The sequence below is a fragment of the Arvicola amphibius genome, chromosome X (genome assembly GCF_903992535.2).
Source record: "Arvicola amphibius chromosome X, mArvAmp1.2, whole genome shotgun sequence".
NCBI classification, from domain to species: domain Eukaryota; kingdom Metazoa; phylum Chordata; class Mammalia; order Rodentia; family Cricetidae; genus Arvicola; species Arvicola amphibius.
In genome coordinates this window covers 93678592-93805843 of record NC_052065.1, presented here as the reverse complement: position 1 = coordinate 93805843, position 127252 = coordinate 93678592, and the positions used below count along the sequence as shown (strand labels likewise).

The following is a 127252-nucleotide window of genomic DNA, read 5'->3' as shown; positions in this document are numbered from 1 at the left end:
AGTTAGTTTGGTCAGCCTGCCAGCTTTCCCTCACCCTCACCACCAGGTTGTGCTCACCAGCACTGCCCTAGCTAGCTCATCCAAAGCAGCCAGGAAACAATGGGTGGGGCCCATTCTCCTGCTCTCTTGTCATAGGGGCTGGCTTACATAGGCCCACATCACCAAGGTCAGCTCTACTGCTTTGCTTAGTGAGGTGAAGAGCCCACTCTCCCAAGTGCTGCAGCTAGTGAGGGTCAGGACCAGCTCTCCCCCTCTCAGGGCCCCCCAAGACCAGCTCTTTGTCTGTCACAGGTGGTGAGGATTGAGGGGTATGGGCATCTTTCCCTCCCCCATGTCACACATGGCAGACAAGATGGGGTGGTAGGATCAGCTTTCCTGCTCTCATGACCTCAGGGACAGCTTTGCCACTTTCCTCAAGCAGCAAGGGTCTGAGGGCTGTGGGGGTGATGGTGGATTTCTCTATATAGCCATGGCAGATGAATGGCAGGCATAACTCTCCTGCCTGTCAGGTTCTTAGGGCTAGCTTACATGTGTGCCTTCCTTCCCTACCAACAGGGTCATTTCTACTGTGCTGCCTAGTCAAGAGGTAAGAGCTGCTCTCCCAAGTGCTGCAGCTAGTGAAGGGCAGGACCAACTCTGTGCAGCCCTGTCCTTATGACTTTCTGTGGTCACAGGAGCCACTGACATCCATATTGGACTCCAGCTGCAGCAGGGCCATGGTCTCAGACATGGCCCCTGGCTGCAGCCCAGGCCTAGACATCACCATGGCCCTTGGTGGCAAGCAGACCTCCCACATCAGCCCATTCCTCACCACCTTCCCCTCAGATCTGCATCTCTCCACAATACATGAACTATCTGTTGCCCCCCCCCACCATACCCTGCCATATATTTGTTCACCATAAAGACTCCGATGGACACTGCAAGGTTTTTTACCTTCCCAGGGCAGCTGCCCCAGGAGGGCCTGTAGGTGTCCTTCACCTGCCTGTTCTAATGGCAGATTTATCACTTTCGTTATGTAAACATTACTAAGAAACTAATTTCTGGTCCATATACTTTAAATGGTGAGCTGTGTTGCTCGATCTTTGAATTTAACAACTCACAGAGAGTACAGTGAAAACCAAAGCAGAAATTATAGGGCAGAGAGGAGTATACCTATGTGTGTCTTCATGGGTTTGCAGTAAGTAACTGTAGATGCTACCAAAATGGATTATTTTCTTGAGCAGGAAAACTTAGGGAAACGCATTGGTTGAAAGTATTTTATTAAAGTCACAATCTAAGAGCTATCCTGTTAGATGCTATTTGTTATGTTCAATATTAAACAGTTTTTAAATATTATTTCATCTGTGTGAGTTAAGAAAATATTCTCTCATATATATTTTATGTTACTATAATATGTATGATTTATATATTTAATAAATTAATGTGATTGAAGATAACTTTTCGTGGGGGAAAATCTGTGTGTATTTGTTTGTAGAAATTATACCAATATAATGAATTAGGGATTAAATCAATCAATAAATGATTATGTCAAGTTTAATATGACATTAAAAACAAATAGTTAAGTATTTATTAATCTGAAGATATTTTTATTCACTTAATATACAGGAAAATAAACACATAAATCAGAACAATTTATATTATATGATTCTATTAAAATAGGTGTGGGAGGTAGTGTCAATGAGGGAAAACTGGCAGGCTGACCAACCCAGCTACCACTTAGGCCAGAACAGGGCTTGAGTTGGACAACCCAGCATCCACCTGTTCTATGAACTGCAGGAGCCACGTTAAGGGCCTAGGCCTACAGACCCAAAGCTACAGGCTCTCCATGACACAGCACAACAACAGCTTATCTAGGAGGAGTTCCAAACGAAGGCCAGAACGACAGTGTAGCAGAAGCCAGAGGCCTCAAACCAGACCATGCTTCTTTGCAATGAACACTTGCAATAAAGATGTATGGACTAAAGGGTATATGGTGTGATTCACTGGCCACACTACAACTTCCATGGTGAGATTTTGTTTTGTTTGTTTGTTTGCTTGGTTGTTTTTTGCTTGTTCTTTATATTTTCTTTATTTGGTGGGAGGTTGCTGTGGGGGCCAGCCATGATGTAAGCTAAGTATGGACAGGTCCCAAAGGAAGTCTTTATTTCCAACCCTTATCTCCTGCCAGAGTAGAACTCTGTGAATTTAATAAGAGGCCGAGTCTCAGTAGTTTACCCCGAGGCAACACTGGTTTGCAGGACTATTGCCCAAGAACAGAGCATTCAAAGGAATGCCTAACATTCCTACTGCTGTAGATAGGATCACCTGCCAGGAACACACTCAACAGGACACCCCTAGACAAATGTCATCCAATCAGGGGTCCTGAACCGCAGAGACCCCCCTCACCCCCACCTTTACTACTATAAAAACCCAATTCTAATTGAGCTCGGGGCTCTCGGGTTAGTCCTATCCATTGCACATGGAGAGACCAAGTTTGCCAAGTTGATTAAAATAAAGGCTCTTTACTTTTATGTACAGGACTTGGTGGTTTCCTTGTTGGCTTGTGCAGATTTGGGCATAACAGTTGCAAGGGCAGAGGGCAGAAATGGTGGGACAGGGAGATGAGTGGGATTGGGATGTATAATGTGAAATCCACAAAGAATCAATGAAAGTGTTTTTTTAAATCAATGTGGGAATATATTATGTGGGCATGTGAGTAAAGATTTCAGTAAGGGGATGTCTGGTTTTTTTTCTGTATCTGTGATAAAATACAAGTAAAAAAGCAGATTAATGTTGAAACTGTTTACTTGATACCCATTATGGGACATCACAGTGACTTGAGGAAGCTGTTTCATCTCAAACTGTAACAAAAACAGAAAGAAACAAATGTATACTTGCCAGTGCTTGCTTGCTTGCAACATGTCAACAGTTGAGGATACCTTGGTCCAGGAAATGGTCTTGCCTACAACAGTTAAGAGGGATCTTCTCACACTATTTAAAATAATTATGATATTTCCCTCATGGATATACCTGGAGCTTGATCAATCTCCCTGGTGATTCTAGATTTGGCGGTCAAGTTCACAATTAATACTAAGTCTCAAAGAAGGTATGACAAATATTATTTTATATATATATATTTAAATTTTATGTAATAAATCCGTGAACACAAAATACTAATATTTAAGACATGGAATGTAGAATCAACTTCAACTATATTGATTTTTTTTAATAACAACTGATTCTCAAAGAATGTTAAAAACACATGTGCAAAGAGATCCCAATATAAAATAAATTTGTCAAAGTGTTAATAGCTGAGGAATATAATGAAATATGTTGGGATGTACTTTCTATAGTATTTTCAAAACCACTGTGCCAGTTTCAAATTTTTCATAGCAACATTTGTAGAAGGACTGATTATATAATTATGACAGATGTCTTTCTTTGTATTATATTGTTTTGGTGTCTATAACAAGTTTTCATAGCCTTACCTGGTGTGAAACATTAAGGAATTTAATGACTTATTATCTATTTATAATATTTAATTTTTGAGGTGGGTCTTACTAAATAATCCTGGATGGCCTGTAATTGTTATAAAGCCCAAGCGGCTTCAGACTTGGTATAATCTTCTTGCCTCTGCTTCTTAGTCCTGGGATTTGTAGATGTGTGTAACCAGGCTCAACAGAATTAAAGAACTGAAGTCCAGAGAGCCAGATCATACTGATCCTTTTTAACAAGATTCTGTAGAGAAGTGTGTGGTGCTCTTATCCTGTAAAGCGGTGGATTCAAATGATATTACTTAGAAACATTAATAAGTGTTCTTTTAGAAAAATAGCCCAACAAAACAAAAAAATAAACATTTAAAAATAAAACAACCAAGAAATTTACAGCATTTTTTTAAACATGCGGGATCGTTATATTTCATACTTTATAGAATCAAACTGAGACAATGAGAATTTATGAGCATTAAAACTTAGCAAAATATAATCAACTGTGACAATTCTAGGAAATTAAGACCAGTATTTTTTTAAAAAAAAATCTGTCATTCATCATTAACTCCAATAATTAAGTTATAATAAAGCCAAATTCAGGATTGGCTATGCAGTCTTTGTTTGAAGGGAAATGTTAGTAATTAGAGTAACTAGTGAGTAATACATTTACACACTTTAACTTGCATCTATGGTTCTAGTTTTACCAAGGACTATTTTCTGATCCTCCGGACCTTCCTTAGATCAGATTTTGGAAATCCTGGAGGTACTAACCATCTAACATCCTCTCTTGGTAACAAGTTACCAAGAAAAGTCTCATATTTGGTCAATAATTGAGATCATTCTGTAGCACATTCTATATCCATCATCAAATAGGGTCCCTAGAAGAACTGAGCCAGCAAGCTTCAAGTCATGTTTGTCTCTGATGTAGTATTTATAAAGTTTTTTCTCATTCAAAGGTATTATATAAAATAACTTTTGATACATTCTGTAGTTTTCTGTGTTTTATGTAAATATTCAGAGGCTTACCTAAGTGTGTGCTACAGGAAGACTTGTCATTGTTGTCCAAATAAATGTTTTTCATTTTTCTTTGTACCATTTCTTCAACAGTACTAGGTCTCCTAACTCATTCAAGAGGCTTTATCTAGTTTACATCTTTTAAAATCTGGGTTGATGATAAACTTTCTCTTCTGATTCATTCATTTTTTAAAGAAAAATACATCTATTTATTTATTTAGTGAAACAGAGGGTGTGTGTTTGTCTGATGGCATGGAAAGAGAGGTCAGAAGTCAGCCTTTAGGAGTCCTTTCTCTCTTTCCACCACATGGGTTCTGGGGATCAGATCTGGGTCATCAGGCCTGGCTGCAAACACCTACAATCCTCTCCAGGGAGGTCCTGTTCATTCCAGATTTGTTCTGGGAGATGTTGTTTTAACATTGCCTATACCTATAAATATTGTAAAGAGAGGTCCTACTTGTTCCTCCTGGCCTCCCAGTTAGCTTAGCCCAGAAATAACCACACAGAAAATTGTATTAATTAAAACACTTTCTTGCCTATTCGCTCTAACTTTGTATTGGCTAACTCTTCCTTCTCAGTTTAACCCATTTCTATTAATCTTGTGTTGCCTCGTGGCAGTGGCTTACAGGAAATATTCAGCATGTCTATATCTGGTGGCTCCATGGTGTCTCTCTCCTCTGCTTTCTTCCTCCCAGCATTCAGTTCTGTTTCCCCTCTTCCGCCTACCTATGCTCTGCCCTATCAAAAGGCCTAGGCAGTTTCTTTATTTATTAAACAATGAAGCAACACATAAACAGAAGGACCTCCTACACCACCTAATGGTCTGCTCTACCTAGTCCCTAGCCTACATTATGGTCAGGTGTGTTGCCCATGGAAAGATTTTTGGTGGACCTGAGACAGAGCTGGATCTGGAGTGCCATGGGAGCATGAAGTCTCTCAGGTAGGAGAGGCTGTGAGAAAAGAACTCTGAATTCTGTTACAAAGCATTCATCAATTCTGTTTCTTGTTTCTTATCACATAGAGGAAGCAACAAAATATCATTGAAAAATGGCCCTCAGGGAAGCAAACTGTAGAGTACACCCCAGTTACAGTGAGAAGGTTACTAAAACATGGTAAAGGCAACATATGCAGTGGTTAAGCTAGAGAGGGTTGGCCACATCTGTGCAGGATTTTTGAAGAGGATGTGGAAAATTGGCATATAACATTGACATGATAGCTGGAGGAGTGATGCTATGGAAAGGTTCATAAGAGGAGCTGAGAGAGCTAAGGAAAAAATTTTACCATGCTTCTTTTGTGTACATTCTGTATGTTTATAGGAATCTCTTGCTCCTCATGATGAGTTTGCTTATGCCTTGAAACTTTAGGTTGGTAATCACAACCTCCTTCTTGTAAACTTACAATTCTTGTTCCACCTTTCTCGTTGGATCTTTTGATGTTCTAGTTTTTGACCAGAAATTCAATGTTGACATAGTATCTAAGTTCTTCTGTCAGCAGGGCATTTCAACAACTTTCATGGGATGATATTCATACAGTTTATAAAGTTAATAAACATGCTTAAATCAAGTAGTAGACGTATTATCTCATTTAAAGGCATGAATACTTACGTATTATGTACACAGAATCTATTTGAATTTGAATTAAAATTTTTCTATTTAGTTTTAGTTGCTAGCAGTTTTTGATTGTTTTAGCGTTTGTGAACGTTTTCTTTATACTTGATAATTCTATACATGTATACAATGAAATATGATCACATCCCATGCCTTTGTCTCCATCTCAATCCTTTTATACTTGCACCAACATGACCCACTTCCCAAATTCATGTTTCCTTTTGTTTTCTATTTTATAATCTACTAAGTAAATTAGTATTGCAGATCTGTATATGATGTGGTGCCACTCTGCTGGATGAAACATAAATCTAGCAGTGGCCACATCCTCAAAAGAGAATAGTTTTCTGTCCTTCCAGAAGCTATCGTCTACCCCATCCATGGAAGAATTTTTGCTAACTTGCTCTTGCTTAGGTCTTGTGCAGGTAACCAGAGCTGCTGTGAGTTCTTGAGTGTGATAACCGTGTCACAACCCGAGACAAGACTTCAAAGCATTCCCTCCGTCCTCTGTTTATTCATGTTTTTCTGTCTTCTGCAATGTTCCTGAGCCTTAGTGGCAGAGGTTGGGAAGTATTGATAAAGATTTCTTATTTGGAGCCTAACTTCACATGTTTCTCATCACTTAGACCAATCAGGAATCTTTGTCCTAACTAATAACACTGAAAAGAGAAACTTCTCTGCCAAGGGAATGCATAGCTCAGGAGTATGAGTACAAAAATAAATATTAGAATGCAATTTGACAGCATGACTACTTAGCAAAATAACAAAGGAGGTTCTAACCTAGGGACTATGACCTGCTGTTCCCATCAAGCTATAGTCTTTGATCAAGACTGACAATACCAGTCATGGAACTCGTTTCTGTGGCGCAGGCTTCTAGTCAATTAGAAAGTACTTAGTGATCTTATAACAGTTGGACCACTAGTATGCCACTGGGTACTTCTTTCCTGGAAGAATATGTACCTGCATGCTCTCAGTGCTAGTAAGGCCATCAATATCTTTTCTCCCCCATCAGCCTGCATAGCACCCTCCCACCCACTATGAAAGCTAGCAATCAAGGAGGAATTTCACAAGTCTGTTTAAGATGTATTTGTTTATGTCCTATAGCCACATTTTGGTATCTTCAGCAACAGGAACTCTGCCATATGGTTATGGTAGAAGACCAAAGGCAATTGACATAATCTGGTTGTTTTGAAGACTTCAGCTACTGCTTAACAAATAATGTAGGGATTGATTGTCTTGTAATGTGATATCCATTTTAAAAACAGTGCATGTCTGGAAGCTGATGTGAGGAGGTCTTCTGTTTGAGTTGAGTTTCATTGGTTAATACAGAAACTGCCTGGCCCATTTGATTGCAGCCCTTAGGTGGGTGGAGTAGACAGAACAGGAAGAAGGAAGTGAGGTAGATGGCTCAGTCAGATGCCACGCCTCTCCTAAGTGAGGTAAATCGCCATGCCTCTACTCTCTGGGCCAGACCGCCATGCTACTCCTCAGGGAGGACAGATGCCATGAAGCCAGCCACCAGGTCAGACATGCTGGATCTTTCCCGATAAGACACCACTTTGGGTGTAATACAGATTATTCGATATGGGTTAGTCAAGATGTGAGTAAGAGGCTGAAACCAATGGGCCAGGCAGTGTTTAAAAGAATACAATTGTGTGTTGTTATTTCGGGTTTTAAGCTAGCTGTGCTTGAGCCAGGCGGCCGGGAGCAGGGTGGTGTGATGCTGCCTGCAGCTCCTCACTACAGGAAGCAGCATTATCACATATCCAAGATAATTCCATTCTAATAACAAAGACTAAATTTCTGGGATGCTGGCAATCTCTGTCAGAGAGTCTTTAATCTACCTGATGCCAGTTTTGTTTTTGCTTCTTTTGTTTGTATATCTTAATCTCCCATGTTCGGCAACCAGGTTTATGAGGACCAGTCATTTGGGCCTTGCAGCTGCTCACAAGCATCTGTAACAATGGTTTGAGGGGATCTAATACCCTCTTCTGGCTTCTGCAGGTACTGCATGCATGTGGTGTACAGAAATGCATGCAGTCAAAACACTCCCACACATAAAATGAAATTTGAAAAGAGTGTGATATGAAATACATATTAATACTGAGCTAACAGGAAATCTCTATTTCCAATCTAAGGTTGAGAGATAGTAAAATTGAGATGGTTGTTGGAGGTTTGTCTTAGTTAAGGTTTCTATCACTTTGATAAAACCCCACAACAAAAAGCATCTTGGAGAGGAAGAAAGGATTTATGTCATCTTACAGCTTATAGTCCATCTTCCAGGGAAGTGAGGGCAGAAACTCAAAACAGGAACCTGGAGGTGGAAACTGATGCAGAGACCATGGAGGATCGCTGCTTTCCTGGCTAGCTCAGCTTGCCTTCTAATATCACATAAAACATCATACCAAGAGTGGCACCACCCTCAGTGAGCTGGAATCTCTCACATCAATTATTATTAAAAATTCTCTACAGTGTTGCCCAATGGGGATATATTTTTTAATTTGGTGTTCCCTTTTCCAAAATGACTCTAACTGTTTTAAATTAACATAAAATCAGCCAGCACAGATGCATTTGATGAGGAAAACTTTTCACTGTTCTTTGTACTACCATCATTGTAGGGTAGAATAGATTCATCAAAAGAGGAAAATATAGTTCTTGTTTCCTCATTTATTCCCCGAGCACCCTGGCCTTTAACACATATACATTGTTGATGATGTGCAAGTCCATATATTCATGGCAATATTAACTAAATACTTATTTGAGAAAAATGACTTTCATCAGCTAGGTGGGGTTACACCCTTTTTATGAAATTCGATGCAGCAAGTTTGCAATTTTCCAATTACTGAATGCACTTCCACATAAAAATTAAATGCAAATAAGTAACATTTACATTAAAAATAGGCAATTAAAGCCATTTCATATAATCATAATACTTCTTTTTTCTTTTTGGATTCCATTTATGTGAGTTTCTTTCATTCCCTAGCTGTCAGTATGTGTATGTCTTAGAGGTGACATTGGTTCCCTGTAGACAGTTTATTTTAATACCTTTTCTGTTTTAACATATTAGCTTTTACCATTTTTGTTGAATGATTTCATCCACTTACTATTATGTAATTATAGCTAGTTAAGGCCTTTAGTACTGACATTTTGTTTATTGTTTATCTATTGGTTGTTTTTTTTTGGGGGGGGGGTAGTTACTTCCCCTCCCATAATCTTCTCTCACAGTGAAAGGATTTTTCTGGTAGTATTCTTTAATCATTGATTAGGAGTTGGATGTTATGATTATGTTTTATAGGCGTGGACTACACTTTTGTTTCCCAACTGCCCAGACCACAAAAATCACACAAACTATATTAATTAGATCACTGTTTGACTGATGGTTCAGGCATATTTCTAGCTAGTTCTTACATCTTAAATTAACCCATTTTTATTAATTTTTATATTGCCATGAGGCTATGGCCTACAGGTAAGGTTTTGGCAAGGAGGCTTGGCTCTGGAGGGGTTCCCAGGAGTCCATGGGGATGACCCCAGTTAGGACCCTGGGCAGTGGAGGAGAAGGGCAGGAACTGACCTCATTCCATCGTCACACTGGTGAATATCTTGAATATCACTATAGAAACCTTTGTCTGGCGACAGATGGAGATTAGAGACAGAGACCCACATTGGAGCACTGGAATGAGCTCCCAAGGTTCCAGTTGAAGCAGTCCAGAAGGAGGGAGAACATGAGCAAGGAAGTCAGGACTTGGAGGGGTTGGTCTACCCACTGAGACAGTGTGCCTGATCTAATGGGAGCTCACTAAAGCCAGGTGGAATGGGGACTGAACGAGCATGGGATCAAACTGGACACTGAATGTGGCTGACAATTGGGGCAGACTGAGAAGCCAATGATAATGGCACTGGGATTTGTCTCTACTGCATGTACTGGCTTTTTGGGATCCTAATCTGTTTGGATGCATAGCTTCCTAAGCCTGAATGGTGGGGGAAGGGCCTTGGACTTCCCACAGGGCAGGGTACCCTGATATCTCTTAGGGACGGTACTGGAGTGGGGAGGTGGAGTGTGGGGAGCGGGAGGGAAAATGGGAGGAAGGGAGGAGTGGGAATTTTGAATGGTATTATTTATAAAGCAATAAAAATAAATTAAAAAGAAAGACTTTGATAAAGCATCTTTCCCACTATACCATACTTCTTCCACCAATAAAAAAAAGGTTCCAGCATTTTTATTCTTTGGAAGCTACATGGCATCAGCCTGACTGTCTTCTTTCCTTCTGCATTAGGTTTAGTCCTTTCCCCATACCTGCCCGCCTAGCTCTATTCTGCCCTGTCATGGGCCAAAGCAGCTTCTTAATGATAATTAGCATTAGGCTCATAAAGAGTAACTTTTGATTATAGAAAAAAGTTGTTTGAAACTACTAATAATATTGGTCATAAAAATAACAGGGCAAAAAAAGGGAGAAATACTAAAAATCTTTACAATCCATTCTTCCCCAGAGCTCATAAGGATAAAAAAGTGAGGGAAAAACAAAACAAACAAGCAAAAAAGCAACTTGCAATTCATGTCATTCCCCCACATTTCTGAATTTAAAATATTTTTATAATTTATTTATTTTATGTCTTAGCTAGTGTTTCTATTGTTGTGATAAAATACGATTAAAACAATTTGGAAAAGGAAAGGATTTATTTCAATCTGCAGCTCGCAAGTCCCAGTCCATCACCTGAGAGAAATCAGGGGTGTGGAAGCACCACCACGTGGAAGAGGAGTTAGGAGACTGAGGACAGAAACCCTGAGAACACTAACCCTTAAAGTGGAAGCTCAGCTTCCTGGTGGGCACCAGCTCCAGGCTCTGTAGTTAAGCAGAACTATGCAAAGTGGATTCAGAAACTGAGTGTTCTCGGCAAAGCCGCTTACCCCTTCTAATTGAGCTGTCACAATTAGTGAGATGGACATCTTACAGGGATTTCAGAGAGGATAGCCAGATGAGGAGTCAGGAAGCATTTCCCTCCTTTTCTGGACTGCTCTTCTCCATTCTCCACACTCCCCCTTAACGTGTGTGCATTTCTTCCCAGATCCTCCGGGGATGGGAGGTGGGGAGACAATTGGGGGTGGATTTAGCTAGGGGTGACGATTTGCTCACGTGACTGGCTTGGTGGCCCACGTGGGCACCAGCCCCCGCGCCAGCTAGTCCTGCTGTGGCTACCTGTACTCAGCACCCGCATTCGCATAACACATTCCTTGAGCTATCCTGGTTACTGTGAGCCCTGAGAAGGCTCACAGGTCTGTCCAGGGGTTCCTCAGGTCAGTACAGAACAGTCTGGCTCTGCCGCCAAGCCTGACAGGGGTGTGGGGGGTTGGCAGCTAGAACCAGCAGCAGCGGAAACAGGAGGGGAAGGGATAGGGGACACTGGTGAGGAGGGGGACGTGCCGGCGGGGCGGGAACGGGGAGCAAGGAGGACCCCGCAGCCGGCTTTTTCCTCACCCCAGCCTGAGCCGTTTTATAGCGGGAGGGGTGGATGAGGGGGGCCCGCAGTGCGACGGAGAGGCGAAGATGTGTCTGAAATGATTCCACTCACACTCCAGGCTAGGAAGACAAACTGACCCGGACCAAAGGGAGGGATGGGGTGGGGCAGCTGCCCTCCAGAGGCCGAGGGGGGAGCGCAGAGTAAAACGGAGTTAGTAGAGCATTCCCAATTTGGTGCCCAAGGCCTGAGAAGAAGATAATGGCGGCTGGGGTATGAGGGGGGGGGGGTGTGACGGAGGAAAAGGTTTGGGTAATGAGTATGGGCTGCAGGACAGGTTCCCCGTCTCTGTGCACCTACTGACCACACAGCCCCTGCCCCTGTGCTGTGTCTGCAGGTCTGCCCCTCTGTTGTGCCCAGCGCATCGTGACATCTGAAAAGGAGGATCGACCTGCCCAGGATCCCTGCAGGTCAGTGGATAATGGAAACATGGGCACGATTTGGGACCCCACTGCCAGTCCCCTCCCCAAGCTATCCCATGAACACACACAGAGCTTGGGCTGAAAGAACACCGAAAAGGTGGCAGGACCTGTCATGGCATGGCTGTCTCAAGGGTGGAGGAGGGGTGCAGACAGAAACCATTGGAGGGCTAGGACATGGGGACCCCACGAAAGGGCCAGATGCAAAAACAGATGTTAATGCGCCTGTATTCTGCCGGTATCTCCGTCTCTCATGTCTCTCCTTCTTCCTGTTTCCCCACCTTTACCCTCAGGACAGGAAAAGGAGGGAAGTCTTGACATGGAAGACCTCCGCAGTGAAAACGAAGGGAAGCTGGAAAGGAGGGAAAGCCAGAAGATGAAGTAGAGTCTGAGGATGAAGAAAAGTCAGATGGGGAAGAGAAGCCCGACGAGAAAGCAAGCCAGCACGCGAGGGCAAGCTAGAGGAGGCAAAGCCAGATGAGCAGGGACAACCACAAGATGAGGGGAAGTCAGAAAAGCAGGGGAAGTCTGAAGGGGAGGGCAAGCGCCAAGGGGAGGGCAAGCATGATTCCCAGGCAACGCCAGCCAGCGAGGCGCGGGCCGCAGAAAAGCGCCCTGCTGAAGATTACGTGCCCCGGAAAGCCAAGCGAAAAACAGACAGGGGACAGACGATTCTCCCAAGAGGTCCCAGGAGGACTTCCAGGAAAGGCATGTCAGCAGTGAGGAGATGATGAGAGAGTGTGCAGATGTGACGAGGGCGCAGGAAGAAGCTGAGGAAGAGGCAGAAAATGGGAGTTTTCCCTGGATGCCGAGAGATGCTGCACAGGATGCTGTAGTCCCAGGGGCCACGGGGAGTCGGGGAGTGGGTGGGGGGAAGGGGCGGAGGAGGCAGGGGACAGAGGGGCCTACATGACCATCCCATACCCTTTAATGCCTTTGGGCCTTTGAATTCTGATTACTCAGATTAAAAAAGAAACACAGCTGGCTCTGCTTTCCCTGGTACTTACCAGGATCTGTGCTTCAACCTTCAGCCAAAACTCTGCTTTAGGTATCAATTTCCTTACCAGCAGCCTTTTGACCCAACTACAGTGCTTTCTGTGTTTTAGTACAGGATTTTCACCATGTGCATGAAAAATATGTTCATGGTACATTGTAAAACTGAATAAACAAAGCAGTTTTCAGAATCACAGATATAGAATCAGTTTGTTTTTGTAAGAAGGTAAATGTGCTTGCATAATGCATCCGGGTATAAAGACAACTATGGACATGTACACATTAAACAGCTAGCAATGGCTAGTTATGCAAGACAAACACAAATAGGTCTTATGTGTATTAAAAAATTAGCCATACTACCTGAGAGTTGGGGACTTCTTGCTATCCCTCTACTGTTTGTCCATCCTGGGTCTTTTTTTTTCTTTTTTGGTTTTTTGAGACAGGGTTTTTCTGTGGCTTTGGAATCTGTCCTGGAACTAGCTCTTTTAGACCAGGCTGGCCTCAAACTCACAGAGATCCACCTGCCTCTGCCTCCCGAGTGCTGGGATTAAAGCCATGCATCACCACCACCTGGCTTTCCTGGGTTTTTTCTAACATTATCAGTGGGCACTGTTGTCCCTACCCGTGTCTCCCATTCTATGATCCCTCCATATGTGTTTCTTTTTGCTTCCTTACTCCTTTTCCTGACTCAGTTATCTCTGGTTTACTAAAGAATATGGACTACATATGCCACAATATGTTGAAAGCTAAAATGTGACAATAATACATGACAAGCAATAAAATGTTGAATTGTTTGAGTGAGCTTACAAAGACAATGGCATTTAAAATGCCCATTGCTAAATTGGTAAAGTTCATGTTATCTCTGGTCCTCACAGCTAAAAGATCCAGTGTGCCACTTTAAGATCCCTTACTGTAAAGCAGTCTTGTCATCTTGAAATGAGCAAGGAATTTGCCTCCTAACACTTTCCAGTTGGTCAGATGACATGCTGGAGGAATGGGCTGTGTTGTGGCCTGCCCCCACCCTGTTTAAGGCATTTAAAGAGAAATAACTTCTACATCACTCCCGTGCAGTAGCAGGAACATTGATAAAATCTGACACTTAGGAGAAAGGTCAGGTAGTTCTCCTCTATGCCCAGGCACAAGTCCAGGTAGCATAAAGGTAAGGACTAAGAATATCATGATGTCTGCTGGGCACTGTGACCTTTCTTGTAGGCCCAGTAGTGGTGATAGAGGCTTTTAGTTGCTACTTAATACTCTTGAGTCACTGGTAAGCCACTGTTCACCAACTCTTTACTAATATACAAGTGAATAAAGCCTTATTCTCCCTTTGGAGTGCTGTCACCAGTTACTTTGCATATTCCCTTTGCTTGGATCTTCGTATATGCCTTTTAGGGTCTTTTGTGTAAGAAAATGATTACCTGTGTTTCATTGATTTGTGTTTTCATAAACTTAACTATTATCATCACTACATTTATATATTACAGACTACACCAGGAAAAATTATCTATAACAGTTGTTATGCTGTGGTTTAATATGCTACATGCAGATTTTTTTCCTAGTTTGAGTTTACTCTGAAGAAACTCTCATAGATCCTTACCTTAGCACCTCAACAGACCAAGCAACACATTTGTTTTAAATCCTTAGTAGTGATCACAGAGTCCGTGAACCACACCATCAATATCACCTAAGAGGTAGGTAGAGACAAAACTACTGCAGTTAGGATGTAAAATAAATGAAAAATAATAATTAATTAAAAAAATTGGGCCCAGTTGGTGATCTTTCAGGCACTGAGGGCATACATTTGAAGAGAATATTGTGATAAGGACAACAGCCTCTTCCTGTCTCTTCTGTTTTCTGCATCTGACTAGTCATGAGGTGAACGAGTCCCTCTTTCACTTGTTTTATCATAGGGAATAGTGTCATCATAGGCCCAAATCATCAGAGTCAACTGACCATGAACTAAAACCACACAAGCTGTGATCCAAGATAAAGGTTTTCTTTTTTTCCTTGGTATTTTTGTTAAGAAGTTATAAATAAAAAAATTGAAAATTAGTGATGAAAATATTGGAGGAATATATTTGTACACTCATGAAGAATACAGATATCAAAGATATTTATGTGATAATTAACTAGTATATAGCCAATTACTATGCTTAGTGGCTCAAAAAATATTCTTTTTTAGCTTATAGGTCTGTAAGTCAAAAGTCTGACAATTCATGATATCATTTTCTTAAAGTCTCACAAGGCTGAAATCAAGATGTCAGTGAGACTATGCTTGTGGTATGTTGAATGTAATTGGCCCCCATAGGCTCATAGAGAATGACACTATTAGGAGGTGTGGCCTTGCTGAAGACCGTGTAGCCTTGTTGATGGGAGTGTCACTCTGGGGGTTGGCTTTGAGGTCTCTTGTTGGTGGGGTTTTCTGTCCCACCGGGTTCCCGCAGTTATGAAGTCCCAAAGAAATCATACAGAGATCTACATTAGGTTGTAAACTGATTGGCCCATTAGCTCAGGCTTATTAACTCTTATAACTTATATTAGCCCATTATTCTTGTCTATGCTAACCACATGGCTTGGTACCTTTTTTATGGAGGCAGTCCATCTTACTTTTTCTGTGGCAGGCGCACAACTGCTGAGGAATGGGCTTCTTTCTTCCCAGAATATTTCCTGTTCTCTTTGACCCACCCTCTACTTCCGTCTGGTTTCCTACCTATACTTCCTGCATGACTACTGGCCAATCAGCGTTTATTTAAAATCATAATTGACAGAATACATACCAATGTCCCACACCAGTCTTCTTTTCCTCAAATTTCCCTCAGAATGACTTTCAGACCATTTCTTGTACCTGCAAAATGTGGGAGTCTCAGCTGCTTCACCAGCTCCATGTATTCTTGCACACCACCATGCTTCCCACCATGATGATAATAGACTAAACTCTGAACTGTAAAGTGAACACCCCAAGTAAACATCTCCTTTTAAGAGTTTTTCTGGTTGTGATGTCTCTTCACAGCAATAGAAACCCTAACTAAGGCAGTAACCAACCACTCTCTGATTAGATTTAATGCTCTCTCCATGAGATAGAATCTGTGAATAAAACAGCTGGGACAACCAAGAACCTGAGACTGAAACCTATGGGAACCTAGACATGGGCCTAGGGGAAAACCAAATACTCTGTGTTTTGCCAAAGAGCATAGCAATAAAATGACTACCAACAACATTCTGCTATACCCATAGTTCAGTACCTCCAAAAGCCATCTCAGGAAATCTTCCTTTTGCAGTAGATGGAAACCTAACACAAAGACCCACAAATGGACAATGTAGAGAGAGCAAGGACTTTTGGATCACTCAGTCTTAAATACTTATGTCTTCAAAAACCCCATCTTCTTGGGGTTTAGAAACTATGCAAAAGAGAAAGCAGAAAGATTGTAAGAGCCCAAAGGGGATGGGTGACTCTCAGAAAACAGTGTCTTCCAAACACAAAATGACCGAGGCACACATGAACCCTCACAGACTGTGGCAGCATGCATGAGGCCTGTACAGGTTTAAGTCTGACCTTGTCCCCAGCACTGAGTGGGGACATAGACATGGTTTCTAACCTCTGACCAAGAAACTATTTGCAATTGATATGTACTTGCAAAGGAAAACTAATTTCCTCCAGTGGGAGTTCACTAGGTATATTAACCACACTGAAGGCTAGGAGCCATGCTCAGAAGCAGATGATGGATACAAAACAAACTCAATAGTAGTTTGTGAACTTTTTGTCTCATGTTGATTTTTCAGGAGCGCTTTTTGTCTTATTTTTGTTTAAAATATTCTGGTTTCTAATTTTGTTTGGTATTTTGTGTGTATGTGTACATTGTTTATTTTTTCCTATGTTTTTCTTTGTTTTGTTTCCTTTTAATTTCTGTTTATTGTTTGCCTTTGTTTTCTAAAAGACAGAAATAAAGAGTGTGGAGTTGGTGGGTTGGAGGTGCAGAGGATCTGAAAGAAGTTGTGGGAGGAGAAAGCATGATCAGAATATATTGTATGGAAAAATTTTTTCACTAAAAAAGAAAATTATCCTACCTGGTATTGATTGAGTACTTTGATTTCATATTTTTGTTGACACATTGATGTTTGTAATAAAACATTCATTTACCCAATGCCATCCTTATCATAAGAAAACGTGATTTTAGTGCGTTTTGCTACTTAGACAGGATGAAATTTCCTAAATGGTTATTTGTGTTGCCAGATACATTCCCTCAATTCTCTTTCTTACTATATTTTGAAATAATCAAGAAGACACCGCAATTTTATCAGAGCTTTGTATGCGGTTTGCCCTCAGTTAAATAATGCATATCTATCATGAATTATACATCCTACATAAGCAAAGAGACTGTTTTTCTAGCTTGGATGCCATTAATTTAGGTATCTCTGTTCTTCCAGTTTCAAGAAAATGTTCCTTACATCCTGTTTGTTCCTTACAATCAGGAGCTTTGAAGTCCTCATATAGCCTTGGCATCAGCTTGCTGCATAGACCAGACTAACCCCAAACTGTAACACTAATCCTGCCTCTGTCTTGCAACTGTTGGGATTGTCATGTACTATCACAGTGTTGGAAGGAACGACGTTTTCATTCATAGTAGATAATGATAGGATGCTCCTCAATTTCTCCCATACTTATTTTCTAGTCACTTTTTCAAGTCACTCAGATATTTGGTACTGAGTAAGTCAGACAACACTTGATAATCTGTCCATTTATTTTTAGGAAAGTTCTGATAGGCATCACCATAGATACCAGTGGATCAAGGCTCTTCTGTTCAACATTTAATTTCTATTACTTGTTGGAATAGCACTTACTTTGTCTCAGATTTTAAGGCTGCCACTGGCCTCATATTACCTACTATTACTTAATAATTACTTATTAAAATAAGATCAGGTAGTCCAATTTCACTGTAGAGTTCATCACCATCATCTCCAGTCCACAGAGCCCACAGAAATCTTCAATGATTCTAGTGACCTTCTCACCTGTTCAGTTTTTAATAAAATTAGGGGTATAGCTACAAAATACCTCTTTCCTGTGCATCAGGGTTTAATTTTTTCCCTATTGTTGCCCTTACATTACTGAAAAAGCCACAGAAGTTTAAACGTTTACTCAGCAGTGAAAGCACAATCCTAAAGGTATTAAGCTTGGTCCTTATCTGTGCTTGCTATATTGGAGGATGAGGAAACCCTTCAAACCTGCCATAGAACCAATCCTGAGCTACTTATGTCCTTAGCTTTCCACAGCTTCTTCTCTATGCATATTCTTAGTGTCTTTCAATAAGCACAATTGCTCTTTAACGTTTTTGTTAATTTTATCTCACTGCTTAAGTGACATAGTAACTTGATTACCCAAATGCTTTAACCCACATGGACTTACTTCCACCCTCTGCGGTGGTTTATACTAATACTTGTGGACCTCTCCTAAAACTCACCCTCGACACTTTTCTGATCTTCAAGGAGGCTTATTTTTCCTTTAAATAATAAGTAACACATTCCTTGAGTAGTTCATCTTTGAACATGCATGTGAAAGACAGAGGACAACCCTTAGAAATCCCTCTTATGGTGAAGTCGGAGCTAATGGGCATTTAAAGAGTGGTGATTTCGTGGGTATCCATTAGGTGAAGGGGGATGTCCTTTGAAAGAATTCACTAGTTCATGTGGAGAGGGTCTTTAGCAGATTTTAAAAAGTATTCTTATGAAAGTCTAAGTCCAGCTGCATCAAGCTGTCCCTAGCTTCCTGTCTAATATGTATTCACTTGTTCCTCAACACATTCCTACCACTGCCATCACGCAATCCAGAAGGCTGCACTAATGAAGACAACCTGCTTTTGGAAGTAAATAATGAGTTACTTGTTTTTAAAATTACTTTGTCTTGGGTTAGCAGTGTAGTGATAAATCTGTCTAATAAATATGTGGAGTATTTCTGATATCTATTAGTATAGCCAAGAAGAGCATAGCAAGAAACAGGGGCTATAATAACAACCCTCCAAATCTTAGCCAAACTGGCTCTCTTTTAGCAAGCAGTCATTTAGCTGCTCTACTTGCCAGATGAGACCAGCAGGAGTCCCTATGACAAAGGGCCAATGACAAAGTGTACATAAAAGCAACTTTTCCAGAATTTATCTATGCCTTACAATGTTTAAAGCTATAGTCACCTCTGTTGAACCCAGATTTACACAAATTCCATTGTAGACCTAGAACTACACAAACTGGAAGCGTTGTAGGTTTTTATTGGTTGTATAGCCCCTCCTATGAGAGATATCTGATAGCTGTCCTGTCCGGAGAAACTTTCTCATGTAAGGAAGGACTTAAAATAAGAAAAAGTATAAGTCACAAGATGGTATATGCATAATGATTGTGGGTTATGCCTTACCAAATAAGTTAGTGTTCTGTATTCATGCTGTTATCCCCAACATTGATTTTCTAAACTGAAAGAGCGGTATAAATAATTGGATCTTATCATGCTGTTTTGTGGTTTCTAATGCTTCCTTTGGCATTTCTTTACCTTCTAAGCCCCAGGACCAGGACACATTCATATGGAATTGGTAGCAATAGACCTTTAGAGTACATCCCCAAGTTTACCCATACAATCCTACTATTTTTCACGGGGTAGTGTTATCCTGTCCACCCCACTGTAAAAACTGGTTAAAATACAGATGATACCATGCCCACCTATGTAGTGTGGAGCTGCGGGCTGCGTTCCCGCTGCCCGGCTCCCGGCCACAGGCTAGCTTATGCCCCGAAATAACAACACACAAATTGTATTCTTTTAAAACACTGCCTGGCCCATTATTTTCAGCCTCTTACTCACATCTTGACTAACCCATATCTAATAATCTATGTAACACCACGAGCCATGTCTTACCGGGAAATATTCAGCATGTCTGACCTGGTGGCTAGCTTCATCGCATCTGGCATCTCTCTGAGGAGAGGCACGGTGGTCTGACTAACTTAGGAGAGGCGTGGCATCTGACTGAGCCATCTACCTCACTTCCTTCTTCCTGTTCTGTCTACTCCACCCCCTAAGGGCTGGCCAAGGCAGTTTCTTTATTAACAAATCAAATCAACAGATGGATAGAAAGACACACCTACATCACACCTACTGTTGTCTACCAGGTTTAGAAAAATGTCGGAGAACATGCAAGTACACCTACAAGTTTAAGAGTCAAACAAAGGCAAAATTATTTTCATTGGATAAAACCTGAAGCATCATTGAATTTCCCCAGTAGCCTCTGCCAATAAAATATAAACAATCTATAGTTATTTAGGACTTTATACCCTACTCTGCTAAAATTGCCCATTTCTTAACTTTGTGGAGATGAGGTCTGGGACTAGACAAACATACTCAAGAGCCTTCTGGCTCAACTAAGACCCTGGTGAGGCAGACCAAGAACCATGGCTCCTGTCTACCAGGGTCTGTTCACTTTAGAAGTTAGGACGTCTGACAGCCACAGCTGGGGTCTGTAGCAAAAACAACCTGAACAGACACTTAGGGAGAAGAAAGTTAGTGTGACAATTGCTAGTCAGATATAAATCCCTGAACTGTGGAGCAGGTAAAACCTATCACTGTTCAGTGATAGTAGCGATAGAATATGCAGTGAAGGGATGGTCTGAAGGCCTTCTAGCCAAGGCCTTTTTCTGGAACAGTGTAAACTCAGAGTAGCACAAGTACTTAAAAGCACAACTAAGTATATGAAAAATGATAGCACGTTGCAGAGGCTGAAGAAATGCTTGCCAAAGACATAAGCTGTTAAATTAAAAAAACATTCTTGGTGACGGGGCAAACTACATCCCTGTGATTTGTTGGTTACAGAAGCAATGGAGGCGACCTCCTCAGCACTGCATAAGGTGATGGTTCTCAACCTTCCTAATGCTGTGACCCTTATTATGGCTTGTCATGCTGTAGTGAACCCTATCTCTAAAATTATTTTGTTGTTACTTCATAACTGCAATTTTGCTACTGTTATAAATCATAGTGTAATATCTGATACTCAGGATATCTGACATGTTACCTCTGTGAAAGGGTCATTTGATCCCCCATGGTGGGTCACAACTCACAGGTTGAGAACCACTGATACAAGTTGTTGGCACTTTAGTTTTACAGCAGAACTGAGTGATAAGTCTCTGTTCTGAAGAAGTGCGGATGCTTTGTTTGCAGAACATGGGAAAATTAATCTGAAGACTAACTGGAAGTTCCCACCATAGTGGCCAGAATGTGTAGTGTCAAAGGTCACTGGATACCCAAGTTCTTGAGTTGAATTGTTACCAATGGCCCTATTTGTTCATTGGTTTGTTCGTTACATTTGTAGTACATCCTGTGGAAAGTTACAAAATTATTACAGTTGCTGGAAAGCACCACTCTGATTGGACTTTATGCTGCTCCACAGAAGGGGACCAGGATTGATACTATGATAAAGTGCAGAACCATGTGGCTGGGAAGGCAGTCACAGTTTCTGAAGGTCTTACCTATGCTTCTTCAGTATTACAAGCTATAGTGATAAGGTAGGAGCGGGCAGTAGACTCCAACTTTGCCTATGTCTCTGCAGGCTGCCACTGCCCACGGACTTATCAGGAATTCTGGGTAGGTCACCCCTCCTCTTATGTATCACTGCAATCTGGGAACAACAGAGGCAAAGACCCGCAGACAAGACACAGGGGTAGGGGGTTGGGCTCTCAGTGAATCTTGGTATCTGCCCTAATCCAGGACCTGGCCACCCAACTGTTTCCTTTGCATCTTACCCCAGTCCCATGGACTCCAACTTCTTTTCTTTGTTTACTTAAAATTTGCAGAGTTTAAAAGAAATTTTATCATGAATACTATATCTGCATCATTTATACCCCTTGTTTCTTCCTTCCTCCATCTCCTACAGGACCTCTTTCTTCCTCTCATTTCATGCTTTTTAAATTTCAGTTTTACAACACATCAGTCCCACTTTGTGCTGACCATGCATTCCTGGATGTGTTGCCTTCCAGTGAAGTATGATAGATGTAGATGTATCATGGACCACACCCTTAAAGAAACTGACTTCCTTTTTCGAGCAGCTATCAATTGCCACTAGATTCTTGGCTAGGGGTGGGGCTTCATGCTTACATCCCATTCCATGATGGTATTTGGTCTGGCTGATCTTGCAGGCCTGTGGTTGTTGTGTTAAAGATTATTTATTTTTTGTGCATTGGTGTTTTGCTTGTGTGAGGGTGTCGATGTTAGAGTTAGAGACAGTTGTGAGCTGCCATGTGAGTGCTGGGAATTGAACCCTGGTCCTTCGGAAGAGCAGCCAGCCATCTCTCCAGCCCCCAAACTTGCAGTTCTTATGTGTGATGTCACAACCATTTTGAGTTCACATGTGCAGTTGCCCTGTACTATCTAGAAGACACTGTTTCCCTTGTATCTCTCCACCCCTTCTGAGTCTTACTACGCTCCTTCTCTTCCACAATGGTCCTCCGAGCCTTGGGAGGAAGGCATATGCTATAGATGTAGCCAGCTAGGACCGAGCATTCGAAGGCCATTTTAAACCCTTCCTGTTTTAATATTCCCCCACCAAGCCTTTATAGCACTAAATTCTATCTCCATGCTCTGGAAGTGCTCCAACATATTATCTTCTTACTAATTTTTGACCTGTACAGGTAATCCAAATGAACACATGTATCTGAAGATTCAAATCTAACTCCAGAAATGAGAGAGAGCATGCAACACTTGTCTTTCCTTAGTTACCCTACTCAAATGATTGCTTCTAGATCTATACATTTATTTGCAAGTTTCAGAATTTCAATGTTCTTAATAGCTGTGATGTGGGATTTCCCTCTGTATGTTAGATTACCATTGATAAATAAAGGGAACTGCTTTGGCCTATAGCAAGCTATAGGGGAACAGAGCTAGGTGGGGAAAACTAGTTGAATGCTGGAAAAATAAAAGCAGAGTCAGAGAGAAGCCATGTGCCCCACCAGAGACCAGATAGCTGTTGAATCTTACCAGTAAGCCACAGCCACATGGTGATACAGAGATTAATAGAAATGGGTTAAATTAGATGTAAGAGTTAGCCAATAAGAAGCTAGAGCAAATGGGCCAAGCAGTGGATTTAAATAATTCAGTTTCTGTGTGGTTATTTATGGTTCTGGATCAGCCCCCTCCTGCTACATAGCTGAAAGAATATTCTGTTGTGTAAATTTACAACATTTTTGTTAGCAGTTCATCAGTTTGAAGGGGCATCTAGGTTGTTTCCAATTTCTGGCTATTGTGGAATAGAGCAATATGAATATGAATGACAGGGGATACCTATGGTAGGATATGGAGTCCCTTTGGATATATGGCCAAGAGCAGTAAATAGTTTGGATATTGAAGTAGATCCCAGCTTCCTGTGGAACACCACATGGATTTCCTTGACTGCACAAGTTGTACTCCCACCAGCAATGACTAAGTGTTCCCTTTTCTACATCCATGCCAACATTTGTTGTCTATTTGTTTGTTTGTTTAATTGTAGCCATTCTGACTGGGATAAGGTAAAATCTCAAAGCAGTTTTAATTTGAATTTTCCTGCTGCTGGGCTCAGCTTCATCCCTTCCATTGCTGGCCTGGATTCCCAGACAGAAACATGCATTGGTGACTGAACTGAAGAGATCTGGGACAGGCAGCTGTCTTTGTGCTCACAGAAGCTTATTTGTCATTTGGACTTACTGGTGACAGAGTGAAGCTTTTAATGTTCCTGTGGTGAGAATCTGTTTGAAGGGTGGTGTTCTAGTTTCATCTCTGCCACCATAATAAAGCAACCTTATCAAAGCAACACAGAGGAAGAAAGGGTATTTTTTGATTTACAATTCAAAGTTAACGTAAGGCAGCATGTTAAAGCATCACACCCACAGTGAAGAGCTCCTTTGTTAGTTTTCTTTTCTACAGCTCAGGTCCAAGCCCACAAGATAGTGCCACACAAAAAGGGTTGGATAGTCCTACACCATTTTACAAATAAAATAATTCCCATGGGACAACCTGATCTAAACAATTTCTCAAATGAAGCTCTCCTCCAAAGTGGTTCTTGTGAAGAATTGCACATACTTTGGTTTTAAGTGGTCCATGTGAGTGAGCACGGTGCCATCAAAGAGCATGCTGCCCATACCTGCCCATCCACCTCAAGTCCATCTACCTGAGAGAGACCAAGAAGTTGTAGGTATGATAGGTTAGGGAGTGGAGCTCCCCAAAAGGAGAAAGAGAAGGCATCCTACCCACAGATATTTTTACTGGTTACACCTTATAGTATTCTCTCTGAGAACCCTTCCTTCTTAAATACCCATTATCACCAGGTATATGTATTATCAGGACTGAAGAAAGATTGAGAAAGTGGATGTGGAACAGAACGGGAGGCTTTGTAGCTCAGAACCAATGAAAAAACAGGGGAATTTAGTATGAGACTTCACCTAAATAGCAAGACTTTGAGCCAAAATGGTACTGAATTAGTATAATGCTTCCTCCAATCCTTTGGAAAGAAAGACTAGATTCCTATTAATGATCTGTGGAGAGCGGGTCGAGAAGATGAACGCTGTTAAGTTGGGGGCATACCCTCAGCCCCTGGTCTGGAAGTTGCTTTGTTCTGGACTCCAAATCCCAGCATGCAAGGTTCTGGCCCCCCGCAGGGAGGGGTCAGTCCCACAGGGTATTTAAGGGGCCTCCTAGAGGAGGAACATGTGGTTTTTTTTGGGTCTGCATGGGCTCCCTCCTGTCCAGTCTCCCTGTCATGCGCTCGGCCACCCAAGAGTGTCATCCTTAATAAAACGATGGGCATTTTGATTTGGTTTGATTTGACCTAATTGGATTTCTTGCGTCGGCGGAGCTGCTCTTATTCTTAACAAAGGTAGCACCAGGAGTCCCTTCTCACAGATCCACACTGCCTCAGCTTGTAGGGACAACTGATAGGAAAAGAACTCATCAGAGAGACTGCAGCCTTAGCCTCATGATTTCATGGCAAAGCACAACTCTTAATCTAACATAATAGTGACACTCTGTAGATAGAAACTTGGAGGCAGAGAAATAAAAGCACAAAGTGTTTAAGCTGTGGTGTCTGTGAGAAAGATGTAAAGAAGAAAATTAGGCTGGGAGAGAACAAAGAAGACATTCTGAGCAAACAGTTTCTTATAGGGAGTGGAGAAGTCATGGCTTTGAGGCAGTGATAGAGAAAGGACAGAATGCCAGCTTGAGAGATGGTGGCAGTGGGAGATTATGCCTTACAATTAATTGAGAGAGAGAGAGAGAGAGAGAGAGAGAGAGAGAGAGAGAGAGAGAGAGAGAGAGAGAGAGAGAGAGAACCTTTCAGCCCCAGCTCCTGCGGTTGAGGGAGTGAAGAGAGCCTACAAGGTTTTTGCTTCTTGACCTTGGAATTGAAGTGGCAGAGAACACCGAGGGAATAGCTCAGAGAGAGGGCATCAAGAAAGGGTAGCTTAGTATAGAAATGGAGGAAGATGCATGCTGCAGTGTGGGGATGGGCAGGAACATGACTAGACAGGATTCATTTTCTATGGAGACATAAGAGAACAAAAACAAAAACTTGGTAGTTTCTAAATTGAGCTCTGGAATAAAGACACATCCGTGCTTTTACAGTTAGAGAAACAAAGAAGGGAGCCAAATGGCATTTGCCACTTGTGGTAGTCAGTTGTCTGTGATATTTGTTTGGCGTTTATAACAGGATTTTAATATCATGTTGCTTTCGGTCTTTAGCATGGGCTAAAAGGTTAAGAGGGAGACATGATAGATGTCATTAAAAATAACTTCACTAAGTTGGAAACCAAGAAAAAAATCAAATAACAACCTAACTTCCCCCTTTTATCTTTTATTGCCAAAGCCCTTCTTTCCTTCTCAAAGAAGTACGTAATGTTGAGTCTGTGAGAGAAAAGCAATTTTCATTATTGTTAACAAAAATATAAATGAAGATATTTTGTGGGCAATAGGTACGAAAGGCTGTGAATCTTGCATAAGTTGCAATACAGCAACCGGTTTCCTGAGTAAAGTAGATCCCAATAAAGATGGAACTAAATCTTATAGTAGAAATACAAATGTATCACAGAATATTGATACATGAGTAAGCATAAATTGTTCTACAATGCTATGCAACTGTTGACAATAATGGCAAGGAAGTATAATTACATGAAAGAAGTTAGCAAAACATTCAGAGCTTATTACATGGATGATAATGCTTTGTAATCATTATGTCATTATGTAGAAAACCAAAAAAGTGTTGACATACCAGTTACAGTGATTTCATGTGATGCTACTATACTTTATTTTCACATTTTTATTCTATATTACCTGCTGTCCTTATTTTCAAATTTCTAATGTGAAATTAGAATCTTACCTTATTAATACACAGGCATTATATAAAATAACTGGTTTCATTACAATAGGAATATATATTACATTAAGAGAATCTCATATGTGATGTAAAGATAATATATTCAAACCAAATGGTACATTTCAAGGTTTGCTCAACTCACTTGCTCTAGGAGACCTAAACCAAGCCTCCTCCTATCCCTCCCTAGCTGCCCAGGGAGAAGTAGATCTCTTCTTGCCCTGTATGCTCCCTCAATGACTTTTATACTCATGATACTTTCTCATTTTCCTTTCTGTTCTTAGAACCATGCCTTTCCCATAGCTCTGAAAATAGTGAGTGAAATATAGTTACATTTACAGACATGTAATTTCCAAGACTAGATACATGGATCCTCAGTAAATATTTGCTGGGAAAAATGAATTCATTATAAAGCATACAGAAAACCTTCATTTGATGGTGGTTTGTCCTGAGATAAGGCTGGGTGTAGATTGAATTTGAGTCATTTTGGGATCCCCTTCTCGCTTTGACAGAGGGCAGTGACTTCATTCCATAGGCAATAGCTCTAGAAGTTCTAGGCACAAATGTCAATACTGTGCCATACAAAGTGTTAGACTGTAGCTTGTATTGTAGTCAAAGTGGATGAAGGCACTGGGCCAGGTCCTGCTCTAGTTTGAAATGAAACTGTGGAACACGGTCCTGGGCAGGTTTCAAGAAGGAGCTGGAAAGCAGAAGAAGGCAGATTAGTGAGCATGCCAGCAGGGAGACAATGTCTTATCTCTGCCCCTGCCAACATCTTTGCTATTTAGGAAGGTATGAGCAGTTCATATTGAAAAATAACCATTTAAGTAAAAAACCAAAGAGAACAAGGGACAATTGAAACAATAAACCTATTATTCTATTACCACTGGGTCCCTTCTATAAGCAGAATACAGCCCAGTTTTCTTTCGAACTGCTTCTAGTTAGGAAGATTAGATGAGGAGAAGCCAATAAGATTATATTCTGGAATATATGACTGTAGGACTTAAGGATTCAGACTGTGGCAGCTTTGTGACGTAGAACAAATCACTGGCTGGTGATGCTATGAGGCCACAAAAAAGGAATAGGCCCTGAACCACACAACAGTGGACCTCTTGTTTGCATATTTTTAATGTTAATATGAAGAATCCTGAGCTAGGTTTCTCAGGCATACAGGGATGAGTGACTGGGATCTAGGCCCTGTACTCATATGACTCACAGTGAGGCCTTTTGGTTCTTGTCTAGGAATATCATAGCTAATGAGTGACCTCTAGTTCCTCCACACATGAAAACAAGATCGCCCTGAGAAAAGCCAAGAACTGACATCATAGAAACTCTGAAAAAAGATTTTTCTCCATAGACTTAAGCTGTTAGAAAGATATGTTGTCATGTAATTAATCAGAAAATTCTAGAACATGGAAGTTGGGTGGACATACTGAATAGCTAGAAACAACGTTTTCATACTTATTTAATGTGTTTAAAGATTTGAATGGAGCTAGAAGGGCTTTGCCTACAGAATGTAAGGATATGACTCATTAGCTAATGGCTTTCTGAGAGTGCTAGATCCTGGGGCACAGATGTACAACTGTTTGTGGGACTTTAGAGGGAGAGGATCTAGAGGTGTAGGAAACTGTCTCCAGTAAAAATGAGAAAAGCAAAAAAATAATTTTTTCTTTTGTTACTATAATTATATCCCATTTCTCTCTGTGTCTCTGTCTCTCCCTCTGTCTCTGTGTTTATCGCTCTGTCTCTGTCTCTCTGTCTCTCTCTCTCTCTCTCTCTCTCACACACACACACACACACACACATATCCCTGCTGTTTCAGATTACATTAAAGAATTGACTATGTTTCATCTCTTTTCTACTGTTTTGAAGATTTCATTTCATTTTTAATTATTTGTGTGGGCAGATGGGGTATTTGCACAGGCACACAGATCCTGCGGAAGCCAGAAGAGAGCAGCAAACCTCCCACAGCTGGAGTTTAAGGTTGCTGTGAGCCTCCCAGTGTGAGCTGGGCACCAAACTGAGTAATGACAAAGAAACCAAATTCAAGGAAACAATGCAGGGATTCACAAAGAGTAGGCTGGAGAGCTAGTTCAGTGGGTAAGGCACTTGCAATGAGAGCATGTGGGTCTGAGGTCAGATCTCCAGGACACACATGAAAGTTGAGCATGGCAGTGTGTGCCTGGATCCCTAGCACTGACATACAGAGACAGGTGGATCCGGGCCCTGGCTAGCCAGGCGGTCCAGCAAAAATGGAGAGCTGCAGATTCAGTAAGAGACCCTCTCTCCAAAAATAAGGTGAAGAAGTGATCCGAGAAGACATCCCAGTGTCAACCTCTAGTCTCCACACAAGATGCACACACACACACACACACACACACACACACACACACATCTAAAAAGAAAGTACTCCCCTGACACTTGTCGTGGGTTCCCAGAGAGGGACGTGCAAGTATAGATCTTACCCTCTAGGATTGCTTAGCTGTCAATTCAACAAACATAAATAGCTTCTTGTAGGTCTTGGTGACTCATACTTTGAGTCCCAGCACGCAGAGGACAGACAGGTGAGTTTGAGGCTACCCTGGTGTATGTAGAGCATTCCAGGCAAACCAGGGTTATGTAATGAGATTCTGTCTCCAAAACAAAAAGGGTTTTACTACTGCTGCTCCAATCAAATGCCGGGTTGAAAGGATATTCCCATATTGTATGCCTCCTCCAGTATCCCTATCTCTGTCTCCATGAGATGTCAATTATTGCAGTGATCCCAGTTAGATTTCACTGCATTTTTTGAGTCTCCTTTTAAAAAAAAATTCTCTTTGGTTTCTGTTTTTTCTCCTGCCCTCTGCACCTCCTCACATAGACGTTCTCTCTTCTCTTCTCTCCTTCTCTCACTCCCCCTTGCTTATTTTCTATCTCCCTCGACCCTCTGCTCTGTAAATAGCCTGGTACTTAGAGTAGATTCTGAATTTTCTGAGAATGGCTCCAATTTTCTGCAGTCACTCTCACCCTGCAATGGGAGCAGAGAATTCCCTAGTAGGGGCTGAGTCCTGCAAAAGAGACTCTAGACTCTTACCCCACACTCCACTGTGTAAGGACTCATTATTTCTTTGCTACCAAATCTAGTATTTATCTGTCATCATCTCCACCCCACAAGATAACTGCTCTCCAGCTATTGTTTGTCAGTTCCCCAGAGACTAGAATACCCAGTGAGTGGCTGTGTCTGCCATCTCCTGAATCTGCTCAACATTTTACGGAATCAAAACTATGACATGAAGTAACTGAGTTCTGTCCAATGGATGTGGGTAGAAGTGACATGTGCCTCTTCAAAATTGGTCTTCTAAAAGCCACACAGTCAATACCTTCATACTTCCAGCAAAGACCTTATCATAGGAGCTGGGAAATGGCAAGGCCACAAAAGGATGCTACCTCCAACCTCCACCACATCCTTCCTTGAAGAAAGCCACCCACTTGAGTAGTAACACTGAGGTTTTATTGTTTTATGACAAAGAAGCTTTTATTATACTAAGACAATAGGAAATTAGCTTTGTATGCTATATCGTTAACTTATCCTGACAAATAGAGCAGGACAGCTTTTCTATCTTATTGGTAGCAGTTTTTAAACTTAAAAAAAAACTATTATTTTCTTATAAAGAGAATTCAGGGACATAAACAAAGATAGAGACAATTTCCCTAATATACCTTGGGTTCTAGCTTCTAAGAACAGAGCTCCACCACTTTCTTCCAGAAAAAAATATTTTGAAAAAAAAACTGCTTCTTTCAAAAGGTTATAATGGTAGTTCTCATAACACCTTTGAGTAAATCTAGGCTAGCTTGCTGTCTATTCTATGAATACAGGCTTTTAAAACTAACATTTTAAGCTCAATAGTAGATTGTGGTAGGTAAACAAGGTTGTTTAATGGTCGCTCGGGCACTTTTCAGCCTTTTAATATCTTCATCAGAAAATGTTGGATCCATGCCACAGTCATGACTCTTGGGTCCAGGGGGGTTGCACAAAGATGAGAACACCACCAAGTATAATAAACCAGAAGCAAACTTTATTCCAGAAACCAGATCCCAGGAAAACCAGAAGCAAACTTAAAAATAAAAAAAAATAAAAAAAACACCAAGGCGCACAGAAGCTTCTCAACTAGCTGAGACCTCAGCTGGAAATGGTGTTTGTTAGGCTGTGGCAAAAAGTCTGTTTCTGAACCCACTTTTTATAGTAGGGGCACCAAACATTAGCTCTGAACTAAGGAATTTTTATGATCTTGTCCATGGGTCAGTCAATGTAGACCCTGAGGAGGGGAATGAGTTCTAATGTCAATGGGTAACTAGACAGCTATCATGAAATATGTTTCAGAGGAGATTACAGCGAAAGTCACTAATTGCAAGAAAACAGCAGAAAGGGACTGCTAATAATCCCAGAAGGATAATAAATTAGAATTAATTGGTTCTTAGACTGGGAACTTAGAAGATAGCAGAAAGCTTTTCATACTATCTCAAGGTAAAACTCCGATACAGACTACCATACTTTACAACTTACATTATCAGAGCTCATTAGTTAAACCAGGTGTTTGCACTGTGTTTACTGTTTCTCCTGGTACCTACAGGTAGTGTATACTGGAGCCCCGTGCCTCCCCTTTGGATGGTACCAATTTCCCATAGCAGAGACAGTGCCTAACCCAGAGATCACGTATCTCTGTCTCTTAGCGGTTAACTCAGTTTATATCTTTTGTTCATCAAGGATGGCCAGGACACTATTCTCAGTTTGCAGAGAGAAGCTCTGGCCTTGTAAATAGAACAGCCAGTTGTAAAATGAAATGACCTAGGCTAATGGAGACTTCTTAAGCATCTGAGAAAATAGCTCACGGTGAATGACTGATCCTTGATCTGCTGAGAAAGCTGTTGAGAGTCTGTTCTCATTCTCCTAGACTTATAACTGTATATTTCTTTATTTCTACATTCTTATTCCTGGAATCTACATTTTTATTTCCTTATTCTTAGGCTCTTCAATGACTAGAAAGATCCTCACATTTTATATTATCAAGCTCCATCACACCAGAATTCCAGTCACCTGCAGCTTCCCATCAAAATAAAACCCTAAGAATTATTCAGATTCTTTTGCCACAACGTATGCCTATTATATCACTAGTCCACTATTATGGGAAACTATACTAGAGAAAACAATATTGGGCAGTAGAAAGGTGGGAATGGGTCTTGGAGGAGTTAAGAGGGGAAGTTGAGGACATAAGACAAAACAATTGTCTTAATTCTAAACAAAAACTAACATGCTTATAACACATCTTCTACTGGAGGCATTGCAACAACTCTGAAGAAATAAGAGATTAGAGAGAAAAACTCACCTGCAGACAAAGTTAAATTTGGGACGATATGAGAGATGGTTCCTTTATATTAACTTGGAAACTTGTTCCAGTTTCAAAGAAATGAGTTTTTTTTTTAATACTTTCAGATTCCTCATCTCTAATAAGTAAGGTAGTCTGCCTCTCGCTCTGTCTCTGTCTCTCTGTCACTCTCTCTCTCTCTCTCCAATCCTTTTGAAGATAAAACACCAAGAATAGATATGTCCATTCTCTGTTAAGATTCTGAACTTTCCAGAGACTCTCAACAGACTACACTAGGACTTCTCTCCCCACATTGCAATGGTGTCCTCTCGCCAAGGCCACAACCTTATTTTTCTCTAAACTTATACAAGTTTACTGACACTCTGATAGTTACTTTTAATATGCATTCTTTTCTCAACTCATTCTGTCACTTAACAAGTTACTGACATTTTCCCACAGTCAGAACAGTGTACTGGATACAAATTCAAGGCCTTTCATTTGCTGACTGTGTAGGCATGTGTACAACCCTTATTATCTCCATCTCTCAATTTTAATCTGTAAAATGGGAGTGGGTAAGAAATTACCCTCACATTGGTGCTGTGGGAAAGGAGAGTATGTAGATAGGACTAATACATTTCATTGTAGTTACTTTTGTCTGTTTCTCTGGATTTTGGTTGGGAAACACTAGACTTGCCACTCCCAATGTGTAGACTAATGGTAATGAATACTCCATCAATTTTCTACTTGTCAGTTCTGTTGATCTATAAATGATACACAGAAGCATATAGATTTAAATGATATAGAGATTTGATTTAATGTATGTAAATATAGTGAAATGATTATCTCAACAGAACTAATTACTACATCCATCTAATCATATAGTTATCTTTTTGAGACAGTGTTGGGGTCCATCTGCCAGCCCCAACATAAACTCTCTGGACCGGTGTAGAGACATAGGAATAAAGACACAACTCACATGATTTTATCGAGAGGGAGATTCTCAGTGATCCCTCATGACATCTTGAGTTCACATCCTGAAAAATTCCTCTCATTTATTCTCCAAACTGCCTTTATACAAAAACATAAACTGAGGGGAAAATTCATTAGCATTCTGTTTCCTAGGTAACCAGGTCTCTGGTCAAGTCCAAATCTACTATGCCTGCTGTCATGTTTTCCTGTTCTGTATGCTAGCTCTGTCATGTAGGCCTGAATTAGCATTTCTATCCCAGGCGTCCTCCAAATTACAAAGAAAAAGCAAAACAACATCCTGATTCTTTGTTAGGGTAGCGACAGGCTGTCTGGAAGGCTACATGACCACCTCAGGTGCCAACTATGGCTCCAGAGCCTGACTGCTATACCATATAGAAATATGGGCCTAAAAGACAGTAATACACATATAGTCTCTCAAAAAATTTCTGGTATAATATGCATTACTGGTAAGTATGGTCACAATCCCTGTACTATACATTTGGTCTACAGAACACATTTGCATTAGAACTAAGTACTTCTCTCCTTTAAGCAAAAGCTCCCCATTTCTTTCACTCTTGACTTTGGTAGCCCACATCTGTGCTGTTTTGCATAAGCTAAACTCTTTAGATTCACTTGCATTTTGGAGTTTCTTGAGTTTTATTTATTTTTTGTGGTCATAGAATTTTGATACGAAGACGGTTGAAAATTCAATTCTCTAATGATAAGTGACACTGTATAGATGTTCGTGTGTTTGGTGGCCTTTTGTGTGTCTCAGAGAAATGTGTAGCAGAGTCTCTCATCCATTTGAAAACCGAGGTTGCTGGTCTGATCAACTATGATCACAAGGGGAGACAACAGGTTCAGCTGGTGTCACATGTCATCTGATCATCCATCACTCTTTTTTTGCATCTTTACCAATCAGAGTGTCTAATTGCATGAAAACCTGCAGTCCTCTTCACACTCAATCCTCTAAATACAATGGTGTGCATCAGAGAAATGGAAATCAAAACAATTCTGAGATTCCAAATTACACCTGTAAAAATGACCAAGATCAGAAACACTGATGACAACTTATGCTGGAGAGGGTGTGGAGTAATGGGAACACGCCTGCATTTCTGGTGGGAGTGAAAACTGATACAGCCCCTTTGGATATCAGTATGGCAATTTCTCAAAATGTTAGGAACAACCTTCCTCAAGACCCAGAAATACAACTTTAGGGCATATACCCAAATGATGCTCAAGCATACCACAAGGACATGTGTTCAACTATGTTCATAGCAGCATTGTTTGTCATAGCCAGAACCTGGAAACAGCCTAAATGCCCCTTGACTGAAGAATGAATAAGGAAAATGTGATACATTTACACAATGGAGTACTACACAGCAGAGAAGAATAATGACATCTTGAAATGTGCAGGCAAATGGATGGAGATAGAAAACATCATATTGAGTGAGGTAATCCAGACCCAGAAAGACAATTATCATGTGTACTCACTCATAAGTGGTTTTTAAACATAAAGCAAAGAAAACCAGTTTTCAAATCACAATCTCAGAGAACCTAGACAACAATGGGGACCCTAAGAGAGACATACATGGATCTAATCCACATGGGAAGTAGAAAAAGACAAGGTCTCCTGAGTAAATTTGGAGCATGGGGACCATAGGAGAAGGTTGAAGGGGAGGGGAAAGGTAGGGAGGGAAGCAGAGAAAAATGCATAGTTTAATAAAATCAGTAAACAATATAATGACTTGCAAATTCGGGAGATTAACACTGTTAGATATATGATCTACAAATGTTTTCTCCAATCTTCTGTTCTACCAATTTCCTCTTTTGGCATTATTATGTGAAGCACTAGTATACTAAAACAGATGGAGAGCAATCTTTTTACTGTACATACCAATCCCCAATCCCTTTTCCTCCCCAATTTTTGAGACTTTCACACCACGTATTCTGACCTTTTTCACACCCTACCTCTTGTAAAGCCTTTCTAGATTGCCCTTCACTCTTTCTGGGTCCTGAAAAGGGATCATAGCTCTAGGAAATACTCTTAAATTTTCATGTGTTATTAAGTACATTTTCAAAAATAATTGAAATGTTTTATTTAGGTCATGATATGTCGTGATTTAAAATTGGGTTCGAGAGGAGAAAGCAGGACCCTAACCAGTGCCATTAATACTGAGCAGGAGAAGGATACCCATGTGAAAACCAGGGGCTACCTGCTCGAGGACCAATCCAGTGCCACAAGGTGATGTCCGCGCCTGGGCTGCTGCCAAGACCCATGTCTGGGTTCCCGACCCTGCTGCACTGTGTTGATGTCCTTGGGTCCTGTACCACCAAAGGCCGAGAAGATAGGGCTGCACGAGTTGGTCCCGTCCCTCTCTGACTACAACACTAGGGAGAGTTGACCCTCCCGGTTACCAGATGCAGCACTCAGGAAAATGGGCCCTGCAGCTTGCCTGGGCAGCACAGTAGAGATGATCCTGTTGACAGGGGCACTGGCGACAGAGCCTAAAACATGAGCATGAGAGATTTAGCCCTGCCCCACATCTTCCATAGGGTAGCATGCTCGCCAGAGAGATGCCCTCTACCCCTAACCCCTGCCCTCACCTCCTGTGGAAGATGAGAGAGCTGACCCTGAGGTCATAAGGGCAGGAGAATTGTCCATGACCCTCACCGGCTGCAGTACCCCCGGAGAGTGGCCTCTTCACCTCACCTGGGCAGCACAGTAGAGCTGGCCTTGCTGGTATAGGTGTGGGAGAGCCGACCCTGGGAGCATGAAAGCAGGAGAACCAGTCCCGCCCCTTGTTCCTTACTGCATAGGGTGAACTAGTCATGACAAGCCAGAGAGCTCACCCTGGACAGGCGAGGACAGGGGAGAACTGGCAGACTGACCAAACCTGCAACCACTCAGGCCCAGAACCAGGGCTATGAGTTGGCTCACCCTAACACCCACCCCATCTGTGATCTTCTGGAGGAGTCTGGAGGACATGAAGCAGCCGGTCCTGCAAACCCAAAGCTGCAGGATCTCCATGACATGGGGCAACAACAGGACATACAAGAGGAATCATAGTGAGGGCCAGCATCGACAGTGTAGCAGAAACCAGAGACCTCAAACCAGACCAATGACGCCCTGCAAGTAAAGATATATGGGCTAACCTGTGCACTGTGTGACTCACTGTGTCACAGTACGGTTTCCACCATGAGAATTTTCTCCTGTTTTCTCTTTTATCGCAATTCTGTTCTACTTTATTTTATAGGGAGAAAGGGCAGAGAGCAGATCAGAAGGGATGGGGGAATGAATGGGATGGACATGTGAGTTGTGAAAGACATAAAGAATAACTAAAAGGTTTATTAAAAAGCTGCACTCTAACTGTATAAAAACACGGAATTGTGTCAATGGCGGGAAGAAACATTTGCAAGCAAATCCTAAATACTGGGTTATTATCTCTCTTCTGTGAGATTCACTTACTAATGGGGATGATAGGTAGTGATTTCACTGAGCATCTTGTACAACGTATTTTTAATATGTCACAACACAAGCACTCAAGAGTTACCGAGGGACCGTGAGAGTAAGAAATGGAAAAGAGTAGCTTCAGTGGAAGTTCTCTGCTGTAGTTCTACTACTTAAAAATAGTGTGGGCATGTGGGAAGGTGGAATGTTTGTGGGCTAAAGCAATGTGTCAGACGGTGTCCCCAGGCTGTGAGTGAGACACCTCAGAACCATGAGAAAGGAACTGGTCCATTGAGAAAATGATTTCCCTCTACAATGTCATTTGCTCTAGCTTTGAAATTTCTGCAGTCAAGACAAAAGGAATTCCATAATTTAAGGAAGCCGAGAATGTAATTCTACGCAGATGAACTCAAGTATTTCGGATATACAGACCTTTGGAAAGCATTCATTGTTTTCAGTTTCATGGAGGGACAACATGGATAAAAGTGAAGCTTTGCTCCTATGAGTGCACACACCCACGTGTGTGTGAGGAGGTGATTGTGTCTCCTCTAGCATTGTACACTCCCAGGTTCAGTTTTCCCCATCAGAGAGTGTACACAGGCTTCTAGGTTGAAGCTAGACTTCCTGGGAATGGGTGAACATGAAACGGTCACAACTAGTGATTTAAAACATTCATAAAGCTCAGACTGACACCATCCCTTCAAGTTCCTAGTCTTTGTCTCACTCTCCAGAAGAGAAGGTTGTTGAGACTCTCAGAGGAACAAATCCTGATTCTGGCCACTAGGGGGCACCAAGGCTGTTTCCTTTTGAGTTGTTTTCAGATAAGTATCTTAAATGTTCATTGCCACAGAGGTTCTGTGTGGCAAATCTCTACACACATTAAGACAGTTCTGGCCGGGCGGTGGTGGCACACGCCTTTGATCCCAGCACTCGGGAGGCAGAGGCAGGCAGATCTCTGTCAGTTTGAGACCAGCCTTTTCTACAAGAGCTAGTTCCAGGACAGGCTCCAAAGCTACAGAGAAACCCTGTCTCCAAAAACCAAAAAAAAAAAAAAGACAGTTCTGTTTGCTGTTGACCCCAAATCTGCATTCCATTCAAAGGCTCATCGTTTCCTCTCTTTGTGCAGACTGAACTCTGCAAACTGTAGTGTGGTGGCATTTCAGTTGTATTTTAATAAATACAGACTGCCTGAAGATCTGAGAGTAAAACAGACCCACTAGTCAGCCTTATAGACCAGGTTATGGTAACATACACCTTTAATCCCAGTAGCCACAGTGGCACACACTTTTAATCCCAGTGGTGCACACCTTTAATCCCAGCCCTGGAGAGGCATATAAGGCTGGGGGAGACAAGTCTCAGTCACACATTCTCATTCTGAGATTCCTGAAGCAGGATCGCCATTTCAGACTGAGGTTCAGGTAAGAGCCAGTGGCTGGCTCTTTTGCTGTTTTGATCTTCAGGTTGAACCCCAGTTTCTGAACCTGAGTTTTATTAATCGTGCTTCACTGTCGAGATTTCTCTCCAGGAGTCGAGTGTGGGTTCTCCAACATCCCATTCTTTCAGGGGGTTCTCCAATCTCCTCCAGCCACTGGAGTCCCTTGCTCTCTTGTGCGCTCTGCATACAGCTGTCAGGTCCTGAGCCAGCATCTCCATCTGCTTCCATGCACTCCTGCCGTCCCTGCCACAGGCTGGTGATTCCCAGGGGCTCCAGAACTACCTGGTGTTTTATAATACGGACACTCAGAGTACATGTCTCTAGCATATGCTCTGGACTAAAGCTTGAACATTCTCCAATGACATGTTTGGTGAATCTTTGTTGTCAAGGCAACACAATTGGGAGGTGGTAAGTCTTGATAAGCAAGGCTTTGTGGGAGGCCCTATGCCTTTGGTGTTGATCCTCTGAAGGGATCGATATAGTGAACCCAGGCCTGTGTCTTTTAGCCCATGCTCCCTAGCCACGAGAGGGCTGCTTTTTCTCTACCATTCACTCAAACCAAAGGATGCTGCCTCACCACAGATCAAAAGCAACAGAGTCAAACGGTCCAGGACTGGGGTTTCAGTCCTACTAGAAAAACTGTGCTTTTGCTTTATAAGGCAATGCTCTAAGGTATTTGTTCCTGTAATGAAAACCTGAAGGACACGGTCTTCCCTTACACCTATCAGGATTTTCAGAATAATTAAATTCTGTATTTAGGTTCTGTAACTGATTTTTTTTTTTTAAAGAGAGCCTCACTATGCCCTCCATGACCTGAAACCTGCGGTAGAAATCAGGCTGTCCTGGAACTCACGGACATCTGCATTCTTATGTATCGTGGGCATTGCAATAAAATTATGTAGCTTGATGCCTGGCCAAACTGGATTTTTAAGAAATTGTGTTCATTTTGTGGCATGGAGAATCTAAACCCTGTCTTTGTAAATTCTAGCTAAGCAAAGTCTCTGCTAAGGAGTTACACTGCCATCCCTGAGTATTTCTGTTGTTGGCTGTATCCATGCCAGACAAGAATTCTACCAGGGAGAATTCACCAGCTCCAAGATTTTTCTTTAGATCTATGTGGATGGACACTTATTTATCATAGTGCCACCTTGTGGCGTCCTCATGAAGTGCAACCAGAAGACAACTGAAATTCTGGAAGGAGGAGGCCTAGGTTCAAATCTTTAAGAGAGGGAGGGGGCACTGGTGGCCTCTAGGGAAAATTAGATAATTTCTGTATCAAATAGAAAGCTCTGTGTTGCCGGGAATCAAAGATTTTCCATCATTTTTATGTTATGAGACCTTTTCACAGAGATCTGTACAAATAAAAGTGGTCACGTGTCATTTTTACTTGCTGATGTAAAAATCAGAGCTCTCATACTAAAGGGAACAAGACATACTTTATTCTGGAGCCATTATGAGTGACCCACAGCACAGGAACATGGATTGAGGTTACCCAAACTTCCACGTTCCAATGAAGAAGCAGTTTCTTGTTTTTGGTTTTTTTTTATATATGTTTTTGGAGAGCTTTTTTATAGGCCTAAAACATTGTCTGATGACACTTTACTCTTTTATTTCTGGAAGCAGGTTTTCAGCTCACTTGGGTAACTTAAGTGCCTTTTATTTGCGATCACAAGATGTTAGTTCTAAGGTCACAGCTTCTATGAGGATTTTCTTCTCAGAGGTGGCAGGTTAGAGACAGAGTTGGACATGGAATGGCTATTCCTGAAGGTACCACTGGCCCAAGATAAAGTAAACAGCCTGTAAGTCCAATGTCTCCAGAGTGCAGAAATTCCCACTGTCCTTCAGTCTCCGTGGTCAAGGAGGTTCCTTCATGGTCCATGTGTTCATGGTGTGACCTAGCTTCTGAGCAGGGATTTCTTTCTCAGACTAGATGACAAAGTGTGTTAGCTCTCTCCAGGACCTGTTTGCATGAGATTTGTTTGTCTGACACCCATTCTTCAATTTTGTTGAAATTTCAGGTTTGTGTTTTATGTCGACAGTTGATCCATACTGGGATACCTTAAACTGTATCTCATTGACTGTCTGGAATCTTCATCTACCTCAGGCAGATTTTTTTTGGACACGGGCAGAAAACAGCCACATTATTTGCCAAAATTTCCAAGAATGTTCTCTAGGTCACATACTATTTATTACTCTTCTCCTCTGAAATCTCTAGCGCTGGGCCCTCACAGTTCACATCACCCTCAGCACTGCTGTCTTCTATGCCCCTACTAGTAGTGCCCATTAAATCATGTTTAAAGCATTCAACAACTTTTCCAGTCTAAGGTACTGAAGTGCTCCATATTCCTCCAAACAAAAGTATGGTCTGTCCTATCACAGATATATCCCAGACCCTGGAACCATCTTTTGTATTAGTTAGGTTTTCTATTGCTGTGAAGAGACACCATGACCACAGCAACTCTATAAAGAAAAGCATTTAGTTGGGACTGGCTTAAAGTTCAGAGGTTTAGTCCATTGTCATCATGGAGGAAGCATGGTGGGACACAGGCAGACATGGTGCTGGAGAGTTACCTGAGAGTTCTACATTAGGATATACAGACAGCAGGAAGAGAGTGCCACTTTGGGCCTGGCTTGAGCATCTGAAACCTCAGAGCCCACCACAGTGACATACTTCCTCTAACAATGCCACACCTACTTCAACAAGGCCACACCTCCTAATACTGCCACTTCCTATGAGCCTATGAAAGCTTTTTTCTTGCAAACACCACAGCCTCTATGACAAAGAAGCACATTAAAAGAGACATGGAGAGGGCAGAATCACCTACAGACATATTGTTTGGTTATTCATGTTTCCTCAGAATTCAATGTTCTGACTTCTGGGACCACTCAGAAGCAGAATGTGCCATGCTTCTTATTGAGAAGCACAGCATGCCAAGTAGCCTGGCTGTCAGGACATGTCTGCATCTCCTACAACTAAGACACCAGGTATTCAAATCTCTGAGCTTATGGTGGCCAGTCTAATTCAAAGTACCAAAACACTCCTCTCAGATCTATCCTCTATTCCCTAAACCCACAACTTTGTGGGGGTCTTTTTTACCAATCAAGTCTAATGTGTGCTGTTCAGATTTTCTTGGATGTGTGGCTTTCCACTAGAGCACGATCATGGAGGACTTACCAGGACCAGTAGTATTTTTGTTAATATTTTGTTCGTATTATTTCCCCTCCCCAACTTCTCACAGGTCCTCCTCACCACCCTACCCACCCAAACTTTGTGTTCTCTCTCAACAAAAATAAAACAGGTAGACACAAAGTGAAAAACAAAACAGATAAACAAATAATGGAACTTCATGCCTACCTCATCCTTCCCATACTAAGATTTGTCTGGATTGTACATGCATGGGGCTTTGTGCATGCTATTACAGTATATAATACTGTACTGTTACCCACATAGTAACATATGTGGGTTCCCATGTGCTGCTGCTCTGATGTGTCTGGAAGAAATGTTTTCCTTTAATTAATCAAAGACTTCTCTTTAGGTTCTCTTTAGGAACTACAACCCTACATTCTGTGACCCAAATCTTTGACATGTGCTGACATTTGATCAAAGACTTCTCTTTTGGTTCTCTTTAGGAACTACAACCCTACATTCTATGACCCAAATCTTTGACATGTGCTGACATTTGATCAATCAGGGTTATCTATTTCCATGACCCTGACTTTCATGAACCCCTTTGATATATCAGAGATCATGCAAATGTAAATTCTATGCATCATGGCCCATGCTAACATACCAGAACTGCATACCAGCCAATCTGGAATATCCTCCTGTGTGGTGTGAATTATATGCGAGCATTGCACACAAACAAACTTGCTATTACTGGAACTGTAAGGGTGCTTCAGTCAAATGGATTACCACTCAGCTGATTACCTTACATTGTGGGTGGTACTTCTATTCAATGCCTGGTCTGCTACTCTTCCACAGGATGCTCAATAATTATCCTGTCCGTGTTGCTTAAAATAAAATAAATAAAAAAATAAAAGAATTCCAGCAAAATAATGAGGGAATGTACCATAAGCTAAAGCATGTAATGGGCTCTCATAATCTCAACATAAATTCTGTTCTAGATCTCCACTGTTGCACATGGTGCTCTAACAAATGTGGAAGTATTTTTGAGAATATTCCAAGGAAAAGATGCTTCATCAATTTATAAATTAATTTCTCCCTAGCAAAAAAAACTCATATAGCTTTCCCCATTATCCCTTAGTGAGTTTTACTCTCACTTAAAGGGTACTGGTTGTTGTAACACTTGTTATATTTCAACTGTTCTTAATAGCCATACTTACAGTTGTAAAATGATTGCTCAATAGTTGAATTTCATTGCCATTAATTATGTTAAGCTGCTTCTGTTTTCCATATCTATGCTGGTGAGTGTATATCTTCATATAAAACTATTCAGAAACATGTTTTTAAATTCCTTTATTCAAATATTTATAACAAGACTATTCATTAAAAACATGCAGTATAAATAACAGAGCCAGCAACTTGTAGAGATAAGTAAAATGCTATGTATCTATGCAAATTGAATATTAATCTATCAAAGGAAAAGAAATATTTGTATATTATATAAAATATATAATCCTGAAATACATTTAGAAAATAAAATGTCAAAATCAAAAGACTAAGTGTTTTATGATACTGCTTATACTGAAATAGTATTCATAAAACCAAAGGAAAAATATTAACTTCATTCATCTAAAGGAAGAAAAATTTGATACTCAACACTAGCCACCACACCATTTAACATTAGTAATGATTGTAGGGATGAGGTGATTTGAAAAAGAATGGCCTCAATAGACTCCAGTATTTGAATGCTTAGTCCCCAGGGACTGGGGCTATTTGAAAGGATTAGAAGAATTAGGATATATGGCTTTGGTAGAGGAAATGTGTCACTAGGAGTGGTCTTGGAGGTTTGAAAAGTCCATGACAGGCCCAATCTCTCTGTCCCTCTCCCTGCAGATCAGGATGCAGCTCTCAGCTAGTTCTCAGCACCATAACTGTCCACCCCTGCCACCATGTTCTCTGCCATGATGACAATGGACGAAGCTCTGAAACTGCAAGGAAGCCCTATTTGAGTGCTTTTCCTTAGGAAGAGTTGCCTTGGCCATTGTGTTTCTCATAGCAATAAAGCAGTGGCTAAGATAGAAGGTGGTACCAAGACTGCGTTATCACTGTGAAAGGGCCAAACTGATGCTGTGTGTCTGAGGACTATGGAAGACTTTGGGACTTTGGAATAGAAAAGCAGTTGAACACTTGAAGTGGGACTTATGGGACTATGCTGATAGGGCAATGTGGGCCCCAGCTCAAGAAGATTCAAAGGAAAGAGTATTACTAAGGTCTAGAGACCATAATTGTGAGGACTTTAGCAAAGATTGTAACTGTTTTCTGACCTTGTCCAAAATTTCTGGAGGAACATTAGGAAGTATAGTTGGCTATGTTCAGTGCTCAAGGAGATAAAAAAAGTTTAAGTAAATGCCTGATGCTAAATGGAATAAAGGGAGTGGTAACCTCAGAGCGAGACCCCATCCAGCTAGGCACACAAGTTGTAGAAAGCAATTACAAGAAAGCTTTTAAGCAGTGAAGGAAACCATAATCAACAGCAATCTGATGCAATAGTAACTGAACAATGTGCAAAGCTCCCAGTCCCATCAAGCAGCAGAAATTGTTAGCTTTAGCCAAGTGGTTCAAAGATAGGGGCTGTGGGGTCTTCCTCTATACTTACAGAAAGCAACTGAGGCCAGGCATGCATGCCTCGTAGTCCCTGCATGGAGGCTGGGGACGCCATTTATGAAACTGTGCAGGTGAAGCCAAAGCTGTGGGATATCTGCCAAGGAGAGTGACAGACTAGGTATAGCATCATCATCGTAAGAGAGACAAGCATGTTACAGTCAACAAAACTGAAAGAAGTTGGAGTTTGGAAGAGAGATTCAATATCAGTCATGGAGATGCAGAATTTTAAGCCTGTTCTGCTAGTTTTTGAATTTACTTTATTCTGGTATTTTCTCACTATGCTCCCTATTCTACCTTTAGGAATGGTGATGTATATCCTGTTCCTTTTTTTTGTTGTTGTTTTTTCCTTTTGATGCCTGACCTGGAACAAGCTCTTATAGACTGGCCTCAAACTCACAGAGATCTGCCTGCCTCTGCCTCCTGAGTGCTGGGATTAAAGACATGTACCACCACTGGCTGGCTTATCATGTGCTTTTGTATGTAGAATGTAAGAGATCTGCTTTTGTATTTTGATTTTACAGGGAATTATAGTTAAGAGATTGTCATGAGTCTCTGAAGGTAATTTGGGCTTTGAACCTTTAAACAGTATTGAGACTTATGGGGACTTTTGAAATTGGACTGAATGGATATTTGCATTGAGATATGGTTATAAGCCTATGGGAGCCAGAGATTGGAAGGTGATGGTTTGAGTAAGAATGGTTCCAATAGGCTCATGTATTTGAATGCTTAATCATCAGTGTTAGGTATTCATGTCAACTTGGGTAGTGGGAGAAACTTTCCCTGCTGTTCCAAGAAATGACCCTGGAGACGTCTGGCCACCATATCCACCCCCAGACTACTCTAGTGGCAGAACTCACCCCTCAAGGCATGTGAGTGGCTATCCCTCATAAGCCCCCTTTGAGGAGCTCCAACAGCCAGGCAAAGGTCCCCCATCCTAAGGAATGTCATCACCCATTCAAGATTGGACAGTGACCAGGCTGTGGCCTATAGAAAAAAATCCCACCAATGCCTGAATTTTGCCCAAGAACAGGTCACATAATCTTTCCAGTCTCTGGTTCACCTTGGAAAGCCTCTGTCCCACAATGAATATATATATATATATATATATATATACACACACACACACCACACACACACACACACACACACACACACACACACACTCTGTGTTCTGCCTCAATTCAATGCGGCTTCTAACCTGAGCAGAGTTGAGGCAGCCATACTCCTAGGTTTTCCCTCCCAATAAATCTCTTTGTGTGAGCTTTGCTGTGTGGTATGACTTTGAGGTATTCGTTTACTCCTGACTTCCAAAATAATTTCATATCTGAGCTGTAATTCATTCAGTGAGTACTATTCTTTAAGAAAAATTAGATGTGTCCCCTTTGGAAGAAGCATGTTACTGGGAGTGGGTGTTTGAGGTTGCAAAAAGCCACGGAGAGTTCCAGTCTCCCTGCCTCTCTACCTGCAGATCAGGATGTTGTATGCAGCTACTTTTCTTGCACCATGCCTGCTATGCTTGCTGCCATGTTCTCCGTCATGATGGTAATGCACTGTGAGACTGTGAGGAAGGCTCCAATTAAATGCTTCCCTTTTTAGTTGCCTTGCGCATGGTTTTGCTTTAGAGCAACAGATCATTGACCAAAACATCATATACATGCATATCAAACACCATATTACGGGTGTTGGGAAAGGTATTTGTCAGTTCACTTGCCAGAAAAGCATGAAGGCACTCAAAAAGCAAAGCCCACTGGGCATGGCTGTCCATCTGTAATTCAGGGCTGGGGAGATAGAGATAGGGAACTTCTGTTGCTAACGGGTTTAAAGTGAGGGATGTGTTTTGGTGAAATGATGAGGAGAACAATCGAGGAAGACTCTGGGCCTGAAACCCTAGTGCACGCACACACACACACACACAAATTCAAACATGATACACAGCATACACACATACATACACACAAAATACATCTTATTGTATGACAAATATTTAAAATTTTGTAAAATGAAAGTAAGGTTTTATTATAGAACTAATAAACAATATTATAGTAAGAAAACAATGAAAATAACATAATTTTGAAAATTAAGCAAACTTTAGCAATTCTTTGAAAGTACATACAATACCCAGGAAAGAACAGAAATTTTAATTAGTCTTCAAGCAATTAAAATATTAAATTAATATTTGAAAAACTTTTCAAATGCAATAATGAGAATCTCCAGGTCCATAGTAATGACCTTATAAACTTCAATAAAATTTAAGAATGAGGTAAATCTCATCTGCATAACATTTTCAAGGATATAAATATGACCAGCTTCTTATTTTATTTTATTTTATGACACTAATTTTGTGACAACCTAAGTAAAATGTCAGAAGAAAAAATATATCAGTATTCTTCTTGTACACAGTTGTAAAAATTCATAGTAAAACATTAGTAAATTGAATCTATCAACACACAAAGTGCTTGTTATCCAGTAACTCAACTTCTCAAAGTGAGATCAGTTGGTTTTCACTATGTTAACACACTTAAGAAGAAAAATAAAATGACTGTGTCACCATCCAGAAAAAAGGAACTGGTGAAAATAAGAACTACTATTATATACAACAAGAACTAGAGACATTAATATATAAGAATGAAATATATGTGTATTTCTAACAAAAGTATTTTTGCCGTATAGAATGGTGTTGTGCATGTATGCATATATGTGTACCCTGTGCATGCAGTGCCCACAAAAGTCAGAAGAGTGCATCTGTTCTTGATGGAGACCTAAAAGTGCAGTGGATTCGGGGGAAACTCAAGGTGTCAAAAGTTGTGAGGCTTTTGTGTATCCTTCCGACTGCGGCCTTGGGCGGAGCAGAACAGCCAGTGCTTTAACCACTGAACCATCTGTCCAGCAAAGGCCTGATTTTTAAATGAAAATCTTCTGTTCTTTTGTTCATTCTATTTGACTGTTTGTCTCCCAGCTTGAGACCCGGCTTTGTAGAATTCTCTGGTCATTCAGTGTTTAAGTCACACTGATATAGTCCATATAAAATTTTTATTTCAAAAAGATGTAGGCAATTGCATAGACACCTAAATTTGACGTGCCGCTGGGGCCTCGTGAGCCACAGCGCGCGGAAGGAGTTGGAGAGAAGTCAGCTGACCGCAGCTAGCCAATTGGAGTCCTCCATTGGGCGCACTAACCCTGAAAAGGACCTGTTGGGGTCCGCAAGAGGGCTTTTGAAGTTCTCGCGCTGTCGTCTCAGTTTGCCGCGCCTGAGGTGCTGAAAAAGGTGGAAAATTCGCCCCACTCCCCTACCCAGGTAAGCGACTACAGACGTTTCTTTATGTAAACTGAACCTATTTGGGGATTAATCATCGATTTCATCGGATTTCTTAACAGTTTGGTCCCGTTCGCACGAGGCAGCCCTGTTCTCCCGAGGCACCATTTCTTCGCCCTGTTAGCCCAAGGCATAGGTCCCGGCTCATTTTCTCGAGGCAGCATTCCGGCCCTCTTCGCTTGAGGTATGAGTTCCTGATGTGTGAGTCACATCAATTATGTGATCAATTGCTTTATATTCTCTATTAAAATGCTTAACCTCCTTTTACCTATTAGTTAAAGTCATATTTCTTAGCTGGGTGTGGTGCCATATTGGAGGCTGAAATAAGCAGACTCCAAGTTCTGCCTCAGACTGGATACATGGTGAGGTCTTCTCTGGTGGGGGAAAACAAAACAAACAACAAATAAAAAAACAAATAACAGTACCAAATACATCATTATTTGCATCAGCCTGGGTATCCGGTGTATCCTTGTCTTAAAAAAGTACAGCCAACACAAAAGAGGAAAATATTATACCTTTCTTCTGTTTGCATCATCCCTGAGTACATGGTAAAGGCCTTGTCCTAAAAAGTAAAACAAAACCAGCAAACAACAAACCACCCCTCAAAGAAAAGAACACACCATTTTTTTTCTTTGCATATTGGTCTTACTAGTTTTCATATACCAGGCTTTTAAAATGGTAGATGCTGATTTCCCTTCCAGTTTATTTAATATGTATTTTAAAATACTTTTGCATCTGAACTAGAAATACCTGTTGGTGATAAGTGTGATTTCATTTCCAAGGCATTTAGAACCTTTTTCAGTTCCCTGCTGTGTCTGGTTGGAAACTTTATGATTTATATGTCTCTGCATACTGAATGTGAGAGTTATAAGTGTTTGCTTCCATGTCCTGACTTTTATCTATAAAACATTTAAAATAATTTTACAAGTCTAAAATGTATTTTCTCCAGATATCTCTGCTGAGAGGCATTCTTATAAAGCTAGTTTTTCCCATAAGGAAAGCAAACTCCATACAGAGGGTTTTTGATACCCATCACCATTTCTGAAATAGATTGGTGCTGCCAGGAGCAGAAATGTCTCACTGTCATTAAAAGTCTTGGGCTATTAAACATATTAAATGTCATATTGTGTAGGTCTTTGAAGTGTTTAAAACCTTCTATCTATTTCAGTGTAGCTGTTTATGACCTTGAAAACATACCTAACATAACTATGTTTAACTATTATAGATAACTATTAATTTTATTTCTTAATTATACATGACATTTTTAAATGAGCTGCATAAACAAAATACTCCAAATAAGAGTAGAACTATACATACAGTGTAACAAGATTAAATATGTATCAATTGGGTATATACCCAAAGGATGCTCAATCAAACCGTAAGGACATGTGCTCAAGTATGCTCTTGACAGCTTTATTCGTAATGGTCAGAACCAAGAAACAGACTAAATGCCCCTCAGCCGAAGAATGGATCAGAAAAGTGTGGTATAGCTGAGCATGGTGGCACATTACTTTAATCCTAGCAATGGAGAGGCAGAAAGAACAGATCTCTGTGAGTTCAAAGCCACCCTGGTCTACAAAGTGAGTTCCAGGACAGGCTCCAAAGCTGCACAGAGAAACTCGGTCTTGAAAAACAAAATGAAAGAGGGGGGAGGGAGGGAGGAGGGAGGGAGGGAGGGAGGGAGGGAGGGAGGAGGGAGGGAGGAGAGAGAGAGAGAGAGAGAGAGAGAGAGAGAGAGAGAGAGAGAGAGAGAGAGAGAGAGAGAGAGAGAGAATATTGTGGTGCATTTGCACAATATAGTAATACCCAGTGGTAAAAATAATGACATCTTGAAATTTGCAGGAAAATGGGTGGATATTCACTCATAAGTGACTTTTAGATATAAAACAAAGAAAACCCAGTCTACAGGCTGTAACTCCAGAGAACCTAAGTAACAAAGAGGACCCTAAGAGAGATAGATATACATGGATCTACATATGAATGAGAAAAATATAAGATCTCCTGAATAAATTGGGAGTGTGGGAGTCAAGGAGACGGTAGAACTAGGAAGGGAAGAAGGAAGAGGAGCAGATTAAAAAAAACCTTATAGCTCAATAAAAGCAATAAAAAAAAAAGAAAAGAGAAAGAATGTATCAAAAAAATCAAATCCTTATTAATGTAGAATATTTCAGATTAACAGTTGTTTTTTGGATTTAAGTAAATTCAGTAATCTACCCTTTATCTATCATTTCTATATCCCCCTATTTCTTTTTCTTTTTTATTCTTTTATTTATTTATTATTTTTTTGGTTTTTCTAGACAGGGTTTCTCCATAGCTTTTGGAGCCTATCCTCGACTAGCTCTTGTAGACCAGGCTGGCCTCAAACTCACAGAGATCTGCCTGCACTGCCTCCGAATGCTGGGATTAAAGGCATGTACCTCACCTCCTGGCCAGAAGATATTTAATTCTTGAAATTAATTTGTCATTTTTGCTATTGTTCCAGAATGTACTTTAAAGAGGCTTTACTGTGCATATACAGTGCCTATAAAGTGTTTTTATCTTATTATAGAAGTTCAGGATGTCACATCTTACATTAGGAACATTGATCGATTTTCAATTGATGTTTGTTAAGAGACAGGTATACAGGTCACTCTCTACATTTAGATGGTTAGTTTTGCTAAACTAGCAAAAATTAACTAAAGTGTTGTAAACATAGTTTTCCTTTTCTCCAATGGATGTTTTGGGCACTTTTTCTTCAGTAATCAGGTGATTCTAGATATATGATCATATTTCAGGATATCTTTTTCATTCCACTGACTTTACACATCTCGTTTTGTTGCTGTTTTTGTTTCTATTGCTCTGTGACATAATTTGAAAGCAGCTAATATTTACTTGCTTGTTCCTGTATGTAAAAGGTCTTTCTGTCTTCTATTGTCTTCTTCGATTTCTTTCCTTCACTGTTACTAAATTAGCTGTTTCAGGCTTTCACTTCCTCGTTAAGTCTGTTCCTTGGTATTTAATGTTTGAAGCATTTGTGCATGGAATTGTTTTCTTGATTTATTTGTCAATGTCATGGTATTGGAATATGGAAAAGCAGTGTTTGCACTTATTTGTAATACTGAATGGTTTTTTTGCTGCTTTTTACCAAATCCTAATGTTTTCTAGTTAGAACATTTGGAGTCTTCTAATTATAGGATTATAGCAAAGGTTCTTAGGAAATAATTAGACATCCCCCTTTACTGTTTGTGTAATCATTTGCCATTTTTCTTGCTTACTACAGTGAACTAAAACTTCATTCAGCACATTGAATAAGATTGGAGAGGGTGGATCATACTTTGTCGTTGCTGACTTGAGGAAAAATGCTTTCCAGTTTTCCAAATTTAATATGATTTTGACTGTAGGTTTATTGTGTAGAGGACATTTTGTAGTGTGGTATGTTCTTTTAGTGATAGATTGATTCTTCAGTGCTTTTGATAAAGGCCTGTTTTGCACTTGTAAGATTGTCACATGACCTATGACTACAAACCTATTAAGAGGTGAAACATCCTTGCATACCTAATATAATCCAAATTGATCATGGTGTTAAAATATATTATTAAATTCAGTTTATAAAGACTTTATTAGCAAAAAGTAATACATTAATAATGTTCACCACTAAAACATTTTTTTTTAAATTTTAGTCTGAACTAGGCTAGATATCAAGGTATATTGTCCACTTAGGAGAAGATTAGCATTTTCTGTATGTTTTAATTAGGTTGTCTCAGGAGCATTTTTCAGGTCTGATAAAACATTTTCTTCAATCATTTGTTTCTAGGATTTTCATTTTTGGGAGATACTTTAATCTTATTGATCTTTATAGATCTCTGAAGTTATTTATATCTTTTGTATCTAGGAAATTATCCATTTCTTTTAGATATTTTTTGAATATGAGTTTTCAAATATTCATTAAACATTTTCTGAATTTCATTGGTGTTTCTTTGTACTGTTTCCCTTTTTATCTCTATTTTTACTAATTTATATATTCATTCTCTCATTTAGTTCAACTAAGGATTGTGTCAGTTTTACCTTTTGAGAGAAACCATCTATTTTTCATTATTATTTGTATTGTTATTCGTCTTAGTTACTGTTTCATTGCTATGAACAGGTATGACCAAAGTAATTTTAAAAGATATTAAATTTTTGGGTTGCTTATAATTTCAAAGGGTGAGTCCATGGCCATCATGATGGGGAGTGTGGCAGGTATGGTGCTAAAGTATGTTACAGCTCCCATCTGATCTAAAAGTTGCAGACAGAGAGCGATTGGGCCTGGCATGAGTTTGTGACACACCTCCTAATAGTCCCCCTAACTGGGAACCTGCATTCAAACATAGGAGTTTATGGGGCCATTTCCTTTTTTGAGTCAGGGTTTATCTGTAGCCCTGGCTGTACTGGATCTTGCTCTGGTGTAAACCTGATAATCACAGATATACCTGTATCAGCTTGGGATAAAAGGTGTACTGTTTACAGAGGCAGAAGCTACAAAAACCAGTGGGTTTCAGATGGCAACTAGTGGCTGTTTAGTCTATAGAGTGAGTTCAGAGAGTATCTGTGCTTCCGAAGTTCCAAGTCCCAAGAGGAGTCAAGGTCGATAAAAAGTCCAGAAGGTCCCAGAAGAAGGGGTGGAGCTACCAAAGGGCAGGGATCCAAGAAGCCTTCCTGGGTTTCTACACCAAAATGTTAGATTTAAGGATAATAAAGGAACAAAAACCATGAAAGAGACCTAAGTTTGCTCTCAACAGTTGAGACTGTTTATTAGCACAGCAGCAAGGGCCAGTGATTTCCCATGGAAATGGAAGTTGTGTGATGGGGAAGGAGCTGGTTAGGGCTCTTATAGGACTGGTCAGGGGAGTTGAGTATCAGTAAGTTGATAGAGCTGCAAAGGGTACATAAGAATTCCTTCTTTTGAAACTTCTCGTTCAGACAAAGCAGACTGTAGGCAGTTTTTCTGTCCCACAGACAATCTCAAATACACTGAGGCTTATATTAATTATAAATGCTCACATGATAGCTCAGGCTTAGTACTAACTACATGTTACAAGTTAAATTGACCCATTTCTATTAATCTACTTTCTGAAGTGTACTTTTTGCCTCTGTTCCATTTTTTGTATTCAACTCATTCTGCATCTTGCTGGCAATTCCTCTAACTCTGCCCCTCCAACTCAGCATCCTCTTAGTCTGGTTTTTCAACTAACCTCCTCCTACCAAGCTATAGGCCACTGAGCTATTTATTAGACAATTATAATAATACATATTCATAGTATACAAAATAGGTTCTATATAATTTCCCCCTTTTCTATATATAACAAAAAGAGTTATCAAGAATTACAGTTACATAATTCAGTCTATCTGGAAAAATTAGAGAAAATATTATTTATCTTTGTGAGGCTAAAGTTTTATACCTAATTTACATTTTATTATAGCTTAGGACAACTCTAACTATCTAGTCTTCAACTCCATCAAAGAACCCAGAAGGATGAAAATGTTACTTAATGACAGGGACACGAGTTTGCCTGGACAGTTACCCTAGGTTCTTCTGTGATGTTGGGGCATCCAACTATGGCCTACAGACCTGGTGTATCTGACAGACATTTCTGAGAAGCAGGGAATTTTGAAGGACTTCTTGCCTTTTCTTGGCAAAGATTGGAAGTCACTCACTTTTTTTGCATTTACTAGTCCAGTTTGGACAGTAGCTTTGAGCAATTGAGGCAAAGGGATTTTCTTTGCCCACATGACTACCTTTTGCCATAAAGAAAATAAATTCCATATGGAGTTTCTTCAGTGCCCATCACCTTCTCTGAAGTAGGTTGGTTCTGTCAGCTGGAGACATGTCTAAATAATCTGCATAAACACCACCGAGAGCATACACACACAATATAACAAAATTAACTTTAAATTTGTATCAATATACAAAAATCCATACAAATATAAATTCTTATATTTATACTTAGAACTAGGAGTTGCTTTTTTAACTTAAAAGTAGATTCAATAATCTATCTTTTTATCTTACCATTTCTATATCCCCTTTTTCTTTTCAGAACGAGATCTTTGAATAGAATTTTTGTTTACCTTTTTAATGATGATTACCAATAATAACTTGTGATCAAGCCCTCTTAAGTGATAACAAACATCTAAAAGCAAAGTTTTAGAATGTGGTTACAGTTCTCTGGACTGTTTCCTGTTGTTTGTGGGTACTGGTATCTTTGGGGGAACCTTGAGAAAATTGGGACAATAATGAAGTACCATCTGGAGAAGTCTATGAGGCTGGATCATCTCAGCCAGCAGCCTTGAAGCTGTTTTGGATGAAGAATTTTAAGGAGACTCTAACAGAGGTATTATGAAATTCTGGATCACCAGAGCCATCAGTCAGTTTTCATTGGTGTTTGGTCCCCTTGCTCTGAAAATACATAAACTTTTAAAGATAATATATATTTGCATTAATTCTTGTATACAGTGTGCATTGTACATAAGTCAGCCAAATATGAGTTTTTATTATGTGTTTAAGTAGGTAAAACATGCATTACATATCTTTTAGTTCTTTCAGGTTCATTTCTTTATGTTTGTAGTTAGGATTCTCTTTCAGACCTGATTTTCTTTAACCCAGAATTAATCCACAGCCTCTTATTTCCTGTGTAAATAAAACCATAACCTCTCCTGCAAAGCAATACACATTTTCACTTAAAATTTTTAAGTCAAGGCATTTTCAAAATATATAGATTTACTTAATAAAGCAGTCCTTAAAATACAGTCTGTCCTAGAATCCAAAAAATTCAAAGATGACAGAATAACATACAGGATCCAGACTCTCTATGTTTCCTAATCTTTACTTTCCTTTTGCTTTTATATTACTTTACTCCCTCTTTTAGGACTTAATTATTTTAAAACTATTTTATATACCATTTCTCTTCTCTCTTCCAAGTCTATGCATATTTTCAAACACACTGTGACACACTTAGAGGTTTATCCCATCTGATCCTGATTTACTGCACATCTCTATCCTTTTCTGACCACATGAGCCAAACTTCAAACTGCTAAGTGGTGTGGCTAGGACCAAAGCATATGCCTTGGCAGCTGATTCTACCTAGTTTTGGTTCCCTGAGAGCCTAGGTTCATGTCAGAGGTACAGGTAGGAGCAGCATTTACTGCCCTAACTCTGGGAAGTGTTGAGTCCATGCTGCCAACAAGTAGCACTGCTTGAGGCTCATAACCCCATTTAAGTGTTCAATAGCAGGAACCTCCCAAAAGACCCATCCATGCTGGTAACACAAACCAGGAAAATGCATCTTAAAGTAAGCATGCCTCTGGTTGCCTCTAGCAAACAAGAAAACAGTGGTACCATGAATTCCAGTTTGACTCCACTTTAGTGTGTCTATAATCCTTTTTTTAAACTTTTCTTGCTTTATGTGGATGTATATGGCCCTGAATGTTGGGTGCCATTTGTAGGTGAATTTTTCCTGTCCTGCAGTTACTCTGAAACACACTGAGTCTTATATTATAAATGGTCAGCTGGTAGCTCAGGCTTATTACTTACTAGCTGTTATAACTTAAATTTACCCATTTCTGTTAATCCACATTCTGCTGTGTAGCTTTCATGTCTGTCCCATTGTGTGTGTCTGATTCATTCTGCCTCTGTCTGGTCACTCCTTTGACTCTGTACTTCTTCATCCCAGCATCCTTTTAGCCTAGTTTTCCCATCTAACCTCCTCCTGCCCAGCTATAGGATAGTGAGTTCTTTTTAGCCAATGAGAGTATACATATTCATAGTGTATAAAAAGATTGTTCCACAACAGCAGCACATCTTGGGAACTGTGTCAACAAACAGTTCTCCTTGAGACATGAATTTGGCTGACTGATAACACTAATACAATGACATTAAGACAGTCTCAACAGGAATTTTGGTTTTCAGCTGCCAGGGAATTCTATCAGAAACTATTACCATATCAAAGCTCTTGTAAATGTAAGTCATGGATGGGGCAGGTTTTAACCTAGGTAAACATAATAACTAGGTACCTTAACTCCCATGGTTCTGTCCTTTTTAAAGAAAGATACAGGTGTAAAGGGGTTCTGGAATCTTGCTCCATTGTTAAGGAAAACTGATGATGTAGACAGCACCACTAGGATGAGTGGGAGATATGGAGATCCATCTAATAATCATTTTAACATCAATCATAGAGAAACAGAATTTGCCTGCTAGGTTTCAGTCTTGCTTTCCTCCAGTATTTATTCACTATGGCACATTTCCCTCTCTCTTTTGGAATAGTAATGTATTTTTTGTGTCATTAAATGTTAGAAGTATGTAATTTGATTTTTTTATTTTGATTTTACAGGGGTTACAGTTAAGAGATTACCCTGAGTCTCAAAAGAAACTTTAAGCTCTGGAATTGTAAACAGTCTCAAGACTGAAAGACTGTGGAGATATTTGAAGTTGGACTGAGTGCATTTTGCATTAAGATATGACTACAGACTTATGCAGACCAGGGAGTAGGATGGAGTAGTTTGAATGACAATGGCCCCCATAGGCTCAAGTATTTGAATGTTTGATTCCTAGTTGGTGAACTATTTAGGAAGGATTAGGAATTGTGGCCTTGTTCAAGAAAGCCTGTTACTGGGGAATGGGTTTTGACATTTCAGAAGCCAGTTCCAGGCCCAGTCTAACTTTCTCTCTTCCTCCTGCATGCAGATCAGAAAGAAAGCTCTCAGCTACTGCCCCATCGCCATACCTGCCTGCCTGTCACCTTACTCCTTACCTTGATTTTCATGGACTAGGCCTCTGAAACTGTAAGCAAACCCCTAATTAAGTGTTACTATTTTATATTTTCTTTGGTAATGGTGTCTCTTCACAGCAATAGAAAAATAACTAAGACAATGGGCTCTGTAACATGAGGGCCTGCTTGTTGGTGTTTCTGTCCTGTCCTGTTCCCACAGCAGGTAAGCCCCAAAGAAAATCACACAGAGACTCTACATTAGAGAGAATCTGATTGGCCCATTAGCTTGGGCTTCTTATTAGCTCTTGTAGCTTATATTAACCCATTATTCTTATCTACGTCAGCCACATGGCTCAATAACTTTTACAGCGGGGCAGATCACATCCTGCTTCTTCCGTGATCTGGGCAGGACTGGGAGGAATGGGCTTCCTCCTTCCTAGAATTCTCCTGTTCTCATTGCCTCACTTCTACTTCCTGTTTTGTTTTCCCGCCTGTAATTCATGCCTGGCTATCAACCAATCAGTGTTTATTTAAAACATGTTTGACAGAATAGAGACAATTCTTCCGCACCAGGGCTCAAAGCTACATGTGATTATTAATTACTTTTCTCTGTTAGCAGCCTGCATAGCACATTGAAAATTGTAAGAACTAGTCCTTATGGATGAGACTTGAGGGCTTTTTCCAGATCAGTTCCTCCAAGTCCTGTGCCTGAAATATGTGGTGTCTTTCACAGTAACGTCATACCTTCAAGTCCTCATAGGCAGCTGAGGGCAATTGCAATAGCTTCTATCCCTTGGGGTGTTGATTAGATTTCCCAAACTCGATTTCAGGATTTTTTAACATTCTTCCTGATTGCTTCCCTTTTCTATAGATCATTAGGGTACAATGTTTAATTTTAGTTGGATTGTTTCATTTCTGTCATTTCCCTTAATAGTGATTTATACTTTTACTGCTTTAGGATCTGATAAGATAGAAAACATTGTTTTTACTTTTAAATAGTTTTTACTTGCCCAGTCACTTACATTGGTATCTATATCACAGAGTGTCCCATGGACTGCTGAGAAGATATGTATCCTGTAGCTATTGCATGTAATAGTCTATAGATTCTTGCTCCAGGTTGCTTTCTCGTTTCTGTGATAAACACCATAACTGAAAGCAACTTGGGGAGGAAAGGTTTTATTTAACTTTTTCTCTTATATGTCCATGATCCAGGGAAGTCAGGTTAGGAATTCAAGACAGGAATCTGGAAGCAAAAACCACGAAGTAATTATGTTTACTGACTTTCTCCCCCTGGTTTCTTCAGTTGAAAACCGTACTCTTTTCTCAAGTATACTTTTAGACTATTTTTTCAGCATTTTAAGTACTTCGGCAATTTTTTGATATGGCATTGAGAGATATTTTCATTTGCTGGGCTTTTTCATATTATAATTCTGTGTTGTGGCTTCTATATCACTTTGGATGAATATGTGACACCTTCAGGTTTATCTTTTCATACTGTATAGCCATCTGCGGAAGGCTCAGTATCAAGTCCCAAAAAGAAAGAAGAAAAGAAACCACTGTAATAGCTATACTATATATAGAAGTACACACAGAAAGTATTAAAGTCAACTACTGTGCCCCAACAACTATGCAGCAGATACTCACAGTAGTAATGTACAGTAGATTATTAAGTTAAAACTCAGTTTGGGCAAAAGTAGAACTAATCATACCCAATGTGTGTGAAAAAGACCACATATAGTTGGGAGGTGTTTAGAGGTGGAAATTGATCTAGGAGGACATATGGGCAGTGCTGGGGTCAGATATTAATAGAATGCATTTTATGCATTGTGAAATTTCCAAATAATTAATAAAATGTTCTATTTTAAAAGTAGAAATAATAATAAGTGAATGAAGAGGACAGGAGAAGGAAATAGAGCACTGAGGTCTGTGTTGGGATTTTTGTCTTAGCGCATTCACTTCTCACCCAACAGTAGACCATCTGTGAGAGGGAGGAGGCTGCTGCAACCTAAGGCCGTTGTGGACCAGAAACTCAGGATTCTCAGTTTCACCAGCACTGAACCAGAAGGTAAATGGCTTCAGATGTAGGATTGGTCCCCAGTCTCATGCCTGGAATCATCAGTGTCCTCACAAGGTGGCAGAGATTGCTCATTCACATGCAAGTGGTGTGACCTCAGAATGGCAGAGCCTTCAGTACCCGAGGATCTGCTACCTGTCTTTTTCAGTGCGTCCTTGCTTGTCATTCACCCAACCCATCACTGCCTTCTACAGGTGTCTCCCCAAAAAGCTGGTGTGGCAGCCTCTCTCTAGTTCTTATTGTAACAAGAAGGAACTAGGCCTGCTTATTTGGTTTCTGTCCTGCCCAGTACCCCACAGCCAGTAATCCCCCAAAAAATAACACAGAGATCTCTATAAATTATAAAGCTGATTGACCCATTAACTCAAGCCTCTCTCTGGCTAACTCTCACATCTTGATTAACCCATTTTTCTGATCCATGTTAGCCATGTGGCTCAGTAACTTTTTTTCAGTGGAGCAGATCACATCCTGCTGCTTCGGTGATCTAGGCAAGAATGGGAGAAATCAGCTTCCACATTCCCAGAATTCTCCTGTTCTCATTACATCATTTCTACTTCTTGTCTGGTTTTCCTGCATATACTTTCTGCCTGGCCAATCAGCGTTTTATTTAAAACATGATTGGCAGGTTACAGACAATTCTCCCTCACCATTAAATAGTCGGCCTCTCTTGAGATTGCACCTGGTTGGATATCCCTCATATACTAAAGAGGAAAAAATATTTTTTTTCACATTGACTGGTGCCAATAGCAGAATCACAGTCCCCAAATTTCCCAGATTGAATTAATGCTAGTGAGAAGCTTGGGCTGACCTTTGAGGTAGGGGTGTCCATCATTTTATCAGAGACACATTATATTTGGAAGTGACTTTTCCTCATTCCTTAGACCTTCACCCAGGACTGGTGCTAGAACTTTTGAGATGTGGCTACTTTTGGATGGATAGCCTTTCTGTTTCTCAGTACTTTTAAGCTATCCTAGCCTTTCTTTTGTGATTCCTGATGTTTTACTCTTTCTCTTCTTCAGTAGCCAGCCTTTTCTTACCCTGCCTTCTCTTTTGCTAGTTTGTATGACTTTGGATTTCTGAGAAAGGGTGTCATGTAGTCCAAGGTGCATCTTTAACTCACGATATAGTTGAGAATACCTTGAACTACTAGTCCATCTGCTTCTGCCTATTGAGTCCTGGGATTGCAGGCATATGCCTCTATACCTAGTTCTCTAACTCTTTCTGTTTACCATGTAGTATGTACATAGCTTCTACGGTATTTTACCAAAGAATTTCACGTTTTCTTATGATTGTATGGAAATTATACATTGGTGACAAAAATACCTGTTCTAATGACATCCATATTACCCTTTGCTCATTTGGGGGTAAGAGGTATGTTTCCCATAGTGTTTCAGCAATAGCTTAATATATGATACCTGGATACCAGATGTAAAATCTTCACAAGATACAGGGATGCTCCTAATTGTTTTTTGTTTGGTTTTATTTGTACATGGCTTGGTAATCAGTGAGGCATTCTCACCTTGCTTCCTCCAAGTCTGGCTGATGGCAGCATCTCTGTCTTTCGTCTTCCCAGAATTCTCCTAGTCTTGTCCCCTCTCCTATGCTTTCTGCCTGGCTACTAACCACTAAGTGTTTCATTAAACTAATACAAGTGACAAATCTTACAGTGTACAAGTGCATTGTCTTACAGCATTTCCCCTTTTTTCTTTTCAAAACAGGAACTCTTGAGTCTAATCTCTTGTTTAGCTTTTTCCTGACAATTATACATAACAACTTGTAACCAACGCTCTAAACAAAGACAAGCAACCATAACCCTTTTGGGGGAAAATGTGTGGCATAGTTTTCTTTGCTACTTCCTGATGATTGGGGACACTAATAATCTCATGGGGCTCTAAAGAAAATTTGTGATTATGGTCGAGTCCGGACGGAATATTCTGTGAGACTTGATCATCTCAGCCAGTAGCCTTGAAGCTGTTCTGGATTGCAGAACTCAGAAGAAAGGTCAACAGAGGTGCTCTGAAGTGGTGGATCAATCAGGGCCATTAGGTCTCAGCTATTTACTCAGATATTTGTCTCTTCTTATAGCAGTGACAAGATACTGTAATTACAGAAATTCTCTAGAAAGTTTTCATTTTCTTAGTAGCAGGAGTCCTTCTCAAGAGGCTTCTTTTCTTAGCTATTCTTGTAGTATTCTTTCATATATGAACGTTACCATCAGGCTGTCTCAGTAAAATGTAGATATTTTTGAAGTTGAATTACATTTAATATCAATTTAGGGAGAAACGTGTTAAAATTATGTTTTTAATGTTGAGTTGTCAGGGAAAAGTCAAATTTAAATAGCACTGCTCCAAACCCTTATAATGGCATCTGGAGTCCTTATTCAATCATATCGGGCACATAAGTGTCTTTTGGCCATTTGAACTTCTTCTGTTGAGAATTCTCTGTTCAGTTCAGCGCCCCATTTTTTAATTAGGTTAATTAGCATTTTAAAGTCTAGTCTCTTGAGTTCCTTATATATTTTGGAGATCAGACCTCTGTCTGTTTTGGGGTTGGTGAAGATCATTTCCCAATCAGTAGGTTGCCTTTTTGTCTTAGTGACAGTGTCCTTTGCTTTACAGAAGCTGCTCAGCTTCAAGGGGTCCCATTTATTCAATGTTGCCCTTAATGTCTGTGCAGCTGGGGTTATACATAGGAAGTAGTCTCCTGTGCCCATATGTTGTAGAGTACTTCCCACTTTCTCCTCTATCAGGTTCAGTGTGTTCAGATTAATAATGAGGTCTTTAATCCATTTGGACTTGAGTGTTGTGCATGGTGATAGATATGGATCTACTTTCAATCTTCTACAGGTTGACATCCAGTTATGCCAGCACCATTTGTTGAAGATGCCCTCTTTCTTCCATTGTGTACTTTTAGCTCCTTTATCAAAAATCAGGTGTTCATACATTTGTGAGTTAATATCCGGGTCTTCTATTCGATTCCATTGGTCGACTTCTCTGTTTTTATTCCAATACCAAGCTGTTTTCAATACTATAGCTCTGTAATAGAGTTTGAAGTCAGGGATGGTAGTGCCTCCAGAAGTTCCTTTATTGTATAAGATTGTTTTGGCTATCCTGGGTTTCATGTTCTTCCATATAAAGTTGATTATTGTCCTTTCAAGATCTGTGAAGAATTTTGATGGGACCTTGATGGGGATTGCATTGAATCTATAGATTGCTTTTGGTAGAATTGCCATTTTTACTATGTTGATCCTCCCAATCCAAGAGCATGTGAGATCTTTCCATTTTCTGGTATCCTCTTTAATTTCTTCCTTCTACGACTTAAAGTTCTTGTCAAATAGATCTTTCACTTCCTTGGTTAGAGTTACCCCAAGATACTTTATGCTATTTGTGGCTATCGTAAAAGGTGATACTTCTTTGATTTCCCTCTCTGCTTCCTTATCCTTTGTGTATAGGAGGGCAACTGATTTTTTGGAGTTGATCTTGTATCTTGCCATGTTACTGAAGGAGTTTATCAGCTGTAGGAGTTCTTTGGTGGAGTTTTGGGATCGTTTATGTACACTATCATATCATCTGCAAATAACGAAAGTTTAACTTCTTCCTTTCCAATTCGAATCTGCTTGATCCCCTTATGTTGTCTTATCACTATTACTAGAACTTCAAGCACTATATTGAAGAGATAAGGAGAGAGTGGACAGCCTTGTCGTGTTTCTGAATTTAGTGGGATGGCTTTGAGTTTCCATTTAATTTGATGTTAGCTGTCGGCTTGCTGTAAATAGCCTTTATTATATTTAGGAATGAGCCTTGTATCCCTAATCTCTCCAAGACCTTTATCATAAAGGGGTGTTGAATTTTGTCAAATGCTTTTTCAGCATCTAATGAGATGATCATATGTTTTTTTTCTTCAGTTTATTTATATGATGGATTACATTGATAGATTTTCATATGTTGAAGCAGCCCTGCATCTCCGGGATGAAGTCTACTTGGTCATAATGGATAATTTTTCTAATGTGTTCTTGGATTCAGTTTGCCAGTATTTTATTGAGAATTTTTGCGTCAATGTTCATGAGTGAGATTGGCCTGTAATTCTCTTTCTTGGTTGAGTCTTTGTGTGGTTTAGGTATCAGGGTAACTGTAGCTTCATAAAAGGAATTTGGCAATGACTGTTCTGTTTCTATATTATGAAATACATTAAAGAGTATAGGTATTAAGTCTTCTTGGAAGTTCTGGTAGAATTCTGCATTGAAACCATCTGGTCCTGGGCTTTTTTTTTTTTTTTTTTTTGGTAGGGAGGTTTTTGATAAGTTTCTAATTCTTTGCGACTAACAGGACTATTTAGATTGCTCACCTAGTCTTGGTTTAACTTTGGTATATGGTACTTATCTAAAAAAAATGTCCATTTCTTTTACATTTTCCAATTTGTGGCATACAGGCTTTTGTAGTAAGATCTAATGATTCTCTGAATTTCCTCTGTGTCTGTGGTTATGTCCTTCTTTTAATTTCTGATCTTATTAGTTTGCTTGTTTTCTCTCTGCCATTTGATTAGTTTGGATAAGGGTTTGTCAATCTTGTTAATTTTCTCCAAGTACCAGTATTTTGTTTCATTGATTCTTTGGATTGTTTTCTGTGTTTCTATTTTGTTGATTTCAGCCCTCAGTTTGATTATTTCCAGTCTTCTACTCCTCCTAGGTGAGTCTGCTTCTTTTTTTTCTAGAACTTTCAGGTGTGCTGTTAAGTCTCCAATGTGTGGTATCTTCTTTTTCTCTAAGTGGGCACTTAGTGCTATGAACTTTCCTATTAGCACTGCTTTCATTGTGTCCCATACGTTTGAGTATGTTGTGTCTTTGTTTTCATTAAATTCAAGGAAGACTTTAATTTCTTTCTTTATTTCTTCCTTGACCCAGGTGTGGTTCAGTAGTTGACTGTTCAGTTTCCATGAGTTTGTAGGCTTTCTGGGGGTAGCATTGTTGAATTCTAATTTTAATCCATGGTGATCCGATAAGACGCAGGTGGTTACTAATATGTTTTTGTTACTGTGGAAGTTTTCTTTGTTACCTAGTATGTGGTCAATTTTCGAAAAGGTTCCATGAGCCGCAGAGAAGAAGGTATATTCTTTCCTATTTGGGTGGAATGTTCTATAGATGTCTGTTAAGTCCATTTGGTTCATTACCTCCATTAAGTCTTTTAATTCTCTGTTAGGTTTCTGTCTGATTGACCTGTCCATTGGTGAGAGAGGAGAGTTGAAGTCTCCTACTATTAGTGTGTGTGGTTTGATGGCTGCCTTGAGTTCTAGGAATGTTTCTTTTACATAAGTGGCTGCTTTTATATTAGGGGCATAGATATTCAGGATTGAGACTTCATTCTGATGGATTTTTCCTGTTATGAGTATAAAGTGTCCCTTTCTATCTCTTCTGATTGATTTTAGTTTGAAGTCGACTTTGTTAGAAATTAGTATGGCCACACCCACTTGTTTCTTAGGTCCATTTGCTTGATAAACCTTTTCCCAACCCTTTACTCTGAGTAGATGTCTGTCTTTGTGGTTGAGGTGTGTTTCTTGTAAACAGCAGAATGTTGAATCCTGTTTTTGTCTCCAACCTCTTAGTCTGTGCCTTTTTATGGGTGAATTGAGTCCATTGATATTAAGTGATAATAATGACCAGTGGTTGTTAACTCCGGTAATTTTTTTGTGTAGTAGAGTTTGTGTGTTTCCCTTCTTCTAATTGTGCTGGTGAAGGGTCACTGGATGTCTGAGTTTTTCTGGGCATTGTTGTACTCCTTGGTTTTTGATTTTCCTTCTAATACTTTCTGCAAGGCTGGATTTGTGGCTACGTATTTTTTAAATCTGTTTTTGTCCTTGAATATCTTGTTTTCTCCATTGATGGTGAATGCAAGATTTGCTGGGTATAGTAGTCTGGGCTTGCAGCTATGTTCCCTTAGTGTCTGTAGCACATCTATCCAAAACCTTCTGGCTTTCATGGTTTCCACTGAGAAGTCAGGTGAAATTCTGATAGGTTTCCCTTTATATGTTACTTGACCTTTTTCCTTTGTAGCTCTTAATATCTGTTCTTTATTCTGTATGTTTTGTGTTTTGATTATTATATGGCATGGGGATGCTGTCTTTTGATCCAGTGTATTTGGTGTTCTGTAGGCTTCTTGTACCTTCATAGGAATATCCTTCTTTAGGTTGAGGAAATTTTCTTCTATAATTTTGTTGAATATATTTTCTGGGCCTTTGAGGTGTAATTCTTATACCCCAATTATTCTTAGGTTTGGTCTTTTCATGGTGTCCCAGATTTTCTGGTTGTTTTGTGTTAAGAATTTGTTGGATTTGTTTTGTTCTTTAATCTGTGAGTTTATTTCCTCTATAGTATCTTCAGAGTCTGAGATTCTTTCTTCCATCTCTTGTATTCTGTTGGTAATACTTGTCTCTGTAATTTCTGTTCATTTACTCAGAATTTTCATTTCCAGTCTTCCCTCGGATTATGTTTTCTTCATTTCCTCCATTTCATTTCTCATGTCTTGAACTGTTTCCCTTGCTTGTTTGATTGCTTTTTCTTGTTTTTCTTGGGTATTTTTGAGAGATTTATTTATTTCATCTACCTTTTTGTTTGTCATCTTCATTTTTTATGGCAGTTTTTTACCTCCTGTTTAAGGTCCTCTATTATTTTCATAAAGTACTGTTTAAAGTCGATTTCTTCTATTTCTTCTGGAGTAGGGTGTTTAATTCTTGTTGTTTCTGGATGTCTGGATTCTGGTGATGTCATGTTGCCTTTCATGTTGTTGGAGGAGTTCTTGCATTGGCTCCTGCCCATCTCTTCCTTCAAATGGAGGCAGGAGAGACTTGGTGTCTTGGTCCAATCTTTGCTGTGACTGAGTCTGGGTGGATCTCCTCAGTGCAGGAGCAGGAGCTATTCCTGACTGGATTGAACTCCTCAGCACTGAATCAGGGATGCTGGTAGCCTCAGGATACCACAGACAAAAGGGCGAACGTGCTGGCAGGGCAGGGTCGGGTATCACAGAGTGAACCTTGCAGCACAAGCTGAAGGTATCCGCACTCCCTTATGGGAATCTCAGACCTGCCTGGAGGGCAGCCTATCACCCCTTTGGGTGGATGGCCTTGGTGCAGGAGCAGGACACTGGTCCTGAGCCAAGGACCTTAAATACACTAGGGAAAGCTTGGGAGAGGCAGGGACATGTGTAACGAAGACACCCCTGCACCAGGAGCTGGGGAATGATACAGTGCTCTCTTCCAGGGCGGGTTGCCCCCAGGATAGCACACACTCACCCATCCAAGTGGAACTCCACAGCACTGAATCAAGGATTATTGGTAGCCCAGGGACGCCGGAGGGACAAAAGGGCAAAGGTGGAGACAAGGCAGAGTGGAGTATCACATAGCGAACCTTGCAGCACAATCAGAAGGTGCCCTTACTCCCTTGCAGGAATCCTCAGACCTGCCTCAGGGGCAGCCTCTCGCCCCTCTGGGTGGATGGCCTTGGTGCAGGAGCAGGATACTGGTCCTGAGCCAAGGACCGTGAATACACTAGGGAAGGCTTGGGAGAGGCAGGGATGTGTGTAACAAAGACACCCCCGTACCAGGAGCACTGATTTATGTTTTCTTTTTCACCTTTAGGAGTAATTCATTACTAATATTTCTGAATATTCTTAACATCAACTTTAAGTTTTTAACCATCTTCCTTCATGTGTATCTTGTAGAGTTTTGGTGTCTTCATCTGCCACAAATATAGTGATGGGGGGTGAGACAAATCAAGGGCTAGAATGTCATTCTTTTTCTCTTTAATCACAATTAATTTGATGTTTTAATATTTACTACTGTGCCACTTTGTAGATTTATCTTTTTCTTTGTCATAGCTTATATACTACTGAGGGGAGGGAAAATACTGGAATTCTTGTAGATAAGTGGCCAAAATTGTTTTCTGCTTACTTACTACCCATTTTAATGACATTTTATAAGACACAGACTATATATACATGGGGGAGAGAATAGTAACACACACATAAACACATACGGTTATAAACTCACAAGTCTATTTCTAATCTGTGTCTATAGTAGAAGTAGCTGGTGGTGGCTATCTGATTGATTTCTTCTTTAACTCATTTCTACTTTGCTAGCAGGGGTTACAAAGAAGACCCTCTGTGTTTTCCCAGAGCTTCTAAATGTTTCTCCTCCTGATGCAGGTTCACAAAATGGCTGCAAAGAACCCCAAAACTCTGTTTGATCTTGCTATACAGTGTTTGCTGAGACATGAGTCTGCAGCAATCCAAGCTCTGGAGGATATTCCAAGAGACATTTTTGTTCCATTGTTCATTGCTGCCTTCAAGGGTGGGCATAAGAATATATTGAGTGAGATGGTGAAAGTTTGGCCCTTTTACTGTCTCCATCTTGGAACATTAACTGTACAGGAGCCTCAACATGAACTCCTGAAAGCCATGATTGAGAATCTTCCAGTATGTCCTGCAAACAGCACTGCTTCTTGGTAAGACTGTATAATAGAGACATGGTAAGACATAGGAGGTAATACTACAGCCTGATACTCTCTTAGATGGAGAAACTAGTGAATGCTTCAGGTTTATTTGTGAGACTCAGCTAAAACTTGGTAACACATTAAAGACTGATGTCTTCAATATTCCTTAGGAAATCTGTTACTGATGGGTTTATGTAACAGGTGTTACTTAAGAGAAAGACAGGAGCTTTAAGACTGGAGGGGATTTAAAGTGTACAAAGAGTGGAGGAAGAATGGGATGAATTTTCATGGCAAAGACATTTTGGTAGTTAGTACAAGGAGTACCAGCTATGGATAAAAGGATTTGTTCCTATATGCCATCATTGATCCTACTGTGTTTCATTATCATTTGCTATTTCTCAGATATTCTATCTCCTCTTACCCCTACAGGAAACCTAAACTGAGGATCCTAGATTTAAGGCGAGACAGTCACTGTAGGATCACATGCCCTCAAGTCAGCATCAAATCACCTTTCTGTTTTCACTCTTGTACTTATTCTGACCACTCTGTCATGAAAATGGAAGGACAGCTTCGTTTTATAGATTCAGAGTCCACAATTCATTACCCAGACCTATAGAATTACTAGTGGATCTTTCCCTAGATGGCTCCTTAATGGAAAAGGAATTTTTGTTTTTGCTTGTGAGGAAAACTGTGGAGAGTTTAGGGGCTTTGCACGTATGCTGTCGAGATTTTACAAGTTGTTAAATTGGGTGACTGCAAACGCACCCTGAGATTTCTTGATCTCAACTGTGTTAATCGATTGTCAGTTGATAAGGGTTCGCTGACTGATATCACCAACATCCTGTCTCAGATGAGCCACCTAAAGAGCCTTAGACTGCTGAAAGTCACTTTAGATCTCTGAGTGGGAAAGTCTTTAAAAATTTCCTTAGTCATTTGCAACGTATGGAAAACGTTAAAGAACTCAAATTGGCTTCATTCTGTCTCAAAAATCGTCTGGACAGCGTGCTCAGGTAAGAGTTTTGGGCAGGTTTCTGGGTTTCTTGGATAACTCTTGGGACAAAGTAGAAAATATTCATGGTATTCCTAAACTCCTCAAAACCTTTCATGCTTTCCACTTTGTCACTTTGGGGAATTTGGAAATGGAGGAGGAAGTACATAAACTAAGCAGCCAGCAATTTAAAGATAAGTGCAGAAATATGAAGGTGTAAAATCACTAGGCATCTAGATATGAGAAGAAATAAATTGAGATGGTGGAAGACTTGTCTTTCTATAGCACTGATGCACATAATCATAGATGCCAATGGTTTACAATGTCAGGACCAATTTTACTAATTGTAGTCACCGAGGCATAGGCCATGAAAGTAGAGGATGGTATTTAGGGACTGACCAAAGGTAATTTTCAGTTGACTGCTCTTTCTGATCCCTTTCCACTAAACGTGAACTGAAATCTACAATGGATAATAAGTGTGTTAGTTTTCCTCTTAATATTTTCTAAAATCATCAATTACAATACACTTAACACATTCTTAAGATTAAAGAAATTGTATCTCAGTGTTGAAAACAAAACTTTCAGCCAGGTGTGGTGGCACAGGATTTTAATCTCAGCACTCGGGAAGCAAAGACGGGCAGATTCTCTGAGTTTCAATGCCAGTATGATATCTATAGTGAGTTCCAGGACAGCCAGGACTACATAGTAAGTTACTGCCTAAAAAATTTTCTCAGAGTCTCAAAACTATAAAGCAAACAAAGGACAGATTAACGTATTAATACCCATTATAGTGCATGTGAAAAGTGGTTTATTCTGGATATAAAGGTATAGTTTTTCTCATTCACTCCTCATTCTTCAGAAGTTTTATTGTTGTTTTCTCCCTACAGAGTTTTGCCACCTAGCCTGGATTTTTTGTATCTGCCATCCTGTGAAATATCCTACAGAGACTTCCGATTTCTAGCCCAGTGCCCTCAGGCTTCCCACCTAAAGATCTTGAATCTTCGTAACAATGCGATGTATTGGGATGACTTTGAGCCCTTTCAAACTCTTCTGTTAAATCTCTCTGGTACTCTTAAGCATCTAGAGATAAGTCATTGCCTTATAAATGATTCTGCAATCTCTGTTCTTATCCCTGCCCTAATTCGTTGTACTCAACTCCGTATCCTGTCCTTTGCTGGTAACCCCATCACAATGCCTATGCTTGTGCATATCATGCATAGGTTAACACCCTTGATGAAGCTAAAATATGTGATTTATCCTATCCCTATACATTGCTATGAACGATGGCATTTTCAGAGCAGCTTAGATCGACGGAGGCTTGCTATTGTACAACTACACCTGAAGTCAATGCTACAGGTTGCAGGGAGGCATGACATGAATTGGATCACTTACTCAGGGTAAATTTCACAGTCTAACACCGTTTCAATCTGATATGTACTACTTAAGTACTAAATGTTATTTCCTGAACCCATACACGTAATATATAAGGTTCTTACATTGAGGGAAATTACACTTAGGGAAAATAGATGAGTAAACTAATTCCTATACAGAATAATTTAGAAAAACTGGAGGACTTCGAGAATTCCTGTGTATCTCTTGTCTACTATGATATATTTCATTTTACTGATCACATTGTGTCCATGTAATACAGGATGATCGAGTCCTAGTTTGCTATATTTCTGCTCATCCTGTTGGTTCAATTGTTGGTACACCACACAAATCAGGACAATGACAGCCTTTTCTGCCTATATTTGAGGATATGGTGGTGGGTTCTTTTATGAGACAATGTTTTTATCCCCTAAGTTACTATAGGCTGGTTTTGGTTGCTTTGGGGAAACCATCAAGATTTAGTAGTGGACAAGGAAAGCAGGCAAGCAGAGGCTCTGATGTTTCGATATAACCTTAAGAACATAAATATAGTTGGACAATTCTTTGATGCAGACCAACTGTAAAGTTTCCACTTCTTCCCATGAAGTCTTCCGTTGGGTTGTCTAGCCTTTGTCACGTGAATTTTTAGGTGGGGATTTAGGATCCTTGCCATAATATTCCCCCTACTTTAGTTCTCCTATTCTACTCCCAGTTCTATCAATCCTGTACATTTCCTTAGCTGGATAAATCATTCCCTACATACATTTTGCTTCTCTTTTCCATTAGCTGTGTCCCATTTGGTATGACACATACTAGACATGTTTGAGTACTGAGTCTAACTGAATTTCTACTCCAAAATATAACACAAATATAAATTCAGTTTGCATATCCTAGAATTACTTAGAAATGGTGTATGTAAAGTCAGTAATTAAGAATTTACACAGGGCTAAGGAAATGCCTCAGTCACCCAGTTGCTTACCACACAATCACTCCTGTGCTCAGCTCCCAACCTAGCATTTGTGTAAAAAGCTGAGCATTAAAGAGCACACTTGTAACTCCAGTGTTGAAAATGTGGAGGAAGGAAGATCATTTGGGGTTACAAAACCAGACATTCTAGCAATTTAGTGGATTCTATGTTCGGTGAGAGATCTGCCCTCAGAAAATGTGTATAGAGGAAAAAAAACAGATATTGACTTTTGGCATGCATGTGTGAGCATGAGCACATACGTGTGCACACAGGCACATAGTCAAGTGCATGAACCTTCTCCCACACATGAACACGGACACATAAAAATACCTTACTCACATTGTTAATTTCTTTAAATGCATACTGCATCACAAAGTCATGATAAAAATACAAAATTAGCATTTGTTGAAATGTCAAAATAACTGCATTTCAGTCACTGAGTAACAAAAGAATAGATTGTAAGTAATAATTTTCACATGATTTTGTCCTACTGAAATAAATTAGTAAAAGCAATGGCTTATTTGTTTATTTTTTTTTTCTTTTTAGTGAGGTCATGTTTGTTTCAGTCTGACCACAGAAAAAAAGTAATTGAATTTTGTTTTTAGTAGTGATGCTGGTAAATGTATCAAACTATATATATTTTTTTGGTTTTTCGAGACAGGGTTTCTCCGTGTAGCAATGAAGCCTGTCCTGGAATTCACTCTGTAGGCCAGGCTGACATCAAACTCAGAGAGATCCACCTGCCTCCACCTCCCAAGTTCTGGGATTAAAGGCGTGTACCACCCACTGCCTGGGTTCAAATTATATTTTACAGGCAAAATGTAATAAGAAATGGAAAGGCAGGTAATACTTGTTTTTATTAATTTTCTTCTGGTGGTAACATTATATTTCTAAATTAATAAGAAAAAGAATGTTAAATATGCTGTAATTCAGGTGTCATAATTCTTTTGTGATATGACATTTCAAATTTGTACTTATTTTTCATAATGCTTGCATCATTATATAATGCACAAAATTTTAAAAACCAACTAAAATACCAGTGTAATGATCAATTTACTTTTGTTGTTTGCAAGTTTTAAAATGTAGAGTTTTGACAATTTATATTAAATAAAATATTAAAATTAAGTTTACCTGTTTCTTTGAACTTTTTTTGTTTTTTTGTTTGTTTGTTTTCCATGTGGCTGTCACTCTGTATTCTCTGAATAAACTGAGATCTTGTGCTCTCAGAAGTACGCATCTGACTAATGTGTTAACAGTATCAGAATACTGGGGAAGATGAAACTGGACCAATATTTGCATAGTTTCTCTCTCTGTCTTTCCTTGGGAGCCATGTTTCTGTCAGAGACACTGCACCCTGAGGTGAAAACTAGACCCTACAATGAACAGAGAACTTGGAGTTTATTCCTGTCGTACTGATGATGTGAATGGTATTCCTGGAGACTCCCGTGCAATCTGGTGCTCTGGATACTTTGTTTTCTATAGATGTGAAAGGTAACCTAAGTGAGTGTGCTCTATTGCTTCTATAGGGCTGTGATAAAATCTTCAAAAGCAACTGAGGGAGGAAAAGGTAGATTTGACTTACATGTCCCAATCTCAGGCCATCATTGGGGGAAGTCAGAGTAGGCATTTGAACAGAAGCAGGGGCAGGGAAGATGGAGGAAAGCTGCTCAGTGTCTTTCTGCGGCTTGTTGAATAACATGTCTTATACAACCCAGGACCAGTTGCCCAGGAGGCACTTCCCACAGTGGGCTGGGCTCTATTTCATCAACCATTCATTAATCAAGAAAAATGCCCCCACAGACTTGCTTACAGGTCAATCTGGTGGAGGCAGTTCTTCATCTATGGTCCACTTTCTCTCCATGACTCTAGTTTCTGTAGGTTGACAAACTAGCCACTACAGTGGACCTCTGCCTTCTTTTTTTTTTTTTTTTTTTTTTTTTTTTTTTTTTTTTTTTTTTTTGTTTTTCGAGACAGGGTTTCTCTGTAGCTTTGGAGCCTGTCCTGGAACTAGCTCTTGTAGACCAGGCTGGTCTCGAACTCACAGAGATCCACCTGCTTCTGCCTCCCGAGTGCTGGGATTAAAGGCGTGCGCCACCACCGCCCGGCTACCTCTGCCTTCTTGACACACATACATAGCTTATAAACTATAACCTTTCCTTGTTTATTCCCAGTACCTTTTGTTACTATCACAACATAAAAGAATATGACCTTCAAAATACCAAATCCTTTAATTTTTTCAGTATATTATCAGTTAAAGGTCTCTTTAAAATTTCAGTTCCTTAGCTGATTTCTTATAAAATTAAAAATAAGTTCATAAAAATTCCATAATGAAACCTAATATTTGGGGAATGACTTTGAATAATGGATTTTTCGAGAGACCTAAAAATTTTAAAAAGGGGACTGGAGAGATGGGTCAGCGATTAAGAGCACTGGCTGCTCTCCCAGAGGACCCGGGTTTGATTCCAGCACCCACACAGTGGGCACAACAACCACCTGTATTTCTAGTTCCAGAGGATCTGACACTGTCTTCAGGCCCCTTTGGGCACTGTACACACATGGTACACAAACATCCACGCAGGAAAACCACTAATACTGATAGAATAAAAAATGGAAAGATTTAAAGTACAGACAATAACCCCCAAAATCCAAAACCAACATTTTGAATTAGATTTATTGGAAATAATTTAGAATGATAATGGGATTTGAAATAATAAATTAATAAAATATTGTAGTTTTAGCTGTATTTGTGAATTCTGTTTAGGATACCTAGAGACAAATCTTGGTCCATCTTGGGGAGTTAAGAATATGATATACACTTTTAGGTGTGTGTTTTCTGGTTCACCAACACTTCCACGTGAGTCTCACAGATGCAGCTGTACTTAAAGTGAAATTCTGGTACCTGTGCATGTAGGTAAGACTTGATGGCACAACTGCACATTAAGGTCAGAAGTTTCCCCCACCTCCAATTCCAGATGTCTCTCCATGTTTTCACTTGTCCTAGATGAATTTCTCTCATGTTCCTGCACATGGCTGTGATCTGCACTCTGAAATCACTGCTGTTTGCCAGCCCTATAGCTTGACACACCTGACCTAGAAGAGAGGCCCTGCCCCATGCAGGGAAGCCTCGACTCTATAGTCTCAAAAGCTCAGTTGCTTACACCTCGCATGTACTCCTTCCATTCCCAATCACATCTCTCTGTCCAAGGAAAATCCCATCCCAAACTGAGAGGCCCACAAATGTCAATATCTAGTGTGTTGGGGTCCCTGGGTAAGGGTCTCATGCAAATCAGGACACGGGATGCCGAGTACGAACAACTGCATAACAAGCTTTAGTTCATATGTTTTTTATACAAACTAAAAGGCATTACCTCAACTCTGGACCGCCCCCCATTACTCATGTACTTGATCATGAGAAACTCTTATCTTACCTTGCAAGAAACAATGTCTCATTAAATAATTAAAAGGAAAGAAGTACACAGAAACAAGACAAAAAGTATACAGAAGCAAAGCACTTGTTTATACATCTGGTAGAGTGTGAAAAACTGAGCTCAAAGGCCACTTCCTTATCCAGGGTACAGATTCTGACAGAACGTTTGGGAAATGGGCAAAGAATGTATGCTTTCATGTATGCTTGGTTAGCCAAGCAACTGTTTCCCAACTTCATCCCGTCTGTCCCAAGAAGAGCCTGCACTCTAAGCCAGTTCTGTGTCTCCACACACAAAGCTCAGAATCATAGAACAGTGTCCCGCTGCAATGGCCCCATCCCCATTGCAAAGCTGCTCCTTAGCTTCAAATCATTCCGGTATAAAAATCTCTGATTTTTACCTAAGCTTTTTAATTTGACATTTCCTGTAATATTTATTAAAGAGTATATCACAGTGCCCTGCGATTTCCCTTTTAACATGTGCACCTTGTTTCAATTCCCATTGTTCACACACTGGCATCATTCCTCCATCCTTCAGTATTTTCTGGTTAAATAGATTGTTTTCTAAATAGTCTCCAAATTAAGTTGCTCAGTGGTTAAGAGCACTGGCCGCTCCTCACAGAAGATCTGGATTTGGTTCCCAACACCAATGTAGGTTGGTTCACAAATGCCTGTAACTCCAGAGCTAGGTAATCTGAAACCTTGTTCCCAGAGTTGTGTGCAATTGAACTTGCATGTTCAAATGTACAAAGACATACACATACATGCACAATCAAATTTTAAAAGTTAGATTGCCAAGAAAAAATGAAAATATTTTCATATAATCATGTAAAAGTGAATATTCATGGAGAATTTTTTACTTTATTCCTATTTTTATACTAGGATATAGAATTCCCTAGGATAAAGCTTCATAAGTTGACTTTCAGAAATATTAAAATTTTCCCTCTGTTTGTCTAAGCTTATATAGTGTCACGTTTTAACTCAGCTCATACAGGAGAATCCAGCAAACAATATCAAATACAAATGATATAACTTTGCCAAACTGAATTCTGAAGTGGCCCTGTTTTCCAAAAGAACAGAAGGTTCCATTCACCCTGATCTAAGCATACAAGGAAGGCCCTCTGTTTGACCTTGGTAGGGTAGGTCATCTTGAAGTGCAGAAGCTGCCGTGCTTTCTCCAGCTTTTCTCTCCATGGACACAGCTCTCAGCTCACGAGAACTTACACACTACATTATAGAAGGAGGTTTTGGCTGTACAATTGCCAACAGTGTGTCATCAGATCTTGGATTTGAATGTGCCATGGTTTTTGTCTTTGATACCTCCACATTTCTTGTTTTCTCCCCTTGTTATTTTGACATTTTAATTAGTACTAGTACATGGATATAATGTGTTTGGAGCCTATATATCTCCAATTCCCTCCCCTCTATTCCTGTCGTGGCAGTGTGTGCCTGGATCTCCAGCACTGACACACACAGACAGGTGGATCCTGGGACCCGCTTACCAGATGGTCCAGCAAAAATGGAGAGCTGCAGATTCAGGAAGAGACCCTCTCTCCAAAAATAAGGTGAAAAAGTGATCCGAGAAGACATCCCAGTGTCAACCTCTAGCCTCCACACAAGATACACACACACACACACACACACACACACGGAAATCTAAAAAGAAAGTAGTGCCCTGACACTTACTTGCCTTTGATTCCCAGAGCGAGACAAGCAGGTAGAGACCTTACCCTCTGGAGTTGCCTTGCCGCCAGTTCAGCAGAAATACTTTTAAAATAGCTTCTACAGAACTTGGTGGCTCACACATCTGATCCTAGCACATAGGAGGGAGAAACAGGCAGAACTATGTGAGCTGAAGACTTCCATGGTTTATGTAGAGTGCTCCAGGAGAGCCGGTGAGGCCTTCCCCCAAATTTTTTATAATCACTACTCCAGTCAAAAGCCAAGTTGAGGGGCTTTTCCCATATTTGTGCCTACCCCATTATCCTTGTCTCTGTGGGTCATTACAATTGCTGTTGGGGTTAATGGTGTGTTTTGACTCTGTTTTGATTTTTGTTTCCTCTGTTATCTGCCCGTTTCTCCGCTGCCATCTGCATTTCTAAATATCATGGATCTGCTCTCACACATGCTCTCGCTCTCTCTGTCACAGTCTCTTTGTTTCTTTCTATCCATCTCTGTCTCTCTGTCACTGTCCCTCTCCCATCCTTTTGAAGACAATACACCAAGAATGAATATCTCTGTTCTCTGTTAAGATTCTGAACTTCACAGACACAATCAACAGACTACACTAGGACTTCTCTCCCCACATGGCAATGGTGTCCTCTTGCCACGGCCACAACCTTATTTTTCTCTAACCTTGTTCTAGTTTACAGACACTCTGATAGTTACTTTAATGTGCATTCTTTTCTCAACTCATTCTGTCGCTCAACAAGTTCCCGACATTTTCCCACAGTTCAGAACAATGTACTGGATACAAATTCAAGGCCTTTCATTTTCTGACTGTGTACCCATGAATACAATCCGTATTGGGGTAAAGGTAACCCTATCGCATTGCTGGTTGGAGTGCAAACTAGTACAGCCCCTATGGATATCAGTATGGTGATTTCTTAGAAAATTAGGAAACAACCTTCCACAAGACCCCAAAATTCCATTGGGTATATACCCAAAGGATGCTCAAGCATACCACAAGGACATGAACTCAACTTTGTTTCTAGCAGTGTTGCTTGTCATAGCCAGAACATGGAAACAACCTAAATGCCCCTTGATCGAAAAATGGATAAGGAAAATGTGGTACATTTACACAATGGAGTACTACATAGCAGAAAAAAATAATGACATTTTGATATTTGCAGCCAAATGGATGGATCTAGAAAACATCATATTGAGTGAGGTAACCTAGACCCAGAAAGACAATTACCATATGTTCTCACTCATAAGTGGTTTTTTTAACATAAAGAAAAGAAAACCAGCCTACAAATCACAATCCCAGAGAACCTAGACAACAATGAATACCCTAAAATGAACATAGATGAATCTAATCTACATGGGAAGTAGAAAAAGACAAGACCGCCTGAGTAAATTGAGAGCATGGGGACCATGGGAGAGGATTGAAGGGGAGGGAAGAGGATGGAAAGGGAGCAGAGAAAAATGCATAGCTCAATAAAATCAAAAATAAGATTGCTTGCACATTCTGGAGAACAACATTGTTAGATATATGATCTACAAATGTTTTCTCCAATCTTCTATTTACCCATTTTCTCTCTTGGTGTTGTTATGTGAAGCACTAATATAGTAACAGAGATGGAGGGCAGTAGCAGTATGTGATTCGGTATACCCAAGAAAGCATTACCAAGTCCCATGTGTACCTCACACTTGTGAAATAAAATTTATTTGGATGAGGCATGAAAGCAGGAGAACCATTCCTGCCCCTTGTTCCTTACTGCATAGGGTGAACTAGTCACGACAATGCCAGAGAGCTCACCCTGGACAGGCAAGGACAGGGGAGAACTGGCAGACTGATCAACCCTGCAACCACTCAGGCCCAGAACCAGGGCTATGAGTTGGCTCACCCTAACACCCACCCCATCTGTGATCTTCTGGAGGATGTGAAGCAGCCGGTCCTGCAAACCCAAAGCTGCAGGATCTCCATGACATGGGGCAACAACAGGACATCCAAGAGGAATCATAGTGAGGGCCAGCATCGACAGTATAGCAGAAACCAGAGACCTCAAACCAGACCAATGACGCCCTGCAAGTAAAGATATACGGGCTAACCTGTGCACTGTGTGACTCACTGTGTCACAGTACGGTTTCCACCATGAGAATTTTCTCCTGTTTTCTCTTTTATCGCAAATTCTGTTCTATTTTATTTTATAGGGTGAAAGGGCAGAGGGCAGATCAGAAGGGATGGGGGAATGAATGGGATGGACATGTGAGTTGTTAAAGACAAAGAATAAGTAAAAGGTTTATTAAAAAGCTGCACTCAAACTGTATAAAAACACGGAATTGTGTCAACGCTGGGGAGAAACATTTGCAAGCAAATCCTAAATACTGGGTTATTATCTATCTTCTGTGAGATTCACTTACTAATGGGGATGATAGGTAGTGATTTCATTGAGCATCTTGTACAACATATTTTGAATATGTCACAACACAAGCACTCAAGAGTTACCGAGGGACCGTGAGAGTAAGAAATGGAAAAGAGTAGCTTCAGTGGAAGTTCTCTGCTGTAGTTCTACTACTTAAAAATAGTGTGGGCATGTGGGAAGGTGGAATGTTTGTGGGCTAAAGCAATGTGTCAGACGGTGTCCCCAGGCTGTGAGTGAGACACCTCAGAACCATGAGAAAGGAACTGGTCCATTGAGAAAATGACTTTCCTCTACAATGTCATTTGCTCTAGCTTTGAGATTTCTGCAGTCAAGAAAAAAGGAATTCCATAATTTAAGAAAGCCGAGCCTGGCTATGGTGGCGCACGCTTTTAATCCCAGCACTCTGAAGGCAGAGGCAGGTGGATCTCTGTGAGTTCGAGACCAGCCTGGTCTACAGAGCTAAGCCAGTTCCAGGACAGGCTCTAAAGCCACAGAGTAACCCTGTCTCAAAAAACCAAAAAAAAAAAAAAAAAAAAAAAAAACCGAGAATGTAAGTCTACACAGTTTAACTCAAGTATTTCGGATATACAGACCTTTGGAAAGCATTCATTGTTTTCAGTTTCATGGAGGGACAACATGGATAAAAGTGAAGCTTTGCTCCTATGAGTGCACACACCCACGTGTGTGTGAGGAGGTGATTGTGTCTCCTCTAGCATTGTACACTCCCAGGTGCAGTTTTCCCCATCAGAGAGTGTACACAGGCTTCTAGGTTGAAGCTAGACTTCCTGGGAATGGGTGAACATAAAACGGTCACAACTAGTGATTTAAAACATTCATAAAGCTCAGACTGACACCATCCCTTCAAGTTCCTAGTCTTTGTCTCACTCTCCAGAAGAGACGGTTGTTCAGACTCTCAGAGGAACAAATCCTGACTCTGGCCACTAGGGGGCACCAAGGCTGTTTCCTTTTGAGTTGTTTTCAGATAAGTATCTTAAATGTTCATTGCCACAGAGGTTCTGTGTGGCAAATCTCCATACACATTAAGACAGTTCTATTTGCTGTTGACCCCAAATCTGCATCCCATTCAATGGCTCATCGTTTCCTCCCTTGGTGCAGACTGAACTCTGCAAACTGTAGTGTGGTGGCATTCCAGTTGTATTTTAGTAAATACAGACTGTCTGAAGATCTGAGAGTAAAACAGCCCCACTAGTCAGCCTTATACACCAGGTTATGATTACATACACTTTTAATCCCAGTAGCCACAGTGGCACACACTTTTAATCCCAGTGGTCCACGCATTTATCCCAGCCCTGGAGAGGCATATAAGGCTGGGGGAGACAAGTCTCAGTCACACATTCTCATTCTGAGATTCCTGAAGCAGGATCGCCATTTCAGACTGAGGTTCAGGTAAGAGCCAGTGGCTGGCTGTTTTGCTGTTTGGATCTTCAGGTTGAACCCCAGTTTCTGACCCTGAGCTTTTATTAATTGTGCTTCACTCTCGAGATTTCTCTCCAGGAGTTGAGTGTGGGTTCTCCAACATCCCATTCTTTTAGGGGGTCCCCCAATCTCCTCCAGTCACTATGTGAGCTCTGCACACAGCTGTCAGGTCCTGAGCCAGCATCTCCATCTGCTTCCATGCACTCCTGCCGTCCCTGGCACACGCTGGTGATTCCCAGTAACTCCAGAACTACCTGGTGTTTTATAATACGCACACTCAGAGTACATGTCTCTAGCATGTGCTCTCGACTAAAGCTTGGACATTCTCCAATGACATGTTTGGGGAATCTTTGTTGTCAAGGCAACACAATTGGGAGGTGGTAAGTCTTGATAAGCAAGGCTTTGTGGGAGGCCCTATGCCTTTGGAGTCGAGCCTCTGAAGGGATCGATATAGCGAACCAAAACCTGTATCTTTTAGCCCATGCTCCCTAGCCACGAGAGGGCTGCTTTTTCTCTACCATGCACTCAAACCAAAGGATGCTGCCTCACCACAGATCAAAAACAAAAGAGTCAAACGGTCCAGGACTGGGGTTTCAGTCCTACTAGAAAAACTGTGCTTTTGCTTTATAAGCCAATGCTCTAAGGTATTTGTTATTGTAATGAAAACCTGAAGGACACAGTCTTCTCTTACACCTATCAGGATTTTCAGAATAATTAAATTCTGTATTTAGGTTCATTAACTGATTTTTATAAAGACAGCCTCACTGTGCCCTCAATGACATGAAACCTGTGGTAGAAATTTGGCTGTCCTGGAACTCACGGACATCTGCATTCTTATGTATAGTGGACGTTGCAATAAAATTGTGTAGCACGATGCCTGGCCAAACTGGATTTTTAAGGAATTGTGTTCATTTTGTGGCATGGAGAATCTAAACCCTGTCTTTGTAAATTCGAGGTAAGCAAAGTCTCTGCTAAGGATTACACTGTCATCCCTGAGTATTTTGTTGTTGGCTGTATCCATGCCAGACAAGAATTCTACCAGGGAGCCTGTATGTCCCCAGCTCCAAGATTTTTCTTTAGATCTATGTGGATGAACACTTATTTTGTCATAGTGCCACCTTGTGGCGTGATAATGAAGTGCAACCAGAAGACAACAAATTCTGGAAGGAGGAGGCCCTAGGTTCAAAACTTTGATAGGGAGGGGGCACTGGTGGCCTCTTGGGAAAAATTAAGATAATTTCTGCATCAAATAGAAAGTTCCGTGCTGGTGGAAATGAAAGATTTTCCATCAGTTTTATGTTCTGAGACCTTTGCACAGAGATCTGTACAAATAAAAGTGGTCATGTGTCATTTTTACTTGCTGATGTAAAAATCAGAGCTCTCATACTAAAGGGAATAAGACATACTTTATTCTGGAGCCATTATGAGTGACCAAAGCACAGGAACATGGATTGAGGTTACCAGAACTTCCATGATCGAATGAAGAAGTAGTTTCATGTTTTTTTTTTTAATATGTTTTTTGGGGAAACTTTTTCATAGGGCTAAAACATTGTCTGATGACATTTTTCTACTTTATTTCTGAAAGCAGGTGTTCAGCTAACTTGGTAACTTCTAAGTGCCTTTTATTTATGATCACATGATGTTAGTTCTAAGGTCACAGCTTCTATGAGGATTTTCTTCTCAGAGGTGGCAGGTTAGAGACAGAGTTGGGCACAGAATCGCTATTCCTGAAGGTACCACTGGCCCAAGATAAAGAAAACAGCCTGTAAGTCCAATGTCTCCAGAGTGCAGAAATTCCTACCGTCCTTTAATCTCTGTGGTCAAGGAGGCTCCTCCCATGGTCCATGTGTTCATGGTGTGACCTAGCTTCTGAGCATGGATTTCTTTCTCAGACTAGATGACAAGGTGTGTTAGCTCTTTCCAGGACCATGTTTGCATGAGATTTGTTTATCTGGCACCATCTTCAATTTTGTTGAAATTTCAGGTTTGTGTTTTACAGTGATCCATACTGGGATACCTTAAACTGTATCTCACCAGCCTGCTATTGATGGGAATTTTCCATCGTCATAGCTTTTATTGCCTACAATGGTACATCTTGCAAACACTTTTCTACAATGAAATCTTGAAGGTATCCTTTCAGAATCACAAAGTCTGTATTTTTAATTATCCTTTACATTACAAAGGCCATTGACACACTTTATTCCTGACAACACAGTGTGGAAGTGCCTGCTCTCCCGCACACTGGGAATCATGTGAGGTGCCGCTAGTTTGACCACCTACAAATCATCTTCCATTAGTTTTTACTAGAATCTACTTTCTGCCATTAGTTTTACTATAATGTGCTTGCAAACCTGCATAGAATTCCATGCTATGGATATGACAGTCAGTTTTATAATATCATGTTACTTAGGATGTTATAACAGTCCCAACAACCTAGAGGATGGAGCTGACATATTTTCCACATCTGTACACTGCTAAAGAGCCTAATTCACGCTGTTACTGGAACCTGTGGCGACCCTTGAGGTGGCTGCCGATTGGTACTAGGGAAATTGCAATGGCCTATTTTGAGTTCTTAGTCTTGTAAGTAAATTAATTGAGAAACGGAGTCAGAAGGAAGCTCAAGGACAATTTTTACTGATTTGAGAGAAAAACTGCAGGGTTGACAGCCTGTGGATCTTGGCATTTGCTCAGAGAGGGAAGCTAGAGAAGAGGGAGAGTTATTTGTACACTATTTGTTATTTGTATGCGGTCACACGGCAAAGGGAGCAGACAACTAAAGAGACAGAGAAGCTGTAAGAAAGCCCAGAAGCCCAGGGAAAGCAGGGTCAGGCTTGAGGGGAGGACTGGTAACTGAAAAGAGTCCTTGTCTGATCAGATCTGCAGGGCTGTGGGAGGAAAGCTCTACATGTGTCTGCACTGTGGAGGGCGGCTTTCTGAGAGGGACAAGGTCCTTGTCTCGGTGTGCAGAAAACTGTTCCTCCCTTCTCCTTAGCATTGATCCAGGAAAATCAGCCTGCATGAGGGGCTGTTGCTTCACCAGATGACTGCCAGACTCTGCTTAACTAACTCTTAAGGGACCAAAAATATGAGAGTCTGTGACAGTCATTCTTCAGAGCCATTTACAGTCATGTCACCAGCCAGCCACAGCCAGAGCTGTATTCCATTCTTTCCATCCTGATTAAGTAGCTTTCCCTTAAAGCAACTCATTAGAGTTCTGGTATCCATCCTCAATGGCCTCCAAGGCTGGTACTGTCACACATACCCTGAAGAGTCCCCAAAATCATGTAGGAGAGGGGTTAGAATTGGAGAATAGATAATGGCAAGTTTACCATGAAAGCCCAGATCCAATGACTAAGGTGTTCCCCAGCAGTGGCTAGTGTCCATACTTGAGTCTGAGTCATACCTTCCCATGTCCTTTAAGCAGGGGCTCTAATTCAGGAGGACGTGAGAAGCTAGAGTTCCCTTCCAGTGTTCTGACCAGAAACCAAGGACATTTCCTACTTCTGGCCATGGGGAAAAAGAGACAATTTGGGGGGGGGGTTCCTGCCCCTAAACTGCCTGATGAGTTTCTGTGTTGCCATTCATCAGGAGATTTCGTATGTCTGTTTCCACTGGTGAACACTGTTCTCTTTGAATGTATCACATGCTCCGGGAGAATTTCCTGGACATGATAATAGATCCTGGCTTATGTACATGTCTGTAAAAGCAATTGTGTGCCAACAAAGAAGCCTATTTCTGTCTACTTCCTTTTGACATGTGAACCCTTGGATGGGACAAAGGTTTAGTTGGCTGGACAGAGGTGTATACGATGCTGGAGTTAACCATATTCCCAGTGTTCTCTTCCTGTATCATAATTTGTAAAACATTGGTGTTACACCTTAGTCAGGGAATTCAGAGATGGAGCAGAGTGGAGCAGAACAGGGCTATAACACTTTTTTCTGGGGAAGCTTTCCTCTAGCATGGCAGAGTTGTTACAAGCTTGCTGTGAAGTCCTTTCCTGCCTCAGTTTAGCTGTACATTGAGGAAACCTTTCCCTAGAGCAGGGCTGTAAGCTGCCATGCTTACTGTGTCCTGTGATATCATATCCTGGCTCCAGAGTGCCAGAGCACTGTTCCATTTGAGCTGTAACACTCAGTATTCTCTGACTCTGTACTGTCAGAATACTCTACAACTCGAGCTGTAACACTTAGTGTTCTCTGACTCTGTACTACCAGAATACTCTACAACTCGAGCTGTAACACTCAGTGTTCTCTGAATCTCCACTGCCAGAATACTCTACAACTCGAGCTGTAACACTCAGTGTTCTCTGACTCTCCACTGCCAGAATACTCTTCAACTCGAGCTGTAACACTCAGTGTTCTCTGACTCTGTACTACCAGAATACTCTACAACTCGAGCTGTAACACTCAGTGTTCTCTGACTCTCCACTGCCAGAATACTCTACAACTTGAGCTGTAACACTCAGTGTTCTCTGACTCTGTACTGCCAGAATACTCTACAACTCAAGCTGTAACACTCAGTGTTCTCTGACTCTGTACTACCAGAATACTCTACAACTCGAGCTGTAACACTCAGTGTTCTCTGACACTGTACTACCAGAATACTCTTCAACTCGAGCTGTAACACTCAGTGTTCTCTGACTCTCCACTGCCAGAATACTCTTCAACTCGAGCTGTAACACTCAGTGTTCTCTGACTCTCCACTGCCAGAATACTCTTCAACTCGAGCTGTAACACTCAGTGTTCTCTGACTCTGTACTACCAGAATACTCTACAACTCGAGCTGTAACACTCAGTGTTCTCTGACTCTGTACTACCAGAATACTCTACAACTCGAGCTGTAACACTCAGTGTTCTCTGACTCTCCACTGCCAGAATATTCTTCAACTCAAGCTGTAACACTCAGTGTTTTCTGAGTCTCCACTGCCAGAATACTCTACAACTCGGCCTTAACACTCAGTGTTCTCTGACTCTGTACTACCAGAATACTCTACAACTCAAGCTGTAACACTCAGTGTTCTCTGACTCTCCACTGCCAGAATACTCTTCAACTCGAGCTGTAACACTCAGTATTCCTTGGCTCCCAACAGCCAGGATCCCTTTCCATCTGAACTCTGACACTCACAATTGGTACCCAGGAATAGTATGATGACAAAGAAGTGAAAAAATGGGAGAGAAAGGTAAAGTCTAAAATGTGATGAGTGAGAAGAAATTCACAGTTCATACACAGCACATCTTCAGTGTTTCAGTACTGTGTATGTCTATTCTGTGAATTGTATATTTCCCTGTTGCCTGATCCAATTGAAAAAACGTAATTGTAATATTAGTACTGATTAATAACACCTTAACAACCTTAGGAAATTAACAATACAGGTGCTGTGTCTTTAATGAACAATTATTGCAAAGCAGACAGCCTTTATTCTCACATTGCTTGGTGGTCAATAAAACTTTCTAATCAGAGCTGCACTGCCATGTCTCATTTACATAATTGTCTAAGATTGCTTTTTCCATTCAAGCTTTGCTTTTATCCAACACTGTATCTCAGGATTCCAGTGACAACCTTATTTTTCTTTCTCCGACAGTCTCAGGTCTTGTTTAGCTTCCAGCCAGTTTCCTGAAGCATGAGCTCACACTGAAATGAAGCCTGTTACCAAGGGAACACTGTGCAGCACTGAGAGCTGTGATAGATGCTTCTGCAGCTTCAAGAGCAGGTCCGTCTCAACAGAGAGAGATTTTCTGAGTCATTGACTTATACAGCTACTGTAGGCATTTGGTTGCCTTATCCCTTAATAGCAGATGGTGGAGGATCCTCTTTGAAAAGCCTACTTACCTGTGAATCTGCCTCAATCAGGGAGCAGTCAAAAGTACCCATTACTTGTTCCAGGATACATGAACTTATAAATGCCAGTAGATACCCCCCAAATTCCTGTACATCCTTATATGACATCCTTTCTGGAGTAAAAATTGTTATCATTAAAGGATAGAAATAGACTTGGTGGATAAGGTGTGGGAATAAGATCCATTAATGATTCACTTCTAGTTGTTGTATGTTCTGGTGCTGCCATGATCTAGTTATATGACACTAGAGTATATACTAAAGGACTCAATATCCCACTGCACAGATACATGCCTGCCCACATTCACTTCTACTTTATTCACAACAGCAAGAAAAAGACCCCAGTCTACCCATGGACCCCGTTACATGGATCTATAAGTAAAATGTGGATCAAATACACAATTAAATTTTATTTAGCCAAAGGAAAAAATGAAATCAAGGTCTTTTCGAGAACATTAATAATTAATTATTATGTTGAAAAACATATCCCAGACATATTTTCTCTAATTTCTCTCTCTCTGTCTCTTTCTCTGTCTCTCTGTCTCTGTCTCTCTCTCTCTCTTTCTCTCTCTCTCTGTGTGTACAAGTCTGTATGTATGTGCAACATTCTCTACACAAGTCTTGGAACTAGAAAAGGTTAATGACAATTGTAAAGAGTTCTTAAAGTGTTGAGGAGGAGTTGAAAGAGGCTACTATAATACATGTGACATTAAAAGCCATGAGTACACTACTAAGATGATAAAGACACGAGTGGGAATGGGAAGAAAGAACAGAGGGGCATGGTGTACAGACGATCAAGGGAGGGATGCTGCAAGGACAAAGGATAAATATGGAGGAACTGGGAAATGAGAGGGATTGGGGTACATGTTGTGACATTCCCAAAAAAATCAGTTAAAATATTTAAAAATGTAATAAGGTGTGGGTAGACAAGGCTTAGTGGTTAAGAGCACCATCTGCTCTTCCATAAATCTGAAGTTTTGATGTGGGAGTCTTTTCTGTGTGCTGTGATTACCATTAATGAATTAAGAAACTACTTTAATCCTATAGCAAGGCAGAACTTAGGTAGGCAGGGGAAGCTAAGCTGAATGCTGGGAGAAAGAAGGGCAGAGCCCACCAGAGTCAGACATGCTGACACTTTGCCAGTAGGCCACATGGCGATACACAGATTAATAGAGATGGGTTAAATTAATATGCAAGAGTTAGACATTAAGAAGCTATAGCTAATGGGCCAAGCAGTGATTTAAATAATATCATTTCTGTGTGATTATTTTGTGTCTAAGCTACCTGGATGGCCTAGAACCAACAAGTGGTTCTCTTTTTCAACAAGGTTTGATGCTCAACACCCTTGTGGAAGTTCAAACCCATCTGCAACTCCACTTGTAGGGAGTTGATGCCTGTTCCTGGCCTCTGAGGGTACTGGGGCATTGGTGCATAAACATACATGTAGGCAAACACCTAAGTACATATAAATAAATAAATCTGGGAAAACACTAAGATGACAAGGCTATACATATGTTAGTCGGCTGTTTTGAGGAATTCCAGAGGAAAACTGTGTTTTAGGTTAGTTTCTCAAATTCGTGGCTTAGCCATGGTTAATGCTAACTGACTTGTTCCAGGTAATCACTATGTGATGGCTGATGTGGACTGCTTCCCAGAAACCACCAATGGGCAAACTCTTCCTTCTCAGGTGTCCTAAGAAGTCCTTGAAGCAAGAGGCATGGTGTATCTCAGTGACTGGGCTATCTAACTTTATGTGCATCTCCCAGATGAACAGAATATGCCATGATGTTTGTGTGGTCTTCTGATGTGGTTTCTGTGAGGCCAGGCACCCCCTGCCACCATTGTTAAACCTCGACTCCCTGGAGTCACATAGAAAGGACTGAAAAGAGCAGTTACCTCTCCTCTTTGGTGTCCAAAGAATGAGAATGTAAATGAATTTCTAATAAGATGATTGCTTCAGCATCAGCTTTGTAGCCTACATCAAAACAGTTAACATGGACACAGATTTCTACACATATAAGTTTCTACACATAGACTTCTCTAAACAAAACGCATACAAATTGAAATATAAGTAAAAATGTTTCTCTTTATCCCACAATAAAACCAATAACCAAGTGTTTATTCAAGCATCAGACAGTAGAGATTACATCAGCTGGCCCATCAAAGTGACTCAAGATGAGTACAAACAGCTTTCAGACACAAACACAGAGTCTTCCTTAGAGGTGGGCATATCCCAAGGAACTGACAAGTTCTCACTTGACCTAGAATGATGAAATCTAAATCAACTCCTGGACTGCAAATCACATATGACTCTGGACATCTCAGCCACTTGTGTCTGAAGATACAGGATGGCATCCTGTCCATTCTGTGAAGCTGAAGACATTGTGATAGGTAAATTTTCTTTGACCTCAGAAAAAGCCAAAGACTCTTGGGGGACCAGTAGTGATGATGAAGGTAGAGTCTGACTGTTTTGTGATTTAAGTGTCTCTGTTTCAGAGATATTAATATCTGAATTATTTTGATCATTTTTCTGATTCTCCAACTGATTCTCAACAGAAGAAGGTTGAGAATCTATTCTTTGTGGACTGTTGGCACAACTCCCAGAGGAGGAGCTGCTGTCTCCAATGGGAAGAGGAACACTGCAGCTGGAGCACATTTCTGGGCAATGATTCTCAGAGGGTGGCACCTTAGATTCAGGCATTCTATCACTATGAGAGGTGCTAGGCTCTTCATCATCACTACTGACCAGATCAATATATTCAAGAACAGATCTTAATGGTCCTTCACTAATAAACTGAATGTCATCTTCATTTTCATCCTTTGTTGACTCAGATGCCTCAGGCCCAGCTTGTGGGGCAGATTCTATTATCCTCAGGGCTGCTGCTGCTACAGCGAGGATGGCCAGGGGCTGGGGGCGGCCAGACAGCCATTGTTGAGGGCTCCACGCAGATGTGCACCAGGCCTGGAGGCCCAGAAATCGCGCCAGGCTGCGGCCCAGCTGAGGCCCTCGGCCTAGAAGACAAACCCTTTGGGGTCCAGCTCGGCACAGCCAAGGCCCAGGCCTCCGCCACTCACCTCCGGCCCTGGGTCGCCCATTTCTCCCAAGGCCTGTTAGCACCATGCTCCTGCCCCTGCTGCTGTTCCAGAAGCCACCGCCACGACTTCCCTCTTGCCCTGTGCCTCGCGACCCGCCCTGCTTTAGCGCCCAAGATCAAATAAGAAATCTTTATCAATACTTCCCAACCTCTGCCACTAATGCTCAGGGAACATTGCAGAAGACAGAAAACATGAAATAAACAGAGGACGGAGGGAATGCTTTGAAGTCTTGTCTTCTGGTTGTGACACGGTTATCACACTCAAGAACTCACAGCAGCTCTGGTTACCTGCACAAGACCTAAGCAAGAGCAAGTTAGCAAAAATTCTTCCATGGATGGGGTAGACGATAGCTTCTGGAAGGACTGAAAACTATTCTCTTTTGAGGATGTGGCCACTGTTAGATTTATGTTTCTACAGCAGATGGCACCACATCATATACAGATCGGCAATATTAATTTACTTAGTGGTTTATAAAATAGAAAAAAGGAAACATGAATTTGGGAAGTGGGTCATGTTGGTGCAAATATAAGAGGAGTGGAATGGAGAAATAGACAGTGGATGTGATCATATTTCATTGTATACATGTATAGAATTATCAAGTATAAAGAAAAATATTCAAAACTCTAAAACAATCAAAATAAAAACTGCCAGCAACTAAACTAAAGAGAAAATTTTAATTAGTATATATAAAAATAGATTCTGTGTACATAATACGTAAGTATTCATGCCTTTAAATGAGATAATACGTCTACTACTTGATTTTAAGCATGGTTTATTAACCTTATAAACTGTATGAAATATCATCCCATGAAAGTTATTGAAATGCCCTGCTGACAGAAGAACTTAGATACTATGTCAACATTGAATTTCTGGTCAAAAACTAGAACGTCAAAAGATCCAAAGAGAAAGGTGGACCAAGAATTGTAAGTTTACAAAGAAGGAGGTTGTGATTACCAACCTAAAGTTTCAAGGCATAAGGCAAAACTCATCATGAGGAGGAAAGAGATTCCCTATAAAACATACAGAATGTACACAAAAGGAAGCATGGTAAATTTTTTCCTTAGCTCTCTCAGCTCCTCTTATGAACCTTTCCATAGCATCGCTCCTCCAGCTATCATGTCAATGTTATATGCCAATTTTCCACATCCTCTTCAAAATCCTGCACAGATGGTGGCCAACCCTCTCTAGCTTTAACCACTGCATATGTTGCCTTTACCACTTTTTGTAACCTTCTTCACTGGTAACTGGGGTGTACTCTACAGTTTGGCTTCCCTGAGGGCCATTTTTCAACTATATTTTGATGCTTCTTCTATGTGATAAGAAACAAGAAACAGAATTGAATGAATGCTTTGTAACAGAATTCAGAGTTCTTTTCTCAGTCTTTCCTACCTGAGAGACTTCATGCTCCCATGGCACTCCAGATCCAGCTCTGTCTCAAGGTCCACCAAAAATCTTTCCACGGGCAACACACCTGACCATAATGTAGGCTAGGGACTAGGTAGAGCAGCCATTAGGTGGTGTAGGAGGTCCTTCTGTTTATGTGTTGCTTTCATTGGTTAATAAATAAAGAAACTGCCTTGGCCTTTTAATAAGGCACAACATAGGTAGGCGGGAGAGGGGAAACAGAACTGAATGCTGGGAGGAAGAAAGCAGAGGAGAAAGACACCATGGAGACACCAGAAACAGACATGCTGAATATTTCCTGTAAGCCACTGCCACGAGGCAATACACAGATTAATAGGAATGGGTCAAACTGAGAAGTAAGAGTTAGCCAATACGAAGTTAGACCTAATGGGCAAGAAGTGTTTTAATTAATACAATTTCTGTGTGGTTATTTCTGGGCTAAGCTAACTGGGAGGGCAGGAGGAACAAGTGGGACCTCTCTCTACAACAATTAGGGGTCTACGCCTCACCTTCTAGGGATTCTGATTGACTCTGCTGTTGGGCTCTGCATGCTGCCCCTATACGCAGTCCTTCCTTCATTAGTTCAGATTTTCCTCCATTTCCCCTGCTCTCAGCTCAGGTAGGGAAAGCTCTGAGTTTCCTGGATTCTGGTCTCATTCCTGATACCTTTCCATGCTCTGCAATCGCCTACCCTCACAGATCAGAGGCAGTCCTCATCTTCTAGCCTTAATGCATGCTTAAAGAAATGCTAGCAGTGGCCAGGATTGATCACGTGATCAAGTGCTAGTCCGGGGACACCAGTTCTGATATTGGTTTAAGGTTTTCCCAGTGGATCAAATGATATATTAGTCTGTTTCCCTCCACCTTGTCTCATGGTCTGTTTTGCCATGCTGTGAGAAGATATTTCTCCTTCGAGAAATATGAATTGTTACTCAAAGTAATCATTTTCAAATCATTCATTCATTTCTATAGACTTTTATGCTACACTGTTTTATCCCATTCAACAAATGACAATTTCTTGGATACAGGGGTAGGACTTTTGCAGTGCACGAGTCAAAATAGTTTTCTGCTTAGAGAGATTTTAAAACAGTCCTTCTATATGCCAGTCCCCTATAAGCTGTTGTCCCCTTTAAAATCCACCCTTCTCTCATAACTATTATTTTGCAAGTCAAATGGGTGTTAAACCAAGAGATGTGTGGGGCATTGTCAACCAGACCCAACCCAGTCTTTTCAAGTTCATTCTTACCTCAGGATCCCAAAGCAGTGCCTGTGTTTACACCACATCTCCAGACATCAGAAAGAGCATCTCATTGTTAAAAGCTTCCTCACTCATCATCTCCTTCACAAAGGGACCTTTTCATAGGCATCATTCCTTTGCCTTTCCTCAACAGCAACTCTGCTCTCAAGAGTCTAGCCATTTCTGGCTCTAAGTCAGCGTAGAGTGGAAAAAAATATTCTGGGATTGTAAATTTGAAACACAGCAGATTCTGCCCTTCTCAACTCCAGAGCTCCTGTTAATCTGTACTCTGAGGAATCGTCAAAAATCAAGTCCTTATTGTTTGCCACACCTCTTGGTGATGTATCTCTATCAAATATTTCCATGTACCCCCTAGGAGATCCCATCTTGTACCCATTTCCAATATGGGTTCCTTTTGGGGCTTCTTGCTCTAAGCCTACCATTTCTGGCATCTTAAGGGTATGCCTAAAGTACAGGAAGAGAACTCAGAACTTGTCTGCTCCTTGTCACTCACACTTGATTTAGAGCCCACCACTCTGCTGAACTGGATCAGCATCTGTCATTTTCTTCCTCAGCTGATCAACAGGCTGGCCAGCATTCACAGAGCTACTGGCAAATGACTACCAAAATAGTAGTTTCCATGAGTAGTAGTCTTCCATGAGTAGTACCTCATGGAAGGCTCCATGTCTGGAAAAGGTTAATCACTGTGAGCTCAGAATCCTGTTTATTTCACTTCATAGTAACACCTTCCCCTGTCCTGAAAGTGGAATGGTACTGATACCTTCCAACAGTTCAGAACAATAACTTGAAGAAGTTGTACTGCCATACGGAAAACTGAAACACCATGGGTAGACAGGAAATAGAGGGACCAAGAAAAGAGAACCCCCTTACCAGTTCCTAGTTCTGATTTCATCTCTGGCCTGCTGATGGTCAGCAGTCTCTAACATAATTGAACAGAATACCTGCAGGAAGATCTGTACCCTCTTCTCTGAGAAACATACAAGAGAGATGTTTTAAATGACTAATGGACTGTAAGTCTGTTCTCCTTTGACTCATGTATAAAAAGCCTGTGAATAATATTTTATCGCTATTATTGCTTCCTTCTCTAGTAGCAAGCCTACACAATGTGCCTAAAAATTCTCCTCCTCAAGACAGAACTCTACAGATAGAAAACAAAAAGTTGGAAAGCATCCTTCAATCTCTAAGCACAGTTTCTGAATAACCAGCTTCAAAGCCTCAGATCCTATATACAGCTGCTGAGACACTTTGGTGAATTTGTCGTCTCATGTCCATAGCTGCTTCTCTTTAAGTGCATCTTGTCTGCCTTCTATATCAACAAGCTCCCCAACTTTACTTCACTATAATTCATACTCCCTGTAGCCCATAGTAGTTGTCACAGACCCCAATGCAGATACCTAAAGGCCTTTCTAGGTTATGAGGGAGAATCTCCAAGTGGCACAGCTGGCAATGGCAAGTTAGCGTTCCTGCTGCTAGTGACAAACTCACGGCAATGTTAAAACAACATCTCCCAGAATAAATCTGAAATGAATAGGGCCTCCCTGGAGAGGGTTGTAGATGTTTGCAGCCAAGCCTGATGATCTAGATATGATCCCCAGAACCCATGTGGTGGAAAGAGAGAAAGGACTCCTGAAGATTGACCTCTGACCTCTCTATGAATGCCATCAGACAAACACACACCCTCTCTTTCACTAAATAAATAAATAAATAAATAAATGTATTTTCCTTTAAGAAATGAATGAATCAGAAGAGAAACTTTATCATCAACCCAAATTTTAAAAAAAGTAAACTAGATAAAGCTTCTTGAATGAGTTAGGAGACCTTATACTGTTGAAGAAATGGTACAAAGAAAAATGAAAAACATTTATTTGGAAAACAATGACAAGTCTTCCTGTAGAACACACTTAAGAAAGCCTCTGAATATTTACATAAAACACACAAAACTACAGAATGTATCAAAAGTTATTTTATATAATACCTTTGAATGAGAAAATACTTTATAAATACTACATCAGAGACAAACATGACTTGAAACTAGCTGGCTCAGTTCTTCTAGGGACCCTATTTGATGATGGATATAGAATGTGCCTCAGAATGATCTCAATTATTGACCAAATGTGAGACTTTTCTTGGTACTTGTTACCAAGAGAGGGTGGTAAGATGGTTAGTACCTCCAGGCTTTCCAAAATCTGATCTAAGGAAGGTCCGGAGGGTCAGAAAATAGTCCTTGGTAAAACTAGAAATCATGGACGCAGTTAAAGTGTGTAATGTATTATTCACTAGTTACTCTAAATTACTAACATTTCCCTTCAAACATAGACTGCACAGCCAATCCTGAATTTGGCTTTATTATAACTTTCATTATTGGAGTTGCTGATGAATGACAGATTTTTTAAAGAAATAAATACTGGTCTTAATTTCCTAGAATTGTCACAGTTGATTATATTTTTGCTATTTTTAATGCTCATAAATTTTCATTGTCTCAGTTTGATTTCTATAAAGTATGAAATATAATAATCCCTCATGTTAAAAAATACTGTAAATTTCTTGGTTTGTTTTATTTTTAAATGTTTATTTTTGTTTTGTTGGGCTATTTTTCTAAAAGAACACTTATTAATGTTTCTAAGTAATATCATTTGAATCCACCACTTTACAGGTGAAGAGCACCACACACTTCTCTACAGAATCTTGTTAACAAGGATCAGTCAGATCTGGCTCTCTGGACTTTAGTTCTTTAATTCTGCTGAGCCTGGTTACACACATTTACAATCCCAGGACTGAGAAGCAAAGGCAGGAAGATTATACCAAGTCTGAAGCCGCTTTGGGCTTTATAACAAATTACAGGCCATCCAGGATTATTTAGAAAAGATGAATGCTGGGGTGTCCAACTCAAAGCCCTGTTCTGGGCCTAAGTGGTAGCTGGGTTGGTCAGCCTGCCAGTTTTCCCTCATTGACACTACCTCCCACACCTATTTTAATAGAATCATATAATATAAATTGTTCTGACTTCTGGTTTTATTTTCCTGTATATTAAGTTAAGAAAAATATGTTCAGATTAGTAAATACTTAACTATTTGTTTTTAATGTCTTATTGAACTTGACATAATAATTTACTGATTGATTTAAACCCTAATTCATTATATTGGTATAATTTCTACAAATAAATACACACAGATTTTTCCCCCACTGGAGTTATCATCAATCACATTAATTAAATATCTAAATCATACATATTATAGTAACATAATATACATGAGAGAATATTTTCTTAGCTCACACAAAGATGAAATAATATTTAAAACTGTTTAATAATGAGCATAACAAATAGCATCTAAACAGGATAACTCTTAGATTGTGACTTTAATAAAAATAATTTCAACCAATACGTTTGCCTAAGTTTCCTGCTCAAGAAAATAATCCATTTTGGTAACATCTAAAGTTACTTACTGCAAACCCATGAAGACACATAAGTATACTCTCTGCCCTATAATTTCTGCTTTGGTTTCCATTGTACTCTCTGTGAGTTGTTAAATTCAAAGATCAAGCAACACAGCTCACCATTTTAAAGTATATGACCAGAAATTAGTTTCTTAGTATATGTTTACATAACGAAAGTGATAAATCTGCCATTAGAACCAGGCAGGTGAAGGACACCCACAGGCCCTCCTGGGGCAGCTTGCCCTGGGAAGGTAAAAAACCTTGCAGTGTCCATCGGAGTCCTTATGGTGAGCAAATATATGGCAGGGTATGGTGGGGGGACCGTGGAATAATTCATGTACTGTGGAGAGAGGCAGATCTGAGGGGAAGGTGGTGAGGAATGGGATGACGTGGGAGGTCTGCTTGCCACCAAGGGCCATGGTGATGTCTAGGCCTGGGCTGCAGCCAGGGGCCATCTCTGTCCATGACCCTGCTGCAGCTGGAGTCCATATGGTTGTCAGTGGCTCCTGTGACCACAGAAAATCATAAGGACAGGGCTGCACAGAGTTGGTCCTGCCCTTCACTAGCTGCAGCACTTGGGAGAGCAGCTCTTACCTCTTGACTAGGCAGCACAGTAGAAATGACCCTGTTGGTAGGGAAGGAAGGCACACATGTAAGCTAGCCCTAAGAACCTGACAGCAGGAGAGTTATGCCTGCCATTCATCTGCCATGGCTATATAGAGAAATCCACCATCACCCCCACAGCCCTCAGACCCTTGCTGCTTGAGGAAAGTGGCAAAGCTGTCCCTGAGGTCATGAGAGCAGGAAAGCTGATCCTACCACCCCATCTTGTCTGCCATGTGTGACATGGGGGAGGGAAAGATGCCCATCCCCCTCAACCCTCACCACCTGTGACAGACAAAAGAGCTGGTCTTGGGGGTCCTGAGAAGGGGAGAGCTGGTCCTGCCCCTCACTAGCTGCAGCACTTGGGAGAGTGGACTCTTCACCTCACCTAGGCAAAGCAGTAGAGCTGACCTTGGTGATGTGGGCCCATGTAAGCTAGCCCCTAGGACAAGAGAGCAGGAGAATGGGCCCCACCCCTTGTTTCCTGCTGCTTTGGATGAGCTAGCTAGGGCAGTGCTGATGAGCACAACCTGGCGGTGAGGGTGAGGGAAACCTGGCAGGCTGACCAAACTAACTCCCACCGAGGCCCAGAACCAGGGCTATGAGCCTTCCCACCCCAACATCTACCCCATCTATGAACTCTGGAGCATGTGAAGGGACACATCCTGTTTTTATTGAGCAATACATTGTTCTGTGCTCCCCTACTTCCTCTCCCAACCCCTTCTACTCTCTTTCATAATCCCCATGCTCCCAATTTACTCAGGAGATGTCTTTTTCTACTTCCCATGTAGATTAGATCCATGTAAGTCTCTTTTAGGATCCACATTGTTGTCTGAGTTCTCTGGGATTGTGAATTGTAGGCTGGTTTTTCTTTGCCTCATGTTGGAAAACCACTTTTGAGTGCATATTATATTTGTCTTTCTGGGTCTGGGTTACTCACTCAATATGATGTTTCATAGATCCATCCATTTACCCACAAATGTCAAGATGCCATTGTTTTTATCTACTGTATAGTATTCCATTGTGTAAATGTACCACATTCTCCTTATCCATTCTGTGGTCTTCCACTTGTTTGGTTAGAGTTACTTCAAGATACTTTACGTTATTTGTGGCTATTGTGAAACTTGATGTTTCTCTGATTTCTTTCTCAGCCCATTTATCATCTGTGTAAAGGAGGGCTACTGCCTTTTTTGAGATAATCTTGTATACTGCTACATTACTGAAAGTGTTTATGACTTCTAGAAGTTATTTGTTAGAATTTTTGGAGTCACTTATGTAACCATCATATCATCAGCAAGTAGTGAGAGTTGTTTGACTTCTTCTGATTCGTAGCCTCTTGACATCCTTTGTTGTCTTATTGCTCTAGCTAGAACCTCAAGTACTATATTGAATAGACATGGAGACAGTGAAAAGCCTTTTCTTGTTCTTTCAGTAGGATCACTTTGAGTTTTTCTCCATTTAGTTTGATTTTGGCTGTTGGCTTGCTGTATATTGCCTTTATTATGTTTAGGTATGTTCCTTGTATCCCGGCCTTCTCCAAGGCCTTTATCATGAAGGGATGCTGCATTTTGTCATCCATGAGAGCATCACATGCTTTATATTTAATTTGTTTTTATATGGTAGATAACACTGACAGATTTTCATAAGTTGAACCATCCCTGCATCTCTGGGATGAAGCCAACTTGATCATGGTGGATGATTTTTCTGATATGTTCTTAGATTCTGTTTTGATTGCTTTTTCTTGGTTTCCTTTAAGGGATTTGTTGATATCTTCCAATAAACATAACAAAAGCCACCGTTGGTGACTTGTAGACACAGCATCAGAATTTTCAGAATGTAAGAAGCCAAAGGAAATACAATGAAAAGCATAAGTTTTTGGGACTTAGAGAAACACAATAAAATGGCTGGGGTTATAGTGTTGTTTTCTGGAATGTGAACTGGGTGTATGTGGAATAAAAACCAATTATAAGAAATAATGGCTGAATATTATTCAAACACAAGTACAAAGAGTGGAAGGATAAAAAATAGAAGTATTCCTGTTTGCAGATGATATGACTGTCTATATAAACTATTCAACAATTCTACAAAAATATACTTAGTAACAAAACTACAACTTTACAAAATTATTGGGACAAAAGAAATCAGTTGCTAATTTGTATGCTAGAGATGTAAATGTAGAAATCATAACAGAAAGAAACATACTCTTTGAAAATTCATAAACATAATTGTTAGGGCTAAACCTGAAAAATGTCTTCATGGATTGAAAAACTTAACATTGAAAAATGTCAATTCTTGCAAAATTCTTCTAAATTTTTAATTCAATGTTTATAAAAATACTAGAGACTGTTTTATACATATAGGCAATATTCTTCAATATTTATATGGAAATTCACAAACCTTACCACAGCTAAAATATTTTAGACAAAATAATAATGTATAAGAAGTCATTCTGTATGGCATTAATTATACATATACTACAGAATTGGAGATAATAGCATAGGTATGGACATATATATCAATGAAACAGCATGTGGAAATGTATTTATACACATCTGTGCAACTGAATTTTGAGAAGGAAATAAAACAATTTTCTATACAAAGGAAAGATATTTAGATAAATAATGGTAAAACAATTGTATGTCCATAGTGAGGGGCAAAATAGCCTTGCAAACCATATAAATTCAACACAAAATAGGTCAGAGATTTAAATGTATAGGGTGAAAGTATAATGCTTCTTGAAAATATTCTCCAGATTGGGAGAAATATTTTCATACCACCTTATACACATGAAGTCATAGCATTTATGACAAGACACCATTTGAAAATTCACAAGACCTGCACAAGTTCAATGACAGGCAAAATTCCATAATGGAATGGGAGGGTATCACTAAATGCCACCACTAACAGAGAAGCGGTTGAAAACTAATAACTTCAGAGAGACGGAGAGTCTATTTTTTTAAAAAAGAGGTGACCCTTGATATATCAACTGTGCTCTACTGGAAGGCCACAAATCTGAGTGTACAAGTGCAGGCGAAATTTACACTTGGTGGGTTAAAAGAAAAAGAAGAGAATACAAAATTGGATGTATCATTGAGGATCTGTGAAAGGTGAAATATGATCAAAATACACTGTACAAAATTCTCCCAGGATTAATAAAAAGATCAAGAAATATATACACCGCACTATACCAAATCTATAACATTTTACTTATATTTCCATGTAAGAAACTTCTAATTCACCAGTTGGTGGTAGAACACTCCATTAATCCCAGCACTCAGGAGGCAAAGGCAGGAGGATCTCTGTGGGTCTGAGGCCAGCCTGTTCTACAGACTGAATTCCACGATAGTCAGCACTGTTACACAGAGAAATTTTGTCTTGAAAAACCAAAACCAAACCAAACAAACAAACAAAAATAATAGACCAAAGAATATACTGTGTGACTCACTGTCATGCTGCAGATTCCATGATTTCTTTCTTTTAAGTTTTATGTTATTTTACTTGGATGGGAGGTTGCAAGGGCAGAGGGCAGATAAATGACTAAAAATGAACGGGATGGAGATGCAGGATGTGAAAGACACAAAGAATAAATAAAGAAGAAAGTTTAATATTAACAGAAGAGAAAAAGAAGGATTTTACAGGAAAACGCAGTGGTACATAAGTTTGGTGAGAGAGTCTTATAGGAACCAGAAGGTTGCTCGCATAGCAAGGAAAACATCGTCTATCCATGCAGCACCCGTATATCACTTATCTAAGCAGTGCTATACTCACTGAGGGCACATTAATGAGGCATTGGCTAATACTTCTATCCTATTTTTTTCTACGGAAGACACACAATAAAACTCCAAATAGCATAAGAGTACACTGTATTTCTGTAAACAATAGTACAGAAAAGGTTAACAAATAGCGACATGTAGAATCAGTAGTATGGGGGAAAAGTTGAACTCTGGTCCTGCAGAGATGCCTCGGCAGTTAGGGGCTTGTGCTGCTTTTGCAGAGGACCTGAGTGTGATTCCCGAACCTGGGAACCCATGTAGTCAGGTAGTTCCCAACTATTTTCACCTTGAAGGTAGCTCCAGAAGAGCTAACTCCTCCCATTTGGGTGCAGTTTCCTAGAAGAGGATGAAGACTTGGTTTAGTCAGTTGACCTCAGATGAACCAATTGAAGTCCAGTGCCTGCCTCTGTGTAATCTGAGGAGGATCCATTTTACCAGACAAGCACTGAAGGTTTGAGGGACTTTGCTTCAAGCTCCTGACCCACCGAAAAGGGAAGGTTTCTGCTGCTGAGGTACAAAAAAAGTCAAATTACTTTCCCTGCCCTACCAGTTAAGTAAATTTAAGCTTTTTTTCTTTTTATATTTTATGGGTGGGGTGGGGGCGGTTAGAGACAGGGTTTCTCTGTAACCCTGGCTGTCCCAGACCTCTCTCTGTTGACAAGGCTGGCTTTGGAACTCACAGAGGTCCCCCTGCCTCTGCCTCCTGAGAGCTGGGATTAAAGGCGTGCGCTACTGATGCCTCAATTTTCTTTTTGTAAAATGGAATTTCTGGAGCCTAAATTACCTTGATCCAGAATTTGGAGATTAATTGTGATCTAGCTGGATCTTTCAGTGTATCCCCAGATGGTGTTTTCTTGAGGAATGGTTTATCCCGATGTGATTTGCTTCAATTGTGTGATTACTTAGAGTGTTTAATGTTTTTCAAGCACCCTTTCTCTTCAAAAATTTCTGTTCCTCAGACTGGTTCCTCAATCTGTTCATCAAACAGGTTGGAGATGTCTGTGATTCCATGTCAGAGGTAGGAAGTTGCCAAAGTTGCCTTGGTTATAGGGCAATTTTTTGTGTGTGTGGTTTTGAGCCTGTCCTGGAACACTCCTTCTGTAAACCAGGATGACTTTGAACTCATAGAAATCCACCTGCCTCTGCCTCCCATCTGCTGGAATTAAAGGTATTCACCACCACCGCCTGACAGTTTTGCTATTTTTTATATGTTAGCTTTTTTACAATAGTAAAGACGGCAGTGTGCAATCATGCTCTATTTATTGTATTTCATTCGCTTAGTTAAAAGAAATTTTTTTTTATTTTTATATTATTAAAAATTTCCGCCTCCTCCCTGCCTCCCATTTACCTCCCCCATCCCCCTCCACTCCCCCTCCCTCTCGTGCTGGAAGAGCAGTAAGGGTTCCCTGCCCTGTGGGAAGTCCAATTCCCCCCCCTCCATCCAGGTCTAGGAGGTTGAGCATCCAAACAGGCTAGCCCCTCCCCCCCCCCACCAAAAAAAGCCAGTATGTGTAGTAGGATCAAAATCCAGTGCCATTATCCTTGTCTTCTCAGCAGCCCTCATTGTCCGCCATGTTCAGGGAGTCCGGTTTTATCCTGTGCTTTTTCAGTCCCAGTCCAGCGGCCTTGGTGAGCTCCGATTAGATCAGCCCCACCATCTCAGTGGGTGGGTGCAACCCTCGTGGTCCTGACTTCCTTGCTCATGTTCTGCCTCCTTCTGCTCCTCATTTGGACCTTGGGAGCTCAGTCTGGTGCTCCAATGTGGGTCTCTGTCTCTATCCCCATCCATCACCAGATGAAGCTTCTATGGTGATATGCAAGATATTCATCAGTATGGGTATAGGATCTGGCCTTTTTCGGCTCCCTCTCCTCAGCTGCCCAAGGAACTAGCTGGGGCATCTCCCTGGATACCTGGGAACCCCTCTAGTGTCAAGTCTCTTGCCAACCCTAAAATGGCTCCCTTAATTAAGATATATGCTTCCCTGTTCCCATATTCACCCTTCCTATATCCCAACCATCCCATTCCCCAAGCTCTCCCCATCCTCCCCTTCACACTTTTCCCTCCCCATCTCCCCTTGCCCCCATTCTACCCCGCCCCCAAGTTCCCAATTTTTGCCCGGCAATCTTGTCTACTTCCAATATCCAGGAGGTTAACTATGTTTTTTGGGGGGTTCACCTTCTTATTATCTTCTCTAGGATCACGAATTATAGGCTCTATATCCTTTATTTATGGCTAGAAACCGATTATGAGTGAGTACATCCCATGTTCATCTTTTTGGGTCTGGGTTACCTCACTCAGAATAGTGTTTTCTATTTCCATCCATTTGCATGCAAAATTCAAGATGTCATTGATTTTTATCGCTGAGTAGTATTCTAATATGCATATATTCCACAGTTTCTTCATCCATTCTTCCACTGAAGGGCTTCTAGGTTGTTTCCAGGTTCTGGCTATTACAAATAATGCTGCTATGAACATAGTTGAACAAATGCTTTTGTAGTATGATTGGGCATCTCTTGCGTATATTCCCAAGAGTGGAATTGCTGGGTACTGGGGTAGGTTGATCACGAATTTCATGAGAAACTGCCATACTGCTTTCCAAAGTAGGCCCTTTGTCTGCAAGCTCCTTGGCAAGCAAGGACACCTGATCTCAGCACCAGAAGATACATCCAGGAGGTGAGTGAGTTCCTGACCCCGCGGCAGCAGCCCAGGAGATGGAGCAGAGCCTCTCCTCAACACCCTACACTTCCTGGTCTTCTGGCTGCGGCTACTCTCCCTGGCTACTGCCTCTCTCTTCCTACCCCACCCAGCTTGCATCCAGAAAAACCCTCCCTTCTTCCTCTCCTCTTCGGGTTCATAACATCTCCAGCTTAGCCTGATCAGGGTGCTGGGACCGGGTAGGGAGTGCAAGGGGGGAGGGGAGTTTCTTTATTTCAATAGACTGCCTGCAGCAAGGTAGGCCCTTTGTCTGAGAGCTCCTTGGCAAGCAAGGACACCTGATGAAAAGAATTTTTTGAGGTAGGCATTGGCGGCACACACCTTTTATCCCAGCACTCTGGGGCACAGGCAGGCAGATCTCTGTGAGTTCGAGGCCAGCCCAATGTATATAGCATGAGTTTCAGGACAGAAAACTACACAGAAAAACAGTGTATTGAAACCCTCCCCCAAAATCCTTTTGACATCTGAAAAGCAAAACATAAGACTTACTGTCTTCCTCCCCTGCCATTTTTACGTGGCTTATTTTTACTCTATCACTCTATTTTGTCTCTTTAAAGACTTTACTCTTTTTTTAAGGCATTACTTTATTCTCTATATTTTTTTCTTCTGTCTCTGAAGCCTACATACATTTATCCAACATTGTGACCTGTATGGGGGTCTTCTATGTCTGAATGTGCCCTATTGTGAATCTGTAATTCCTTATTGTCCAGAAACATGTTTGATTTGTGCCTTTAAATCGCTAAGAGCTTAAGACTCTAAGCTGTGACATTCCTGGGTCAAAAACAGGTACTGTGTGCTTGCCACGCCCAGTCCAACATGGTGGAGTCACTTGTGACTCTGAATTGGTTGCACCTCTGAGCTGCAGAGCCACTCGGCTGTTCTGTTTGTTGGCTCCACCTCTCTCCAATTTCAAAATGGAGGATATACCATTTTCTAATAGCTCTGGGGCTGCCAGGTAGGAGCCGCACTCAGCACTTTAACTCTGAGACTGAGCATGCAGCACAAAAAAACTCTTTTCATCCAAGTTACAGCCAAATCTGACACGCAGATCACTGCGCAGTCTGAAAACATCTCTCTGTATGGCGGCAGAAATCCTCCATGCTCTCCCACTCGCCTAAGCCTGATTCCACCATCTGCCCAGGTGCAGGCAGGGAGCAATGAGCCATTGGCATGGTCTCAGAGTACTTTCTTTCCGATCCCGAGTGGGCACACAAACATCCAGTCCCATAAAAGCCATTGAAATGCTTTAAAGCCAGAGTTTGCACTGGCAACACAACCCCAGGAAGCCGCGTTTGAAAATGACTCAGCTTTTCCTCTGCCGCTATTGCCGAAACAGGAAATCTCTCTATGGCACGTCCTAGCAAACAGCAAAAAGCTGTGTTAAACTCTCTCTCTCCTTTATTTAAAGCCCTCTCAGGTTTTTAAATGGATTTAGTCCATCAAGTAGGGTGCCAATCTGTTGAAGGAGCGGCGGGGCTGGGTCCTGCCACCCGGCTAGCTTTATACCCGAAATAATTACACGGAAACTATATTCTTTTAAACACTGCCTGGCCCATTAGTTTCAGCCTCTTATTGGTTAATTCTCACATCTTCCTTTAACCCATATTTATGAATCTGTGTAGCACCACGAGGTGATCACTTACCAGGAGAGATCTTAACCTGCATCCATCTGGGTGAGGAGAAGCATGGCGACTACATATGGCGACTGCCTGAAGCATCTCCCCAACTCTGCTTCCTTTCTCCCACAATTCTATTCTGTCTACTCCGCCTACCTAATTTTCTGTCTCTTAAAGGGCCAAGGCAGTTTCTTTATTAATAATGAAAGTAACACATAGACACTTTTCCATCATTTTAGAATGAAAGAAGAAATAGCGCTGAGAATTGGGTTGGATGATCAGTCTCTACACATTCATATCCTATCCTACAGGGCTGATGTATGATGGGGAAGGGACTACAGAATCCTGGGGCTATGCTGGGCCTAACATTCAAAGTTCTTATTCTCACCAGTCATGAATTGTATGTCAGACAGATGCCGCTAGATCTCAAACTGATTGCTGATCCCAAGTATGATATATCAGCATCCTCAACCATCCTTAGGTTATGAGGTATGCTTCCTGTCATGGGTGCTGGAATCTCCTCCCACTGTGCCGTTCACTGCAGTACCTGCCAACTGAACTCGAAATGTCTGTGTCTGATCTTCAGTGTCCATCTAGAGAAACTCACTAGCAGTGTGTCCCTAGTCATGATTTTGTGATGTCTCTTTTTCCTTCTTTTATAAGACCAGAGTAAGTCTGTCTCAAACAGCAAGCCCTTCTCAAGATGTCAGCCATCTACAACACTTCCATACAAAGAGGGCTGAAACAGATGTCTTCTCTCATGCGAGTGGAGTCACCCCAGTCTCCCCAACTTGACATAAGGTGGGTGACAACTGTGCCCTGGCCTTTGGGTAGTGCTGCTTTCAGGCTCTTATCCAGGCTCACTTAGCTTCCCTTTATGATGAGGCTTTGCCTTCCTCTTCCCGGTCAGGGGGCAGCTACTGGAACCTTAGCTACTTGCTCCTTTTGGCGGCATAGCCCTGTCTCTGTGCTTCTCACCTTCCTCTGACTTATTTTCTTATTTTTTATATGATTATCCTAATCTCTCTTTGTGTTCCAGAGTCTGTCCTTTCTTGCCTGGACTTTTCCTCATTCACTATGTGCCACCATAGGCAGATTCTAATTTGGCATCGTCCTCTAGAATTTAATGTTTTTTCTGACTCGATTGAAAGTGTGCATCTGTGAAAAAATACATGTTTTACTCTTTCCCCACTCATATTAGTGGTATGCAGGGCATTCCCACCAGAATGCTTTGGGAGCGGCTAAGTGTAACTGACATTAGACAGATTAAATAAATACACAAAAGCTAATGAGCAACACTTAAAATCTAGGAGAGAAGCACACTGTGTTGTGGGTAGAACTATACAGTGTCACACTCTGGAAGAAAGTGTACAAAAAAGGGCTGTGGAACAGTCTTGGTAGTATCAAGAGAAGGGAATGACCTTCACTTCATGGGGGAAGGATTGTTCTGCACAATACTGTGGATGACAGTCTGCTGCTCGGGAAATAAACAGGTAGTATGCTTTGAGCCACTACCTACAAAGGAGAGCAACAGGGTACTTAGACTAGGGGATTTCTTCTCATGGGAACCTAATAGGAAGGGTCACTTACTATTAGGCTAAAATCTGCTTAGTTTCCCCCAGATGTCAAAGCACACATATTTTTGTTTTAATTTTCTGGTTCAGATCACATTACCAGAAGAGATCTTGTATTAGTGATAATGCTTACCGTAATTACTTGGATCAGTCATGGTGAGGGTGTTGCTCCACTGTAATGCTTGCTACCTTTTGTCCTTTGTTAATAGCAAATACGGTGCAAGAAACAATTTACGTTTGAAAGAAATACTATTCTTGCCAGAACTTGAATCTCTTTTAGGAACTAGCCTGCTACAAATGTACCTAATCATGGCCTTCTGGTTTCTGTGGGCATATTACTATTGCCTGTTGGAATTTCTCTTTAGGAGAGGTTACTATCTGTATTTGATTAATTTATTTGTACCAGTGTGGTTTTAGGAATAAATGTGATACTATATGTTATAATCATCTTACAAGATATTTTGTTCCTTGAATTATTCTGGGATCTCCTTTTAGTTAGTCAGTTGCTTTTTCCATATAATAATGTACTGCTTTGTACACTAGAAGTGTCTGACACTAGGAATGTCAGATTCATCTTGTGTATTTTTTTCCATCCTGGCCTTGATTTAGAACCTCTTGTCCAAGAATTTCTGAATCCACTTCTTAGTGAGTTCCATTTAGATAGTCTTTACTAATGGGCTTTTTCTGTTGGTAAGTCCTTTCCAAGTGCAGAAGTAAGATATAGTATGCATGTAGCCATATTTATAGAAACATACATGCACACACACACACACACACACACACACACACACACACACATAACAGAATCTCACGATGCTGCTTCTGATTCCAATCCTTGCTAGCTTTTCCTCTAAATTTTTTCCTTCACCTGCCTTTTATATCAATGATATATTTACTTATTCTTTCCTAGTCAGTATACATATGCATTAGTTTCAGAATTACTAACTATACTTGATAGAAATATCTGTTTACTTTTATCTCTGTGCTGTTATTACTGTCTTTACCTTGTTCAATGAAATTAAAGCTTTCTAGGCACAAATATTTTGTTATTCCTCCAGTATAGTTACAATATTTTTGTGAATATTTACAAAATCTTTGTAAATTGTAATTAGTTTAATTTATTGGTTTGGGGCATCCTCCTGTCCACATGATGGGTAATTTCAATTTTTTACCCTGTACTTTTGCTATCCATAATGTATTGACTTCACGACATCCATAGTAAATTTTTATTTTTTGCTCTGTAAATACTCAAGTTTCTTATATGTTGTGTTGTATTTTCATAAGGGACACATAAATTCTACCATATACTTAAAATTAATTCTAGATTGGTCATACCTAATGCAATGTAAATTCAAGTAATTTTTCATATATTGTATAGGGAATAATGGCATAAAGAAATCCTATACATGTTCAGTACTGGCACATTTAAATGGATATCTTATAGCAGTGCTGTTTCAATCTTTACATGCAGACCCAATGTTTCACATTAAAAAATATAATTTTTGAGAGTATAGAAAAGCTTTACCAAAGTGTATTTTTGTAGTGTGGAGCTGCAAGCAGGCCTGCTTTTTGTCCCGCCTGATTCCCGGTCACCTGGCTAGCTTTACACCCGAAATAACAACACACGGATTGTATTCATTTAAACACTGCCTGGCCCATTATTTTCAGCCTCTTACTCACATCCTGATTAACCGATATCTAATAATCTGTATAGCACCACAAAGTGGTGCCTTATCCGGAAGATTCTAGCGTACGTACATCTTGGGCCGGAGCTTCATCGCATCTGTCTCCCTGACGAGAGGCATGGCAGTCTGACTAACTTCCCAGCATTCTGTTCTGGCTACTCCACCCACCTAAGGGCCAGCCTATCAAATGAGCCAGGCAGTTTCTTTATTAACGAATGAAATCAACTCAAACAGAAGACTCTATCCCACATCATATTTTTATATAAATGTCGCTCCTATTCTCATCTCTTCTACCGTGCTTTTATTTCCCATCCTTTTCCCGTAAGTTTCTGGCCCAGTTCATCCTGTAGTATATTTTGTATGAAGAGAAGTCATGTTTTTGTTTTCATACATGAAAGACAGCATGGTCTATATTTTTCTTTGTACTTGGTATGATTTTATAACTTTTAATCAGTTTGTTCTCTGACAATTTTGTACGTGCATGTAGTGCATTCTGGCTACTGTCACACCCCATCCTATCTGAATACTTCTACCATCCTTTAACCCTCCTCCTACAAGTCCTTCCCACCATTCATAGCTTTACTGTAAATTATCAATGGGCATTATTGCTCCATTTCTATACCAAAGTTTTGATCCTTAGTCCCTAAATTCTAGAGTTAGATATATAGTTTATTAACCAAATGTGTCAAACATGTGGAACCAATACATCATCCCATTTTGTTAATTACTTTCTGATTTAATTATGATACATAGTTTGAGATGCTTTTATGTTTATGTTGTCAGATTGATTGTCATTCATTTTCAATTGCCCTGAAGTTTAAGTTATATAGTTACAAAGCCTGTTCATTATGATCCTGTTAAAATTTTGTATGCTTTCTTCAACACATTATATGGCTTCATAGTTACGTTTTATCTTTAACTATTCTGTATGTGGCATGTCTGTTGGATTATTTTTTCCCTAAAGGTCTCATTTGCTCTACCACCATACAGTACGTGTCCATTCTTGTCCCCGTGGTTCACCATACTACGTTTAAAATGCACTGTTTTCCCTTGGCATTGGATTTTGCTTCCAAGCTTTCTAAGCTATTCCCATGGACTGTTTGTTTATTTTGTCTGTTTGTCTGTTTGTCTGTTTGTCTATTTAAGAAAACACTGAAAACAACATAATTTGAAAATTAAGCAAATTTTACCAATTCTTTGAAAGTATACACAGTACCCAGGAAAGAACAGAAATTTTGATTAGCTTTCAAGCAATTAAAATATTAAAATAATAGTTAAAAAACTATTCAAACGCAATAATGAGAATCTCCAGGTTTATAGTAATGATCTTTTAAACTTCAACAAAATTTAAGAATGAGGTAAATCTCATCTGCATAACATTTTCAAGGATATAAATATGACCAGCTTCCTATTTTATTTTATGACACTAAATTCTATGGCAACCTAAGCAAAACTGTCGGAAGAAAAAATGTACCAGTATTCTTCTTGTACACAGTTGTAAAAATTCATAGTAAAACATTAGTAAATCAAATCTATCAACATACAAAGTGTTGTTATCCAGTAACTCAACTTCTCAAAGTGAGATCAGTTTGGTTTCACTATATTAACAAAATTAAGAAGAAAAATAAAATGACTGTGTCACCATCCAGAAAAAAGGAACTGGTGAAAATAAGAACTACTATTATATACAACAAAGAACTAGGGACATTAATATATAAGAATGAAATATATGTGTGTTTTCTAACAAAAGTATTTTGCCGTATAGAATGGTGTTGTGCATGTATGCATATTTGTGTACCCTGTGCATGCAGTGCCCACAAAAGTCAGAAGAGTGCATCTGTTCTTGATGGAGACCTAAAGAGTGCAGTAGATTCGGGGGAAACTCAAGGTGTCAAAAGTTGTGAGGCTTTTGTGTATCCTTCCGACTGCGGCCTTGGGCGGAGCAGAACAGCCAGTGCTTTAACCACTGAACCATCTGTCCAGCAAAGGCCTGATTTTTAAATGAAAATCTTCTGTTCTTTTGTTCATTCTATTTGACTGTTTGTCTCCCAGCTTGAGACCCGGCTTTGTAGAATTCTCTGGTCATTCAGTGTTTAAGTCACACTGATATAGTCCATATAAAATTTTTATTTCAAAAAGATGTAGGCAATTGCATAGACACCTAAATTTGACGTGCCGCTGGGGCCTCGTGAGCCGCAGTGCGCGGAAGGAGTTGGAGAGAAGTCAGCTGACCGCAGCTAGCCAATTGGAGTCCTCCATTGGGCGCACTAACCCTGAAAAGGACCTGTTGGGGTCCTCAAGAGGGCTTTTGAAGTTCTCGCGCTCTCGTCGTCTCAGTTGCCGCGCCTGAGGTGCTGAAAAAGGTGGAAAATTCGCCCCACTCCCCTACCCAGGTAAGCGACTACAGACGTTTCTTTATGTAAACTGAACCTATTTGGGGATTAATCATCGATTTCATCGGATTTCTTAACAGTTTGGTCCCGTTCGCACGAGGCAGCCCTGTTCTCCCGAGGCACCGTTTCTTCGCCCTGTTAGCCCAAGGCATAGGTCCCGGCTCCTTTTCTCGAGGCAGCATTCCGGCCCTCTTCGCTTGAGGTATGAGTTCCTGATGTGTGAGTCACATCAATTATGTGATCAATTGCTTTATATTCTCTATTTAAAATGCTTCACCTCCTTTCACCTATTAGTTAAAGTCATATTTCTGAGCTGGGTGTGGTGCCATATTGGAGGCTGAAGTAAGCAGACTCCAAGTTCTGCCTCAGACTGGATACATGGTGAGGTCTTCTCTCGTGGGGGAAAAACAAAACAAACAACAAATAAAAACAAATAACAATACCAAATACATCATTATTTGCATCAGCCTGGGTATCCGGTGTATCCTTGTCTTTAAAAAAATACAGCCAACAAAAAGAAGAAAACATTACTTTTCTTCTGTTTGCATCAGCCTGAGTACATGGTAAAGCCTTGTCCTAAAACATAAAACAAAACAAGCAAACAACAACACCCCCCCCACAAAGAAAAGAACACATCATTTTTTTCTTTGCATATTCATCTTACTAGTTTTCATATACCAACCAGGCTTTTAAAATGGTAGATGCTGATTTCCCTTCCAGTTTATTTAATATGTATTTTAAAATACTTTTGCATCTGAACTAGAAATACCTGTTGGTGATGAATGTGATTTTATTTCCAAGGCATTTAGAACTTTTTTCAGTTCCCTGTTGTGTCTGATTGTAAACTTTATGATTTATATGTCTCTGCATACTGAATGTGAGAGTTATAAGTGTTTACTTCCATGTCTGACTTTTATCTATAAAACATTTAAAATAATTTTACAAGTCTAAAATGTATTTTCTCAGATATCTCTGCTGAGAGACGTTTTATAAAGCTAGTTTTTCCCATAAGGAAAGCAAACTCCATACAGAGGTTCTTTGATGCCCATCACCTTTTCTGAAATAGATTGGTGCTGCCAGGAGCAGACATGTCTCACTGTCATTAAAAGTCTTAGGTTATTAAACATATTAAATGCCATATTCTGTAGGTCTTTGAAGTGTATTAAGACTATCTATGTAAATGTAGCTGTTTATGACCTTGAAAACATAGCCAACATGACTATAAGTTTGACTATTATAGATAACTATTAATCTGTATTTCTTAATTATATATTACATTTTTAAATGAGCTGCATATACACAATACCCAAAATAAGAGTATAAATATACATACAGTATAACAAAATTAAATTTTCATCAATTGGGTATATACTCAAAGGATGCTCAATCATACATACCATAAGGACATGTGCTCAGGTATGTTCTTGGCAGCATTATTGGTAATGGTCAGAACCTCGAAACAGCCTAAATGCTTCTCAACCAAAGAATGGATCAGAAAAGTGCAGTATAGCTGAGCTTGGTGGTGCACACCTTTAATCCCAGCAATGGAGAGGCAGAAGCAGGCAGATCTCTATGAGTTCAAAGCCAGCCTGGTCTACAAAGTGAGTTCCAGGACAGGCTCCAAAGCTACACAGAGAAACTCGGCCTTAATAAACAAAAGAAAAAAAAGAAAGAATTGTGGTGCATTTGCACAATATAGTAATACCCAGTGGTAAAAATAATGACATCTTGAAATTTGCAGGCAAATGGGTGGATATTCACTCATAAGTGACTTTTAGACATAAAGCAAAGAAAACCCAGTCTACAGGCCATAACCCCAGAGAACCTAAGTAACAAAGAGGACACTAAGAGAGATATACATGGATCTATATATGAAGGAGAAAAATATAAGATCTCCTGAATAAATTGGGAGTGTTGGAGTCACAGGAGAGGGTAGATGTAGAAAGGGGAGGAAGGAAGAGGAGCAGATTCAAAAAACACTTATAGCTCAATAAAAGCAATATGAAAAAGAAAAGAGGAAAAATGTATCAAAAAATATATATCAATGTAAAATATTTCAGATTAATAGTTGTTTTTTGGATTAAAGTAAGTTCAATAAACTACGCTTTTATCCTCTCATATCTATTTCCCCCTTTTTCTTTTCTTATTTTTTCTTTTCTTTTTTTTATTTTTTTTGAGACAGGGTTTCTCTGTAGCTTTTAGAGACTGCCCTGGAATTAGCTCTTGTAAACCAGGCTGGCCTCAAACTGGCAGAGATCTGCCTGCCTCTGCCTCCCGAGAGCTGGGATTAAAGGCATGCATCACCACCTCCTGGACAGATTTTTAATTTCTTGAAATTTAATTTTTCAGTTTTTGCTATTGTTTCCTGAGCTGTTTCCAGAATGCATTTAAAGGGGATTTTCTGTGCATATACAGTGCCTATAAAGTGTTTTTTTATCTTATTATAGAAGTTTCAGGATGTCACATCATACATTAGGAACATTGATCGATTTTCAATTGATGTTTGTAAAGAGAGACAGGGATACAGGTTACTCTATATATGTTTAGAAGTTTAGTTTTGCTAAACTAGCAAAAATTAACTAAAGTGTTGTAAACATAGTTTCCTTTTCTCCAGTGGATGTTTTGGGCACTTTTTCTTCAGTAATCAGGTGATTCTAGATATATGATCATATTTCAGGGTATTCTTTTTCATTCCACTGACTTACACATCTCGTTTTGTTGCTGTTTTTGTTTCTGTTGCTCTATGACATAATTTGAAAGCAGCTAATATTTACCTGCTTGTTCCTGTATGTAAGAGGTCTTTCTGTCTTCTATTGTCTTCTTCGATTTCTTTCTTCACTGTTACTAAATTAGCTGTTTCAGGCTTTCACTTCCTCATTAAGTCTGTTCCTTGGTATTTAATGTTTGAAGCAATTGTGCATGGAATTGCTTTCTTGATTTATTTGTCAATGTCATGGTTATTGAAATATGGAAAAGCATCAGTGTTTGCACTTTTTTTGTAATAATGAACTTTTTTGCTGCTTTTACCAAATCCTAATGTTTTCTGTTAGAGCATTTGGAGTCTTTTAATTATAGGATTATAGCAAAGATTCTTAGGAATAATTAGACATTCCCTTTTACTCTTTGTGTATCATTTGTCATTTTTTCTTGATTTACTACAGTGAACTAAAACTTCATTCAGCACATTGAATAAGATTGGATAGGGTGGATATACTTTCTGGTTGCTGACTTGAGAAAAATGCTTCCCAGTTTTCAAATTTAATATGATTTTGACTATAGGTTTATTGTGTAGCGGCATTTTATGGTGAGATATGTTCTTTTTAAGTCTTAGATTCTTCAGTGATTTCTTTTGATAAAGGCCTTTTTTGCACTTGTAAGTCATGTGACCTCTGATTACAAACCTATGAATAAGTGAAACATCCTTGCATACCTGATATAAGCCAAATTTATCTTGGTGTTAAAATATATTATTAAATTCAGTTTATAAAGACATATTAGAAAAAAGTAATACATCAGTAATGTTCACCACCAAAACATTTTTTAAAAACTTTAGTCTGAACTAGGCTAGATATCAAGGTATATTTTCCACATAGGAGAAGTTTTGCATTATCTGTATGTTTTAATTAGGTTGTCTTGGGAGCATTTTTCAGGTCTGATAAAATATTTCCTTCATCCATTTATTTCTAGGATTTTCATTTATAGGAGATACTTTACTCTTACTGTTTTTTATGGATCTCTAAATTTATTTATATCTTTTTTACCTATGAAATTATCCGTTTCTTACAGATATTCTTTGAATATGAGTTTTCAAATGTTCATTAACGATTTTCAGAATTTCATTGGTGTTTCTTTGTACTGTTTTCCTTTTTATCTCTATTTTTACTAATTTATATATTCATTCTCTCATTTAGTTCAACTAAGATTATGTCAGTTTTACCTTTTGAAAAAAAACATCTTTTTTTCATTGATTATTTGTATTGTTATTTGTCTTAGTTACTGTTTCATTCTAGTGGACATGGTCGGTCGGCAATTGGAAATAACCAAACTAGCCTTATATAAAATACTCAGCTTTAATAATAGGAGAAAATGGGAGAAACTTACAGAGCCAGAGTTCCAGCGAAGAGCAGGGAACCAAGAGGGCAAAACAAACAAACATGGATCTTTTAAAGGTATTTTGTGCCCCGGAGGGGTCATGCCCCTCAGACAAGGGATTGGTCAACTTCCCCATCATTTCATTGCTATGAACAGGTATAACGAAAGCAATTTTACAATGTATTTAATTGGGTGGATGCTTATAATTTCAAAGGGTGAGTCCATGGCCATCATGATGGGGAGTGTGTTAAAGTATAAGTTATAGCTCCCTTCTGATCTGAAATTTGCAGACAGAGATAGATTGGGCCTGGCATGAGTTTGTGACACACCTCCTAATAGTCCCCCTAACTGGGAACCTGCATTCAAACATAGGAGTTTATGGGGCCATTTCCTTTTTTGAGTCAGGGGTTATCTGTAGCCCTGGCTGTACTGGATCTTGCTCTGGTGTAAACCTGATAATCACAGATATACCTGTATCAGCTTGGGATAAAAGGTGTACTGTTCACAGAGGCAGAAGCTATAAAAGCCAGTGGGTTTCAGATGGTAACTGGTGGCTGTTTAGTCTATAGAGTGAGTTCAGAGAGTATCTGTGCTTCCGAAGTTCCAAGTCCCAAGAGGAGTCAAGGTCGATAAAAAGTCCAGAAGGTCCCAGAAGAAGGGGTGGAGCTACCAAAGGACAGGGATCCAAGAAGCCCTCCTGGGTTTCTACACCAAAATGTTAGATTTAAGAATAATAAAGGAACAAAAACCATGAAAGAGACCTAAGTTTGCTCTCAACAGTTGAGACTGTTTATTAGCACAGCAGCAAGGGCCAATGATTTCCCATGGAAATGGAAGTTGTGTGATGGGGAAGGAGGTGGTTAGGGCTCTTATAGGACTGGTCAGGGGAGTTGAGTATCAGTAAGTTGATAGAGCTGCAGAGGGTACATAAGAACTTTTTCTTTGGAAACTTCTCGTTCAGGCAAAGCAGACTGTAGGCAGAGTTTTCCTGTCCTGCAGACAATCTCAAATACACTGAGGCTTATATTAATTATAAATGCTCACATGATAGCTCAGGCTTAGTACTAACTACCTCTTACAAGTTAAATTGACCCATTTCTATTAATCTACATTCTGGAATGTACCTTTTGCCTCTGTTCCATTTTATGTATTCAACTCATTCTGCATCTTGCTGGCAATTCCTCTAACTCTTTCCCTTTTTAGCTCAGCATCCTCTTAGTCTGGTTTTTCACCTAATTTCCTCCTGCCAAGCTACAGGCCACTGAGCTCTTTATTAGACAATCCTAGTAATACATATTCATAGTATACAAAAATGTTTCACAGAATTTCCCCCTTTTTGTCTAACTAAAAGGAAGGTTTTAACTTTTAACAAAGTAAAACTATATATAACAAAAAGAGTTATCAAGAATTACAGTTACATAATTCAGTCCATTTGGCAAAATTAGAGAAAATATTTTCTGTCGTATCTTTGTGAGACTAAAGTTTTATACCGATTTTACCTTTTATCATAGCTTAGGACAACTCTAACTAACTAGTCTTCAACTCCATCAAAGAACCCAGAAGGATGAAAATGTTACTGAATGAGAGGGATATCAGTTTGCCTGGACAGTTACCCTAGGTTCTTCTGTGATGTTGGGGCATCCAGCTATGGCCTACAGGCCTGGTATATCTGACAGACATTTCTGAGAAGCAGGGAATATTGAAGGATTTCCTGACTTGTCTTGGCAAAGATTGGGAGTCACTCACTTTTTTTGCATTTACTGGTCAAGTATGGACAGTAGCTTTGAGCAATTGAGGCAAAGGGATTTTCTTTGCCCACATGGCTAACTTTTGTCATAAAGAAAATAAATTCCATATGGAGTTTCTTCAGTGCCCATCACCTTCTCTGAAGTAGTTTGGTTCTGCCAGCAGGAGGCATGTCTAAATAATCTGCATAAACACCACTGAGAGCATACACACACAGTATAACAAAATTAACTTTAAATTTGTATCAATATACAAAAATCCATACAAATATAAATACTTATATGATACATAGGACTAGGAGTTGCTTTTTTACAAGTAGATTAAATAATCTGTCCTTTTATCTTACCCTTTCTATATTCCCCTTTTTCTTTTCAGAAAGAGATCTTTGAATCTAATCTTTGTTTAGCTTTTTTCATGACCGTTACCAATAATAACTTGTGATCAAGCCCCCTTAAGTGATGACAAACATCTAAAAGCAAAGTTTTAGAATGTGGTTACAGTTCTCTGGACTGTTTCCTGTTGTTTGTGGGTGCTGTTATCTTTAGGGGAACCTTGAAAAATTAGGACAATAATGAAGTATCAGCTAGAGAAGTCGATGAGGCTGGACCATCTCAGCCAGCAGCCTTGAAGCTGTTTTGGATGAAGAATTTTAAGGAGACTCTAACAGAGGTATTATGAAATTCTGGATCACCTGAGCCATAAGTTTTCATTGGTGTTTGGTGCCCTTACTATGAAAATACATAAACTTTTAAAGATAATATATATTTGCATTAATTCTAGTATAGAGTGTGCATTGTATATAAGTCAGCCAAATATGAGTTTGTATTATGTGTTTGAGCAGGTAAAACATGCATTACATATCTTTTAGTTCTTTTAGGTTCATTTCTTTATGTTTGTAGTTAGGATTTCAGAGGATCTTTCTCTTTCAGACCTGATTTTCTTTAATCCATAATTAATCCACAGCCTCTCATTTCCTGTGTAAATAAAACCATAGCCTCTCCTGCAAAGCAATACACATTTTGACTTAAAATTTTGAAGTCAAGGCATTTTCAAAATATATAGATTGGTTTAATCAAGCAGTCCTTACAATAGAGTGAGTATGTTCTAGAAACCAAAAAATTCAAAGATAAAAGAATAACATACAGGATCCAGACTCTCTATGTTTTCTAATCTTTGCTTTTGTTTTTATATTACTCTACTCCCTCTTTTAGGACTTAATTATTTTAAAACTATTTTGCATGCCATTTCTCTTCTCTCTTCCAAGTCTATGCATATTTTCAAACACACTTTGACATATTTGGAGGCTTTTTCAATCTGATTCTGCTTTACTGCATATCTCTATCCTTTTCTGACCACACGAGCCAAACTCCAAACTGTTAAGTGGTGTGGCTACGACCAAAGTCTATGCCTTGGCAGCTGATTCTGCCTCGTTTGGTTCCCTGAGAGCCTAGGTTCATGTCAGAGGTACAGGTGGGAGCAACATTTACTGCCCCAACTCTGGAAAGTGTTGAGTCCATGCTGTCACAAAGTAGCACTGCTTGCTGCTCATAACCCCATTTAAGTGTTCAGTAGCAGGACCTCCCAAAAGACCTATCAATGCTGGTAACACAAACCAGGAAAATGCATCATAAAGTAGGCATGCCTCTGTTTGCCTCTAGCAAACAAGAAAACAGTAGTTACCAAGAATTCAAGTTAGACTCCACTTTTGTGTGCTTGGATTCCTTTTTTAAAAATCTTTTCTTGCTTTATGTGGATGTATATGGCCCTGAATGTTGGGTGCCATTTGTAGGTAATTATTACCTGTCCTGTAGCTACTCTGAAACACACTGAGTCTTATATTATAAATGATCAGCTGGTAGCTCAGGCTTATTACTTACTAGCTGTTATAACTTAAATTTACCCATTTCTATTAATCCACATTCTGCTGTGTCGCTTTTATGTCTGTCCCATTGTGTGTGTCTGATTCATTCTGCCTCTGTCTGGTCACTCCTTTGACTCTGTACTTCTTCATCCCAGCATCCTTTTAGCCTAGTTTTCCCATCTAACCTCCTCCTGCCCAGCTATAGGTTAGTGAGCTCTTTTTAGCCAATGAGAGTATACATATTCATAGTGTATAAAAAGATTGTTCCACAGCAGCAGGACATCTTGGGAACTGTCTCAACAAACAGTTGTCCTTGAGACATGAATTTGGCTGACTGATAGCACTTGTACAATGACATTAAGGCAGTCTCAGCAGGTTTTTGGTTTTCACCTGCCAGGGAATTCTATCAAAAACTATTACCACGTCAAAGCTCATATAAATGTAAGTCATGGATGGGGCAGGTTTTAACCCAGGTAAACATAATAACTAGGTACCTTAACTCCCATGGTTCTGTCCTTTTTAAAGAATGGTACAGGTGTAAAGGGGTTCTGGAATCTTGCTCCATTGTTAAGGAAAACTGATGATGTAGACAGCACCACTAGGAGGAGTAGGAAGTATGAAGATCCATCTAATAATTGTTTTAACATCAATCATAGAGATACAGAATTTGCCTGCTGGGTTTCAGTCTTGCTTTGCTCTAGTATTTATTCACTATGGCCCATTTCCTCCTCTATTTTGGAATAGTAATGTATTTTTTTGTGTCATTAAATGTTAGAAGTATGTAATTTGTTTTTTTTTATTTTGATTTTACAGGGGTTACAGTTAAGAGATTACCCTGAGTCTCACAAGAAACTTTAATCTCTGGAATTGTAAACAGTCTCGAGACTGAGACTATGGGGACATTTGAAGTTGGACTGAGTGCTTTTTGCATTAAGATATGACTACAGACTTATGAGGACCAGGATGGAGTAGTTTGAGAATGGCCCCCATAGGCTCAAGTATTTGAATGTTTGATTCCTAGTTGGTGAACTATTTAGGAAGGATTAGGAATTGTGGCCTTGTTCCAGAAAGCTTGTTACTGGGGAGTGGGTTTTGATATTTCAAAAGCCAGTTCTAGGCCCAGTCTAACTTTCTCTCTTCCTCCTGCATGCAGATCAGAAAGAAAGCTCTCAGCTACTGCTTCATCGCCATACCTGTCTTCCAGTCACCTTACTCCTCATCTTGATTTTCATGGACTAAGCCTCTTAAACTGTGAGCAAACCCCTAATTAAATGTTACTTTTTATATTTTCTTTGGTCATTGTGTCTTTTCACAGCAATAGAAAAATAACTAAGACAATGGGCTCTGTAACATGAGGGCCTGCTTGTTGGTGTTTCTGTCCTGTCCTGTTCCCACAGCAGGTAAGTCCCAAAGAAAATCACACAGAGACTCTACATTAGAGAGAATCTGATTGGCCCATTAGCTCAGGCCTCTTATTAGCTCTTGTAGCTTATATTAACCCATTATTCTTATCTATGTTAGCCACATGGCTCAATACCTTTTTCAGCAGGGCAGATCACATCTTGCTTCTTCTGTGATCTGGGCAGGACTGTATGGAATGGGCTTCCTCCTTCCTAGAATTCTTCTGTTCTCATTGCCTCACTTCTACTTCCTGTCTGGTTTTCTCACCTGTATTTCCTGCCTGGCTATCAACCAATCAGCATTTATTTAAAACATGTTTGACAGACTAGAGGCAATTCTCCCGCACCAGGGCTCAAAGCTACATATGATTATTAATTGCTTTTCTCTGTTAGCAGCCTGCATAGCACATTGAAAATTGTAAGAACTAGTCCTTATGGATGAGACTTGAGGGCTGTTTCCAGATCAGTTCCTTCAAGTCCTGTGCCTGAAATGTGTGGTGTCTTTCACAGTAACGTCATACCTTCAAGTCCTCATAGGCAAATGAGGGCAATTGCAATAGCTTCTATCCCGTGGGGTGTTGATTAGATTTCCCAAACTAGATTTCAGGATTTTTTAACATTCTTCCTGATTGTTTCCTTTACCTATAGACCACTGTGGTATTGTAGTAGGAGCTGAGGGCAGGCCTGCTTTTCATCCTGCCTGGCTCTCACATGGCTAGCTTAAAACCTGAAATAACAACACACAGACTGTATTCATTTAAACACTGCGTGGCCCATTAGTTTCAGCTAATTCTCACATCTTGACTAACCCATATCTAATAATCTGTGTAACACCACGAGTGGTGTCTTACCGGGAAAGATTCAGCATGTCTGACCTGGTGGCTGGCTCCATGGCGTCTTTCTCACTGAGGAGAGGCATGGCCTCTGTCTAGGGTCAGAGAATCATGGCGACTGTCTCAGAGAGGAGAGGCATGGCGTTTTACTAACTTCCCTTCTTCCCAGCATTCTGTTCTGTCTACTCCACCCACCTAAGGGCTGGCCTATCAAATGGGCCAAGGCAGTTTCTTTATTAACTGATGATATCAACACAAACAGAAACCCTCCCACATCATGGTATAATGTTTAATTTTATTTGGATTGTTTCATTTCTGTCATTTCCCTTAAGAGAGATTTATACTTTTACTGCTTTAGGATCTGAAAAGATAGAAAACATTGTTTTTACTTTTAAATAGTTTTTACTTGCACAGTGACTTACATTGGTGTCTATATCACAGAGTATCCCATGGACTACTGAGAAGATATGTATCCTGTAGCTATTGAATGTAATAGTCTATAGATTCTTGCTCCAGGTTGCTTTCTCGTTTCTGTGAAAAACACCATAACTGAAAGCAACTTGGGAGGAAAGGTTTTATTTAACTTTTTCTCTTATATGTCCATGATCCTGGGAAGTCAGGTTAGGAATTCAAGACAGGAATCTGGAAGCAAAAACCATGAAGTAATTATGCTTACTGACTCCCCCCCTGGTTTCTTCAGTTGAACACCATACTTTTTTTCTCAAGTATACTTTTAGACTATCTGTTCAGCATTTTAAATACTTCTGCATTTTTTTGATATGACATTGAGAGATATTTTCATTTGCTGTGCTTTATCATAATTTCGTGTCGTGACTTCTGTATCAAGTTGGATGGGTATGTGACACCTTCCAGTTTATCTTTTCATAGTGTATAGCCATCTGCGGAGGGCTCATTATCAAGTCCCAAAAAGAAAGAAGAAAAGAAACCACTGTGATAGCTAAACTATATATAGAAGTACACACAGAAAGTATTAAAGTCAACTACTGTGCCCCAACAACTATGCAGCAGATACTCACAGTAGTAATGTACAGTAGATTATTAAGTTAAAACTCAGTTTGGGCAAAAATAGGACTAATCATACCCAATGTGTGTGAAAAAGACCACATATAGTTGGGAGGTGTTTAGAGGTGGGAAATGATCTAGGAGGACATATGGGCAGTGCTGGGGTCAGATATTAATAGAATACATTTTATGCATTGTGAAATTTCCAAATAATTAATAAAATGTTCTGTTTTAAAAGTAGAAATAATAATAAGTGAATGAAGAGGACAGGAGAAGGAAATAGAGCACTGATATCTGTGTTGGGATTTTTGTCTTAGCGCATTCACTTCTCACCCAACAGTAGACCATCTGTGAGAGGGAGGAGGCTGCTGCAACCTAAGGCCTTTGTGGACCAGAAACTCAGGATTCTCAGTTTCACCAGCACTGAACCAGAAGGTAAATGGCTTCAGATGTAGGATTGGTCCCCAGTCTCACGCCTGGAATCATCAGTGTCCTCACAAGGTGGCAGAGATTGCTCATTCACGTGCAAGTGGTGTTACCTCAGAATTTTAAACATCAGTTCAGGGAGAACTTTTTGAATGTTTTTTAATGTTGACTTTGTTAGGAAAAGTCAAATTTAAATAGCATTGCTCCAAAACCCTTATAATGTAATCTGGAGTCCTTATTCAATCATATCAGGCACATCCACAATTGAATTTTTTTTTTACTTTTCTTGCAGGTTTTATTTTTATTGAGGTACAATTAATTGACAAAGGTGTTAAGTTTTCACAGTAAATACAATTTTTGGAAGAGACCAAGTTGTAAGTGTTGTCAGAAAAATGCTTCCTGGAATATTTACAAATATTCCAAGGAGCACAAACAGCAAATTTTTAAATACATTTCACTAACATTAAACAGCAAATTCTTGAATACATTTCACTAACATTTGTAACAGTGTGTGAAATCAGCTACTTTGTTACATGAACCTGCCCAGTCCCTTCCTTTCTAGACTAAATTTTTCCACACATATAACAAAGTTCTTCACCAAAAGGAATCACTTGCCCTCTCTTGCACTTTGAGCTACAACAGAAGACCACCTTTTTAAGACCCTTAGACATGTGCATGAGATTGAAATACTAGAAGCCTCCAGAAAATGTAACACTCTTTAAATCTTAGTCATCAAGTTATTTTATCAAAAGACAATGCCACAAAGTGTACAAGATGCTGTAGCAAAGTACCATATTAGGTAGGTGATAAGCAACAGTTACTCTGTTTTCTGATGGTTTTAATGTTTTTACTTCAATTTTTTCCTTATTTGTGTATTCATATGATATGTTGTTTTATAATCTATCCAATTTATCATGCTGTTTTCTTTTTATCAGTGCTATGTAGGCATTTTAGAGGATTTGTTGTTGTTCCAGCAGTAGAAGAAATATTTAGCTTTCTGATTCTTTTATGTGTTACCGGATTCTTAATTCCCCTCATTTTGTTTTTTCATCATTAATAAATTTTCTTGAATGTTTCTCCTATCCACATCAATTTATTATTTCTCAGAGCCTGAGTGCAGTTTTAAACCCTCCATATTTTTTCTATTTGATATTGCATTTGATATACATTTTTGTAACACATACTCATCATTCATATTAATGGAACTCATTGTGATATGTCCATACCAACCTCTAGGTTACATGAATTATATCTGTTTTGTGACCCCAACCCCTGCCACCTCTCCTAGACCTTAGAAGTCATTATTCCATGATCATACTGACTATTTAATTTTTACTTTCCACACATGAGAAAACATACAGCTTTGAGTTGAACAGTTTTGAAGTCTTTGTCCCAAACTGTACTGAATTATTTTGATTTTATATTTTCTTTTTCTCCTTTAGGATTAATTCATGACTAATGTTTCTGAATACTCTTAACATCAACTTTAAGTTCTTAACCATCTTCCTTCATGTGTATCTTGTAGAGTTTTGGTGTCTTCATCTGCCACGAATACAGTGATGGGGGTGAGACAAATCAAGGGCTAGAATGTCATTCTTTTTCTCTTTAATCACAATTAATTTGATGTTTTATTATTTACTATTGTACCACTTATGTAGATTTATCTTTTTCTTCATCATAGCATATATACTACTGAGGGAAAATACTGGAATTCATGTAGATAAGGGACCAAAATTGTTTTCTGCTTACTTACTACCCATTTGATGATATTTTATAAGACACAGAGTATATGTACATGCGGGAGAGAGTAGTAACACATAAATAAACACATACGGTTATAAACTCACAAGTCTATTTCTAATCTGTGTCTATAGTAGAAGTAGCTGGTGGTGGCTATCTGATTGATTTCTTCTTTAAATCATTTGTTCTTTACTAGCACGGGTTGCAAAGAAGACCCTCTGTGTTTCCCCAGAAATTCTAAATGTTTCTCCTACTGATGCAGGTTCACAAAAATGGATGCAAAAAACCCCAAAACTCTGTTGGATCTTGCTATACAGTGTTTGCTGAGACATGAGTCTGCAGCAATCCAAGCTCTGGAGGATATTCCAAGAGATCTTTTTGTTCCATTGTTCATTGCTGCCTTCAAGGGTAGGCATAAGAATATATTGAGTGAGATGGTGAAAGTTTGGCCCTTTTACTGCCTCCATCTTGGGACATTAACTGTACGGGAGCCTCAACATGAACTCCTGAAAGCCATGATTGAGAATCTTCCAGTATGTCCTGCAAAGAACACTGATTCTTGGTAAGACTGTATAATAGAGACATGGTAACACATAGGAGGTAATACTACAATATGATACTCTCTTAGAAGTAGTAACTAGTGAATGCTGCAGGCTTATTTGTGAGACTCGGCTAAAACTTGGTAACACATTAAAGATTGATGTCTTCAATATTCCTTAGGAAATCTGTTATTGAGGATTCTATTGATGGGTTTATGTAACAGGTGTTATTTAAGAAAAGGACAGGAGCATAAATACTGGAGGGGATTTAAAGTGTACAAAGGATGGGGGAAAGGAGGTTGAATTTTCTCAGCAAAGACTTTTTGGTAGTTAGTACAAGGAGTACCAACTATGGATAAAAGGATTTGTTCCTATATGTCATCATTGTTCCTACTGTGTTTCATTATCATTTGCTATTTCTCAGATATTCTATCTCCTCTTACCCCTACAGGAAACCTAAACTGAGGATCCTAGATTTAAGGCGAGACATTCACTGTAGAATCACATGCCCTGACGTCAGCATCGAATCACCTTTCTGTTTTCATTCTTGTACTTATTCTGACCACTCTGTCATGAAAATAGAAGGACAGCTTCGTTTTATAGATTTAGAGTCCACAAGCCAGTTACCCAGGCCTGTTGAATTATTAGTGGATCTTTCCCTAGGTGGTTCCTTAATGGAAAAGAAATTTTCGGCTTTGCTTGTGAGGAAAATTGTGGAGAGTTTAGGGGCTTTGCACATATGCTGTCGAGATTTACAAGTTGTTAAATTGGGTGACTGCAAACGCACCCTGAGATTTCTTGATCTCAACTGTGTTAATCGGCTGTTAGTTGATAAGGTTTCGCTGACTGACATCACCAACATCCTGTCTCGGATGAGCCACCTAAAGAGCCTTAGTCTGCTGAAAGTCCCTTTTAGATCTCTGAGTGGGAAAGTCTTTAAAAATTTCCTTAGTCATTTGCAACGTATGGAAAACATTAAGGAACTCAAATTGTCTTCATTCTGTCTCAAAAATCATCTGGACAGAGTGCTCAGGTAAGAGTTTTGGGCAGTTTTTTGGGTTCCTGGATAACTCTGGGGACAAAGTAGAAAATATTCATGGGTATTCCTAAAATCCTCAAAACCTTTTATGCTTTCCACTTTTTCACTTTGGGGAATTTGAAACTGGAGGAGGAATTACAAAAATTAAGCAGCCAGCAATTTAAAGATAAGTGCAGAAATATGAAGGTGAAAAACCACTAGCACTCTAGATATGAGAAGAAAAAGGAATTGAGATGGTGGAAGAATTTTTTTCTATAGTACTGATGCACATAATCATAGATGCCAATGGTTTACAATGTAAGATCACCTTACTAACTTGTAGTCACCAATGTATAGACCATGAAAGTAGAGGATGGTATTTAGGGACTGACCAAAGTTAATTTTCAGTTGACTACTCTTTCTGATTCCTTTCCACTAAAAACGTGAACTGAAATCTACAATGGATAATATTTTAAGAATCAAGTGTGTTAGTTTTTCTCTTAATATTTCTTAAAATATCAATTACAATACACTTTACACATTGTTAAGATTAAAAAAATTGTATCTCAGTGTTGAAAACAAAACTTCCAGCCAGGTGTGGTGGCACATGATTTTAATATCAGCACTCGGGAAGCAAAGACGGGCACATTCTCTGAGTTCAGTGCCAGTACAATCTCTATAGTGAGGTCCAGGACAGCCAGGACTACATAGTAAGTTACTGCCTAAAAAAATTTCTCAGAGTCACAAAACTATAAAGCAAAGTACAGATTAACGTATTAATAATCACTTATAAGACATGTGAAAAGTAGTTTTTTCTGGATATAAAGGTACAGTTTTTCTTATTCAATCCTCATTCTTCAGAAGTTTTATTGTTGTTTTCTCCCTACAGAGTTCTGCCACCTAGTCTGGAGTTTTTGTATCTGTCATTCTGTGATATATCGTACAGAGACTTCAGATTTCTAGCCCAGTGCCCTCAGATTTACCACCTAAAGATGCTGAATCTTAGTAACAACGCAATGTATTGGGATAACTTTGAGCCCTTTCAAACTCTTCTGTTAAATCTCTCTGGTACTCTTAAGCATCTAGAGATAAATCATTGCCTTATAAATGATTCTGCAATCTCTGTTCTTATCCCTTCCCTAATTCGCTGTACTCAACTCAGTATCCTGTCCTTTGCTTCTAACCCCATCACAATGCCTATGCTTGTGAATATCATGCATAGTTTAACACCCTTGATGAAGCTAAAATATGTGATTTATCCTATCCCTATGCATTGCTATGAACGACGGCATTTTCAGAGCAGATTAGACCGACGGAGGCTTGCTATTGTACAACTACAACTGAAGGCAATGCTACAGGTTGCAGGGAGGCGTGACATGAAGTGGACCACTTACTCAGAGTAAATTTCACAGTCTTAACACTATTTCAATCTGATATGTACTATTTAAGTATTAAATGTTATTTCCTGAAAGCAATATATAAGGTTCTTATGTTGAGGGAAATTACTATTGGGAAAATAGATATGTAAACTAATTCCTATACAGAATAATTTAGAAAAAATGGAGGACTTCGAGAATTCCTGTGTATCTCTTGCCTACTATCATATATTTCATTTTACTGATCACATTGTGTCCATGTAATACAGGATGATCAAGTCCTAGTTTGCTATATTTCTGCTCATACTGTTGGTTCAATTGTTGGTACACCACACAAATCAGAACAATGATAGCCTTTCCTGCCTATATTTGAGGATATGGTGGTGGGTTTTTTCTTTGAGACAATGTTTTTATCCCCTAAGTTACTATACGCTTGCGTTGGTTGCTTTGGGGGAAACCATCAAGATTTAGTAGTGGACAAGGAAAGCAGGCAAGCAGAGGCTCTGATGTTTCAATATAACCTCAAGAACATAAATATAATTGGACAATTCTTTGATGCAGACCAACTGTAAAGTTTCCACTACTTCCCATGAAGTCTTCTGTTGGGTAGCTTTTGTCACATGAATTTTTAGATGGGGATTTAGGATCCTTGCCATAATATTCCCCCTACTTTAATTCTCCTATTCTACTCCCAGTTCGATCAATCCTGTACATTTCCTTAGCTGGATAAATCATTCCCTATATACATTTTGCTTCTCTTTTCCATTAGCTGTGTCCCATTTGGTATGACACATACTAGCCATGTTTGAGTACTAAGTCTAACTGACTTTATACTCCAAAATATAACACAAATATAAATTCAATTTGCATATCCTAGAATTACTTAGAAATGGAGTATGTAAAGTCAGTAATTAAGAATTTACACAGGGCTAAGGAAATGCCTCAGTCACCCAGTTGCTTACCACACAATCACTCCTGTGCTCAGTTCCCAACCTAGCATTTGTGTAAAAAGCTGAGCATTACAGAGCACACTTGTATCTCCAGTGTTGAAAATGTGGAGGAAGGAAGATCATTTGGGGCTACGTGGCCAGACATTCTAGCAATTTAGTGGATTCTATGTTCAGTGAGAGATCTGCCCTCAGAAAATATGTGTAGAGGAAAAAACAGATATTGACTTTTGGCATGCATGTGTGAGCATGAGCACATACGTGTGCGCACAGGCACATAGTCAAGTGCATGAACCTTCTCCCACACATGAACACGGACACATAAAAATACCTTACTCATATTATTAATTTCTTTAAATGCATACTGCATCACAAAGTCATAATAAAAATACAAAATTAGCATTTGTTGAGATGTCAAAACAACTACATTTCAGTCACTGCGTAATAAAAAACAGATTGTAAGTAATAATTTACACATAATGTTGTCCTATTGAAATAAATTAGTAAATGCAATGGCTTGTTTATTTTTTTTTCTTTTTTAAGTAAGGTCATGCACGGTTTCAGTCTGACCACAGAAAAAAGTAATTGAATTTTGTTTTTAGTAGTGATACTGGTAAATTTATCAAGCTATATATATTTTTTGGTTTTTCAAGAGAGGGTTTCTCTGTGTAGCATTGAAGCCTGTCCTGGAATTCACTCTGTAGGCCAGGCAGAGCTCAAACTCACAGAGATCCACCTGCCTCCACTTCCCAAGTTCTGGGATTAAAGGCGTGCAACACCACTGCCTGATTTCAAACTATATTTTACAGGCAAAATATAATAAGAAAATGGCAAGGCAGTTAATATTTGTTTTTATTAATTTTCTTTTGGTGGTAACATATTTCTAAATTAATAAGAAAAAGAATGTTGAAATATGCTGTAATTCATGTGTCATAATTCTTTTGTGCTACAACATTTCAAATTTGTACTTATTTTTCATAATGCTTGCATCATTATATAATGCACAAAATTTCAAAACCAACCAAAATACCAGACTAATGAGCAATTTACTTTTGTTGTTTACAAGTTAAAAAATGCCGATTTTTTTACAGTTTTTATTAAATAAAATATTAAAATTAAGTTTACCTGTTGCTTTGAACTTTCTTTTTTTTTTTTTTTTTTTTGGTTTTTTGAGACAGAGTTTCTCTGTGGCTTTGGAGCCTGTCCTGGAGCTAGCTCTTGTAGCCCAGGCTGGCCTCGAACTCACAGAGATCCGTCTGCCTCTGCCTCCCGAGTGCTGGGATTAAAGGCATGCGCCACCACTGCCCAGCCTGAACTTTCTTTTTTGTGTTTTCCATGTAGCTGTTACTATATGTTCTCTGAATAAACTGAGATCTTGTGCTCTCAGAAATACGCATCTGACTAATGTGTTAACAGTATCAGAATACTGGGGAAGATGAAACTGGACCAATATTGGCATAGTTTCTCTCTCTGTCTTTCCTTGGGAGCCATGTTTCTGTCAGAGACACTGCACCCTGAGGTGAAAACTAGACCCTACAATGAACAGAGAACTTGGAGTTTATTCCTGTCGTACTGATGATGTGAATGGTATTCCTGGAGACTCCCGTGCAATCTGGTGCTCTGGATACTTTGTTTTCTATAGATGTGAAAGGTAACCTAAGTGAGTGTGCTCTATTGCTTCTACAGGGCTGTGATAGAAACTTCAAAAGCAACTGAGGGAGGAAAAGGTATATTTGACTTACATGTCCCAATCTCAGGCCATCATTGGGGGAAGTCAGAGTAGGCATTTGAACAGAAGCAGGGGCAGGGAAGATGGAGGAAAGCTGCTCAGTGTCTTTCTGCGGCTTGTTGAACAACATGTCTTATACAACCCAGGACCAGTTGCCCAGGAGGCACTTCCCACAGTGGGCTGGACTCTATTTCATCAGCCATTCATTAATCAAGAAAAATGCCCCACAGACTTGCTTACAGGTCAATCTGGTGGAGGCAGTTCTTCATCTATGGTCCACTTTCTCTCCATGACTCTAGTTTCTCTAAGTTGACAAACTAGCCACTACAGTGGACCTCTGCCTTCTTGACACACATACATAGCTTATAAACTATAACCTTTCCTTGTTTATTCCCAGTACCTTTCGTTACTATCACAACATAAAAAATATGACCTTCAAAATACCAAATGCTTTAATTTTTTCAGTATATTAACAGTTCAAGTTCTCTTTAAAATTTCAAAGTTTCTTAACTGATCTCTTATAAGATTAAAAATAATTTAATAAAAATTCCATAATGAAACCTAATATTTGGGAGATGATTTAAATATATGTGTTTATATATTCAAAGCATTTTAACATTTTGTCACATTTGATATACAAAACACGTATGCATGTGTGCAGGTTGGAGACAAATTGTAGGAGTTTGTTCTGTCTTTCTGCCAGGTGGGTCCAAGGGATTGAACTCACCCTGTCAGGTGTGGCAACAGATGCTTTTACCTGCTGTTCTTTCTCTCTGGCTCCTTTAAAAGGTGTTCAAGAAGTTCAAAGTACCACCTTTTGTAAGATAGTATAGATTTATCTAGTTCCAAATTATGTGTGATAGATTAACATACTTAGTTTTCATTTTAATTTGTTATAAATCATGTTTTGTAAACCTACAGCAAAGGT

General features: G+C 39.9%; 2 protein-coding genes and 1 pseudogene across 2 annotated transcripts; all 3 read left to right on the top strand.

The window, feature by feature from the left end:
• The first annotated feature begins 12337 nt into the window (after positions 1-12337).
• Positions 12338-12986, top strand: LOC119804387 (annotated as a pseudogene).
• A 27376-nt stretch (positions 12987-40362) lies between these two features.
• On the top strand, positions 40363-68323 carry LOC119804385 (melanoma antigen preferentially expressed in tumors-like). The gene is given in 9 exon segments (XM_042054346.1): positions 40363-40545; positions 44114-44217; positions 46065-46152; positions 65648-65946; positions 66364-66538; positions 66541-66663; positions 66665-66821; positions 66824-66944; positions 67810-68323. Coding segments are annotated over 9 exon segments (1764 nt in total).
• Positions 68324-120987: 52664 nt separating this feature from the next.
• On the top strand, positions 120988-123675 carry LOC119804554 (melanoma antigen preferentially expressed in tumors-like). The gene is made up of 3 exons (XM_038315941.1): positions 120988-121277; positions 121706-122287; positions 123162-123675. The coding sequence occupies exons 1-3, from the start codon at positions 120988-120990 to the stop codon at positions 123673-123675; spliced, it is 1386 nt and encodes a 461-aa protein (XP_038171869.1).
• The last annotated feature ends 3577 nt before the right edge of the window (positions 123676-127252 follow it).

Excerpts from the sequence above, each read along its gene's own strand:
- LOC119804554 (XM_038315941.1), top strand. The coding sequence starts at position 120,988 with ATGGATGCAAAAAACCCCAAAACTCTGTTGGATCTTGCTATACAGTGT. Across the intron at positions 121,278-121,705 it reads GCAAAGAACACTGATTCTTG|GAAACCTAAACTGAGGATCC; the intron begins GTAAGACTGTAT and ends TTACCCCTACAG. Across the intron at positions 122,288-123,161 it reads CATCTGGACAGAGTGCTCAG|AGTTCTGCCACCTAGTCTGG; the intron begins GTAAGAGTTTTG and ends TTCTCCCTACAG.